The following is a 103,492-nucleotide window of genomic DNA, read 5'->3' as shown; positions in this document are numbered from 1 at the left end:
TGGCCTAAAAATACAATTTCCTGACAATTCAGTTTTGGCCCCATCCACGCCCACTACCCGCTCAGCACACATGCCCCTTGCGCTCCCCCCCACCCTGCCTGGGCCTTGGCACCTCCTCCAGGTACTAGATGTTGGCCAGGCTTGTTCCCTTGTTTCACTCAGGCCTCTGCTCTGGAGATGCCTTCCCTGACCTCTTAGTCTAGCCTAGCCACTCCCCCAGCATGGCACTCTCTAGCCCCTGACCTGCCTTGTTTTTCTCCAGAGCACTCTGACCACCTGGCACAGCACATATGACTTGGTTAACGATTGTCTCCACCACTGGATGTGACATCCCTTGGAGCAGGACTTCACCCTGTTTCCCTAACACCTATAACAATGGACACTATATAGTGGATGCTCAAAACATGAATACATGTAACACATGCCTATAATCCCAGCAACACGAGAGGCCGAGGCAGGAGGTTCACAAGTTCAAGGCCAGCCTCAGCAACTTTGCAAGGCCCTAAGCAACTTAAACCCTGTCTCAGAATTAAAAAAAAGTAAAAAAAGGGCTAGAGCACCCCTCGATTCAATCTCCAGTATAAAAAAAAAAAAAAAAAACCATGAATCTGATGCCAAAACCTGGCTTCTCTTACTTCTAGATTATCCCTAGGATAATCTAGCAAAAGGCTGGTCACTACATTTAACATGTACCTCACCAAAATCTGGGACCCCCTCTGTCACATTGGTGCCACTACTCACCTTGACTTTTCTAATTTCCAAAGGTGATAATTCCTTATCAGAACAGGAGTTTGGGAAAGCCTTGTATTATCCATAACCAGTATAAACAGCATATGGAAATCTTTTGTTTGCCTAGACAAGGAAGATGCATTTCAGAACCAATAGAAGAATTTTATTGTTCCCAAATGCAGAAAAGCAACCACCTTCCAGCCTGCTACTCTGAAAAGGCCTGGGGCTCATTCCTAGGGAACTGAGACCTTGGAGTCAAGCTGAAGTGCCCCTTGGAATTCCTCAGAGAGTGAGCTATGCCACAAAAAAACCCTGGCAGACTAGAATTTGCCAAGTGAGCCAAGAAAACCCGTGTGAACAACAGGCAAACTCAAAGCAGACACTTAGTGATTCACTAACTGTTTTCTATTATCTCAAAGTGTAAAGAGGGCTGTGCTTCACCCCGGCCCACACACAAACACAAAGCCTTCCAGTGCTGTCCCTTATTGACAAGTGCCATGGAGCCAGACCCTTCCCAGCTCTGTTCTCTATTCTCCAGTCCAGGACTCACATGTGCACGGTTCAGGTTGTTCCCTTGATCTGGCACACTCTTCCCTCCTTCCCAAGTAGGTTACTCTTCCTTCTCTGCAAAACTTTCCTCCACCTCTCCAGGCACTGGGCTCCTTCCTCTGACACTGTTCTGAGCCCTAGCAGAACAGCACCCAGCCAACCATCCAACTCATCTACATTCTAGGCTCCAGAAGACAATAGATCATGCCCTCAGGGAACGTGGCAGAGACAGATATAATTACAAACTGGGGAAAGGGGTTTTAGCCATATAGCCAGGTGGAGAAGGGGAGAAAACAGAATAGTTAACTGGGGAGGGGTTCTCTGAGGAGCTGATTTTAAAGTGGTTCCTGACAAATAAGTAGGAGTTAGTCAAGCAGAAGTGTTTCAGGCAGAAGGCACAGTGCAGGTGAAGGTGCTGGCCAGGAACCCAGTGGAAGCCTGTGTAGCCCAACCTTGGAGGCCTGGAACAGTGGTGAGGAGATGGGGAGGCCTTCTCTGAGGTACTAAGGGTCCTGAATCACTGCCTTTGTATTTCTGCTTTTCTCCTCAAAAGGGCTATATATCCTACTCCTCTCCCTATCTCCAGTGAGAACAAATCCCTGGTGCATGATGGGCTTTCAGTAAGTGCCTATGAGCTTTCAACAAGTGCCCAGATGTAGCGAGTGTCCTTTCGCTCTGCCCACTCCCCACCCCAACAGCAAGTCCCAGTTGGCTCACCTAACTGATGCACCCAGAGACCGGTTAACCACAAGACTAGTGATAGAAACCAAGGCTGAACAAGAGCAGCTGCAAGAGCCATGGTTATATGCTTCACAAATGCCACTGACAACCAAGCTGGCAGATGTGACCACCACATGGTCCTTGGAGACCAGGTTCTTAGGGTAAAACTTTATAATTAGATGGCAACTCTAGTCTAAGAGGGCCTGCCAAAACCCAGAGGCCAAGATAATATTATCAGTTTGAAGTTCAAAATAGTTTCCAAGATTTACTAATTCTCATTTTTTTAAAATAATAATAATCTAGAAGATGAGAACAAAATTGAGTGGGCAGGAATTTACTAGTTGCCTGGATGTCCTGTCCTGTATCTCCCCTGATGAATTAGTCCCTGGCCTTACCCTGAGATTCTGACATTTTCAAGAACACATAATTCTTTAAATCACCCTTTGAACTCTTGCTTTCAGGGTAATGGATTCTAAGCTATTTTAAACTAATAATGACTTAGGCTAAGCCAAGCTATGTTGTTGTTGTTACTGGGGATTTAACCCAGGGGTGCTCTACCACTGAGCCACATCCCCAGTCCTTTTTATGTTGTATTTTAAGACAGGGCCTCACTAAGTTGCTAAGGCTGGCCTTGAATTTGTGATCTTCCTGCCTCAGCCTCCCAAGATGCTGGAATTACAGGCGTACACCACTGTGCCTAGCTTAAGCTATAGTTTTTCATTCTTTTTCAACAGAAGTAGGGGGAGGGTAAAGGGACATTACACATGGTTGAAGGACACCTTATGAAGAAACATAAGAATGTTTGTCTAAGGCCATTGCCCTCTTTGTGTTCTTTAAATTTCTTTCTTTCTTTTTTGTGTGTGGTGCTGGGGATTGAACTCAGGGCCTTGTGCATGCTAGGCAAGCACTCTACCAACTGAGCTAACTCCCCAGCCCTTAAATTTCTTATTGGTATTTTTTTTTTTAATCTTATACTATAATTTTTTCTACAGCTGTTCTCTGGGCAGGAATTTCCCACTAGTGAGGGTAAAAAAGGCCCGCAGGGGACTGGAGGTACAGTTTATTGTAGTGTTTGCCTTGTACATAAGAGGTCATGGGTTTGATCCCCAGCATTGTCAAAAAATTAAAACAAAAAGACTCTGAGGACTTTAAAAATGCTGTTCCCCATCTCTTTGCAAATTCCATTCCCTCCTCTCCTCTGAGAGCAACCAGCTAACCCCCCTCCAGTCCTCTAGATCTCACCATAAATACCATTTCTTCAGAAAGTCTTACCTTTATATACCTACCCTCTCTAAATTAGGTCCATATCCACTGCAGTAGCACATGCCTTTAATCCCAGTGGCTTGGGAGGCTGAGGCAGGGAGGATCACAAATTTGAGGCCAGCCTCAAGAACTTTGCAAGGCCCTAAGCAACTTAGTGAGACCCTGTCTCAAAATAAAAAAAAAATAAAAAGAGCTATGGATATAGCTCAGTGGTAAATTACACCTAGGTTAAATCCCCAGTACCCTAAATAAATTAATTAAATAAATTAGGTTCCCACTATTATATCCTATAATATTTTTTTTAAAGTACACAGGTGCACCCTTTTTTTTTAATATTTATTTTTTAGTTCTTGGCAGACACAACATCTTTGTTGGTATGTGCTGCTGAGGATCGAACCTGGGCCGCATGCATGCCAGGCGAGCGCGCTACCGCTTGAGCCACATCCCCAGCCCCCATATATCCTATAATATTACTTCATGAGATTTATTATAATTCATACTTACATGTGTATGTGCATTTAGTCAACATTTACTCCCCATTCTTGCCCCTTACAGTGCAGCTCCGTGCAGGCAGGAATCATATTGCTAATACATCAGTATACCCTGTGCCTAGAACGGCTTGGCACACAGTACATACTCAACATTTGTTAATTGTTTAGCTGCTTTTCTTTAGGGTTTTCTTTTTTTTTTTTTTTTCAAAGAGAGAGTGAGAGAGGAGAGAGAGAGAGAGAGAGAGAGAGAGAGAGAGAGAGAGAGAGAATTTTTTTTTTAAATATTTATTTTTTAGTTCTCGGCGGACACAACATCTTTGTTGGTATGTGGTGCTGAGGATCGAACCCGGGCCGCACGCATGCCAGGCGAGCACGCTACCGCTTGAGCCACATCCCCAGCCCTCTTTAGGGTTTTCTAAAGATGACATTCCCAATACTGACTTCTAATTTCTTGGGATACAAATTCTTCATGGCATCTTCTCAACAAAGGGTCTTATCGCCACACTGACCACCCTATTCAATGCCTGCTCTAGTGCGTACACCATGCTTGTTGCTTTAGATGTACTGTTAATCCTTGAAGTGCCCTTGTAAGGTGGGAATTATCTCCCCACTTGATAGATAAGGTCCCCAGGGTAGAGGGGGTAAATTAAATTCCTTATAGTCATAGAGCTAGCAAGCACTGGCAAGGCCAGCAGTCAAATTCCAGAATTGGTGCTTCTACTCAGTCCAACCTCACTACTCCTGCAGTGCACCCCAGCAGATCAGACCCGAAGAGTATGAGAAACCATAAACCAACATGTGGCCCATTTCTGTTAATTCTTTTTTTTTTTTCCTGATGGAAAACATGAAATAGTTTTGTGTTAAGATAAAAGACATGGAAGGCAGGCATGGTGGTGCATGGTTATAATCCCGGTGACTCCGAAGGCTGAGGCAGGGGGATCACAAGTTTGAGACCAGCCTCTGCAACTTAGCGAGGACCTAAGTAACCCAGTGAGACCCTGTCTCTAAATAAAATACAAAATAGGGCTGGGGATGTGGCTCAGTGGTCAAGTGTCCCTGAGTTCAATCCCCAGTACCAATAAATAAATAAATAAACAAACAAATAAATAAATAATAAATTTAAAGGAATTTAAAAAGCAAAACACAAGGTGAAAACAAATTTCATCCCTGTGGCCCAGACCTGAGGGGGTGGTTTGTTTCTGGGTGCAGAGGAGGAAGCCAGGGCTGCAGGCGTGCTGAGTGAGCACCATTGAGCCATACCCCCAGCCCTGTCCCTCTTCATGTTATGTCCCTTTCATTTTCTGCTACATTTTAAAATGCTAGCATTGCAACTCAGTCTTCATTTTCCACTCCTACCCTCCTTTAACTAGAACAATTAAAACAATTAAAAGAAAATGGCAGTATGTCAACTCAGGAATGTGATTTTCAAAAGCACTAGGTAATTAACGAGGACAACTTTTAGTAGGTACAATAAATCTGATTTTTATTACACATCTTAGTTTAGAATCACTTTTACATTCCTAGACAAAGAGATGATACAAATAAATATCAACTGTAAAACTCAGAGCCCCAAGTATTGGCATATTCTTTGTCTAAAGGTAGCCAAAGAGAAGGTCAAGATCCACAGTAACTCCAAAGAGCCATAAAGCCCACCGCGTGCTGCCTGCCCAGGATCACTGCTTTCATAAATAACCCCTAAAGCATTTCATTCAAGAAACAAGGGCAGGGAGAGAGGTGCCAGATTTCTGAACAACACAGAACAAAGCCTTGCACGACAGACAACAGCCAGGCCCGCCATTCTCTTCAAGTTCCCTCTGAGCATGTTCAGTATGGCTTTTAGAGTTCTTTAATAGCCCCAATATTGTCCGCTGATGATATTCAGATGATCCAAGGTTGTTCACAGTAAGCCTTGACTTCAAGTGGGAAATGTGAGGCAGCACTGATATCTCACGTTAACAGGGAATCAACACTTCTCTGAAACTTGGCAACAAGTCTACATTCAGTGAAGGAGGACTTACAAGAGTCAGACGGAAAAAGCCAAGAGCAGCCCGTGCCTGAGCTGCAGAACACTCTGGCGCCCTTGGTCATGGAGGTGTGGGTGGAGCAGGTCAAGCAGCATGCAGGCCTAGACGGGAACAATTCAACCTTGCATCAGAGTCTTAAGAAAGTGCTTCATGCCTATGATTTGTGGCCTTGGGTTCTGAATCCAGGGGTCTGGGAGACGAGTGACTTTAAAAAATAATGAAGTCAGATACATTCTGCTGATTAGAGCAAAAGGGGGTCTGGTGAGGGTCGCATACACAGTCTCAAACTCCTCCTCCCAGATGGTCTTCCTAGATCCTGTTCAAGAACTGCTTTCAGACTTCACTAGCTGCCGCTGGTACAAAGGCCCTGTGCTGTCCTGGAACATAATAGCATAAGTTCAGACATGAAAACCTGGTCCCTTAGTGGACCTGGTATGTTCTCCACACGTCCGGCTCAATTCACAACCCAAAGCAGCAGCATTCCGGTGGCAGCAAGTCATTTTGCCATCTGCTTTTATTCAAATGTTTATTCTCTTCATTCTGAGAGAAGAAAAGCACCAGAGACTGCTTGGAAAGGGACAGCTTCATCTCTAAGTGAGTGTCCTTTCACTTAGTTTCCACAGACCACCACACGACACAGCTGAGCACAAAGCGAGCTTGTTTTAATAATCACACCTGTCAACTCGGCTTTTTTCTTCTGCCTTCTTGGAAAAGTTCTACGTATCACTTAACCACTCTTGGTCACGACCACTACCTCGAACGTCAGTATTAAGGTACACTGTTATCTGCAGTTACCAATTTCTCAGATTTTTTACATAAATTTTCAGCCTACAGAATTCAGAATAGCTTTTAGGAAATATGAGAGAGACATGCGTCACCAGCAGACAACCATCTTGGGCCACACACCTCATCACCTGGTTCTTATTCAAACCAGGAAAATCTTAGTAAATAAGAAAGAAGCAGGGAAAATGAGGGAAGGACCCATTATGTTCTGGGAACTTCTGAACAGGGCCCTGGGTTCAGAAAGAATGGTTACTAAAAAGGAGAGAGGCTGCAAAAAAAAGACACCTCCATTTTGCAGAATGTGAAGACATTGCACTTGGTACCTCCTAATCCCCATGGGGTCTGATCCAGAAATGTGCCCTGGGAACTGAGCAGCTGAGTTAAAACATAACTCAAGGCCCACCTCGGTTGCCATATTCCTGAGGCACCGTGCCAGCAAGATGCGCCAGGGCGGCAGACCTGGGGACTCATACTGTCCCCTCAGGCTTGGCTCATGGACTCAGACACCCACGTGGGAGTGCTTTCAGCCTGGATTAGTCATTCAATGGGCCTTTAACACAGACAAAAGGCAATAACTGCACATTAGTGTATTTCTAAAACTGGGCAAGTTCTTGGTCTCTGTCTCTCTTCAGACACACACATACACACTCATGGGCACCGCCACGCTCACACACCCACACAAGCTGCTCTTGAGGGGAAATGAGTAACATTCACCTAGTGACCAACATAAAACAAAACTCTGAACTTCAATAATAGGAAGAACTAAAACTTACAAACCAAACCAGTCTATGTAAACGGGAATTCTGAACTCTCTCCTCTGAGCCGTTCAGGCACAAGCCGCTCCTCCGCCAGCATCTTAAGCTCTGCCCAGGAGGAGCCGCAGTGCCAGGATTGGGTGCACTCCCTGCTGAAGGCAGGCAGGACCCTGTGCCTCTCTGTATGTCTTCCCTCGCCACTGTCCGGGTCTTGTGTCTCCATCTCTACATCTGCCTACTCACTCTCCTGCTTTCTTGGCCAATATAGAACAAAATGGGGAATTCACTAAAGTGCCAAAAGTGCCACCTTTCTCCAATGCTAGTCCCATCAGAGAAGACAGAGCCTCTCCCACAAAACAGGCTCACGGCAGAACACGCTCCTGAGGTGGAGGATGGCCCTACAGAAGGACACTAAGAGGATGCATGCACGGGAAAGATGGGGACAAGTGAAGAGTAATGTGACAAGGTGGAAGGACATGGCATCAGCTTACAGATCTAGGTCTTTGACAGGATCGTCATGGTTTTGAGGTTCTAAAGAAGCTGTTTCCCTAAACTCTCCAAGGAGACAAAGAGAATGTTATTTCTATTGCTTCTGACATTGAATCCTTCAGGAGCAGACACTGGAAGAGATGTCCTCATTCAGCAGACCCCAAAGGCAGCTCTACTTCTTACTGAGGCGCATGGAAGCAAGATTACTGAACGCACCTCCTGGGGCTTGGGTACAAATGAGATTTCTTGTTTTTTTTCCCTATAAGAACAGGTTTTAGGACTTTCACTTTTCAACCTTGTGGTTATTTTATCCGGAGGCCCCAAAGACATGGTCCTGCCAAGGGGACTCCAGACTCTGCCCTATTGTTCAAGAAGAAGGGAACCCAATGTGAAGAACAGGCTCAAAAAGGAGAGGGGAGAGGGAGAGAGGGCCGGGAAGAAGGAGGAGGGGTAGAAGTGAAGCAAGGTCATGGTCATTCTCTTGCTGTCCACTTCGACTATCGCACTTTACCTTACCCATGCATTTCTGAGATGCTAATTAAAGAATATTTCCCAGAGAAGCTGAGTGCCAGATTAGGACTAGCACATTCGACCAGATTAAGTTGGTTACTCTGCAAAGAGGCCATCGCTTCTCCTCAGGGGAACAGTTCTGAGTTTGGCTCAAGTCCTCTCTGCAGCTTTGTGCTCGTCTCTTTTCTCAGAAGGCAATGCTGCTGTCATGCCCTGGGAGAGGAGGCACCGGCCTTACTTGGGAACCAGCCCCCGAGACTGTGGATACAGTTGAGATGCAGGGGTTCCTGAGGAGGAGGAGGAGGAGGATCCCGACTTCCTTCCACTCTTGGGCCTGTAAAAGCCAAGCATATGTTTATATCACATGTCTCCAAGTGCCACACACATCTCAAGGTGGCTTCCCCTCAGTGGTCTGAAGTCAGGATACTTTCTATGAAAACCACCCTCTGTGCACAACCAACATGGCCTGCCAACAGAGGTGTGAAACCTGAGGGAAGGGATGCTGATGCTTGGCAAATCTTCTATTAAAATCAAAGGTTGACCATCCTCTCCCAATGGGTAAAAAGGTATTAAGCTGGGCATGGTGGCATGTACCTATAGCCACAGATACTCAGGAGGCTGACAAGAGGATCACTGGAGCCCGGGAGTTTATGACTAGCCTGGGCAACATAGCAAGACCCTGTCTCAAGAAAAATATTAACTTGGCAGGTAGAATTCCTTCCACTTTTGGTTTTCCACCTAATTGTTTTCCTTAAATTTCTAATATGGAATTTATTAAAATAGAATTCTTATTTCACACATAGCCTGCATACAGGGTCAGAGTCTGAGCTGTGAACTAAGGGAGACACAGATTTGAACTCAGGCTCTGCCACTTACTTGCTGGGTTTCCTTGGACCTGGCTACTTTCTCAAAAATTCTAGGTCTCAATTTTCTCAGTAAAATGGGACTAAAGGTCATATATATATACATATATATATATATATATATACACTTTTTTTTTTTTTAAAGGAAATCAAGAGAATCTTTGTAAAGAACTACCTGGCACTTGGTAGAAACTAAAGAACTGACCTCACTTCACCAGAGCATGTGCTCCTTCAAAGGCAGGGACTAGGTGGTTAGGTATTCTGGTATTCAGTTCACCTGGCATAGTGTCTCAAATATTTGTGGAATAAACAAACAGAAGCAATATGGCAATAATTTCTAGTGTGTTCTATAAAGCCCTCCATGATAAACAAGCACACTCATGGCCCTCTACTTGGTTTGTCCTTGATCAAATGTCCTTGTTTCAAACACAGGTCACTAAAAGCCACTCACCTGGCCTTGGATTTCTTATTTGCAGTGCTTTCAAAGGATGATGCATCCACCTGTATCTCATCTTCATCCTGCAAAGCTGCATCCAGTGCAGCCTGGACCTTGGGGGCAATGGCTGGACCCTCATAGTCTCTGGTGGTCCGGCTGGGCATGTCCAGCTCTAAGAGCACAATATTTTCTGCCTGCAGAAGAAGCACAGCCATCACCAGCTAGGTTGGCCTCCAATGAAGAGTCAAGCAACCTATGCCACACCTGTAAACTGCTTGTCATTCAGAGCCTACTAAGAGTCTAGCTAGAATAGTTATATAGTTTTATAACTTTTTCCCTGGTAGGGTTGCAAATGAGGACTAGGTTTGTGGCTCAATGACAGAATGCTTGCCTCGAATATGCAAGGCACTGGGTTCGATCCTTAGCACCACATAAAAATAAACAAACAAAATAAAGATACTGTGCCATGTATAACTAAAAAAATACTTAAAAAGGATTGCAAATGATACCCTAAGGGAAATAATCAGAAAAATCACTAAAACCTATTTATTACATATAATTTGAAAATATAAGGGGAGGGGGGATAGTAGGGGATAGGAAAGGTAGCAGAATACAACAATTACTAATTGGGCATTATGTAAAATTGTGGATGTGTAACCGACGTGATTCTGCAATCTGCATTTGGGGTAAAATTGGGAGTTCATAACCCACTTCAATCTAATGTATGAAATATGATATGTCAAGAGCTTTGTAATGTTGTGAACAACCAATAAAACAAATAAAAAATATAAAATAAATAAATAATTTGAAAATATAAAAAGAAGTAAAGAAGAAAATAGTTGTCATCAAAGAGTCATAATGTGGGTGAGGAGGGTGTTCATGACAGTGTATATACTTGTAACCTCATGTGGTTTTTATTGTGGGGGGCAGGTACTGGGGATTGATCCAGGGGTGTTTTATCACTGAGCTACATCTCCAGGCCTTTTATTATTATGACTTTTTAAATTTTGAGACAGGGTCTTGATAAATTGCTGAGGGTCTCACTAAATTGCCAAGGCTTGTCTGAACTTGCAATCCTCCTGCCTCAGCCTCCCAAGTCACTGGGATTACTGATATGCACTACTGCACCAAGATGCTTGTGACTACATTTAAAAAAAAACTGTTGGGGAGTCAGGTGCATTGGCACATGCCTGTAATCCCAGAGACTCAGGAGGCAGAGGCCAGAGGATCTTAAGTTTGAGGTCAGCCTCAGCAATTTAACAAAATCCTGCCTCATAACTGGCCTTGTAGATTTAACTACTTGATATCTGGTGGCGAGCCTTTCCTACCTCCTGAGATGAATTTATAGAAGGAGAAGCACCCATGATCACACATTCCATCTTTTTCTGATTCCTCCCAGTTGATGGAGTCCATCCCAGGGCTCCAGAGAGGGCAGGAAGGGCCACTGAAGGGAGAAGGTGAGAACAGGGAGTGGCTCCATTCACTGGTTTTAGATATTTAGTAGTGCATAAAATTTCTGTTGATTTTTTATTTTAAAAACGTCTGAGAGTCACTGCTTTAAATTCTACCTTTGGGCCAGGGTGGCCCCCTGGAATCTCATATATTTGATTTGTGGATTCTTTTAGGGGGTATGCCAGGGATTGAACCCAGATGCATTTAACCACTGAGCCATCTCCAGTCCTTTTTATTTTTTTTTATTCTGAGACAGGGTTTTGCTAAGTTGCTAAGGCTGGCTTTGAATGTGAGATCCTCCTGACTCAGCCTCCCGAGCTGCTGGGATTACATTTTGTGCCACTGTGCCCAGCCGATTTGTGGATTTTAATATCATATACTTGGCTTAAAATATGAAAAACCTAGGAAGATATGCATCATCGGAAACTTCTAGAAAATGCTCCTGAGGATTCTGACACTCTATCTTCTACTGTATAAAACTCCACTTAGCCAGGCTCTGTGATGCACTCCTATAATCCCAGTACTCAGAAGGCAGGATGATCACAAGTTCAAGGCCAGCCTTGGCAACTTAGTGAAACCCCTTCTCAAAGTAAAAAAATTTAAAAAGGGCTTAGAGTGTAGCTCAATGGTGGAGCATCCCTGGGTGCAATTTCCAGTATGGGGGGTGGAATGACTAATAAATATTTTTGTTTTTGTGAGTAACTCAGTGCCAAGAAGTATAGCATCACAGGAGTCAACTAAATCCCAATATCTCTGGCAAGAGATATTTGCTCTGGCTCCAAGGGAAATGCAAAAACATTTTTACAATTTTAAATTAAAATCTTTCATTATAAAAAATAATAGAATTTTCCTATTGATAGTTACAAAATACAGATAAACAAAATGAAAATTTAAATTAGGCACACTTCCACTAACTAGAGATAACCAGTTTACTTTTTCATGTATATTATATAAACTTTTGATTCATATATAAACTTTCAGTTTAAATTGTTTCATAACAAAACAATATATTGTGTCTCCCATTCTGTCCATTACCAACTACCTGAAGTTGAGCAACAGATTGTCTGCAAAGAGTGGATGGGAGAACTCATACAGAAGACAGAGATGGCCCAGCAACAGCAAGTATAATAAACACCAGATCTATGTGTATTTTAATTGTAAAATATAAAACAGTCCTCATTTATGTCATTTTAACCAACCTCATGACTGACACATATGATAAAAGAAAGTACTAGAAGTTCTTCAGCACAGACCCATGTCCTGTCAACAAGACATCTGTATTCTTTCCAATGTTCCCACAGACTCATTCTGAAGCTTCCTGCTAATGTTTACTGGCCACTATGGACAGGATGTTTATACACCTTTCCTTACCTACCTACCCTGATTTTCTAAGCCTCACTGTACCTTTCCATTTATTATTCATTAGTTATTATATTCACGTGTTACTTGTTATAATTATTATAAATGTCCTCAATATCTCTGGCAAGTCAAGATACAAACTCTGTGACTTTGCCGAATGGTGCCTGAGGGTTTACTCAAACCTAAATTACTCTAAAACGGAGGAGAAAAACCCAAGAACAATCTTCTTACCCTGTATCGGGCCTCTGGACGAATCATCATGGACATTCTTGCGTGTTGGCTCAATGGTCTCTTGTATCCCACCGCGGAGACTGGCCGCTTCATCATCTGCTGATTCCTGCAAAGGGACTGCAGTGGTTAAGGCCCTGGCTGAAGTGTGACCCAGAGCCCAGGTTTGGTCCTGTGGAACAAGCACTCAGAAGCCTGAACCGGACAGAACCTGAAGTGGTAATTCCCAGGACTGCAGGCTAACTACAGTGGGCAGCAGCTGCTTCTGTTTTCTGCTTGAATTGCTGTGTGCTCCAGATGTGCACATCAGGAATCTTTTAAGCTGGGAGGGATGCTAGTCAGCATCATCCAGTTCTTAAACAGCAGACACAAAGCACAGTCATCAGCACTCCTGACCCCTGCATCCTGGGGGGATCTCTCCCACCTCCCTCACAGAACCAGGCTCAGACTGACACACAAGGTAACATCTCTGTACTGCTGATCATGTGGCCGAGCATACCTCACTTGACAGGGGAAATGGAAATTCAGGAACCTGGGAAAGGTGTTAGTCCTCCAATTCATAATACCATGCTAATATCACCCAACCTTTACCTAATGGTCCAATGGCAGCCTTGAAGTCAGAAGTGTAATTGATTCTGAGTTTAAATAAATCAAACTCTGTTCTCCCTACATCCCTTTGGCCCAGTGCAGTTTATCAACATACTGTTTCCTCCCCACTTGTAGGTCTACTTAACATCAAGAGTTACTTACTCCAGTCTGGTTATAGGGTGTAACTTCCAATGATCTTCCTCTTCATCAAAGAAGGATCTATTCATAATTTTACTTTTTTCCTCCAGAGGGATAAAGTTTTCTATAATAAGATGCCTGTGAGAACACACATAGATAAACACAGATGAAGAACAGAGCAAGTGTGGTGGCACATGTCTGTAGTCCCAGCTACTTGGAAGGATGTGGCAGGAGGATCAGTTGAGCCCAGGATCCCAGCCTGGGCAACATAAAGAGACCCTGCATTCAATCACATATGCAAACATGTGCATGCACACAAACACACATATACACACACTCCGAATACTGGCATCTGGTGCCACTGAATAATTAGATAACCGAGTCAAGTCACTCAACAAACAGTTACTTAGCAGGTACTACGAGACTAACATTGTACATGGAGCTGAGACACAGCCATGAATGACACCTGGTCCTAGCCTTGCACTCAGGTTTGACAGGTGCTAAGAGTGGTCTGTCCCTTCTGCCCGAGGAGGAACAGCATGAGGATGTGAACAGACTGAAGAGGGAGGTGACACCTGGGCTATTCTGGGGTGAATATTTCCTACTGAAAATAATTTTAAGAGGGCCACTAGAGGCGGGGAGTAGTAGTACTTGCCCATAATCCCAACTACTCAGAAGGCAGAGGCAGGACAACTATAAATTTGAGGCCAGCCTGCACAAATTAGCAAAATAAAACGAATAGAGCTGAGGATGTGAGTGAGTGCTAGAATCCTGCCTCGAATCGCAAGACCCTGGGTCCAATCCCCACCACCACATGTGCACACACCAAAAGGGGGCCCCTGAGGCTGCTAAGCAAAGTCATTGCTGAACATAGATTAGAAATTAAATGGCCTTCGTTCAGTCCCACAATTTGTTACCCAAACTAGAAAAGTGCCTATTTTTTCCTCTTTTTTTTTTATTTGTTTTAATTAGTTACACATGACAGTACATGATCTTGACACATCATACATTTGAATCAAATGGGTATAATTTCTCATTTTTCTGAGTGTACAGGTTGCAGAATCACATTGGTCATGCAGTCATGTATATACATACAGCAATACTAGTGTCTATTTCATTCTGCTGCCCTTCCTATCCCCACTTCCCCTCCCCTCCCCTCCCATCACTTCTCTCTACCCAATCTAATGTGACACACTTCTTTTTTTCCCCCCCTCACATCATCATACATGTAATCTGTATAACTATGAGGGTCTCTTTCCATCTTCCGTGCAATTCCCCTTCTCCCTCCCTTTCCCTCCCACCTCTCTTCCTAGAATGGCAGCCATTATGAAGTCAAACAACAAGTGCTGGCAAGGATGCACGGAAAACACTCATACATTGCTGGTGAGACTGCAAATTGGTGCAGCCAATTTGGAAAGCAGTATGGAGATTCCCTGGAAAGCTGGGAATGGAACCACCATTTGACCCAGCTATTCCCCTTCTCGGACTATACCCAAAAGACTTAAAAAGAGCATACTACAGGGATACAGCCACATCAATGTTTTTAGCAGCACGATTCACAATAGCTAGACTGTGGAACCAACCTAGATGCCCTTCAATGGATGAATGGATAAAAAAAAAAAAATGTGGCATTTATACACAATGGAATATTACTCAGCACTAAAAAACAACAAGATCATGGCATTTGCAGGGAAATGGATGGCATTAAAGCAGATTAGGCTAAGTGAAGTTAGCCAATCCCTAAAAAACAAAGGCTGAATGTCTTCTCTGATATAAGGGGGGGTGACTCAAAACAGGATAGGGAGGAAGAGGATGAGAAGAAAAGTGCCTATTTTAAATGACCAGGGAAAAGAGAAGACTGAACAGATTTCAGTCCCTTAAAACAAGAGGAGGAAAATCATTCCTGAGAAGAGTTTCTGACTGACAAATGCTTAGGAAATACATCAAAGAAACAAGTGGGGTGTGGTGGTGCACACCTGTAATTCCAGCAACTTGGGAAGCTGAGGCAGGAGGATCACAAGTTCACGGCCAACCTCAGCAACTTAGTGATACCCTGTCTCAAAAAATAAAAAGGGCTAGGGATGTGGCTTAGTGGTTAAGTGCCCCTCAGTTAAATCTCAAGTACCAAAAATAAATAAATAAAGTAGGACGGAAAAGAACATGGACCCAGAGATGGACAAGGACTCTCTCAGGAATAAGCAGAAGAGAGGAAGGTGGCAGGAGATGAGCTGGTGAGAAGTGGGCAAGGACCTGTCCTCAAAGATGTTTCCTACTTGACAGACAATGCCACTGGCCAGCAAGGGCAGGGTACCATGGAACGTCCTGCACTTACTTGAGCTTCAGCTCCCGGGTGAGCTCATTCTGCGTCTGCTCCAGCTCCTGGCGCTCCTTGATGTGCTCTTCTTGGAGGTCGTGGATCTCGGCCTTCACTGCCTGAAGCTTGGAGAAGAGCTGGAACCAGGGGAAGAGGCAGGTGAGGAGGGCCCAATCAATGAACCAGGTCCCCCTTACCCTAGGTCTCAAGGTGTCTTGATTTGGCCTTGTTCCTTTCCTACCTTTTTGAGTTTTTTGGTCTTGATGTCCACCTCTTGCTGCAGTGAGCTGTACGTCTCTTTAAGTTCCAAGGTCTCCTCATCTCGACTTTCCATCTGTTGCTGGATTTCTCTTTCTCGACGTTTCTGAGCAATATTACAGAATCCATCAGCTTGCCCTAGAGACTATCTGTAGGAGAACATGGGGCTGGCTGCTCCCAATCAGTCTCCAGTTAGCATGAAGCTGACACAACTCATACCAGAGGTATTTTTTCAGTGACACAAATGCACCTTAGCCCACCCTACTCTCCCCAAGAAAGAATGCCAGGTTACCTGCTCTGCAATTTCCTGCCGTTTCTGTTCCAGTATTTTCTGCTGTTCATTTGTATGATCTACTATATTTTTTCCTCCAACAAGTAGTTTACTTTCCATGGCCTGAGTGAGAAACAAAGTAGAATCCATGCTGTGAATGGTCTCCCCAGAGCACAACGCCTCACAGAGAAGTCTGAGAAAGATAAAGAGCTCACGACTGAGCCAAAAGGGGACAAACTCTAGGCAGAAAAAGATTGTGCTCAGTCCCCTTCCTGAGTGGGCTGGGACTTCACCTGGTCACATTGAAGGTGCAGCTTCCCCTACATACAAGAACCTCTGCTTTCTTTAACAATATCCTTTTTTGGCTTGTGGAGACAAAGCATCAACCCCACTGAGAACATGCTAAGTGTGTCCTATGTGCCAGATACTGGGGATGCAAGTGTCAGTGAGAACTACAAGGTTCAGTCACTGAGGGATACAGACAAATAAGCCAGCTTTAACCAGATGGTGGGGGACACTATCACGAGGAACATGCAGAGTAATTCATAAAAGAAAAACAGTGAAGACAGAGAATTCAGACTTTTTTTTTTTTTTTTTTTTGATGCTGAGGATTGAACCCAGGGCCTTTTGCATGCAAGGCAAGCACTCTATCAACTGAGCTACATCCCCAGCCCTGAGAATTCAGACTTTTAAAAAAAATTATTTATTTATTTTGGTACTAGAAATTGAATCCAGGGGTGCTTAACCACTGAGTCACATCCCCAGACCTTTTTCTTTTTTATTTTGAGATAGGGTCTCATTACATTGCTGAGGCTGGCTTTGAACCCAGGATCCTCCAGTCTCAGCCTCCTGAGCCACTGGGATTACAGGTGAGAATTCAGACTTTTGGAAGAAGTTGGGGAAAGCTTCCTGTCTGAAGGAAATCTATACAAAAAGCTGAAGTAAAAACTAGAAGGGAAAAAAAAGTAGAGAGATTGTGATAGGAGAGGGTAGGGCAGGGAGTGGTGATGCTTAGAGTTAGCAAAGCAAGCAGGAGGTCTCCTCAAAGCTCTGTCAAGGAGACTATATTTAATCCTGAGGATTAAATATAGTCAGAGAACCGCTGCTGAGTTCTTTGAGCATGAGGGTGCACAATCAGATTTGTGTTTTAGAAAAATGACTCCCTGCAATAAAAAGGATGAGTGGGAAGGGGCAGGCTGGATGGGGAGAGCAGACGGAAGGCTGCTGCAGGGTGCAGGGTGGGCGGCAGGGATGAGATGCAGGGATGAGATGCAGCGAAGTGGCTGGTCCAAGAGACCCAATGAGGCAGGAGTCACAGGCTGTGGGACCGACAAGGCCATAGAGACAGAAAGAGGGACAGCTGCAAGGAAATTGCCAGGGACCAGCCTCACTGGGGTATGAAGGCAGGAGCTGGCTCTGGGTGGCCAAGGGCAGCTCAGTAGAGATGTCTGGGAGGCAGAAGGCCACCAGGCCTGGACGTTAGGAGACAGTCCTGGACCGCACATCCACCTTGGGAGGTGTCAGTATTTAGAAGGGGGCTGAGGCCGTGAGAGTGACTTGCACCTGTAAAGCATGCATGTCAACACACTGCCACCTGGGTTTCTGTTTGTGTGGCTGTTTTTTTCTGTGTGTGTGGTATGGGGGATTGAACCCAGAGGTGCTCCACACTGAGCTACATCCTCAACCCCTTTTAATTTAATTCTTTTATTTTAAGACAGGGTCTCACTAAGTCGCCCCAGCTGGTCTTGTGATCCACCTGCCTTAGCCTCCCAAGTAGCTGGGACTGTGGGCATGTACCACTACACCAGGCTACAACATGGCCTCTGAGAAATGTTAAGTGTAGCCCTGTCGCCATCTTTCACTATGTCTCTTGAGACCGTTTCCTCTTTTCTCAAAACCAAGAGACTGGACTAGATTATTACCACCCCACCCCCACATGCACACACTTCAGCTCTAAAATTAAATATATAAATATCCATGGTTTTCAGCATCCAGGGACTGAGAAAGAAGTCATATCATTCTTCCATACATAAAATGTCTAAGAAATGCAGTGACCTTGAGGTAATGCTGAATCTAGCCAGACTCGGTCTCTGAGAGCTCCCCTAACACCCAGGTAGTTTAGAGTGCAGCTGTTCCTGGCCTCGAGTAACAGACCCGATGCTGCCTGTTATTCTGAAGAGCAGTGTGCAAATCAATGTGGGCACACCCAGTCACACTCCCAGAGCAAGTGAGGAGGGGAGATGTGACATCTGACATGAAGGAATCCCACAGTAAGCCCCTCCCTGAAACAAATTTACCTCCTAATCGTGTGGTGTACGACTGTTTTCACATGGGGTCTGTAAAATCCTGGAAGGGGCTTTCAGGGTTTTAAGGTCCCTGCCTCTACAGTAAAATAGTGGCCAGCTCTGTGAAAAGGCTCCTCTGAAGCCACAGATAAACAGCATGGCTTTGAAGACCATGGGGAGGAGAGGCAAGAAAGAGAAAACTAATTTGGAAAGCAGTAAGGAGCTTCCTTGGAAAACTGGGAATGGAACCACCATTTGACCCAGCTATTCCTCGTCTTGGACTATACTCACTACAGGGACACAGCCACATCAATGTTTATAGCAGCACAATTCACAATAGCTAGACTGTGGAGCCAACCTAGATGCCCTTCAATGGATGAATGGATTAAAAAATGTGGCATTTATACACAATAGAATATTACTCAGCAATAAAAAATAACAAGATCATGGCATTTGCAGGGAAATGGATGGCACTAGAGCATATTATGCTAAGTGAAGTTAGCCAATCCCAAAAAAACAAATGCCGAATGTCTTCTCTGATATAAGGGGGGTGACTCAAAATGGGGTAGGGAGGAAGAGCATGAGAAGAAAATTACCTTTAGATAGGGAAGAGAGGTGGGAGGGAAAGGGAGGGAGAAGGGGAATTGCATGGAAGAGGGAAGGAGACCCCCTTCGTTATACAGAATACAGGTATGAAGATGTGAGGGAAAAAAAAAAGAAGTGTGTCACAATAGATTGGGTAGAGAGAAGTGATGGGAGGGGAGGGGAGGGGAAGGGGGGAATGGAAGGACAGCAGAATAAAATAGACATTATGATTACTGTGGGTATATACATGACTGCATGACCAATGTGATTCTGCAACCTGTACACTCAGAAAAATGAGAAATTATACCCCATCTGATTCAAATGTATGATATGTCAAGATCATTGTACTGTCATGTGTAACTAATTAAAACAAATTTTTAAAAAAATGGAAAAAAAAATAGGCAAACTGCCTTAGAACCCAAAGCTCTGAGGGCAAAGTTGGGATTCCAGCCAAGCCTGTCTAATGAAAATGTAAGATCTACTTCTACTGCACTACTTCTAGCTGTAGAGAATGTTTCCTATTTAAGAATGCATCTGTAATGGTTGATTATCTTCCTAATAATATATGCTCATGAAGAAAAAAACAAAAGAGAGAGAGAAAACTTACCATTTTTATACTGATAATTTGAACATATTTCCTTCTAGGCAGAAACCAAAGTCTGCATAAATTCAATAAGAAAAAAACCCCACCCTTCAAGGGAATCCCAGCTTGGGGTCAGCCAGTGGCCATCTCGGACCTCTAGGGCTACTTTTGCATTCTCCTTGCCACTATTGCCAAGTGGTGGCCCAGAGGCCAGGCACCTAAGGGAACAGCATCCTCCCTCCAGAAAGAAGACACAGAATGTCAAAAGCCTCCACACTCTAGAATACTGCTCAGCCACCTAGGGAAGTCGAGGTAGACATCAGGAAGTATACTGATGACTGGGTCAGGTTAGAAAAGGGGATGACTGCAAAGGATCAGCAAGAGGAAATCCTAGCGAGGATGGATTGTGTTCTGTGTCTTTAGAACCAGGGTCCTGAAGCCTAAAACATACAGTGAGATACCCCTGTATTCCCACTAGGCACACAAGTGTAAGTCTGATCATCACAAGGGTCGGCAAGGAAGGGGAGCAACTAGAGCTTGCACAGTCACTTTAGAAAACCACTTGTTCTCATCTAGTGAAGTAGGAGCACCATGTACTCTAAGATCTAAAAGTGCCAGACAAGAAACTTGCACATACATGTCCTCCTGGAGCCAAGAATAAATGGTTGGTCATAGCAGAAAATGGAAACAACCCACACTGTTAGGAGAATGGAATGCCACAGAATACTCCAAACAGTAATAATGAATGAATCACAGTTATAGGCATCAATACAGACTCATGTCATGAACAGAACGCTGGGCAAATAAAAGTAAAGTGCAGGCAGCTCACTTATACAAAAGAAATCACATGAAACTGACCTGTATTATATTTAGAGAGAAATACATATACGGAAGCAAAAGAACAATAAGAATCAAATTCAGGATGATGGTTACTCTGGGGTAGGGGGACATTCCTTTCAGAGGAATCTCTAAAGATTCAGCTGCTGTTCCTTTTTTTTTTTTTTTGTACCAGGGATTGATCCCGGGGGTACTTAACCACTGAGCCACATCTTCAGCCCTTATTTGTGTTTTATTTAGAGACAGTTGCTTAGGGCCTTGCTAAGTTGAGGCTGGCTTTGAACTTGTGATGCTCCTCTCTCAGCCTCCCAAACTGCTAGGATTACAGGCCTACACCACCACATTTGGCAGCTGCTGTTCTATATCTTATACTGGGCCTGGGGGATACACGGCTATCAGTTTTATTGCCGTCCTTTATACTGGACATACAGGTGATAATTATTATTATGAATCCAATTTTTAATTTGAAAAGTTTTTCCTGTTCATATTGATTCAACAAAATTTATTGAGCACCAATATCATGGAGCTATTGGAAATGGAAAAACCAAAAAATACGTCATCTTGAGTTTTTTGTTTTTGCGGTATGAGGGATGGAACCCAGGGTGTCATGCATGCTGGGCAAGTGCTCTACTACTGAGCTACTCCCCCAGCCCTTTGTATTTCAACATAGGGTCTTGCTATTTTGTCCAGGATGGCCTCAAACTTGGATCCTCCTGCCTTAGCCTCCCCAGTAGCTAGGATTACAGGCAGGCACCACCATGGTCAGCCCTTGTATCATTTCTGTGATAAAAGAAAAGGCACTGATGGGGGAAAGGGCCGAAAGAAGGGCATGATACCTTAATTTTGGCACCCAGCATCTCAGCAGCATCCTTTTCCCGCCGCAGGTCCTCCATCTTTTTCTCCTTCTCCTTCAGCAGTCTCATCTTCTCCTCTGCAACCAAGCTGTGGTCTTCCACAATGGCCCGCTTCTCAATCTCCAGTCTTTCTTGCTGTTCCCTCCAGTAATCATCCTTATCATCCCCTTCCTCCTCACCCTCTTCTCCCTCCTCCTCCTCCTCTTCCCCACCCCCACCACTGCCACCACCTTCCCTCCGCTTCTCTCGCCGCTTCCTCCTGCCAATGGAGCGCTTTTCCAGCTGGGCCTTGAGCCGAGCAATTTCTTCCTGAAATTCTCGAAGGAGGGCATCCTTTGGGTCCTCATTAACCCTTGGCTTATTCTTAATGTTTTTGGCACGGTTGGCATATCTCAAGGTGGTCAGAGTCTCTTCCACATTGTATGAGGCAGGTCCCACGTTGGCTACCATCACAGTCTTGGCGTTGCCACCCAGGGAATCTTGGAGGAGTCTGGTAAGCTTTGAGTCTCGATAGGGAATGTGAGTGCTTTTCCCGTCCACCAGGGCAGAGATGACGTTACCCAGGGCTGACAGGGAGAGGTTGATCTTCGTTGCCTCCTTCAGTCTCTCCCCTTGTGCCCCGGTCTTGGCTTGCCGTTCACTGCCAGCAAGATCCACCAGGTTCAGCTTCCCCACCCGGATGTGGTTCTCACCATCGAGGCCCACCTCGCTGCACTCAATGGTGATGACAAAGATGGCGTGGGAACGCGAGCTGTGCTCGTTCATGTTGGTGGCCCCAACGGAGCGGTTCTGGTTCCCCACGTTCATCACGTGCTCTATCTCCTTCACACTCTTGGTGACAAAGGAAGACAAGTCCTTCACATACACTCCCGTGTCAGGCCTCTCTTTGAGCTCAAGCCGTTTGGTTTGGTCCTTTGAGAGCAGGTCTCGGATCTCCTCCTGGTAGATCTCTAAGTAGGAAGCCCTGACGAGGTACTGCTGATTCTGCGAGCGAGAGATATGAGTGAAGATGTGATCAAATGAGTTGGGAATGACACCTCGTTTTTCAGGGTCACCTCGGACTCCTTCCATAGTATAGGTTTTCCCAGTCCCAGTTTGTCCATAGGCAAAAATTGTCCCATTGAAACCTTGCAGAACAGAGTCCACAAGAGGTCGGAACGTCTCGTCATAGAGTTCAAACTGCTTGGCGTTCCAGTCATAGACTGCATCAAAGGTGAAAGTCTTGGGCATTTCATGGGTTGTGCCTTTAGGGTTCTTCACAGACACCTGCCCCAGCTTCACATCCACGTCCACCACCTTGTCGTAGGAAGCGGCCTTTTCCTTGCCATTCATGGGCCGACAGCGAACCACCACCCGGACCGACTCTGAGCTTTTTAACTTTGACATGATGAGCTCTGACTGCGTCAATCTTGAGGGCTATAAATCCAAAATGTCTCAGGATGCTAAGGTCCTAGGAAAAAAGCAAAAGTAAGTGAGTACAGTACAGCTGCCATCAGAGGCTGACACATACAGGCCATCTCCACCTTGCCACCTGATGGCTGTGTGCAGTAACTCACCACACGGGCACTTCCTCATGGGATCTTAACCAGCTTCAGAAGTGAAAGACAATCCTGTTAACTAGTGTGCCCTCCCCTGAATCTACACTTAATCTTAACTGCAGGTCAAAGCAGCTGGAAACCTTTTAAAAGCCTGGATGATCTTATACCCTGCCGAACTACTAAACCTCTAAGGAAAGCAATTTAAAACTATCAAAATTTAAAATGCACAAACCTTTGACCTAGCAGTTATATTTCTGAGAACTTATCTTTCAAATGTATGTCTTATACAGAGAACATATACTAGACTATCTGTCATGGCATCTTTTAAAAAAATATTTTAAGTTAATTGTAGATGGACAGAATATCTTTATTTTATTTATTTCTATGTGGTGCTGAGGATCAAACCCAGTGCCTCACACATGCCAGGCAAGCGCTGTACCAGTGAGCCCCAGCCCCAGCCCTGTCATGACATCTTTGTGGTAACAATAGGTAGTGGAAAATTTAAATTCTCATCAAGAGAGGACTGATCAAATTCAATATATATATATAAAATATATATATATGCCTATATATAAACGTACATATATACACATACATACAGTGGAATCCTGTGCAGTTATTAATAAGAATGGGGTAATCTACATACAATCCTGTGTCCAGACATGTTGTTAAAAAGCAGGTGAGGAAGACTGGGTACCATATACATAGTATTCGAAGAGGTTTGCCAAACAAACCCTGTTATAAACGAGGGACTTTGGGTGATAATGACATAGCAACATAGGTTCCTTGGTTCTAACAAACGCACCACTCTGCTGGGAGATGCTAGTAACAAGGGAGGTCATGGGGCATTGGGGTGGGGCGTATGCGCAAATCTCTGTACCTTCTGTTCCCTTGTGCTGGATCCCAAAATTGCTCTAAAAATAAAGTCTACTAAGAAGAACAAACAAGTAAATATATATTAAAAAGGGGCGGGATACATGCATGTTGCATGCTTGATATGCACACAATATCATTAGAAATATATATTTAATGCCAGGCCCAGTGGTGCAAGCCTGTCATCCTAGTGCCTCAGGAGACTGAGGAAGGAGGATCTCAATTGGAGATTAAATAAAGGTATTGTGTCAATCTACAACTAAAAAAGAAAAAAAAAAGAATTTTGCCAGATGGGAAGGAAGAGTCAGATGCCAGAATGGCCAGTTTCTAGTGTCTCCTTTTCATTTCTAGGGGAACAGTCCCCAAGCCCTGGCTGTGTCAATCCCGTGGCCTGGTCTGTCTCTCCTTTCATTTCAACAGATGCCAGCCAAAGCTGGTCTGGGTGCAGAGTGAGAACCCCAGTCCCGCGAGGCCCCCTTGGGGAGGCCTCAGATGTGGTGATGGGAGCCAGACAAGACTCTGGCCTTGGTAGAGTGAGAGAAATTCAATGGCAGGGAGGGATGATTCTTCTCACCACACAGCCCTGAGGGGCAAAGCCACCAACATTTACCCATCAAAGCAATGTGGCCCCAAGCCTGCTTTTCAAAAAAGCCTTCAGCAAGCTAACCTAGAGGCTGGGCTGCTTTGTACAGCTCCATTATTTTTAAGCTCTCCAAAATGATAAAAAACAAAGGAATGATAATGACCTACATTAATCTTCAAAGCCCTTAAAAAGGAAGGAATTCCTAAAGCAAGTCCTCTTAATTAAATCTCCCCAACTCTGAACATAGAATTCATTCTTTTCTGACTCACCCGAAGGAGTCCTGTATTATTGATGTATTATTTCAGGAAGATGGACTAATTTAATTTCCTGCCATCAGGACTTACAGTCTTGTTCTGGGTCCTCCTCAAAGGAGACGGTTTTCTTGGAAGGACGCCCTGATATTCTTTCTTTATTACCTTCTTTATTCTCTTCTAGTGGATCTAATTACAGAGTGATAAATCTTTAAAGGAACTCACAGTGTTGCCAGGAAAGAAGGAACCACAGGTCAGCGCTCATCACCTGCTTCCTGAATACCTTTTCTGCTAGAACCTGTCACTGAATGTTAACACCCACTATCTGAATGGCTATTATCCTTGAAAAGCTGAGCTCTTCCGCAGCCTCATCTCTTTTGTCTGCTGAGATCAGCTCCCCATTCTCATGGCAGCCACCAGCTCTTTCTTGTTTAGATTCAGACAACCTTGCTTTTGCTTGTTTTCATGGAGTCTCACTTCAAAGTCTAGAACTAGGAGTGGATTGGGTTCTCAGTTAACTACTGATTTCCATGGAGAGTCTAGGTCAGAGGTCACAAACTGGTCAAATTCCATCTGAAACTTTTTTTGGATGTGTGGTGCTGGCATGGAATCTAGAGCTTTGCACATACTAGGCAAGTCTCCAGCACCAAGCTAAACCCCAGACCTCCACCTGAAAAATCTCCCATCCCACCCCCAGTACTGGGGATGGAACCCATGGGGCACTCTACCACTGAGCTATATTCCTAGCTCTTTTTATTTTGAGACAGATTCTCACAAAGCTGTGAGGCTAGCCTTGAACTTGCAATCTTCCTGCCTCAGCCTCCTGAACTGCTGGGATTACACATGTGCACCACCTTGCCCTGCCTGCCTGGTGTTTTAAAAAACAATAGAGTTGCAGGGCATGGTGGTGCCTGTCTATAATCCCAGAGATTTGGGAGGCTGAGGCAGGAGCATCCCAAGTTCAAAGCCAGCCTCAGCAACTAAGTGAGACCTTATCTCAAAATAAAAAGGTTTGGGAATGTTGCTCAGTGGTTATGTGTCCTGGGTTCAATCCCTGGTACCAAAAATTAAAAATAAATAAATTAGGTAGGGCACAGTGGTGCATAGCCAAAATCCCAGCAGCTTGGGAGGCTGAGGCAGGAGGATCACGAGTTCAAAGCTAGCCTCAGCAAAAGCAAGGAGCTAAGCAACTCAGTGAGACCCTGTCTCTAAATAAAATAAAATAAATAGGACTGGGGATGTGGCTCAGTGGTAGAGTGCCCCTGAATTCATCCCCTGGTATCCAAATAAATTAAGAAACAAACAAAAAAGAGTTGAGGGTGTGACCAAGTGGGTACAGTACACACTTAAGGTCCTGAATTCAATCAATCCCAGCACCAAAAGCAACAGCAACAGCAGCAGCAGCAGCAGCAAAGGCTCAGCAATTCCAACCCCTCTCTATATGCACATACTGGTGAAAATCTTTGCATATGTGCACACACAGGCAAGAGTGCTTCCTTCAGCACTGTCACAACAGCAAGAAAACTGGACACCTACACATCTACATGGGAGAATAAAAAGTAAAATATGGTACATTCACATGATAGATAAGAGAGTACACTAGTCAGTGGTTAAAAGGAATAAATTAGAGCATGGATCAGCAAACTATAGTCCACAGGCCAATCTGACACACAGTCTATTTTGGCAAATAAAATTCCATCAGAACACAACCTTAAGTTTTGTCTGCATGTCTCTATGGCTGCATTAATGATAAAATGGGAGAACTAGGTGGCACAACAGAGGCAATACGGCCCACAAACCCTAAAATATTTACTATCTGGCCTTTTACAGAAAAAATTTGCCAAGCCTTGAATTACAGTTTATATATATATATATATATATATATATATATATATATATATATATGGATAAATAAACAGGTTACAAGCTGTAGAGTGGTAATTTTTTATTAGAACAAAATAATATGGTGCGCATAGACTTGTTTACGTATGTATAAGTATAGAAAAGTTGGAGATGGGCTGGGGAGATAGCTCAGTTGGTAGAGTGCTTGCCTTGCATGTACAAGGCCCTGGGTTCAATCCCCAGCACCATAAAAAAAAAAAAAAAATTGGAGAGGGGTATGCACCAATTTTATGATGGCAGCTGCCTAAATTGGGCAGTGGGAAGTACTGAAAATGAAACCAGAGGATTAGAAGAATATTTCAATTTTATAATATATAATATTTTATCATTTCCTTTTTTTAAATGGAAACAATACCTTTATTTTATTTATTTTTATGTGGTGCCAGGGATTGAACCCAGTGCTTCACACATGCTAGGCAAGCACTCTACTGCTGAGCCACAATCCCAGACCCATATTTTATTATTTCTTTTAAAAAATAAAAATGGGAAAATGAAACTTTGAAATAAATAAGAGAAAACATTACCATCAATTCTGGCTGTTTCCTATACTATTAGAACAACCAGTTTCACATAAAATATATATAAGTATCTGACATCCCTTGACCAGAGCTCCAAGTGGCAGCCAGGGGAGCTGACCAACAGTGCCCCTCTGGTGGATCTGGGTCCTCCAGTCCTCACCAAACCCCCATTCCCTCCTGCTTCACACCCATCGTGCTTTGCTCATTTATACTTCCTGCCTGGCTCCTGTAGGAGTCATATATACACGACCAAATCATGTATATATGATCTGATTAAGAAGTCCTAGCCAGGCATGGTGGCACAGCCTGTAATCCCAGCGGCTCGGGAGGCTGAGGCAGGAGGATCACGAGTTCAAAGCCAGTCTCAGCAATAGTGAGGTGCTAGGCAACTCAGTGAGACCCTGTCTCTAAATAAAATTCAAAATAGGGCTGAGATGGGGCTCAGTGGTCAAATGCCCCCGAGTTCAATTCCCAGTGCCAAAAAAAAAAAAAAAAAGTCCTGCCATGCTAGCCCATCTTTTAAAATGACATTTAAATGACATGTAAAATGCTCATAAGTGAAAAAGCAGTTTATAAAATCAAATGACTAGGGGCTAGGGTTGTAGCTCAGTGGTAGAGAACTTGCCTCGCATGTGTGAGGCATTGGGTTCGATTCTCAGCACTGCATATAAATAAAGGTTCATTGACAACTAAAAATATTTTTTTAAAAAACTGAATGACGGGGCTGGGGATGTGGCTCAAGCGGTAGCGCACTTGCCTGGCATGCGCGGGTGTGCTGGGTTCGGTCCTCAGCACCACATAAAAATTAAAAAAATAAATAAATAAAGATGTTGTGTCCACCGAAAACTAAACAATAAATATTAAAAATTTTTTAAAAAATTGAATGACTACATGCAATCACAATTATATAAAAAATAAGACGCACATCAAAACTTCAGTAGTGGCCCACTTTAAGTGATGGGAGAACATATGATTTGCCCTTCTCTTTCAACATTTCCATATTTTCCAAATTCTCTTTAATAAGCATGTGGTTATCTTTGAATGGGAAAATGAAGGTCTGGCAATTCCCCAGGAGCAGCCTGTAAGAAGGAGCAATCTGCAGCACACAGAGTGCATACTAACACACTTCTAATAATGCATGCCAATGCAACATCTCTCAGTCAGACCAGGCAACCACCTGCCAACTGCCCGGCCCAGCGTTCAAGAGTATGTGAGATGCAGCTCAAGTCACAGATCACACAAGCCATCAGAAAAGCACAGCAACACTTGAGCAAGAAGATAGAAGTGACTCCCTAATTAACTGGCCTAAGCCAACTCCCTGTGCAGGTGTCTCTGGAGAAGCAACTGTTTTTATTCTGTATCCACCACATTACCCTAACACTGCTCTCTTTCACAATTCTCTCTCGTTGTTATTGAAGCATCAGGACTCCTTGTTTCTTACTTGTAATCTCTGAGCCATACCAAGTCAGCAAGTTCAATTCTGGGTCTCTGGTTTCTCTGATGGCCAGTATCACAAGGGGAGTTATGCACTCTTCAAAACAAGATTTCCACTGGGCGTGGTAGTGCACACCTATAACCCCAGCATCTTGGGAGGCTGAAGCAGGAGGATTAAAAGTTCAAGTCCAGCCTGCACAACTTAAAAAAAATCCTAAGCATCTTAGGGAGACCCTGTCTCAAAATAAAAAATAAAAAGGGATGGAGAGGTGGCTCAGGCTCAGTGGTAAAGCAACCCTGGGTTATAAAAGAACAAAACAAAACACCAAGATTTCCATCTCCAGTTGAAAAATAACACTGCCCTGCAGAACTTTTAAAAGGATACAGTGTTTGTGCTGAGGGAATAATTCTGAATTTGCTTCTGTGAGCATAAAACATATCTTGAGGGTATGTAAGAGCCAGATAACAATAGCTGTCAAATAATAAGACTGGTTTTCACTAAAAGAGATGAGTTTCTGAGGGTCAAGGGTAGGGAAAGACTTTTCGTTGTATATCCTTTTATACCTCTTAAATTTGGAATCGTATGCATATATTCCCTAATCAGAAAAGTTTTGTGAAATTAAGTAAACTAATGTCTAGGCATTACAACTCATTTTTTCATTTTATCTATCCACTTTTACTGACCACTATGAATGTAAGCTAATAAAAAGATTTTAGTTGATAAACAGAGGACCCTAGGAATAAAACTCCTTGTCCCAACTTTATGGAGAAGCATCATACAAGAACTTCCAAGAGGGCTGGGGATATAGCTCAGTTGGCACAGTTGGCAGAGTGCTTGCCTCACATGCACAATGCCCTGGGTTGAATCCCTAGCACCAAAACAAAACAAAAAGAACTTCCATGAGGGCCACAGCAATGGAATTTTTAACTTTTCACCTTAAGAGTCATGTGGCCTCAGCTCTTAAAGGCATTCAGAGCATAGATGTCAGAGTGACAGACAAGTAAAATATATTGCAATTACAGGCACTGGTCAAAACATAAGGCTGTCTTTTTGTAAGCCAAACAGTGTGTGAATAGTCTGAAATTTTGCAAAATATCCCTTACAGGACAATATGGGACCCATGGCATCTTGAATTGACACAATTTATTTGAGGCAATTGTGCTGTCAATACCAAAACTCTAAATGTAAATACCTCTTTGAAGCAGTAATTTCATTTCTTAGATTATTTTAAGGACATAATAACTGAACACAGGTGCAGAGTGGTAGTACATTTTTTCCATTTATATCTAACTGCTAAAATACTCATCAAAAAGGGACTGATTAGGGGCTGGGGATGTGGCTCAAGTGGTAGCGCGCTCGCCTGGCATGCGTGCGGCCCAGGTTCGATCCTCAGCACCACATACAAACAAAGATGTTGTGTCTGCCGAAAACTGAAAAATAAATATTAAAAATAAAAAATAAAAGGGACTGATTAGATTATGTCTATACCACGGGACACTATACAGTTATCAAGAAGGACAATCAATAAACCTCTAGGTATTTACATATATTTAAGACATACTGAGTAAAAAAAGCAGGCTACCAAAAAGAATAACTATGATGCAATATGTATGTATGTGTACGCACACATGCAGAGAGATGGGGGGACAAAGTGTAAAGTTGCAATGAAAAGCATGAGCTCTGCTGGGTGTAATGGCAAAGGAAGCGCACGCCTGTAATCTCAGCAATTTGGAGGCTGAGGCAGGAGGATCACCAAGTTCAAGGCCAGCCTCAGCAACTTAGCAAGACCCCATCTCAAAATAAAAAATAAAAATAAAAAAATAAATAGGGGGCTGGGGATGTAGTTCAGCAATAGAGCACCTCTGAGTTTGGTCCCCCAGTAACTAACACACACACAGCCAGCATGTCCAGTGTTCAACAGGTCCAGGTTTGGATTTCTGCTCTTCTACTTACTAGGTATAAAATCTTGAAAGTGGTATCAAACAGTTTCTTCTTCTGTAAATGGGGTTAAAAACAACACCTAGTGGGGCCTGGGGATATATGGTAGAGTGCTTACCTTGCATGCACAAAGCCCTGGGTTCAATCTCCAGCAACTTAAAAAAAAAAAAAAAACAATACCTATGCTAGGTGCAGTGGTACATGTCTGTAATCCAGTGGCTTGGGAGGCTGAGGCAGGAGGATCACAGATTCAAAGCCAGCCTCAGCAACTTAGCAAGGCCCTAGGCAACTCAGTGAGACCCTGTCTCTAAATAAAATATAAAAAAAGGGCTGGGGGTGTGGCCCAGTGGGTAAGTACCCCTGAGTTCAATCTATCCCTGCCCCTATACCAACAAAATAAAACAGCACCTACCTTAAATAACTGTTCTAGGAACTACATAAACTAATAAATGTTAAACACGGCCTAGTACACCCTGTATAAAAACACCCAGAAAGGGGCTGGGGCTCAGCGGAGCACACTTGCCTGGCATGTGTGAGGCCCTGAGTTTGATCCTCAGCACCACATAAAAATAAATAAATAAATAGAGGTATTGTGTCCAACTACAACTAAAAAATAAATATTAAAATAAAAACACCCAGAAAATGCAAGTAATATTGATCTCTAGGTAGTGAGTTTGAAGTGATTTTTATGCTTTCTTTGAACTTTTTGATGGCGTATTATTTTATTATAGCTCTAAGGCTTGTGTGTGTGTGTGATGCTGAGGATTGAACCCAGGGCCTTGTGCATTCGAGGCAAGCACTCTACCAACTGACCTATAGGCCCAGCCCTTATTTGTTTATTATAATTAAGGTGAGGGAACACACTAAGCATACATGACTGGGTTCAATACGCACACACACACACACAAAAAAAAGATTAAAATAAAATAATTCGGGCTGGGGATGTGGCTCAAGGCATAGCGCGCTCGCCTGGCATGCGTGCGGCCCGGGTTCGATCCTCAGACCATGTACAAACAAAGATGTTGGGTCCGCGGAGAACTAAAAAATAAATATTAAAATTCTCTCTCTCGGGGCTGGGGATGTGGCTCAAGCGGTAACGCGCTCGCCTGGCATGCATGCGGCCCGGGTTCGATCCTCAGCACCACATACCAACAAAGATGTTGTGTTGTGTCCACCGAGAACTAAAAAATAAAATATTAAAAATTCTCTCTCTCTCTCTCTCTCTCTCTCTCTCTCTCTCTCTCTCTCTCCTCTCTCACTCTCTCTTTAAAAAAAAAAAAAAAAAAAAAAAAAAAAAAAAAAAAAAAAATTCTCTCTCTCTCTCTCTTTAAAAAAAAAAAAAGTCACCTAAAAATAAAATAATTCAAGCTGTGCAGAGGAGTATAGAGTGAATAAGTACCTCTTCCCTCCTACCCCTAGGAGAGATATTTTTTTTTAAATTTTTTTAGTTGTAGATGGACACCTTTATTTTATTTGTTTATTTGTTTATTTATTTATAGTGCTGAGGATTGAACCCAGTGCCTCACACGTGCTAGGAAAGCTCTCCACCACTGAGCCACAACCCCAGCCCCAGATAGTTGATGCATATGCAAAGATTAATGTATCAGCATGGCTCCCTTATTTCCTTATGAAGAAAAAAATAACTCAGATAAAGTGCACTATATACCATTCTACGCCTTACTATATATAGATTTCAGAGAAGCCCCTCTCCTTAAAAAAAAAAAAAATGGGTAAATGCCATGGTATGGTTGTCCTCTGTTAAGGGACCTTCAGATTGGTTCTTGTCTTTTGCTGCTGCAGGGACTATCCTGACATACAGCTTTAGGACAAGTGAAGTGTGTTGTCAAGATACATTCCTCAAGGTAAAAATGCTAGGCGTGCGCCTTTTTGACAGAAGGCACCATCTTGCCTCTTCCCCAGACCACCCTACTTGTGGCTCTTCAACAGTGTACCCATTCCCTGCGTGACCTTGACAGACTGACCTTGCTCTGAACACCCACTAAGATATGAGTGGAAGAGCATTCCGGCCAAACATTCTGGTTTTCCATGTTTCTGGGAAAGAAATGAAGTTATTTTTCTGCAAGAAACTTAAATCAGCTAGGTGTGGTGGTTCATGCCTGTGTTACCAGCTGAGGCAGGAGGATCTCAATTTCTTTCTTTCTTTTTTTTGTGATGCTGGGGATTGAACCCAGGGCCTTGTGCGTGTGAGGCAAGCACTCTACAAACTCAGCTATATCCACAGCCCCAGGAAGATCTCAATTTGAAAGCCAGACTTTTTTTGAGGGGTGGGGGGTAACCTGGGATTGAACCTAGAAGCACTTGACCACTGAGCCTCATCCCCAGCCCTATTTGGTATTGAGACAGGGTCTCACTGATTTGCTTAGCACATCACTTTTTTTTTTAAATTTATTTTATTTATTCTTATGAGGTGCCAGGGATTGAACTCAGTGCCTCATGCATGCTCTGGCAAGTGCTCTGCCACTGAACCACAACTCTAGCCTCTAGCACCTCACTTTTGCTAAAACTGGCTTTGAACTTGTGATCCTCCTGCCTCAGCCTCCAGAGCTGCTGGGATTACAGACATGCTCCACCGAGCCCAGCTTTAAAGCCAGACTTAGCAACTTAGTGAGACCTTGTCTCAAAAAATTAAAAAGGGCTGAGAATGTGGCTCAGTGGTAAAGCACCCCTGAGTTTAATCCCTAGTACCAAAAAAAGGGGGCATGTAATTAATGTGATGCATGGCTCTTATTTAGGGCCCCCTTTTAGATTGATCTTGATTCAAATAAATTACAAAAAATATACAATATAATCAAGATTTGAATACTGGGTAGTGAATGATGTTAAGGAATTAATTATTTTTTGAGTTCCTGATTTACTTAGAGCTTTATAGTTATACATAGTAGTTGAGTTCATCTTAATAAACTCATATGCACATGGAATTCTATTTCAGTTCATGAATCATGAAACTCCCTTCCCCGCACCTGACCCTGTGTTCCCTCTTCTAGTCTACTAGACTTCCTTTCGTTCTTCTACTATTTACCTTTAGGGATTAATCGATGTTATTTATTTATTTATTTTGTACTGGAAATTGAACCCAGGGTGCTTTACCACTGAGCTAAATCCCCAGCCCATTTTTCTTTTATTTTTTTGATTGAGCCCAGGGTCTTGTGCATGCGAGGAAAGCACTCTACCAACTGAGCTATATCCCTAGCCCCCAGCCTATTTTTACTGTTTGCTTGTTTGTTAATTTTGAGACAGGTTCTCACTAAATTGTTAAGGACCTTGCTAAGCTGCTGAGGCTAGCTTTGAACTTGCAGTCCTCCTGCCTTAGCCTCCCAAATTGCTGGGATTAAAGGTATTTGCCACAGCACCTTGCCTTATTGTTTTGTTTTAGGTTTCATTTGTTTGTTTTTTGCAGTACTGGGCATTGAACATAAGGCCACATGCATACTGTGCACACATCTATCACTGAGCCATATCCCCAATCTTCATTGTTACTTTTTGAAATGTGAAAATAGTTCATTTATTTAGTTACTGGGGATTGAACCCAGGGGTGCCTAGCCACTGAGCCCCATCCCCAGCCCTTTTTATTTTTTAAGGCAGAGTCTCCCTAAGTTGTTTAGTGTCTCACTAAGTTGCTGAGGTTGGCCTTGAATTTGTCATCCTCCTGCCTCAACCTCTAAAACCACTGGGATTACAGGTGTGTATCACTGCGCAGGCCAAATAGTTTTTTTTTTTTTTAATTCTTATCTTTTTAAAAATTTTTTGTTAGTTGTAGATGAACACAATATCTTTATTTTTATTTATTTATGTATTTTAATGTGGTGAGGTGATTGAACCCAGGGCCTCACACATGCAAGGCAAGGGCTCTACCACTGAGCTACAACCCCAGCCCGAAGGCTCTTATCTTTTAAGAAATAAATAAATAACTTTCAAATAAAGTTATATGCTGTCTACAATTTGTTTCAAAATAATCAGGGGTGGGGTGAAATGGGAGGTTACAGGGGAAAGAGGGCTGTGATGTGCCGAGCAGGGAAACAGGCTCATGGCTCACTATGCTACTCTACTTTTCTGTACGCTGGAGGAATTACCCTCTGACTAATGGCTTTTCATTTAAAATTCTTTTTTAATTATAAAAATTTTTAAAATTTTTAATTTTAAAAATTCCATATAAGCCAAGAATGGTGACATGTGCCTGCAGCCCCTGCACTCAGGAGGCTGAGGAAGGTGGACTGCTTGAGCCCAGAAGCTTGAAGCCAACCTGGCCAACACACCAAGGCCCCATCACACATAAACAAACAAACAAACAACAACAACAAAAAAATATATATATATATAAAAAGATAAACTTAGGTCTGGGGTTGTGGCTCAGCAGTAGAGTGCTTGCCTAGCACATTCGAGGCCCTGGGTTCAATCCTCAGCACCACATAAAAATAAATAAAATAAAGGTATTGTGTCCAACTACAACTTATATATATATAAGTTGTAGACTTATATATATATAAGTTGTAGACTTATATATATATAAGTTGTAAACTTATATATAAAATGTAAACTTAGGGGCTGGGGTTGTGGCTCAGAGATAGAGCTCTTGCCTAGCATGCTTGAAGTGCTGGGTTCGATCCTCAAAAATAAAGATACTGTGTCCACCTATAACTAAAAAATAAACATTAAAAAAAAACGAAGAGGGCTGGGGATGTGGCTCAAGCGGTAGTGCACTCACCTGGCATGCGTGCGGCCCGGGTTCGATCCTCAGCACCACATACCAACAAAGATGTTGTGTCTGCTGAGAACTAAACAATAAAACACTGAAAATTCTCTCTCTCACTCTCTCTTTAAAAAAAAAAAAAAGATGATAAATTTAGGATAGAGATGTAGTAGCTCTGTGGTAGAACAGTTGCCTAACATGTGTAAGGCCCTGGGTTCAATTTCCAGAATCACAATTAATCAGTAAAAGATTTTTTGTTGTTGTTTTGAGATAGGGGTCTCACTATGCTGCCCGGGCTAGTCTTGAACTCCTGAGCTCAAATGATCTCCCCCCATCAGACTCCTGAGTAGCTGAGGCTAAGGGTACATGCCACTGCACCTGGCCTCAGTATGAATATAATAAACAGTATCCAAGTATATACTTAAAAATGAGAAGAGGGTAGCTGGGCAGGTGGGCTCATCCCTAGAACCCCAGCTGCTGGGATGTTGACGTGAGAGAACCATTTGAGCCCAGGAGTTCAAGACTAGTCTGGGTAACATGGTGAAACTCACACAGATATACAGACATACATTCACATTGTTGTATACCAGATCTCTAGAACTTTTCACCTTTAAAATTAAAACTTCATCCTTATGAAACAACCCTCCATTTCCTCTCCCTCCAGCCCCTGGTAACAACACTATTTCCACAATTTTGACTATTACTCTGGATACCTCGTATAAGTGGAATAATACAGTATTTTGTCCTTTTTTTTTTTTCCTTCAGGACAGGGGATTGAACCCGGGGGTGCTATTCCACTGAGCCACATTCCAGTCCTTTTGTTTTTTTAAGATATATTTTTAGTTGTAGTTGGACACAGTACCTTTATTTTATTTTTTTATTTTTATGTGGTGCTGAGAATAGAACCCAGGGCCTCATGCGTGAAAGGCAAGCTTCCACTGAGTACAACCCCAGCCCTCTAGTCCTTTTTATTTCCTATTTTGAGACAGAGTCTCCCAAAGTGCCAACCCAGGCATCCCTCCTGCTTCAGCCTCCCATTTGTCCTTTTGTGACTGGCTTATTTCACTCAGCAAAACATCCTCAAGGTCCCTCTATGTTGTAATATGTGGCTGGGATTTCTTTTTTTTTAAGGTTGGATATTCCATTATGTGTATCACCACATTCTCTTTGTTCCATTCATCTGTCTGAACATCTGGGCTGCCACCGCCTCTTGGCTCTTGTGAATAATGCTGCAGTAACAAGGGTGTGTGCTCTGTGGCTTTTCATTTTAATGAGGCTGCCTCTGGCTGGGGGGAGAGCTAAGGCAAAATCTGTATCTACAATGAGAAGGTGGCCCAAAGAGCAAAAAAGAGATTCAGACACACTGTCATTGAAACCCAGCTCTCCTGTTCCTAACTCCCAGACTCCATGCAAGCTCCACTCCCTTCTAAGCTACTTCCTGGTGTGCAGAATGGGAACAACACTAACAACCTGCACCGGGGAGCTGAGTAAGAAAAGCACCAGGGTCTGACCCACCGGAGGAACTTTCTGCCCTGACCCAAATGGCAGGGAAGAAAACACCTGAGGCTGGGACAGGTAAATCGCCTGGGCCCAAAGTTAATCAGCTACAAAGAAGCCAAAACCAGGGGCCAGCATCCAAAGTCCATGGTCTTTTTTCCACAACAGCATGTCCCTAAGTGTCTGTCATCTAACTGTCCCTTCCAAATTTCTGCCATGTAGTAGTCTTTTTTTTTTTCCTCCCCGGACCCCAAGTTCTAGGGATTGGATCCAGAGTCTAATATATGCTAGACAAGCACTCAATATACCACTGAACTACATCCCCAGCACTTTGGAGGGAGAGGGGATGAGGCAGTACCAGGGTTTGAACCCAGGGGCGCTTAACCACTCACTGAGCCACATCCCCAGCCCTTTTTGCTTTTTATTTTGGGACAGGGTCTCACTAAATTGCTGAGGCTGGCCTTGAACTTGTGATCCTCCTCCCTCAGCCTCCCAAACTGCTGGGATTACAGGCATCGGCCACCACATCTGGCCCCAGCACTTTTATTAATTTTATTTTATAGAGACAGGGACTCACTAAATTGCCCAGGCTGGCCTGGAATTCATGACCTGCCTATCTCAGCCTCCTAAGTAGTTGGGATTACACATGTGAACCATGGTGCCAGACCTGTACTAGTCTTCAGGATTTCTTTTCTTTTTTTTAGTTAAACATGGACACAATATCTTTATTTTGTTTATTTATTTTTATGTGGTGCTGAGAATTGAACGCAGGGTCTCTCACGTGGGAGGCAAGCGCTCTACCACCTTGCTACAACCCTATCCCTTCTTTTCTTAAAGAAATAGTATCATTACCATGAATGAATTAATACCACTTATACATAGAAGCTAACTGTGAAAATAAACTTAAGCACACACATCAGTGTTACTAAAGTCTAGCTAACTACTGTAGCTTCCCTAAGACCTGGGTTAAAAAGGAAGTTTGATGCTGGATGTGGTGGCATACACCTGTAATCCCAGCGGTGCACGAGGCTGAGGCAGGAGGATCAGGAGGCTCTCAAGTTCAAAACCAACCTCAGCAAAAGTGAGGTGCTAAGCAACTCAGTGAGAACTGTCTCTAAATAAAATACAAAATAGGGCTGGGGTGTGGCTCAGTGGCTGAGTTCAATCCCCATACCAAAAATAAATAAATAAAAAGGAAGCTTACTTAGCAAGTGTTAAGAAATAGGCAGGGCTGGGGCTGGGGCTCAGTGGTAGAGCGCTTGCCTAGTATGCATGAGAAACTGGGTTTGATCTCCGGCACCAGTACAAAATAATCAAATAAAATAAAGGTTTAAAAAAAAAGAAATAGGCTGCCAGGGCTGGGGGTGCAGCTCTGTGTGGGTGCAGCTCTGTGTGAGCACTTGCCCAGCATGCAGTGGGCCCTGTATTCCCTCACCAGCACAGCAAAAAACTTTAATGATTAAGGGATCTAATTTAAAGAAATCATCAAAAATAGAGAAAGTTTTACACAAACTTGATGATTACAAAGATAACCATAATTAAAATGTTCCCTGTAGTGTTATTTATAGTATTTAAATATTGAAAATTGTCTAACAACAAAACAGGGGAATAGATAAGAACTGTACACCTATGAGAGAACTATATTTAGAAATATATTTGTATATGTGCAATAAAAAGGTAAGAGTGATTATTGCTGGGTAATAGGACTTCAGGTGAATAATCTTATTTATATTATTTTATTTATTTATTTTTGCAGTACTAGGGATAGAACCTACAGATGCTTTACCACCTATACTACATTGCCAGATCTTTTTATTTTCTATCTTGGGCCAGGGAATCACTAAATCGCCCAGGCTAGCCTTGTATTTGTGATCCTCCTGCCTCAGGCTTCAGTCAGCTGGGATTACAGGCATGTGTCACCATGCCTGGCTGAATCTTATTACTTCGATCTTTTCAGGATTTTCCTCACTTTTCCTCAATGGAATAATAATTACTACTTTATAAAGAAGGAAAAATTCTATTTTAGAAAAGTCAATAATTGAGGAACTAACGAAGGGAAAATAATGGACACAGTTCTTAGGCTAGAATCTAACACCTTATTGCAGATCTTGCAAAACCAGGATCTGCTTCCACCACATACTACCTTTTTGCGGTTATCTTAAGTAACTTCAGCTGACATTTTACCTTGTTGGGTGGAATCTTTTATGATTTACTAGCTAGATTTTTTGCTTAGGTTCTTAAAATGTGTTATAAAAGTAACGATCTCTGCAATTCACAAAGCTGCTGGAGATCATTCTATGAGCTTTTAGTTTCCATTTAATTTATGTCAAACACAAAAGCCCAAGCAAGCCTTTCCCGAAACCACTACTGAAGGTGACACCAAGGACCCAGTGTGGGTAAGAGCAAGTTCACGTCCAATCCCCCAAATCTCAATTCCTAAATTCACTTGGACCCGTTTCCATTCATATGCTATGTTCACCTTGTGAGAAAATGCAAGAGCTGCAAATATCTTGCCAAAATGTTAAAATAAAACCACACCCCTAGGCCATTATCATTGGTTCACTCTTCAATGCAAATGATGCTTTAAATAAATCAGCATACTAAAGATAGATCTGCCTGTGTGTGAAGAGCTCAATGTCCACAATCAGTGTGACAAAGGGAGGAGGCACAATGTATCACCACACTATGAGCCTTAAACAAGAACACTCCAAGCTGCAGTGCAGATGTGTGATGCTGATAAGATGAGCAGAGTGTAACATCCCCTGAAGGCCAAGAAATACCTCAAAGAGCCTCACCCACAGGTCTGGGAAAAAACCCAGCATGAAGTCACCAAGGAACAAGAAAATACCAACTCAAGGCTCAATTTTTTAGGTGGGGCTGGAAGGGCCTTGCAAAGGACTACCCCCATGTCACTATTTTGTATTTATAAACACAGAGATAGAAACAGACAGATATTGAGGTCCAGAGAGGTTGAATTATTTGCTCCAAGGCACACATCAAGTGGCAGAATTGTTACTAGAATCCCACCTCTACCCAGGTCCTATTGCCTTTTTCAAGCCAATGTCTTCTGTGGATGGACAGGCTTTGACCAAGAAATCTTTTGAAGCTCTGGAGAGATAAGAGATGTTGAAAGGAAAACAATGAGCCCTTAGGGTAAAGAGGAAAAACTGAGGCAGTGTGAGATCGAATCTTTTACAATCAGTCAGCAGGTATTCTAGGACTTTGCAGCCCTCTTCTCACCCTTGAGGATGTAATCACCAGAATCAAGAACCCATTTAAGGGCTGGGGATGTGGCTCAAGCTGTAGCCCGCTCGCCTGGCATGCGTGCGGGCCTAGGTTCGATCCTCAGCACCACATACAAACAAAGATGTTGTGTCTGCCGAAAACTAAAAAATAAATATTAAAAAAAAAAAAAGAACCCATTTAAGACTGACTCAGAATAAAAGCTCACTGGTTCCTGCCTGGAGTAAGACCACTATCAAGTGTGAGAAGTGGCCCATCTTACCAAGTTGGCTAACTGTGGTCTCTTATTCAAGTCATTGACACCATCTTTACACTAAAATAGTGCAAGGGTTTTCCCCTTGCTTTCCTCATATGTTCTTTGAAGTCATTTTTGCATCAGCACTTAAAATTAGTCACAACATCAGGATGTGTCACCGCCCACATGAAAAACAGGTGGGGATGGTGGGGTGTAGCTCAGAGGTAGAGTGCAGGCTCAGCACGCACCAGGCCCTGGATTCAATCCCTTGTACCAAAAAAGAAAGAAAAAGAGATGAACAAATAAGTGGTAGAAAGAGAAATGAACTTGGAGTCCGCGGACATGGGGGAGTTATTTGACTTCTCTGTGTCTCTAGTTTCCTCTTCTGGAAAGTGGGATGAATGGTACTTGTGTTACAGGGCTGCTGTGAGGACTGAAGGCACCAACATTTGTGGAACAATGCCGGGTTAAATAAATGTTAGTGACTCACATTACTTTATTGTCATTATCACTGGCAAATCCTAGTTTTCCATCTGACTACCTAGCTAATGTTAACATGCACAGGAAAACATCTGGAGATTCCAGTAAAAACTTTGCCACTCCAATGCCCTCCAAAATTCACCAGACACATCTATTCCGGCAACCTGTTTTTGTTACAACTAGGCCTAGATTGATTGATTTTCTTTTTTTAGTATCAGAGATTGAACCCAGGGGCACTTAACCACCAAGCCACATCCCCAGCCCTTTTTATTTAGAAACAGGGTCTCAATGAGTTGCTTAGGGCCTCCCTAAGTTGTTGAGGCTGGCTTTGAACTCACAATCCTCCTGTCTCACCTTCTGAACTGATGGGATTACAGGCATGTGCCACTGTGCCCAGCTTTAGATTCTGCATTTCCATTAAGGTTCCAGAGACATGGGTACCCCTGTCACACAGAACACACTCTGTGCAACAAGTATCTATCTAACCCAGCACCTACAGGTGCTTAATATTATTGACAAACGAGAATGACTTTTCTGCATTTCGATGTTCTCATCTGTACATGGGACAATACACACTGCACATGATCTCGACTGACTGCAAACAAAGCTATATGAGTGGCAGTGGTCAGACTATGGTTCTCACCATTCACAGTGTTGAGTTTACAACACCAACATGCCAAATTTACAAGTACGATCATTGAAATATATAAAAGTGAGGCTTGAATTCTCTTACTCAGGACAGATACTCCATTCAAGGATCCTCTAGGAATACTGGCAGAACACAACAGTTTTTCAAAGATTTCCAAATCAGAAGCCCTGAAACTTTAGAATCACCATTCCGTGGCCAGCGAAGATGCACTTTGGCAGGGAGGGTATGGCCATTCGAGGCGCTGGGAATGAAACCTGCTAGTGATCCTACTCTGCTTCCCAGAGCTGGCAAGCCTCCTTCTAGCCTCCAGTAGCCAAGAATGGAGTCAGGGCAGCGATGCCAACAGCATGAGACAGATGGGCACCGCCCTGGCAAAGTCCACGCCTGCCACTCCACAAGCTGGTGAAGAGCCAGATTGGGAGAAAAGCAGAGCTGATGGGTGGCCAGGGAGAAGGCTTAGGTCTGATGTGCCTGGCTCTCTTTCCCAGCCGAAGCTGGGATTTCTTGCCCCACAGATTCTAAGGTATGACATTCACAGCTGGTGCCTTTCCTCTGGAGAATTCAGAGGGAACACAGCCAGTCCTTCCTCAGGGCACCTCCCCCAAAAGTTCTATGGTCATTTGTTGTACCTCCAACATCTACCTAATTGCTCAGACCAAAGACCCAGGAGTCATATGAAATTCCTCTCACCTCCTCCCCCATCCTGCTAAAAACATACCCCTCCATCCTCCTTTTCCACCTCCACTGACACCATCATCTTACACCTAGCCTCCCGACTAGTCTCCTGGCTGCCACTCCAATGCCCTCCAAAATTCACCAGACACATAGAGGCCAGGGTTTTTTGTTTGTGGTGCTGAGCATACAAGGCAGGGCACCAGGCATCCCATACACACTCTCTACTGCTCAGTTACACCCTAGCCCTCAGATTTTTTTTTTTTTTTTTTTTTGGTGTATGTGTGTGTGTGTGTGTGTTTGTGGCACTGGAGAGCAAGCCCAGCGGCACTCTACCACTGAGCTACATCCCCAGCCCTTTTTATTTTATTTTGAGATGGTCTTTCTAAATTGTTGAGGCTGGCCTCAAACTTGCAATCCTCCTGTCTCAGCCTCCTAAATCGTCAGGATTACAGATCTGAACCACCATATGCAGCCCACAGGGAATTAAAAAAACAAAAACCAAACAAAAAAACCTAATTATGTTACTCACCGTCCCAAAGGCCATCACTCATCCCCACTGTTTTCAGAAGAAAACCCAACTCCTTACTCCAGCCTACAGACAAGGTCCTATATAACCTGAGACGCCCCACCATCATCCGTCTCTCTTCTCTCGCCTGGACTCACCCACTGCAGCCACTCTGGCCTTCTTGCAGTTCCTAGAACTGACCAAGTCTGTTCTCACCTCCGAGCCTTTTCCCTGGCTGTTCCTTCTGGCACATCTTCAAATGGCTGGCCCCTTCCTGGGAGCAAATCCCAGCAAAAAATGTCACTGCCTTACCCAATTAAAGTAGCAGTGTCCCCAGTCCCCCGGAGAAGGCAATTTCTATGCCATCACCACTCTTGTATTGTTTCAGAGCACTTATTCCTACTCCAATGACCTTGTTCATTGGCTGGTTTATTTCTCCGTTTGCTGCCACTAGAATGTAGGCTGCACAAAAAAAAAGGACCCCTCTGCCTCTCTACCATCATGTCCCCAAGCTCCCACAGGGCTGGCACATGCCAGGTGACAGTGAATGTGGAATGAAGCCGAGGGAGCACCATGGCTAGTGCGCTGAACTTGGAGTCAGAAGACCTGGACTCCACATGAAGGGGCCACTCCCTAGCTGCATGGCTTCTTTGGGTATTTTTAATATGCTTTCAGTTATGGGTGGACACAATACCTTTGTTTTATTTCTGTGTGGTGCTGAGGATCAAACCCAGTGCCTCACACATGCTAGGCAAGGGCTCTGCCCCGGAGCCCCAGCCCCAGCCCCAGCCCCAGCCCCTGCATGGCTTCTCTTACTCGGCTTCCTTGACTGTATCATGGAGATCTTAGTCTGCACCTCATCTTCCTTGAAGTTGGTTTCTTCTTGTGGTACGGGGGATAAAGCCTGGGACCTCGCGCATGCTAGACAAGTGCTCTATCACTGAGCTACATACCCAGCCCTTCTTATTTTTGGGTGTTGCTAAGTTGCCCAAACTGGCCTTGAACTTGCCCTTCTCCTGCCTCAGCCTCCAGAGTGGCTAGGATTATGCATGTGCCACACCAGCATAAAGCGTTACTGATAAAACCAAATAAGCAAAACCACATTTAATTTTTTTAAAATATTTTTTTAGTTGTTGATAGACCTTTATTCTATTATTTATACATGGTACTGAGAATTGACCTAGTGCCTCACACCCGCCAGGCAAGTGTGCTACCACAGAGCCACAGCCTCAGCCCAAGGCACATTTAACTTTTTAAAATCATTAGGCACTGGAGAGAAAGCACTGTATTGTTAAAGATCTAAGAGAAGGCTCTTTTCCAGGGACCAATTAATTAGTGGACGAAAAGGCACAGGGAGGAACTGGAGGCTTCTCCCCCAGCCCCCTAATAGAAGTCTCTGGACACAATAGAAGAGATGTGAATCTCCGACTTCACTCTGTGATTGGAACAAACACAATATAGGAATTCATTTAAAGAAGTCAAATCATGCCAAATGCCAGTAAGCTATAAACTACGCTTTGGGTTCCTTGAAGGATATGGAGATGGAATGTCCTCCATGTCTCTGGCACAGAGGGATTTAATAAACATTTACTGAATTTAGGTGTCAAGCTACCAATCCTGGCATCCTCCCATCAGCCTTCCCCGTTCTCTGCAATCCATTCTGACGCGGAAGGGCCAGTCTTGGGGCAACCCTGTAATAACACCAACATACATAATGCAGTGATGACTACTGTTTCATGTTTGCAATGACCTTGAGAGACTGACAGACCTGGCATTATTATCATCACATACTTTAATCATTCACCTAATATAAATAAAATATAAAGTATAGTACTAGGGACATGTTAAACCCAAATAATGACAGTTAACAATGACCACACATGCAGGCACTTTACATGGATTAGGCTCAAATAAATCTTCTCAATAGTCTTGCATTCTTATCCTCATTTTGCCATTGAGAAAACTATACCACAAACTATGAAGTCAACTGCTCAATGGTACAGGGGAAAACTGTGATATTAACCCAGGCAGCCTGAGGGCAGGTTTTTCTTTTTGTACTGGGGATTGAACTCAGGGATGCTTAACAACTGAGCCACATTCCTAACCCCTTTTTGAATATTTTATTTAGAGACGAGGTCTTGCAGAGTTGCTTAGGGACTTACTAAGTTGCTGAGACTGGCTTTGAACTCGTGATCCTCCTGCCTCAGCCTCCTGTGCTCCTGGGATTACAGGTGTGCACCAACGTTAAAAGGCAGAAGTCTGGGCTAGGGAATATAGCTCAGCTGGTAGAGTGCTTGCCTGACATGCACAAGGCCCCGGGTTCGATCCCCACAAGGAAAAAATAAATTAATTAATTAAAAGCCAGGCCTGAAGGCAGCTTTTAACCACAACTAAACAGCAGCCCTCTAAGGGCCTTTAGAATCATCTAGCTGACTGCTACCATTTTAAAGAGGAGGAGACTAAGGAGCATAGTTTAACCTTCCAGCTCTTTTTTGGATGATATCTACTTAAATAAAGCTTTATTTACAATCTTATTTTTTGGGCTGGGGATGTGATTCAAGCGGTAGTGTGCTTGCCTGGCATACGTGTGGCCTGGGTTCGATCCTCAGCACCACATACAATAAAGATGTTGTGTCCACCGAAAACTAAAAATAAATAAATATTAAAATTCTCTCTCTCTCTCTTAAAAAAAAATCTTATTTTCATGCCATTGGAAGAAAAGCCTGTAGCGAAAGCAATTAGAAGTGACAAAAGAATATACCCTTGTGGCCTTGTAACAGCTACAGTTAAGTTCTTTTTTTTTAGTTGTTGATGGACCTTTATTTCATTTATTTATTTATTTGTGGTGCTAAAAATGGAACCCAGTACCTCACGTGCTAGGCAAGCGCTCTGCCACTGAGTCACAAGCCCAGCCCATACAGTTAAGTTATTAACAATTAAGAAAGCAGAGGATTTAGCCAGGTACAGTAGTGCCCAACTATAATCCCAGTTAGTTGTAAGGCTGGAAAATCTCAAATTCGAGATCTGCCTCAGCAATTTAGCAACACCCTGTTCTCAACATAAAATAATAAAAAGGCTGGGGATGTGGCTTAGTACTTAACTGCCCCTGGGTTCAATCCCCAATGTCATAAATAAATAAATTATTTTAATTAAATAAAAAGGGCCAGGGATGTAGCTCAGAGATAAGAGTGCATGCCTACCATATATGAGGTCCTGAGATCACTCCCCAGTAAAAACACACACAAACACACACACACACAAGGATTTACCTGGAAACATGTAGGGCTCCCTCACATAATAGGCATAAGATTCTTAGACATGTTATTTGAATTTCTTTTTCTTTCTTTCTTTCTTTTTTTGGTACTGGGGCTGGACTCAGGGCTGCTTTTCCACAGAGATACATGCCTAGAACTTGTTTATTTTGAGACAGGGTCTCACTAAATTGCTTGGGCCTTGCTAATTTGCAGAGGCTGGCCTCAAACTTGTAATCCTCCTGCCTCAGGCTCCTGACTTGCTAGAATTCCATGCATGTGCTACTGCAGCCAACTCTCATTTGATTTTCTCAACCACGTTTCTAACCTGCAAAATGAGGATGATATCACCAAATACTTGACAGTCTATATAAAGATTAAGTGAGATAATATATCTGAAATGCTCTTTTTAATTATATACTTACAGATAATTATTACTGTTTTATTTCCCCAAAGATATAAAAAAAAAAAACATTTTCTTCTAAAATGACCAAAAAGGCACAAGTAGAAAATAAGACCATAACACAAACCATCTATAAGAACTTCATGTCACTACTTGCAGAAGTCAACTACCTTCTGTGCTCTAAGCAGAACGGAGAAGTAAAACTGGGGCTGGGAGGATGTCAACAGTGGTAGGAATACCTAACTATATGAGCTGGCACAGGGCAGGCCTAAATCCTACCTGTCGCAAAGTGCACTTCCCATGTGCACGCTGGCTGACATACCTGTCTCACTGGATTCCCACAGCAGTCCAACATCCCATTTTGGAGATAAGGAAAAGAAGGCTCACGGAGGTTACCTTGCCCAAGGCCACGGTTACTAAGTGGAGATGTAGTCTCAAATTCAAGACACTCAGACTTCAAGACACAGGACTCTTGGCCCCACACTAGGGCGCCCTAAGAATTCTCGCTCTTCCCACTTAGGGCACTTTCACGTACGCATCTCATCTTAGTTAACTGAGCACGGTGTTAGGAACCCATTAGACAAACAAGTCAACGGAGGCCAGAGCAGGGAAAGGACTTGCCCAAGGTCACACAGCGAGCCAGGGATAGCGCCCAGGTGGTCCCCCAGGCTCTTGCTCCCTAGTCATCCTTCCGAGACGGGCCCCTGACCACTGGCCCAGGCCCTCCTGCGGGACTGTGACCCTGGGCGGCCAAGTCTGGGGGGTCGGGCTGCGACCCCGCCTAGGGGAGGAGCGAGGACGCCAGGACCGCCGGAGGATGCCCGGAGGCAGGGCAGAGGATGCTCAGGCTCGCGGGGCAGCACAGCCGGGCGCGGGCGCCGTGTCCGCCACCAGGCGGCCGCAGGGATCGGCCCGGCGGACACCGGGCCCCTCCGGACTCACCTGCGGCCCGAGCCGACAGCGGGCGGCGGCGGCGGCGGCGGCGGCGGCGGCGGCGGCAGCGGCAAATCCCGGGCTCAGCCATTCCCCACTGCCCCGGATGGGGAGAGACCGCGGCCGCTCACTTCCTTAGCAACCCGGCTCGGCGACCCACTTCCTTAGCAACCGGTGTCAATTTCAATAACTTTATTGGGACACGCGCAAGCCAGGGAAAGCCTGCCGGCCGGGCGGGGCGAAGCGGGGCGGGGCGGGACGGGACGGGGCGGGCGGGGGGTCTGGGCGGTGCCTCGCGGCTCTCGGGTTTCCCCAGCCCCGGGAGCCGGAGCGGCTCGGCGCCGGGTGGTCGGTCAGCCCGCTGGCGTCCTACACTCGGCCTGGGGTCTGGAAGACATAATGCACTGCACTGCCTGGGTCTCGCCATGCCGTTCCTGCCGCCTCTGCACCCTTCCTGGAGCGCTGGGACCTGAATGATCCGACTTGTGTCTCAGATTGCCCCTGAGCAGCTTCCTCGACCCTTCACTCCTCACATCCAGCATTCCCATGTCCCTTGTCTGCCTCTCGATATATCTTCTGTTTCTCCATCTTCAGTGGCGCCGCTCCAAGCAAGGCCAGGCATTGTCATCTGTAGCCTACCTGCTTCTATTCCTCCTGCCCCGCCAAACCATTTTCCACGCTATGCTAGAATAATGCTGCTAAAAGCTAAACCGATCATAGCAACTCCCGGATTAACATCCTTTAGTGGAGTCTCACCACTAATTTTTTTTTTGTGGGGGGGGACTGAACAGGGGGAGCTTTACCACGGAGCTACAGAACTACATCCTTAGTCCTTTTTTTTTTTTTACTTTTTTAAAATTTGAGTCAGGGCAGCCAATTTGGAAAGCAGTATGGAGATTTCTTGGAAAGCTGGGAATGGAACCACCATTTGACCCAGCTATTCCCCTTCTCGTTCTATTCCCTAAAGACCTAATAAGAGTATGCTACAGGGACACTGCTACATCGATGTTCATAGCAGCACAATTCACGATAGCAAGATGGTGGAATCAGCCTAGATGCCCTTCAATAGATGAATGGATAAAAAAAAAATGTGGCATTTATACACAATGGAGTATTACTCTGCATTAAAAAATGACAAAATCATAGAATTTGGAGGAAAATGGATGGCATTAGAGCAGATTATGCTAAGTGAAGCTAGTCAATCTTTAAAAAACAAATACCAAATGACCCCTTTGATATAAGGGGAGTAAACAAGGACAGGGTAGGGACGAAGAGCTTGAGAAGAAGATTTACATTAAACAGGGATGAGAGGTGGGAGGGAAAGGGAGTGAGAAGGGAAATCACATGGAAATGGAAGGCGATCCTCAGGGTTATACAAAATGATATATAAGAGGAAAGGAGGGGTAAGACAAGATAATACAAATGGAAGAAATGATTTACAGTAGAAGGGGTAGAGAGAGAAAAGGGGAGGGGAGGGGAGGAGAGGGGGGATAGTAGAGAATAGGACTGACAGCAGAATACATCAGACACTAGAAAGGCAATATGTCAATCAATGGAAGGGTAACTGATGTGATGCAGCAATCTGTATACGGGGTAAAGTTGGGAGTTCATAACCCGCTTGAATCAAACTGTGAAATATGATGTATTAAGAACTATGTAATGTTTTGAACGACCAACAATAAAAAAAAAGAAGAAAAAAAAAAGATGTGTCCACCGGAAAAAAAAAAGAAATAAATAAATAAAAAGGCTAGGAGGAAAAAAAAATTTGAGTCAGGGTCTCACTAAGTTGGTGAGGCTGGCCTCGAACTTGCAATCCTCCAGTCCTGATCAGCCTCCTGAGTTGCTGGAATTTCAGTCACGTGCCAACTGTGCCTGGCACCTGTTTTTTATAGTACCAGTATATTAGTATATAGTACCAGTGGAGATGTAGTCTCAAACTCCAGACACTCAGACTTGTGAGTTTCCATTCCTGTGATACGTACGGTTATCTATCGGTGAGGAGTTCTGCTTCTTCACATGTTGAAGTTTGAAGGAGCAGAGGCAAGCACATAAAGCAGGGGTTATTTAAAAAGGGGTACCATAGACTTCTCCAGGGAGGGAGAAGGGGGCCACAGCTGGTATCCTGGTATCCAAAGAAGCGAGGTGAGGTCTTCTGCTCTTTTTGTAAATCCTAGGCTTCCTTTATTCTAAGGACACCTTAACAACCTTATAGCTTCCTGTAGGGAGATTACCTTGGCAACAGGTTGGTGCTGGGGCAGGTTCTTGATAAGGGTGGAAGAAGGGCTCTGAAGGAATTAACGTTTCAATTCTTCCGGGGACAGTCTCCAACTTCCCAGATTCACTCAAAATTGGCCTCCTGGATCTGCCCTGACTCGATTTACCTATCTATGCTGACTGCCTGTCTAATTCTGGCTTCACCTGGAATTTCCTTTTCACACCTTGCCTGCTTTTCCATTCAACCTGGATGGTGGGGCATTTATTACTCAGAGAAGAGTTGCTCCAGCAAAAAAAAAAAAAAAAAAAAATAGAGAAAGGACTTTCTAGATTCCTAAGTCTGACTGGGGATGAAGAAGTCTTGAAAAGTGAGAGCAGGGCTTCCAAACCTACCAGTTCTGAAGATTCGCTCCATTTGTTAAAGAGAAGAAATGGTGAGAGTTTAATAGTGGGAAAGACACTAGTGAGAAGTGGACAAGGGGACCCAATCTGGAAAGATCAGTTGGACCAGAGTGGAACACCTTCCCTCTGCTTCCCCTAGAGAAACTCCACCCTATAAACAAGGTCTAATTCCAGTGAGCATTTCATGTCATTTCACCAGAAACTATAGAAACCAACCCAGACTAATGGTAGTAGAAAAAGAATTTGTTAGCGGGGCAATGGGAAGTCCACAAAACTACCAGGAAGTTCCTGATGCACTCCCTATAGGATTGACAAATGGCAGATGTTTTGGTTCCTGTGCCAGGGAAAAATCACCAAGTTTTTTTTCTTCTCTGACATTCTAGAGCAGTGCTGACCTGTCCTGGTTTCTAGAAGTGGCCATGAAGGACAGAGTTCAGGTCATGTGGGACCACATGGTACTGGGCCGATCCCTTGGGTTCACCAGATGCCCCAGCTTTCACCAGGTTCAGGTCATCTGACCATGGACAGTGTCTCAGCACCGCCCCGCAACATGCACACAACTTCCCCACATTCAAAAATGGGTGAGCCCGTCCACATGCCCATCTGCTTGCAGTAGAAGCTGTAAAGGCAAATATCTGACCCTTTGAGCTTCTAGCTAGGAGGGAAATTCTGCCTTCCGGGCATAAACAAGGATTCCTCAAACACAGGAAGGAGGTTTTGCTGCTGGGCAGGAAAAAGCCATCCCGTTTTAACCAGTTTTCTATCCCCTTTGCCAAGGAGCTCGGTCAGTCCTGCACCTCATAGTTACTCAGGGAGGACCCTCTCTTCCAAAAAGCAAGCATGTCACCAGTGACCTAGCAGGACAGCCCAAATCCCCTGTGATAAAGGAGGACCACTGGATACCTAGGGATTGGAAGGTAGGGGGGGGGAATGGGAAGGAACCTGTTGGCACTGATTGAAGCCTAAACCAGGAGAAACGAATAACGCAGACCAGAAACCCCTGACGGGCTTTACTACGATCTTGCTTACAGAAAGGAACTCCTGATGGACTCCCTATAAAGCTGACCAATGACATGGATTGGCTTCCCAGGCAAGGGTAAAATCACTAGACTTCCTCCTTCTCTGACATTCTAGAAGTGCTGCCACTCAACAAATCTTTCTACCACGATGGTGTCTGCCACACACCAGTCACATGTGGCTATGAGCATTTGAAATGAGACTACTGCTACTGAGGAACTGAATTCTATTTACTTAATTTAATTAATTCATGTTTAAATCATCACCTGTGGCTAGTGACAACCATATTGGACACCACAGCCCTGGGCTATGAAAAATGACAAAGAGGAACTGTCAGGTCCAAAGAGACTTGGGTTTGAATCCCAGTTCCATGCCTCACCAGCTAGCCGAGTTACTCACTGCAAGTTACTGACCTCGTTAGACTCAGTTTTCTCATCTACAAAATGGAGCTATAAATGCTACTATTCAGGTTTATCATGAGGATTAAATAAGATACAGCCTGGGACAATGCCTGCCACCTAATATGTGTCCCACAAATGGGAGATTTCTTTCCTTCCTTTATTGGGCAGGGCCGTGGTGTCCTCCAGGGAAATAATAATTGCGAATGTGAGGAGTCCTTCTGGTGAGAGCGTTCAGGCTTCTTGGAAATTTAATAGTATTGGGGGAAGAGAACTGAAAGGGGCTGGGTAAAAAAGACTGCAAAAGGAATTATTTATTAGAATACAAGGAGGTATCCCAGAGCCCCTTTCAGGAAGAAACAAGATGCTGTATTTGGATGGAGGCCAAGCACCTGAGACACACTTGATGGTCTTGCTTGGCTGCATGCCCAGGTTCCGTATGGATGAGACTCAGGGACCTGAGGGAGGCTCCCGGCTGGGAATTGAGCTAATGGTTTCTAAATTCACATCTTTGATGTTGCTGAAGAAAGCCAGACAAGAGTTGGCTACTAATTGCTTCCTTCCCAAGCACTTAAGGGCTATGTGACCTTGGGCAAGTTAGTTCACCTCTCAGACCTCATTTCCCTATTTGCCCCTTTGCAGAGTTGCTGTGAGGATTTGTCCAAGGAATGAGTGTGAAAAACTGTCCCAGATGTAGAGAGTGTTAATGGTGAGGGATGAGAGAGCAGTGACATTAAAATCTTAGAGCCAGAAGGAGGCCGTAGAAGAACTGGGACTTGTACCTGAGCCTCTGGACTGGGTTTCATGTTAACTTGTTTGGATCCTCTGTGACTGGCCCACAGCAGCACACAACACACTTATTATAAAACATACATTATCATCATTCACGTCTCAAATTCACAGATTTTTTCCAAAGCATAAATCAATGTTGGCAAGGATAGACAGAAGAGTGTTTTTATCCCACTGATGATGGAGTGAGAAACTGCACAAATTGTAAGGAAAATTATCATGATGATTAATAAGCATTTGAGTCAGCCCATTCCACATCTAGGAACAGATTTTGAGGAAACAAGGAAATATGCTCCCGAAGATGTAGGCGCATGCATATTCATCCCGGTTTTGTTTACAACAGGGAAATATTATGTCCAACGTTAGGGAATGGATAGTTGAGTTGAAATGTTGGTGAGGGGAAATACCATATCGTCATGGAAAATGCTGTTTTTTGCCAGGTATGGTGGCACATGCCTATAATCTCAGCAGCTCTGGAGACAGACAGGAAGATTCCAAGTTCACAGCCAGCCTTAGCCACTGAGGTCCTAAGAAATCTCGGGAGACCCTGTCACACACACAAAGAGTGTGGAGGGGGAGCTGTGGATGCAGATGTAGCCCACTGGTAAAGCACCTCTGGGTTCAAACCCCAGTATGTAGGGGAAGGGGAAGGGGAAAAAAAGAAAGAAAACGCTTTTGAAGAGCATTCAATAATATGGGTAAGTATTCCTGAAAAGCCCCATTTTACAGAAGAGAATTGAGCCTCCCATTATCCAGTGAAAAGGTCTCAGAGCCAAATTCAAACCTGTTCTAACTCAACTTCAGAGCCTGTAACTTTGGCCTTTTGGGAATTCACAAACTGATTGTGAGCAGCATCTACCCACAGTTGCGTTTTGTTTGCCCTTCCCAGTGTTACAAAATTGAGACTGAATAAAAACCAGGAGATGTCCCATAAAAATTGGGATTTTCAGCTTCTCTTGAAAAGCCCAGATCTAAAGACCTGGCTATATTCTACCAACGTCCCCACTTGACAATAATTGGATGGAGGGTAACAATAGCACCCCTTACACTTTACAGAGTAAAGAATTGCACATTCGCTCACCCCACCCCATCACCAACCCCCGCCAAACCTGCCTCATTCCCTCTCCTTGCCTGTCTGGCCCTTGGATACATTTGAGTTTGTACATTCCAATGGCCAGACATGCCTTACTGAACAAACAGGCTGGCAGAGTTGTTGGAGAGGGATTCAAAAGCCAGTTGGGGAAGTGGATCACATAGCATATGTAATTCCTTCCATTCCTACAAAGGCCAATACTTATTGAAGATTTTGCAGCCTATATTTTTAATAACTAACTTCCCCCTCTGGTCTCATCTTACTATTTCAACTTTTCCTTTCCCAACACCTTGGTTTCTTGATGTATTTATAGATTTTAAATCATATTATTATACTGTGTGAATTCTTGCAGACTTCCTCAAGTTCTTTTTGGAGTTAGGCCTGGGAAACAAGTAAATCTATATGTTAATATTTGCTTTAAGGGCTTGGTTTTTAGGTACTGAAAAGAAACAACAAAAAATAATAGCCAGGGGCAGTGGCACACTCTTGTAATTTCAGCAACTCTGGAGGCTGAGGCAGGAGGATTACAAGTTCAAAGCCAACCTCAGCAATTTAGCAAGGTCCTAAGCAACTTAGCAAGACCCTGTCTCAAGGTATAAAATAAAAAGGAAGGGCTGGACATCATGGATTATAGCATTATAATTCACAGTAGCTAAACTGTCAAATCAACCTAGATGCCCTCCAATAGATGAGTGGATAAAGAAACTGTGGTATATTACACAATGGAATATTACTCAGCAATAAAATGGATGGAGTTAAGAGAATATCATGCTAAGCAAAGTAAGCCAATCCCCCAAAATGAAAGGCTGAATGTTTTCTCTGATAAGTGGATGCTGATCCATAATGGAGGGCGGGAAATGGGATGAGTGGAGGAATTTTGGTTTGGCCAAAGGGGACAGAGGGATGGAGAGGGGACATGGGGATAGGAAAGAGTAGAATGAGACATTAGTACCCTAAGTACATGTATGATTGCATGAATGGTGTGACCCTACTTTGTGTACAACCAGAGAAGTGAAAATTCGTGCTCCATTTGTGTACAATGAATTGAAGAGCATTCTGCTGTCCTGTGCAATTGATTAGAACAAATAAATAAATAATGAAACATTTTTTTTTTTAAAAAAAGGAAGGGTTGGGGATGTAGCTCAGTGATAGAGTGTCCCTGGGTTCAATGCCAAGTATTTTTTAAAAAATTGTAAATTGCAACTGACAAGTTGTCTCAATTTCCCTACAATGCTCAGGCTCAAGGAGAAAAGGACAGAGGAGTAAGAGTGTGGATGCAGCACTATGAGTGGGTTTCCAGCTGCTCCCCATCCTCCATCTTAGGAAAAGCAGCCTCCAAATATCATCTCCAACTCTTAAAATAGATTTTTAGATTCTATAACTAATGGAGGCAGGTTTTTTTTTTGTACTGGGGATTGAACTCAGGGGTATTTGACCACTAAGCCACATCTCCAGTCCTACTTTTTTTTTTCAGAATGGAAAGTAGAAGTTTATTAAAGGACAACAGAAAAGACTTCTCCCAGTGGAAGAAGGGGACCCAAGAGGTAGAATACCCTACTTTTTTTAATATTTATTTTTTAGTTGTAGTTGGACATAATACCTTTATTTTATTTATTTTTATGTGGTGCTGAGGATCAAACCCAGGGCCTTGCACTTGCTAGGCGAGCGTTCTACTGCTGAGCCACAACTCCAACCCAACCCCTATTTTTGTATTTTATTAGAGATAGGGTCTCACTGAGTTGCCTATAGCCTCACTCAGTTGCTGAGGCTGACTTTGAACTTGAGATCCTCCTGCCTCAGCCACTGGGATTGCAGGCCTGCCTGGGTAACTGAGGCAGTTTAAAAATAAAAATACCTACAGATTGCTTGACATCCCTTGGAGGGAGAATGTCTTTTTTTTTCTTGAATCTTTCCTTTCTTTCTTTCTTTCTTTCTTTCTTTTCTTTTCTTTCTTTCTTAGTTGTAGTCAGACACAATACCTTTTATTTATTTATTTATTTTTCTATTATAGTGAGGATTGCACCCAGTGCCTCAGGCACTAAGCAACTGAGACCCTGTCTCTGAATAAAATACAAAATAAGGCTGAGGATGTAGCTCAGTGGTCAAGTGCCCTGAATTTAATCCTTGGTACCCCCCAAAAAAATAAAAAATAAAAAGGGCTGGAGATGTAGATCAGTGGTAGAGTGCCCCAGGTTCAGTCCCTAGTACTAGGCAAGGAGGTCAGGGACATGGGGAGGAGACACACAGCACTGTCTGGTTTTTCTGGAATATTCTCTCTCCAGATGACTTCTCCTGGAATACTTCCTGTTGGAGCTTAGCAACCATCCTGTGAGGGAACCCAAGCTACACTGAGGCCATTTGTAGTGTTCTAGTCAAAGGCCCTCGCTAAGCCCCATATTTTAGTCATGCTGGGTCCTGTACAATTTTCTGACCCACCAAATCTATGAGCAGAATATAAGCCTTGTTTCTGCCAATAAGTTTGGGGTGGTTTGTTATCTAGCAATAAAATGTCAAAATAGCAACCCAAGAACACAATGTTATTGCAAATGATTTAAACCATAAGGAAAAACAGTATAAAAATGGTAGGTTCCCTTTCAAAAATATGCCTACTGGACTAGGGCTATGGCTCAGTTGGTAGAGTGCTTGCCTCACATGCACAAGGCCCTGGGTTTAATCCCCAGCACCATTAAAAAAAAAAAAAAAAAAAAAAGAATGAAGTAAATATACCTGCCATTCCATCTCCCTCTCCAGGAGATAATATAACAGTGTCCTTCCAGATCATTTTCTTTTTTTTTTAGTAATTGTTTTTTACAGGGCTGAGGACCGAACCCAGGGCCTTACGCATGCTAGGCAAGCGCTCTGCCACTGGGCTAAATCCCCAACCCCATCTTTTTTTTTTTTTTCTTAACAGCTGAATGTCACTCAGCTTAAGAACTTCTAGCATAGTCATTTTTTTTTAAAAGAGAGAGAGAGAGAGAGAGAGAGAATTTTTAATATTTATTTTTTAGTTTTCAGCGGATACAACATCTTTGTTGGTATGTGGTGCTGAGGATCGAACCCGGGCCACACGCATGCCAGGCGAGTGCGCTACCGCTTGAGCCACATCCCCAGCCCCCAGATCATTTTCTATATTTTTACATATGTATGTATAATAGAAAAATGTAGGTTTTGTGTTTCTTTTTTATTTAAATGAGAATGTCTCAGTGATTTCTTTAAATTTACAGAAGAACTTGAATTTGATAATACATTAACATGGGCAATAGCCAGCTCTAAGTTGGCCCTCAGTGACCTCCCTCTTGTATTCAAATCCTTGTATGGTCCCTTGTCACACTAAACCAGCATTGGCCTACATGATCACATGTAGAAACAATGCATGGCAGAAATAATGCTATATGCCACTCCTGAGACTAGATTATAGAAGACATCCCAGCTCCCATCTTGGTCTCTTGCTCTCTATTATATCCCTTGTTGTAGGAGAAATCAGTGCCATACTGAGAGAAGTGCCATGGACAGGCCCATATTGAGGATAACAGAGGTCTCTGGCTAATCAGGTAGTTTGGAACCAAGACCTCGAGCCAACAGCCACTCCAGTGTGTCATCTTAGAAGTAGATCCTCCTGCCTCAGTGAAGCCTTTAGATGACCCCTGTCCTGGATGACATTTTTACTATAAGCTCATGAAAGACTTGAGACAGAGATGCCCAGAAAAGCTGATTCCAGATTCCTCACCCTCAAAAAACTGTATAATAAATATTTGGTGTCTTTGATGCTGAGTTTGGGGTTTATTTATTGGCAACAATAGATAAAAATAATACACATAATTTAAAAAGAGATATAGCCAGTTGGGCATGATGGTTCACACCTATAATCCCAGTGACTTGGAAGGCTGAGGCAGGAGGAATGCAAGTTCAAGGCCAGCCTTGGCAATGTAGCAAGACCATCAACAACTTCACAAGACCCTATCTCAAAACAAAAAATTAAAAGGGCTGGGGATATGGCTGAGTGGTTAAGTGCCCCTGGGTTCAATCCCTGGTAACAAAAAAGAAAAAAGAAAAAAAGGATATCTAAAGCTCTCTGTCACTCCTACATCTAAACACCTGGTCCCCTATACCCTCCCAGGTCTTCCACCTCATTGTCAGTAAGCTCTGGGGAAATGTGATTATCCTGGGTATAGAAGCTGACACCCATCCCAAGCCCTTCCCACAGCTCCATGAGAAGCTGTAGCAGTGTGCCACTCCCTTCAGCAAGCTGTCACATCAGGCCCTGATTCCTCATAGATGCCACCCACCTTTCCCTGCCAGGGCCTTAGACACCCACATGAATCCTTACATCCTGTCTCACATCTGCGGGTGGGGCTTCCCCTCCTCACTCACTGGTGGAAAACATGATGTGACTTTTTTCTTCAACTCATAGAAATCAGAGATCAACACTCACCTCCCAGCATCTAGTCCCAGTCACCAATCTCACTGGCTTGTCTCTTGTGGGCACTTGACCTTCATCATGACTACTTGAGCCCAGTACCCTTTGCTGGACTTCCCCAAGGGTGAGTCAGATTTTCATCATCATAACAAAGATCTGAGATAAATCAGCTGATAAATAAAACAGGTTTATTTGAGCTCACAGTTTTTGAGTTCCAGCCCATAACTGGCTGAATCCATTGCTTTGGGGCCTGTGGCAAGGCACTACATGACAGCAGGAGCATGAAGCAGAGCAAAATGTTCATCTCTTGGCCAGGAAATGAAAAAACAGAAAATGGTCTAATGTTCCACCATTCTCTTCAAGAGCACCCCCCCCCAATAACTTGAAGACTTCCCATTAGTCTCTATCTCCTAAAGTTGTGTCCCCCCAAAATTCATATGTGAAGTCCGAACTCCCAGGTTGACAGTGTTGGAGTAGGCAGTGAGGCTTTGGGGAGATGATCAGATCACAAGGACAGATCTTGCATGAATTGGATTAGTGCTCTTATAAAATAAGATTCCAGAGAGGTACCTCATTCCTTCTACCAGTGTGGACATAATGAGAAGGTGCCATCTATGAATCTGAGAATAAGCCTTCACCAGACACTCAGTCGGTTGATACTTACATCTTGGATGTCCCAGCCTCTAGAATTATAATAAATACATTTCTGTCATTTATAAACCAATCAGTCTACAGCACTTTGTTACAGCATCCTGAATAGACTAAGACCCACACTCTTCATAATTCCCCCAAACCAGTAGATCTATACAGTGGAACATAGTTTAGAACGAAAAGGAATGAGCCAGGAGCGGTGGCACACACCTATAGTCCAAGCAGCTCTGGAGGCTGAGACAGGAGGATCACAAGTTCAAAGCCAGCGTCAGCAATTGCCAGGTGCTAAGCAACTCAGTGAGACCCTGTCTCCAAATAAAATACAAAACAGGGTTGGTGATGTGGCTCAGTGGTCGAGTGCCCTGAGTTCAATTCATGGTACCGCCCCCCCCAAAAAAAAAAACAGGAAAAAGAAAAGGAATGAATTATTAATTCCTGCAGTAACTTAAATGAATCTCAAAGGATTATTGTAAGTGAAAAAGTCAGTTTCAAAAGGTTACATACTGCTGAGTGTGATGGCACACACCTGTAATTTCAGCGACTTGGGATGAGGCAGGAGGATCACAAGTTCAAGGCCAGCCTCAGAAATTTAGCAAGGCCCTAATCAATTTAGTGAGACTGTCTCAAAAAAAGAAAGCTGGGGAGACACCTGGATTCAATCCCTAGTACCAAAAAACACTAAACGATTTCATTTGGGTGACATTCTCTAAAAGTCAAAACTAGAGAAGGATCTGTGGTTGCTCCAGGTTGAGGTGGGAGGAATGTGTCACTATAAAGGGAAATGCAAGGGCTTTCTGAGGGCTGATGGACGGTTCTGTGTCCTGTTTGTGGTGGTGGTTATAGAGATGTACGTGTGAGAATTCATAGAACTATACACATGAAAAACGTAACAAAGGAAAAAAGTTGTACCAAGTGCTATTTAAACAAACAGAAACCTGGTGGTAGCCAGCTTCAAGGAGGGTCCACAATTCTCCTGGCCTTCTGCTAATAGTTTTGTCCTGTGTCCCTTCTCACTTTCAATAGGGCTAGCCTGAGTGACCTGTAAAAATGAAGGAAGTGATAGTTCATGACCTCCAAAGCTGGGTCAAAGACATTGCAGCTTCTTGTACTGGCCACTTGAACCACTCATTCTGGGGAAGCCAGCCATGGTGTGGCAAGGACCCTTGAGCAACCCCAAGGAGGGGAGCTGAGGATATCCCACAGTGGCCAGTCCCAACTTGCTAGCCATAGGGGTGACCTACCTTGGAATTGGGGCCTCCAGCCCCAGCCAGGCCTTCAGCTGGCTGTAGACTTGGCCAAGGACTGATCACAACCTCCGAGAGACCCCTCCGCACGCCCCCCAACCTCGGAGCCAGAACTGCCCAACCAAGTTCCACCCAGGAGCTTCCCACAGAAACTGTGATATTGATTATTGTTGTTTTAAGACACCACATGGAGGGGTTATTACTTATGCAGAAATAGACAGCTGACAGAAAAATTAAGCAAGGCATGGTGGCGCACACCTGTAATCCCAGCTATCTGGGAGGCTGAGGCAGGAGGATCACAAGTTAGGGGACAGCTTCAGCAATGTAGCAAGACCCTCAACAACTTAGTACCTCCCCCCCCCAAAAAAAAAGCCAAGATAGATATACCATTCCTCTTCCAATGGCCTTAAGGACACTCACATGAAACCAAAGGTGAGGTCTACCACAATCCAGCCTGTTTTTCCCAGGCCTCACCTCCAGTTCCTCCCTGTTCTGCAGATGGCCCCAGGGCTCGCTCGCTCACCTTCAAGCCTCTGCCTAAATGTGACCTGGACACAGAGGCATTCCCTGACGCCCCAGTCACTCTCTTTCACCCGACTTCACTCTCCTTACTCTTCATGACCACCTAACACATTAGTTTGTTTTTTTTTAATCTCTCTTTTTTTTTTTTTAGTACCAGGGATTGAACTCAGGGACACTCGACCCCTGGGCCACATCCCCAGCCCTATTTTGCATTTTATTTAGAGACAGGGTCTCACTGAGTTGCTTAGCGCCTCACTGTTGCTGAGGCTGGATTTGAACTCCTGATCCTTCTGCCTCAGCCTCCATAGCCACTGAGATTACTGACGTGCGCCACTGCACCTGGCTCTTGTCTCTTTCCTCCTCACCAGAAAGCAAGCCATTAATTCATAATGGCTCCGTAATTCAATTTGTATTCTCATTTTATAGATGAGAACACCAAGTTCCACCAGTTACACACTGGATTAATGGTTAATGTAGGCCTTACACACAAGTCTTTGGACACCAAGCCTAGTCCCTTTTCAAAGGGTCACCCAGTCCAAAGCCCTCATGTTACAGATGAAGAGACAAGAGTTCAGAGTGGACCAGAATCTGCCACAAATAGGCAGTTCTCTGACTCTCAGAGTCCTCTCCCCTCTGCATTACTGGCGTGAGTTCTTGGCTCCCTCTAAATCCTTCTCCTAAGAAGTCTAATCCTTTGGAGACTGGAGGCGGGGTCCATTTACCCAGCAGGCTAAGTGTTCAGGGTTCCTGTTTGCTCACTGGCAACAGCTGGGAGAAGATGGCCTCACTTTGAGCAAACACAACAATGAAAAGCCAGGGGGAGGTACAAAGCAAGCTTAGAGCAAGCAGCGCCTTGCAGGGCCGCCAGAGCTCTAATAAAGCTTAATCCCCCTCCCTCAGGCCCTCCTTGGGTTTACAGAGCATTTTCATGCACTTTGCAAGCCCTGGCAGCCCTGTGCCAACCCACGTTCACACTGAAGAAACTGAGGCTCAGAAGGCTTTGCAAGTTCACATAGTTACTATGTATCAGAAGCCATGAGGATATCAGTGCCACAAATGCTCACAACAACCCTCAAAGAATACAGTCACATCATATGCAGGTTTAACAAATTGGGGCAGATGTTAATAAATACAAAATTTTATGCTTTAATGTGCCAGTTAAAAATAAATAAAATTTCAAGTGGGGTGAGGTAGCACAGCCTGCAGTCCCAGCAAGTCAGGCAGCTGAAGCAGGAGGATCTCAAGTTCAAGGCCAGCCTTGATAACTTAGCGAGGCTCTAAGCAATTTAGAGAGACCCTGTCTCAAACTAAAAAATATAAGGGCTGAGGATGTTGCTTAGTGGTTAAGCACCCCCTGGGTTTATTCCTTAGCACCCAAAAGAAAAAAAAAATGAAAACAAACTGAGCAGAAAGAAAATACTTCAATACTTTATGACTTAGCTTTAAGACATTATCTACATCTTACAGACACAAAATGCAGAGGTTCAGACATGCTAATGACTTGAGTCACACATCAGCTAGTGGCTGAACTGGGATTTGATCCTCCAAGCCTCCCAGGATATGGATGGTCAGCACATAGTAGCCCCAGGACAGAAGTCAGGTCAAGACCAGCACCTCCATTTTAAACCACCTGAAAAGCCAGTGAAGCCAGATGGCACAGGTAATGGGCACTATGCTGGGAAGGACGGAGTGCACAACCTCTCTGGGGAGCAATATGGTCAAGTCTGTCAAATTATAAACTTACACACCATTATGACTTACCACTTCCAGAAACATATCCTTTGTTTATGGTGTCTAAAAACAGCAAACTTTAAGGCCTCATGGTAAATTAAAGGCATTATAGTCCAATCATGTTGTGGAATATTATGTGGCAGATAAAAAGGGAATGGAAAACAATTATGTGTGTGTATATATGTACATGTGTATATATGCACACATACACAGATATGTTTTTATACACACACGTATGCCTATGTATGGCAAGAGAAATTTCTGGAAGGCATTCAGAAAATTGCTAGTACTATGTTTGCCTCCAGGGAGAAGGAATCAAGACATTTTTCAATCTACAGACATAGTATGTTAAACTAATTTATAAAACCAGGGCCCTGCCTTTTGGCACTGCCCTTGAGGGGTGCTTACAGGGACCTTTTCACTTATCCCTGGCTCAGGTGACCCCTTAGTGAGCCCTGAAAATCCCCTGCTCCCATCTTCACCCCTCTTTGCCCCAGCCCAGAGACAATCTCTGTCTGGCTCCCATTGGGGAGGGTCAGACTTTAGTTTGATGTTCTAGCCCTTTATGAGCTGCTCAGATCTCCTTGTGTCCCCTCCTCTTGGGGCTCCATCTCCCCAAGTCCATGCTCGGGGCCTCCATACCTCAGCTCTTTGCACATTGGTTCTGAGATCCCGCGTCTCTAATGCCTTTTCTCCTCCCCGAGGTGCAGCTGTTAAAATATGCCTATCATTCCATTCAACTCTACCTTCGCCAAGATGCCAGAAGTCAGATCACCTGCTCAGGTCACTTTCTGCATATTCATTCAACACGTAAGTGCAGGACACTTATAAGCCAAGCAGTGGTGAAGAGCTGATACAGAGAGACACGTCAGGCACCGTCCTGTTCTTGGGGAGAACCTCCGGTCAGCTGGGAAAACAAGCCTAGTCTTCTGATAAGTGATGTAAGAAGCATCACAGTACAGAGGCTAAGGGCACTGACTATATGTCATGCTTGCAGGTTTTGAGTCCTGGGTCTATTACTCAAGCTGAGTGATTGTAGGCTAGTTGCTTTACCTCTCTGTGCCTCCATACCCTTATCTGTAAAATGGAGATAATAAGAAAAGCAACATCTTAGGGTTGTTCTGTGAATCAGATGAGTTAGTTTATGCGGAGGGCTTAGGACACAGTTTGGAGCATAATTAATGATAATAATTATGTCAGCTATTATTACAATTTAAAGGTGCTGTGGAACTCCGAGAGGAAAACTTCATAGGATTACATTTTTCCTTTTGTCCCTCGGATGGAACCCAGGGGTGTTCTACCATTGAGTTACAAAACCAACTTCACTATTTTGAGACAGGGCCTCAGTAAGTTGCCTAGGCTGGCCTTATGGGATCTCCTGCCTCAGACTCCCAAGTCACTGGGACTACAGGCACATGCCACTGCACCCGACTTGACATTAGGAAATGTTAGAGGGGATGGTCTAGGCAATGGCAGGCAGTGTGCAGCCAGTGGCGTTTGAATGGACGGCTGTCTCCTCCTCACTTCAATGTGCCTCTCCCATCTCTTACTGGTCTTTAGGGCACAAGATGAGTTGCTGGTAGCGCTCAATGGTACAGCGCTTGTCTAGTTTGTGCAAGGCTCTGGGTTTTATCCCCAACACTATAAAATAAAATACAATAAAATGTGGCTGAAAGAGCTTCTCCCAATCTTACCTTCTTCATTCATTCCATATCTTTTTTTTTGGGTGAAGACTGAACCCAGGGCCTCGTGCGTGCTAAGTGGCCCACTGTCACCGAGCTACTTGCCCAAACCTCATAACCATGGTTTATGTAATATTTTTCTCAGAGCCCGTTCTACTTTTTAAACTGAAATACATTTCTTAAAAGCCAACTTTGAACCACATCTGTAAGTGAAAAAAAAAAAAAACAGAAAAATCCCAAGTAGCAAAAATTAAATATAACAAAGACAATGTTAGTGACTTGTAGCTGGCTAAGGCCATCTGAGTCCGAGCTCTGCTCTCTCCATGGAACAAGTACTAGCGAGCACAGACAGGAGCTAATGACACTGGCGCTGAACTGGGACTTTCTCTCTGGGAACGTTGGCAGGATGGGAAAACACTGGAAAGCTAGTTCTCTCCTTCTTAGAGTACCCAGTACCTCCGGAACCATCTTGGATGCCACCTGACTTGAAAACGCTCCCACACTCCAAGAGAATCAATGTCAATGGCTTGATGTGGTGCCGGTTTTATTTAGAGGCAGACTTTCCGAGGCTGATGTCCACCCCAGGCTGCCACCCCAGGTGGGTATTGTTCCTCCACTCTGCTGAGTCATGCCCCTGGGAGGAAGGTTTCTGGGAAATGCCTTTTGTCGTCTTCCCCTCACTGTTTACTTGGCATCCTGGGCTGGTGATCAATAAAGGATTAGACGTAAAAACAAAGCAAACCTGCTTGCCAGTTAAATAGTGTCATTTCCAGGGAAAGGTCCCAACCCTGGAATAAACCAGGTTTCAAGTAAGAATCTGAATTAATTCTGACAACATAATCCAGCGCAGGATTTGCCTTCAGGCGAGGAGTTTTTTCTGTCAACTCCACTAAGGACAGAAAGAGCTGGGGAGAGGAAGGAGCTTTATTTTCAAGCCAGTGAAACCTTATTATTATTACTGTTACTATTATTATGCACTAAGCTGCTTTTTTTTTGGTGTTGGGACTTGAACCCAGTCCTTTTTTATATTTTCAAACAGGGTCTCGCTAAGCACTTAGGGACTCACTGAGTTGCTGAGACTGGCCGAGGCTTGCCATGCTCCGGCCTCCAGAGCCACTGGAGTTGCGGTGTGCGCCCACCAGGCTGCACCAAGCTTCTTTGAGGTGAACAGAAGATGGAAATGAGAGCTCCATTCTTCCTTCCTTCCTCCCTCTGCCCTTTCTCTCCTCTCCTACCCCCTAGAGCAGCTGTGATGCTTCAGGACATTGTTTCCCAGCCTTCTCCATTTCTGCCTTATCATAACCCATCTCTACTGGTACTTATTTATAAAAATTTTAATTGCCTTTGTTTGCTTCTATAAAGGTTTGGTCTAGTTCATATTTCCACCCTCATGTATATGGAGAGACATTAGTGGATTCAGTTCCGGCAACTCCTTAAGTCACCTCCTTAAGGTGCACTTCGTGGGACCTGGGGGCGTGCTAGGGTTCTTCTGTACTGTCGGGTGGCTAAGGAGCCGAGATCCTCTACCCACCAATGTTGCTTCTGACCTGCCTCCTTGGAGACTGCTTTAGCAGATCTGGGATTCCATATGTCTTATTTTTCTTTCTTTTTATGGTTCTGGGATTCAAATTCAAAGCTTCATGAACACTGGGCAGAAGCTCTGTCACTGGGCTAACCTATAGCCCCACGGGATTCAGCATGTCTAACAAGTTCCCCCAAGTGAGGCCACCTGCAGGTCCTATGACCACAATTTAAGAGGCCCTGAGCCATTGGCATTAAACCCACCTGTAGGAGCTTGCCCCCCCAAAAAATGCAGATTCCTGGACACTACCCACCAATCACTTGGATTCTTCAGGCAAGGGTGGCTCTTGGAATTTGCCTTATCCAGCAGCACTCCAAGGAAGCTCTGGACACTGCAGTAGCACCTGTAATGTGGAAGTGAGGTATGGGGGTAAGAAAATCTGCCTTGAGGTCACTCTGCAGTCTGGAAGCTCCCTGTGGTTTGGGCCCTAAACTCTCCAGCAGTCAGGGATCCTCTATCTCTGCATCTGCCCTCAGTGTGAGCAAATCCTGCTGGCCTGCCCCTCAAAACACACAGGTAACTTTTAAAAGACTCCAGAAAACAAGCAGATTTGGGAATGGGAGAGTAATGGAACCAGACTGATAAAATATTGATAATTATTAAAAATGTGAGTTCAGTTTATAACTCACAATGTTTGTGTGTATGTGAATTTTCCCACAATAAATATTTTTATTTATCTTTGTGTGTGGTACTGGGGATCAACCCCATGGGTACCATACTACTAAGCTACACCTCCATTGATTTTTTAATTTCGAGACAGGGTCTTAGTTGCCCAAACTGGCAACTTGAGATCTTCCTGCGTCAGCCTCCCAAGTCACAAGATTTTAGGTGTATGCCACTATGCCCTGCACCTTAACACATATTTCAAATAAAGAAAAATCTTTACAAATAAAAATATTTTTCAAATTCCAATAGTGAGAAATTGGGAACATATTGAGGTCTCATAATAGGAAAATGGTGAACTTGGGCTGGGATTGTGGTTCAGCAGTAGAGTGCTCACTTAGCACGTGTGAAGCCCTGAGTTCGATCCTCAGGACCACATAAAAATAAACAAACAAAATAAAGATATTGTGTCCAACTACAACTAAAAAATAAATTAAAAAAAAAGGAAATGGTGAACTATGGAGAACCTCTCAATGGAAGTTGATATAATTAATTTATTCAGGCTATGAACAGGGAAAATATGATATACTAGAGTAAAAAAAGGACATTAAATTGTATATATTGCATGATTAAAACTATGCAGATTCATATCTTCAAAAACTGAATTATTAAAAATATTTTTATACATTCAGAATCTGACCATTTCCTACCTCCTTCAATGCCTTTGCCTCCTGGGAGAAGAGGGGGCTGGGGTTCCAGTTCAGGGAGAAGAGCCCCTCGCCCCTCCCCTGCACTCGGGACCCAGCCCCACACCAGTCTGCTTTCACCCTTCCCCTCCCCATGCCAGTTCCAAGGGTCCTTCAAGAGTGTAGATCAGATTGTATCCTCTTCTGTCTCCAAGTCTGCAGAGGCTCTTATCTCTCCAACTAAAGCCAAGTCCAGGCCAAGGTGCAGACCTCTGGCTATGGGAGTGGCACTGGATTGCTGCAGCCACTCAGCTATACCTACTGACCTCCTCCTTGTGGCTCTTCAGGAGCCTGTGTCCCCATAGGGCCTTGATACATGCCATTTCCTCTGCTGGGAATATGCTGCCTCCAGGTATCTGGACACCTGTGTGCCTCCCCTCCTTTGTCAGCTATTTTCTTATCTAAAACATCTTTCCCACTGCACCCCTAAATCCTTCATTTTTCTTCATAGCACTTACCAATATCTCCCAATATGCTCACTATGTCTTCTACTTTCTTGAATGCAAATTCTTTGAGAAAAAAAGACTATGTTGGTTTCTCGCTGCACCATTGTTCCTAGCACAGGGCTTGGAACATAGTGGGTGCTCAGAAAACATATGATGAATGAGAATGTCAAACTAAATAACTACCAGAGGAACCTGTCGACTTCACATGGACTTTGTTTCTTGGGTGACCTGGCAAACCCACAGCAGTGCCCACTGGAAATCAAAGTGGCTGATCTTTTCCAGCAGAGGTCCCCACGGCACACACAGGGTAAAGTGCATTTGTGAACCGACGGCAGTGGAACATGGTGGTGGCTAACAGAACTGGCTCTAGGGGTCAAATTTTGGCTTAATGCCACCAGCTGTGCAGCATTGGAGAAATTATGAGAATTCTCTGAGCATTCATTTTTTTCCCCTTATCCAGAAAGACAGGGTTAGTACTAGTTCTTACTTCCCAGGGCTGGGAACTAAACAGGAGAATGCCCATAAAGCACCTGGCAAGCATGCTGCCTGGCATTGAGGAGGTGTGCTCAAGAAGCAGCCCAGTTAATCCAAAGTTACATGTGCCCCTGCATCTCTCAAGTTCAGTGTCTCTCATGCATATATGCTTTAACTGATCTGAGCCTCTCAACAACCCGTTGATTTTACCATTTTTTCACAGGGTAGGAACCTGGGTCAAAGAATAAAGCAAGTGTCCAAAGGCCAGAGCTGAGACCGCCAAGGGCTCCAGCACCTTTGCCTCCAGAGCACCAGATTACTGCCAACTCCCATCTGCAGATCCGGATGGCCCACTCTAGTTGACTCTAGAGCTGTGCCTGGTGTGAGGCTGTGAACAGCAGATGAGAATGAACAGCAGAGTCAGAAACGGAACTGGCCAGCAAGCCATGGCATCTCAACAACTTGCTGGAGGCCAAGCGTGCACAGGCTCCCTTGTCTGCACCCTTTCCTCTGGGTAAGGCTTGAGAGCAAGTCTGGAAAGATAAGCCATTTACCAGGGTTTAAAACACTTGACTATTTTTCCAGGAGAGAAAACTACAAAAGCCTTCTGTAAAGTCGGGCAGCAATTCTACACAGCAAATGCTGACTTGGGTGTTAGAGATCCTCCTGTAATCTCTGACCCCTGTCCCAGTGTGCCCAGGACAGCAAAGCATTTCCTCCTAAAGGCAATCAGGGGAAAAACCCCTGCATGGAGCTCTGGGCCACCTATCCAGGATCAGAGGCCACAGGTCTTGCTGTGGCATTTTAGAACTACGAGGTCAAAAAAATCACAGGCTCTCAGGAGTCATGTACTGTGGAAATCGCAGTCTCTAGAGACAAAGAACCTCATGAAAATAACCCCTTGCATCTCATGGCTTGAGCAGAGATTACAGTCAATGGGAAGGGGCAAAGGTTGCTTCTAAACTGGGAATTCCAATGGTTTCTGGATCCTGGGCACCTTCTATGTGCCAGATGTTCCTTTGTGAAGGCTTTGTGTGAGAGCTCCCAAGCCACAGGGCGGGGGTCAGGGGAAGAACAAGCTTTGGACATCAACCCAAATTCTACCCATAGGCCCTTTGAGAGGGCAGCCTTCAGAGGATCCTGTTAGGCCCACGAGCCCTGACCCCAGTGAAGCACTGAGGTCCCCATAGTGCCAGGTTTGCAGCAGCCACCAACCATCAATTATGAGAGAAATACCATGATCATCAGGCTTGCTGGTGTGCTCTGAGCCGGGAACGTGCTGGGTGAGAGGCAGCAGCCCCCATTTGCAGTGTTTCTGATAGAGGAGCATACACACACCCCAATCCTGGACATGGCCTAGGAGGTGGGGATGACGCTGGCTCTGGTTGGGCAGTGGGGATGGGTCTGAGGGCCACTTTTGGGGATACTTGGAAAAGTGGCCAAAAGACCCACCCCAGCCCTGGATCCATCCACTTGCTGTCAAGGTCACTTTAGGTATCTATGCTAATGGATTTCACTGACTTTTAAAAATAAAGGAGAGTCCTAGGGTGGCCATGACCTTGTATCAAAACTATAAAAATCCCCTTCTATAAAAAAATCTCTCAGCTTCCCAGGCTGCTCATCCCAGGGAGAACAAAGGAGAGAGGTTTGACTGCTCTACCTTTGTGAGAAATTCCCAGGAGAATGGGGAAGCAGAGGCGGGAGATGCCTCCCTGATACTGTTCTCCAGCTCTGGCAGGCAAGAAGAGGAGCTTGCAGTCCTGAGAGCACCTCTGGCTGCCAGGCCTGGCTGAAAGGATCAGCTGTGACTGGTGATGTTCTCCAGCCAGGATCAGAATTCATCCCGCAGCTGAGGGGGCCTGTCCATGCCGAAGAAGGACGACTGCTTTCCCTGGAGGTCTCGCTCCCGCTTCACAAAGGCGGTGAAGGAGGAGACACAGTTGCCAATAAAGTGGTCAGCTCTGCCGAGGATGTACAGGTCGATCTGGGCCACCTCAGGCTGCAGGCTCACCACCTTCACCTGCAGAAGGAAGGCAGAGTGCATCAACCTGGTGGCTGCCGGCCACAGGCTCGACCTCCTTCCCTAGGGCTGAGGTTGCGGACAAAAGGAGGAATGGAGAGGATGAAGACTGGGGTCGATGTGAGAGGAGTGCAGCCCAGCTGCCTCCTAGGTGCCTGTGTCCTCCTCCAGGCCCTCCAGCCTCGGCTCGGAATGCCCCACTCTGGGTGCCTCTGCCCGGAACGCCCTTTTCCTCACCAGGGCTGGGAGCTCTGTGGAGTGTGTGCTTAGCATGCCCGAGGCCCAGGCTTCCACCTCCAGCATCAAAAGAGGGAAAAGAAAACCCTGAGCAAACTCTCAAGGCTCAGCTCATATTCTGCCTTCCTCATGAAGTCCTGGCCTGATGGGCTTCCCTCACCAAATCCTGGCTCTAAGAAGACAGTGCCCACCCATTCAGCTCTGCTATGTGGATGCTTCTCTCCACATACTCACTCCAAGCCCCAAGTCCTTTTCAATCTATGCCCAAGATTCTCCCCAAAGATGGATCCTTCCTTGAGGAGCTGCCCCACGCTCAGCCCAGCCATGACCATCCGCTGCTTGATCCACTTACAACAGCCTCCTCACTGCCTCTCCTGACCTGCTCATCACAGAACACTGGAGGAAATTTTTAAGATGCCCCTGCCCCTGCCCTTCCCCACATAATAGGTGCCCTATTGCCTTTCACAAAGGTGCCCCACATCACTGTACTCAGATCACCTTTCAGACTGTCCTTGACATCCCTTGAAATCTAGCAGCCAGTAGCCGGCCAGGCTCCCTCCCTCCCCTTCTAAGGACCTTTCTCTGTCTGGGGTATACCCTCTTTTTTTCTCTTCTAGTTCTAGGAACTGAACTCAGGGATGCTTACCATTGAGTTACATCCCTTGTCCTTTTTTTTTTGTGGTGCTGGGGATTGAACCCAGGGCCTTGTGCATGTGAGGTAAGCACTCTGCCAATGGAGTTATATCCCCAGCGTCCCCAGTCCTTTTTGAGTCAGGGTCTTGCCAAGTTGCCCAGGCTGGTCTTAATATTTTGATCCTCCTGTCTGAGACACAGCCTCCTGAGAGGCGGGGTTATAGGCCACTGTGCAAGGCCAGGGTATTAGCTTCTACTTACCTTTACTTCTCAGTTCCAGTGGCAGCTCCCTGGGGGAAGCTCTCCCCATGGGCCAGGGCCATTTACTCTGGGTTCTTACAGAACCCCTTGGCTCTGCTTTGGAGCACATATCTCAGTTTGTGACTTTCATTCCTTAGTGATTCTCTGATTGATATTGTGTCCTGCACCTGACTAGGGCCGGAGCTGTGTCAGCTGGCTTTCCACTGCTGGCCAGGCCCAGCCACAGCCTACCTCAGTAAACATCTGTTGAATGGACAAAAGATAGAAGGAAATGCCCACCCACCAACACCCCCCACCCCACATACAGTTCTCTACCTGGGTCTAAATTGTGAGCCCTGGAGGGAAGGATCACATCTTAACATCAGTATCCCTGTCTGAGCACTGGCCCAGCTTAATGGAGGGCAAAGGTTAAGTCAGAAGCAAGACAGGGATCTGAGCCCATGGAGAAGCGGGCTGAGGAGTGGGGAAGAAATGAGAAGACTGGCACAGGAACCAGAAATAGAAAATAGCAAAAGGCTCAAGGCGCAACAAACGCATCAACTCTAAAGCTCACAAAAAACTCCCTGGGACTCTCCAAATGCTTCAACTTAGTACAGAGGCGAGGGGGTGTGGGCTGAGATGGGCTGAAAGTGCTTTGCTGTTCCACTGAGATTTCTGATGTAACAAAAGCCATCATCTCACTATGTGGATTGTAGCAAAGAAATAATACCAGTTTAATCATGGCCAAAATCCCCCAAACAATTCCACCTACACCTGAAACTTACCCATTCTGTGTCATGGCTGCTATAATTAGCTCTGGGACCTCTTGGGTAAATTCTGTCCCTTCTAGGGACTTGGGTTTCCTCAGCCACAAAATGGAGGGGCAGGGTAAGAGGACGCCTAATGTCTCCCAGCTCTGATCTTCTGTTAAAAGGGGGCTAGGAGAACAAAATGTACTGACCCAGCACTTCCTCCACGGCTGGAACTTCCTGTCTGTGTCATGGTAAAAAAAAGGAGCCTGCCGAAAGAAAGCCCATGGCTCTCAACATCTGCCTCTTAGGGTCAACCCAGCATTTACTGTTTTCGTTCATTTAACGTCTTATTTTTTTTTATTTTAAAAATACTTTTAATTGTAGATGGACACAATACCTTTATTTTGTTTATTAATTTTTTTTATGTAGCTCTGGGGATCAAACCCAGTACTTCACGTGTGCTAGGCAAGCACTCTACCACTGAGCCACAACCCCAGCCCCCCAGTTAACGTCTTATTGAATGTTTACTATAATTCAGCTATTTTAGCGATCCATAGTTTCTCATGACCAGACTCTTCACTGCTACAGCAGGCATTTACCAGACACATGTGCTTCTTATGCACATATTTCCTTAAATATACACAGCTTCCTTCAACATTCACTAAGCACAAAAGAGCTTTCCTTTATTTATCAACCAACTATTTCTATTATTAATGAGAGCTAACTTTATTATTATTATCATCACTTTTTGGTGGTATTGGAGGTTGAACCCAGGGCTTCATGCAAGTTAGGCAAGTGCTTTACCACTGAGCCACATCCTCAGCCCCTTTTTATTTTTGTTTTATTTTGTAACAGAGTCTCTCTAGGTTGCTCAGGCTGGCTTCACACTTGGACTCCTGAGTAGTGGGGATTCTGATGGTGTGCCACTGCATCTGGCAATAGCCAACTATATTAAGTGCTTATTTTGTAGTGGGAAACTTTTTCCTTCTACCTGATCTTTACATTTGTCCTATGAGACAGGTGCTATCAGTCCTATTTTATAGATTCGGAAACAGAAACCCAGAGAGATCAAATAATGCTTGTGAGGCTGCTCAGTGAGTTAAATCCAATTCTTTGGCTCCAGAGTCTATGCCTTTAACCTCTCTGCTGTCCTGGATCTCTTCCCAGGACCCACATTATGTTCTAGATACTGGTGGCAATAAGGCAGGGTCTCAGCCTCCAGAGATCAAAGCACTTGGCTAGACATTGGGGAATACAAGAGTAGGGTTCAGCTCAGCCCTCAAGAAACCCACAATTCCTAGAAAGAAATACAACACATTTCCACACTAGTCTCAGACAGTCTAGAAAGTGCCATGAATACTCCTAGCAAGAACCCATAAGCTACAGGAAGAGGGAAAGAATCTGCAGAGGAGATGTTCAAGCTGGGGTTTGAGGGAAGGGTAGGAATGGAGAGGAATGAGTGTTTAGGCAAGAGGCTGGTAGGGGGAGAACATGAAGCACAACATGGCAGCAGGGGGACCGGCTGGCACTTTCCCCTATTCCCTCTTGCCACACTCCCTTGGGGCCCTTGCATACCTTCTCTTTGAAAAGCTGCTGGATCTCAGGCACATAACTCTCAGAGTCAGTGGCAATGTAGACTGACCGGGCGTTCAGCGCGCTCACCCAGAGCTTCACAGCCCGCCTGATTTCCTTCAGGTCCGGCAGGCACATGGTCATGGTCAGGGGGGCCGCTGTACTGCGGCTGTAGCCCACACACTGTGGAGAGGCCATGAAGTGCGAGCCTGCAGTACCGTCCTTCAGCATGGCGCATGCGTTCTTCTGCAGGAGGGGTGGAGGCAGAGTTAGACAGCAACTGTCCCCAGCAGCAAGAATTGGTAAGTAAAAAAGGACAAGCAGGAGGAGCCCAGCTGCACATTTTTTGGTATGTGGGCTGGGAATGGACTCAGGGCCTTGTGCATGCTGAGCACATGCTGGACCACTATGCTACACCCCCAGCCCCCCAACTGTTTTTTAAAAGTATGAAGGGAAGAGGGAAATGAATCATGGGAATAAAAGTGATTATTTCTGAATGGTGGGATCTTGGTGTTGTAAAAACTTTTTTTCTTAGTCTTACGGGACATGGGGTAGAATAGTGAAGAGTGGTGTTGATAAGGGATAGGTTTATCTGATTCCTTACTTCAGTGGAAACACTTCTGATAGCTGTCAGGAGGTAACAATGTTTGCTGTGGATTCCAGAGAGATAGCCTTTATCAAGTTAAGGTGGGTCCGTCCATTCTATTCTTGGCTGGTTATGAGTTTTTGTTTTTAATCATGAATGGGTGTTGACTTTCTTTTATCAAATGCTTTATTATCCTCCACTGAGATCATCATGATTTTTCTTCTTTGGGTGTTAAAACCAGCATTTTACAGCTTTTGGTGAGGCTGGCTTTGAATTCACAATCCTACTGTCCTCAGCAATTTCATTGCATTCCTGGGATAAATTTTATTTGAATGTTACTTGGCTTTACCTGCTGATATTTTACTTAGAATATGTGCACTTATGTTGATTAGTGAGAATGCCTATAATTTTCCAAGTTGACCTTATCTGAATTTGGTATTAGTGTTATGCTAGTTTAAAAAAAAAAAAAGCATCTTTTATCTTTTTTATCATTTTACATTCTAGGAAAGCACAGACAGGAGCTGTTCCTTGAATGTTTGGCTGAAACCACTCATAAAATATTCTGGCCCCGGGGCTAGGACTGTGGCTCAGTGGCAGAGCGCTTGCCTAGCATGGGTGAGGCACTGGGTTCTATCCTTAGCACCACATACAAAAATAAGCAACGAAAATAAAGGCATGCTGTCCATCTACAACTACAAAAAAAAAAAAAAAAAAAAATTCTGGCCTGGCTCCTTTTCCTTGTGGAAGCAGGTCAGGGAGAGAGACTAGGGGAAGTGGGATTACCTCATCAACTGACAAAGAATGAGTTTTAATATAATTCCTACATGTTTTGGTATTTTTCAATTTTCAACAATAAGCACTTCTAACATATCTATATATTGTATCTCCTTATGTAAATTTAAGCAGACTGTCAATATTGTTTCTGTGATTTTAACATGGAGGGTAATTTGATGAGTTTCCATACATTTAAGCAGCCTCCAAATTCTGGGAGGATGACATCTTCATTTCCTGGGAGCCCCCTCCCCCCCTCCCGCACCAAGTCCATAGCTGTTTTTCAACAAGGAGTTCACTAGCTAACCACCCTGTGGGGACAGAGGACCCCTAGGTGAGGGCCTCTCAACCTGCTCCTGACCTGGACTCTGGCTTGATACTTCAGTTTATCCATCAATAAAACAAGGATACAAACGGCAGCTGTTAAAATGAGAACTGGCTCTAGACTGCTCCAGAGTCACACTTCTGATGGGTGCTATGGCGGGATCATGGGACACAATTCCATAGACTTGGTCAAGTGAGCTCTCTCTGCCCTGGCTTGGACTTGGGGTCAATTCCTATAGATATGGCTGCTCAGCTCAGGCACATGTCAAGTGAGCCAAGGAAGGGAAGGGGAAGTTACCCAGTCAGAGCCAATGCGCAGATGAATGCCCACATAGGGACGGATGAGGTGGGCACGGATCTGGGCCTCTCCCATCTTCACCATCTCGTCTGACCATACCACGTACTTCTGGAGTGACCTGTGTTCCTCCAGGACAGGGAACTGGGCCGGGGCCCCTGGCAAGGCGAGCACAGGATGTTCTTTTGCTGAAAATCTAGATGGGATGAGGAAAAGTCAGACAGAAAGTGCACAGAGAGCCTGCCTATCACCCCCACGGAGAGAAAGATGGTATTGCACCATGCCCCAGAGACCCTGCAGAGGCCCCTGTAACATGCAAGAAGCACAAGAGGTTGTGAAATCCCAACGGGCTGATAAGAAACTTCAGTGGTGGCAACAGGCACAATATGCAATACTGTCCCGCCGCACGGAATTTACAACCCTCTTTGCTTGTTTAACAATTAAAAATTTACAGTAGAGCATTCCAGCCTTTTATATGTCAAGTTGGCTTCCAATCTGTGGTGCAGTAATTCACTCCAGGGTGGGGTGTCTGGACCAAGCCTTTGCCCTTTTACCCACACGGCGGGACCGAGACGTGCAGCTGCTTACAGAGGCAACGGCTGGGTCTCACTCACAGGGACTGTGTACACTGGATTAGATCATTCATTCAACACTTTTCAAATACTTATTGATTGCTTACTATGTGTTGGGATCCAGAAAGAGAGGCATGGTCCCTGCCCTCATGGGATGTACAAAAGGTCCCAGATGTCCCCATCACAAACTCCCAGGCTCTCTTTCCCCATTTAGACCATATGTGTTTTGCAATTTTTCACATCTGTCTTTTCTGTTGGACCCAGGCCTGTGGAGACAGTGCCTCTGATGCGCTTTGCAGAGCACCTGGCAAAGATAAGAGCTTAGTAAGCACGTGCTGACTGACTGAATGAGGAGCAACCTATGTTCCCTCCTCAGCTAAACCCAGACTCCATCCCAGCCACATGAGACAGCTTGCTGTTCTATGAGCTGACAGCACACTTTCAAACTCCAAATCTTTATATACTGCTTCATCTTCCTGGACTACCTGCCTCTGCCAGCAAAACCCTTTTCTTAACATTAGGAAATAGGCACAGCCACTCTGGAAAATAGTTTGGCAGTTAGTTTCGTATAAAACTAGACATGCAATTACCACAGGACCCAGCAATGGCACTCTTTGGCATTTATGCCAAGGAAATAAAAGCTTATTTTCATACACGAACCTCTACACTAATGTCACAGCAGCTTTATTTATAACAGTCCCAAACTGGAAACCACCCAGATGTCGATCAACAAGTAAATGGTTCAACAAACTGGCACATTTGTACCACGGAATACTACTGCAATAAAAAGGAGTCAACTATCAACACAGGCGACAACTTGGATGGCTCTCCAAGGGAATTATCCCAAGTGAAAAGAGCCAATCCCAAAGGTAACACACTATATGATTTCATTGATATAATAATGAAATGACAAAACAGAGTAGAGAACCAAAACAGAAGAGATTAGTGGTTGTCAGGGGTTAGTGATGGTGTGCGTTTGGGGAGTTAGGCGGGGTTATAAGTTGACAAAACAAGGATCCTTGCGGTGATGGAACCAGTCAGTATCTTAACTGTGGTGGTGGATAATATGAACCCACACACGGGATAAAATTGCACAGACCACACACACACAGAGGTGAGTACAAGTAAAATAGGAAATCTAAGTAAGAGAGGTGGATTGTTATCAATGTCAGTATCTTGCACTCCAGTTTTTTTTTGTTTTTTTTTTTTGGTATCAGGGACTGAAGTCAGGGGCACTCAACCACTGCACCATTTTGAATTTATTTAGAGACAGGGTCTCACCGAGTTGCTTAATGCCTCGCTTTTGCTGAGGCTGGCTTTGAACTCACAATCTTCCTGTCTCAGCCTCCCAAGCCGTTGGGATTACAGGCGTGCACCACCGTACCTGGCTTGTACCATAATTTTATAAGATGTTATCACTGAGGAAAAGAGGAAAGGGTACATGAGACCTCTATATTATTTCATACAACTGCATGTGAATCTACAATTACCTCAACAATATCTTCAAATAAAATTTTGAAATATTTCAAACCTTAAAGCAAATACAGAAAATAGCAATCCACATACCTATGACCTATATCAACAGAAACTAAAACTTTGCTTTGCTTCAGATTAAAAAAAATACCCACCTAAACAAAAGCCCTATCCTAACATATTTCCCTTTCTCTCCCCTTCCCAGAAGATAATGTGTTATTATACCTGATTATACTTATCTATCTACCTACCCATGACTTAGTTTCCTTATCTGTAATAGAGCTGATAACAGTTCCTACTTCATAAGGCTGTCTTTTGTGTGTGTGTGTGTGGTACTGAGGACTGAACCAAGGGGTTCACTGAGCTACATCACCAGCCTACTCCCCCACCCCCTTTATTTTGCAGTCCTGAGATGGAACCCAGGGCTTTGCACATGCTAGGCAAGTGCTCTACCACTGAGCTACATGCCCAACTCCCAGACCTTTTTAGGGCCTTACTGTGTCTTATTAAGTAACAGGCCATGTTCTAATTGCTCATGAAATTTCCATAACAGCCCTGTGAGGTAAGTTTTACTATTTTTTCTTTGGCAGATGAGGAAACTGAGGCACAAAGAGGTTATATAATGTGCAAAAGTCAAACAGCTAAGAATTGGTGGAGCTGGGATTTGAGTCTAAACAACCTCCTTCAAAACCTATGTTCTTAACTCCTAAGACTTCACTCCCTTCTCCCCACCCAGTCCAATGAGCATCTCAACATTTGAGTTTATGACTTATTCTTCTGATTCTCAGGCCCTAGCACAGGCCTCAACACACAGTAGGTGCCATAAATACTTTCTGAATGAATGAATGAATGAGAGAGTCAGTGATCTTATTAGAAAGACCAAGTCAGGCTGTCAGGAGTTGGAGGAGGAATATATTAATATTAATATACTAGCTAAAGTCCTGGCCCATACTAGGTCCTCAGATTAATACCTGAGGGTCAGGTTTTTAGCTAAACTCCTTTCAGATGTCACCATAAAGAATTTTTTTAAATATATATATTTTTAGTTGTAGTTGGACACAATATCTTTATTTTATTTATTTATTTTTATATGGTGCTGAGGATCGAACCCAGGGCCTCACACATGTTAGGTGAGCGCTCTATCACTGAGCCACAACCCCAGCCCCCACCTCAAAGAACTTTGAAAGGAAAGCAAGCATTTTCTAATCTTCCAAGGGACTAGATCATTAGGATAAAATCAGAATTTGAGCTGTCCCTATCTCTTGGGAAAATCCTGCAACTAACCCTTGAATTTCTGACCCCTCTACCTGGACCAGCACAGAGTTGCCCAAGTGGGATAATATCAGCTCTGACCCAACATGCAGCAAGAAGCTACGATTGATTTGATTATTTGCTCTGAGGTCAGAGGATGTTGTCAGGAAAGCAAGCAGGAAGTAGGGTCTTGACTAGAAAGAAAATTTGACCGTTCCACATGCCATGCCCCCTGATATTGGCCCTAGGTCAGCCCTTAGCCTGGTCACTATCCAGCAGAAGGCAGCTGGTTCTAGGGCTCACTTCACTACTTCACCCATGTTGCTAAGATTCTCCAACAGGTCGGGGTTCCTCTCTGCACAGCATCCATTCAGCATACCTTTGTGGCTGGACATCATGATGAGTGCAGAGGACACAGGGACATTAGAATGTCAGGGCCAAGGGCTGGGGATGTGGCTCAAGCGGTGGCACGCTCGCCTGGCATGCGTGCAGCCCGGGTTCGATCCTCAGCACCACATACAGAAAAGGATGTTGTGTCTGCCAAAAATTTAAAAAAAAAAAAAAAAAAAAAATATATATATATATATATATATATATATATATATATATATATATATATATATATATATATATATATATATATTGGGGTTCTCTTTCTCTCTCTCTTAAAAAAAAAAAAAAAAAAAAAAGAATGTCAGGGCCTTGCTTTTGATGTCCCTGCCAGAAAGGACTACCTTCTTTCCAGCTCTTTGCAAAGCTGGCTCCCTCTCATCCTTCAGGTCTCAGTCTGATTTCTCCTGTTTATGTCCTCTTGGGGAGGGTGCAGGCTGGGAGAATGACATATTATGTATCTTTATAAGAATGGTTCAACAAGGTGGCCCATAGCCTCCCAACAGGAAATGTACCATAAATACCTGCTGAATTAAAGCTCTGCTATGGTATTCATAGACTCAGAACCAGCAGAGCTGAAAAGAACCTCAGAAATCTCTTGGTGGGAGAGAATTATCTGTCTTCTTTTCCAATAATCCAACTTTCAGCTAGATACTTGGAAGCTCAAAATAAAGACATTTCTCCAAATTTCTTGCAACGAGGCATGGCTTATGGGTCTTTGCACTAGTCAGTGAGATGTAAACAAAAGAGTTACAATGAATTTTTAGGAAGGCTCCTTAAAAAGGCGAGGCTATCTGGATGCAATGGTGCAGGCATGTAGTCCCAGCTACTCAACAGGTTGAGGTAAGAGGATTGCTTGATCTTAAGAGTTCAAAGATAGCACAGGTAACACAGTATGCCCTCTTTAGTAGGGTCGGGAGAAGGGCAGGGCTTTGCCTTTCTTCTGCCCCTTTTGACCTCCAAGTTGCCTGGAATATGATGTGTGATGGCCAGAGCTTCATCTCTCATCTTGGCCCAGGAGGTCATACTGCGGATAAAAGCTAGTAGGACAGGGCTGGGATTTGGCTCAAACGGCAGCGTGCTAGCTTGGCATGCCCAGGGCGCTGGGTTCAATCCTCAGCACCACATAAAAAATAAAATAAAGATGCGTGTCCACCGAAAACTGAAAAATAAATATTAAAAAAAAAAAAAAGCTAGTAGGACAAACGAGTAGAAAGACAGGAGCCTTATTCCTGATGCCACTATGGAAGTGCCACCCTGCCCTGGACTGCACATTCCAATACTTCATTTACTTAAGAACAGTAAACTCTGTTAGTCTGCAGTTATTTTTGGGTTTTCGGTTACATGTACCCTAATTTAAGTTCAATATGCCTTAAATCTGTGGCCCACAAAGTACTTTTACTTTATTTGGAGGCCTGATATACAAGAGAGTTAAGTACTGGTTGAAGGTAGTGAATAGGAGGAACTGAGCCCTTCCAACTTGGTCTCTGGGGGACCCTTCTGATCCCCACAACGGCTCTGCAGGCAGTTCTCAGGAACCCTGAGGATTGTTTGGAAACCACTGATCTACTCGGTGGGGACTGATCTTGCTCACCCCTTCCTTTTATAGATGGAGCACTGAGGCCAGAAAAGGGCAACAGCTGCCCAGTCATACAATGAGTCCAGGTATAGCTGCACCCTTGGGTTCTACTCTACACTCTACCTTCCATCCCCAAGGACAATTTTTTTAAAGCAAGCGTCTGCTTACAAAATAGTTAAAATAAAATACTCTCTCACACTTGTAAAACTGATCATCCACAGGCTCCTAACAGTTTGCCTCACAAAGGCCTATAAAGTACTGTACAGTCTGGCCCCTGCTTTCTTATGTGGCAGTTCATCCATCTATCTGTCTATTTCTTTATCAATTATACAGGGGATTGATCCCAGGAGTACCTTACCACTGAGCTACATCCCCAGACCATTTTTTTTTTTTTTTTGAGACAGGATCTCACTAAGTTGCTGAGGGTTTTACTAAAATGCTTCAGCTGGCCTTGAATTTGAGATCCGCCTGTCTCAGTCTCCTGAGTTGCTGGGATTACAAGCATGTACCACCATGCCTGTGTGGCAAATAAAGATAGCCATCAAAACTAGGCATGGTGGTGTGCAGCTATAGTCCCAGGTACTCAGGAGGCTGAAGTGGGAGGACCACTTGAGCCCAAGAGTCCAAAACCAGCCTGGACAATATAGTGAGACACAAGACACTAAGACACCAAATAAAACAAATGAGCAAAATAACATTCAAGAAAAAAATGGCCATCAAAACTTTGAATCTCCTCCCATAGGTGAGTTCTATGTTCCTCACAATTTGACAGCAGTGACACCGTGCAGGTTGCCAGGCCAGGCATTAGGGAGCCAGCAGTTTCTACTTTCTGTCTCTTGGGACACTGCCTGAATGCTCCCTCTCAGAAACTAGTTCTCATGCTGTAAAACCTCAGGCCACAGGAGAGATCATGTATACACAGGCTGTGGATGGTCCCAGCTGATCTCCCTGGTGATACCCAGCATCATCATCAGTCACGAGTGAGATGTGGCCACGTAACTGAATCAAGCCTTCAGATGACTTGAGTCATGGCAGCTGACTGCAGCCATAAGAGAACCACATGCAAACACCACCCAGCGAACACAAGAGTCCATCAAGAGATGAATGGAGCCAGGCACCGTGGTGCACGCCTGTAATCCCAGAGGCTCAGGAGGCTGAGGCAGGAGGATTGCAAGTTCAAAGGAAGCCTCAGTTGTGGCTCAGCAGTAGAGCACACGCCTAGCATGTGCGGGGTGCTGTGTTCGATCCTCAGCACTCATTAAAATAAAATTAAGGTACTGGGTCCAACTAAAACAAAATATTAAAGAAAAAAAATAGTAGGTCTCAGTAACTTAGCAAGGTACGAGGTAACTTACTGAGACCCTATCTCAAAGTAAAAAAAAGACACGAAGATGTGGCCTAGTGAAGCACCACTGAGTTCGATCCCTGGTTAAAAAAAAAAAAGAGAGAGAGAGAGAGATGAATGGACATGCAAAATATGTTATATACATACAAGCAATACTACTCAGTCTTAAAAAGACTGAGGTTCTGACATGTACCACAATACTGATGAACCTTGGAGACGTTTTTCTACATGAAATAAACCAGACACAAAAAGACAAATACTGAATGATTCCACCTATAACAGGTTCACAGAATAGGTGAATTATTTATTAGTTTGGTTGGTACCAGGGATTGAACCTAAGGGTACTCACTCACTGAGCTACATCCCCAGCCCAATTTTGTATTTTATTTAAAGACAAAGTCTCACTGAGTTGCTTAGTGCCTCACTGTTGCTGAGGCTGGCTTTGAATTTGCAATCTCCTGTCAGCCTCCTGAACTGCTGGGATTACAGGCATGCACCCCACACCTGGTAAATAGGTGAATCTGTAAAGACAGAAAGCAAGTTACCAGGGAGTCTGCTACTTCAACCTTTGTGACCTCAGGCAAGTAACTTCACTCCTCTCTGCTTCCATTTCTTTATGTGTTAAGCACAGATGACAATATATCCTGTAAACTCATGAAAAGATTAAACCCAAGTCAATACATTTGAAGACTTAAGAACAGTACCTGGCACATTTTAAGCATGAAATAAATATCAGCTCTTATTATTTCTTTAAGACTTATATACACAGCCAGGCTCAGTGACACATGCCTATAATCCCAGAAACTCAAGAGGCTAAGCCAGGAGGATCATCCCAAATTCAAGACCAGCCTAGGCAATTTAGCAAGACTCTGCTTCAACCTGGGTGTGGTGGCATTTGCCTGTAATCCCAGCAACTCAGGAGGCTGAGGCAAGAGGATTGCAAGTTCAAGGTCAGCCTCAGCAATGTAGAAAGGATCTAAGCAAATTTGTGAGACCTCTTCTCAAAATAAAAAAGTAATGTTGCTCAGTGGTTAAATACTCCTGGATTCAATCTCAAGCAGCACTCTCAAATTCCTCAAAATAAAAAGGGCTGGGGATGTAGTTCAATGGCAGAGTTCCCCAAGATCAATCCCCACAATGGGGGAAAATTTTTACATACAGATCCTAGAAGCCTACACAACAGGTCTATGACCTTGAGCACATTATTTAACTTCATCAAGCCAGTTCACACCTGTAAAATGGAAATTGAGGGCTGGGGATCTGTAGCTCAGTGGCAGTATGTTTGCCTAGCATACGTGAGGTCCTGTGTTCAATCCCTAACACTAAAAATTTTAAAAAGTGGGGGGACTGATAATAGCCATTTTATAAAATCTCATATTAAAAAGGCACGTGAGAGCTAACTTTGGCTGGCCACTTATTATATGCTATGCATTTTTGCTACTACTCTTTCCACTAACCCAAGGAAGAAATTGGAGCCAGAGAGCTGGAGTGGCTTTTCCAGAGATTCCTGAGAAGGAGGCTGAGCTGTGTCAGAGCTTTGGATTGTCTTACTCCTGACCCTGTGCTTGTTTTCTAAAACTGTCTACCTCTGGCCTACTGAATGCCAAGTGCTATGACTATGCCTGAATTCATATGTTCCTCTTGTCTCCTAACTAGCCTGACTGCTAAGACCAGGCTCTTTCCTGCCATGCCACAGTCCATACCCTATGTGAGTTATCATCACCAGGACTAGATTACAGCTCCCCAGGGTGGGGGTAGAGGGAAGAGGGTTGGGAGTGCTGGATGCCCATGAGCCTCATGTCCCTCCCTGACCCCACCACTTCTGCCCCTTCATTTTTACACATTACCTGTGGCTTCTAAGTACTGACTCACACATGACAAACGCTCTATAAATATTTCACAGCCTCTGCCTGTGCCCTGCTAACCTATTTTTTCTTAATAGGGCCTACTGGCATACAATTAATAAAGCATATCCAGTAATTATCAGGATGACATCACTTCTCAGTCTGCAACTGAAGCTGTTCTCTAAGAGCTGTTTCCAATTTTCACCTTGTGAAGAAGAAGGCACAGGGGAGTGATTCTCACGCCCGGAGGAGGAAATCGAGATGCATGTGACTGCACAATGTTCTTTTTATGACATCCCTTATCAGCCAATAAACTCTTGCTCAACTTGTGGCAGGTCAATGTCCCACCGTGTCAGGCTTTGAGATGGGAACAGATCACACAGAATCACAAGTTCAACAGACAGAGTGACTACACCTTTCATCTCACACATCAGGGTGGAGTAGAGGGGAGAGGGTTAGGAGTGCTGGATGCCCATGAGCCCCATGTCCCTCCCTGACCCCACCACTGCTGTCCCCTCAAAGTACCTCTGAATCCATTGTTCTTTGTAGGAAGCGCTGAAGGAAATGCCTGTAAAAAGTTCCGACTTATTGAAACTCACATGAAACTGATCCCAAAATGGGCCAAAGGGGTTTCCTTCCTGTAAGAAAAGAGTGATGGAAGACTCACTTGGGAGACGAAGGAAAGACTATCCAGGGTTGGGGCTAAGGAACTGTAAGGGAACCCTGGGTGCTCTGACTCAGGATGAAATACCCTCTTAGGATGGCTCCCTGGGCTAAGGGCTGAAAAGAGTTGCTTGGTTTCCATTCCAGTTTCCAGTAGGAAATATTCTCTAGTGTTTGATAGTCTTTCCCATTCACAAGTCAAGTTCCACCACCCCTGAAGAACTGGTGGGCCCAAGGAGGAACAGACCTTGGGATTGGATCCATGGACTAGAGCTTCAGTAGACTTTCAAGACTGGCTAATAGACCACCCTTGTTTTCCAACATGGAATCCAAGGCTCAGAGAAAGTAAGACACATGCCCAATATCACACAGTATGTGAGGGCATTGCTGAAGCTGTAAGCTAGATCTCCTTTCTCAAATTTCATGGGGCTGAAGTCAAATTATCTGGGGCTGAATCCCAGCTCTACCACATCTGCTGTATGACTTTGAGCAAATTTTGAACCTCTTTGCCTTATTCAACATCCTGTCTATGTAATGGGTATATCATTAGTACTTTCTTCATGGAGCAGTTTGAGATTAAATGAATTAATACGCACAGAACTCTTAATATGGCATCTGACATAATGAGGATTAGTTATTATTATTGATATGGCACCTTACACTTCACAAGCATTCTTATACCTGGCCATCTTGACATTTTCTGAGAAAGAAGGAACAGAGACTAGCATTTCCATTTTTTTTTTTTTTTTAAGTTTCCTCATTTGGCTTTTTTTGTTGTTGTTGTTTTCAACGGACCTTTATTTTATTTATTTATATGTAGTGCTGAGAATTGAACCCAGTGCGTCATATGTGCTAGGCAAATGTTCTACCTACCAGTGAGCTACAACTCCAGACCTAGCATCTCTATTTTGTAGGTAGAAATTAAGGCTCAAAGAAGCAAATTCTGGACAAGGTGACACTGCTGATAAATGCCAAAAATAAACCTAAATCTCCATCTTCTATTCTAAGCCCTTCTGGGACCCTCCCCTACATAACGTGCTACTACACAATCTCAGGAGTCCAGTGGACATAGAACAGGCAGAAAGGGGCCCCAAGGGGCTGGGGCTCGGGCTCAGTGGTGGAGCACTTGCCTAGCATGTGTGAGGCACTGGGTTCAATTCTCAGCACCACATAAAATAAATAAACAAATAAATAAATAAAGATATTATGTCCATCTATAACTTGAAAAAAAAGATAAAAAAAAGAAAGGGCCCCCAGGCTCACAGGACCCACCTTCATGGGGCACGTCTTCTTATCAGGGCTTCGCTGTGCTGCCACCTCAAAGCAGTATGCCACCCGCTTCTCGGGGGGCCAGTGGGTGGGAGCCAGCTTCTCCATGAAGTCCTCCAGGCTGATGACCCGATGGTAAGCCTGGAGGGGCTCCAGCTTGAAGTACTTCTGGTAGGACACATGGAGCTACAGGAAAAGGAGGGGCAAAGGTCCTACCTCAGTGTTCCAGTTTAGAGACATTAACTAAAACCATACACTCCTAATTCCAGACACTGCAGATTACATGACAATGAAAAACTTTTGTTAAAAGACACCAAAATAGGCTCAAGACATAGCTCAATAGTAGAGTACTCGCTGAGCATGTGTGAGGCCGGGGGTTTGATCCTTAGCACTGAGAAAAAGAACACTAAAGTCAGGACAGAGACTAAATGGGGGATGAAATCTGCAAATTCAAAAGTGAATAGTAGTATCCCTCGTGCTAAAAAATGACAGCTGATCTACATGACAAATAATGGGCAAAGGATAGAGGTGAATAACTCACAGCAAAGGAAACCCAAATAGCCAATACTCTCAACTGATGTGCAACCTCACCAATAATTAGGAAAATGTAAATTACAGTTATGAAGTGACATCACTTCTCGCCCAGGAGGCCAGCAAAACATTTAAATGCTAACACTAATTGTAATAAAGGATGTGGGAGTTAGGCACTCTCACACATGGCTGGCAGCTGATCTGTATATTTTGGACAAACCACTTTAGGGATGCAAGCTGTCAGCATTTTAATTCAATACAATTAAAATGTTCCTTCTACTGTTAGGTATTTGCCCTGGAGAAGTTCTTGCACTTTTCACTGGAGTTGAGTACAAGGATGCTCAATGATAGAGTGGAAGAATAGGGAAGAGCACAGAAATTACACCCAATACACTGAATCTATGGAGTGGCTGCCTCTGGGGGTGGGGAGAGGGACTGGGATTCCCACAGAGGCCAAGAGAAGTTGTCCTACACCAACTTTATCTGCAGTGCTTCATTTCTTTTATTAACAAAAAGAAAAAGTGAAGCAAAAAGGAGACAGTATTAATGATCACTTTTAGCAGTGATATATGAGTGATGGTTGTATTCATCTTTGTATTCTTTTTAGATTAAAAAAAATTAAACATCGGGGCTGGCGATGTGGCTCAAGCGGTAGCGCGCTCGCCTGGTATGCGTGCGGCCCGGGTTCGATCCTCAGCACCACATACCAACAAAGATGTTGTGTCCGCCGAGAACTAAAAAATAAATATTAAAAATTCTCTCTCTCCCCTCTCTCACTCTCTCTTTAAAAAAAAAAAAAAAAAATTAAACATCATGGAATAAAACTTGAACTTCATCCTATTGGTCAGGGTTTCCTAAACATGTTGCACTAGTTCAGATGGATAAAAGGTTCTGCATAAAGGAGCTCCAGAGCTAACGAAGCCAAGGAAATGCTATTTTAAGTTGCTCCTTTATTGCAGCAGGTCTTTTTAGGGCCTTAAAAACGCTAATGTGCATTGTGAATCTGAAAATTTTGGGGGATAAGGAATTAAGAACATTTCCCAAACTGATTCAACTATGGCACCCTTCTAAGACTGGAAATTGGAGTTCCAATGAATAGATTTTAGACACCTTAGCTATTAGCAATGATAGTATAGCTGAAGGATTTTTTTAATATTCATTTTTTAGTTATAGGCAGACACAATACCTTTATTTTATTTTTATGCGGTGCTGAGGATCGAACTCAGTGCCTCATGCATGCTAGGTGAGAGCTCTACCTCTGAGCCACAACCCCAGACCCAAGCTGAAGGATTTTTTTAGCACAAAAAAATATTGAAAGATCATTCTGGTGGCAGAGGAGAGAGGAATTAGGAGGTTACAGCAATGGTCTTTTTCTTTGTTCAAGTATCATTCAGCATGCACTCACTGGGCAGCTTCCACACATTTAAGTGAGAGATGGAGCAGCTCAGATAGATCAAGATGCAAAGGAAGGTGAAACAGGGATTGTATGTATGTACATAAGGAGAGGCACAAAGGGAACCTTTAGGTTCCTGGCTTGGCATCCAGGTGAATGGCGTGGCATAAAATAAGGCTGGGATTACAGACAGTGACAGGTTTGTGGGGAAAGATGCCAAGTTCAGTTCGGGCTATGATCTTAGATATCTTAAGGACATCCAAGTAGACTCAAGGGTCTAGGAGTCAGAAATTCAGGCTTGTGATCAAAGAGTGTTAGCCATACATAAATTGGATAGGTACATGGAAAACAGTGAAAGCCATAAGAGTCAACAGAAATTTATAGCAAAGCAAATAATGATAATAATAGCAACTACTACTTATTGAGTGTTGATTTAGTGCCAGGTATTAATTATACTCATCACTCTACAAGGATTTATTCATCAATTCTACCACTCCAGTATACTTATAAAGAAACCTGGGCATACAGAACCTAGGTGACTCATCTGAGCCCACAGAGCTCGAAAATAGAAAGAGGACACACACCAACAACTAAACAGTGGATGGAGAGAGGTGCTCCCAGCACAACACAAGGAAAATGCTGACAGGTCAGGGCTGTGGCAGGAATCAGTGGTGTCCTGGAAGCCAGGGGAATAAGAAATTTCAGGAAGGAGAGAGACTCACAGGAAGTCAGGTGAGAAGAAGACTGAGAAATAAACCCTGGATTTGGCAATTCTGAGGTCCCTGGTGACCTCAGTGAGAACAGTCACAGCAGAGAAGGAAAGCCCAATTGGGGCAGGTTGAGTAACCCACAGAAATAAAGGAAGTGGAGACTCACAACTGGCCAAGACCATAAGGAGAGAGCAAGCAAGTTAGAGGGAAGTGGATGGGCAACATCTAAAGGTAAGAGTGAGGAAAAAAAAAAAAAAAAAACAAACCCAAAAACTGAGAACGCTGACAGGTCCCAGAACTGAGAACTTCTTGTGTCCTAGGTTCTTCAAATTGAGGAACTCAGGTGACTCTAAGAAGGAGGCAGATGACAACATCCCAGGCATGGTACCATCATTAACCCATTCAGTTCTTACACGGGATATAGGGACAGTTATTACCAATCTATTTTAAAGAAGAGGAAACTGGTTGGGCTGTGATACATGCCTGTAATCCCAGCAACTCGGAAGGCTGAGGAAGGAGGATTGTAAGTTCAAAAACAACCTCAGCAACTTAGTGAGGCCCTAAGCATCTTAGTGAGACCCTGTCTCAAAATTAAAAAATAATAATAATAATAATAAAAAGGGCTGGGGATGTGGCTCAGTGGTTAAGCACCCTGAGTTGAATCCCTGGTACTTAAAAAAAAAAATGAGGAAACTGAAATTCAAAAAGGTACCTTGCCCAGGTCACACAATTAGTTAAGTGGATAAGCTAAGCTTTGGTCTCAGATACTTCAGCTTTTAATTTCAATCCCTCCAGGGCTTGGCTATAGCACCATGGTAGGATGCTTGCCTAACATTCACAAAGCCCTGGGTGTGATTCCCCATCACTTGTAAGAGGGGTGGAAAAGGACTGGAAATGGAAACTCAAATTCCTGTATAAAAAATGGAAAATAAAACCTGTGGGACTCAGGAGGCTGAAGCAAGAGGATCACAAGTTCAAAGCCAGCCTCAGCAACTTAGCAAGACCCTAAGTAACTTAGTGAGATCTTGTCTCAAAATAAAAAATAAAATACAAAGGGCTGGCTCAGTGGTTTAGTGCTCCTGGTTTCAATTCCTGGTATAAAAAAACAAAAGACCAATCTATGCACAGAAAAGGCTTTATAAATAAAATGTAGTGTTTTGTATATACTTAGTGTTATTTCTATTAAAGTTTTTTGTCAATTCATTAAATACTAATTAAGTTCCTACTGTCAGGCCCATGGGATATGGTGTGAACAAAGGCAGACATGGGGTCATTAAGACACAAAGATAGGGGCTGGGGATGTGGCTCAAGCGGTGGCGCACTCGCCTGGCATGCGTGTGGCCCGGGTTCGATCCTCAGCACCACATACCAACAAAGATGTTGTGTCCGTCGATAACTAAAAAATAAATATTAAAAATTCTCTCTCTCTCTCTCTCCTCTCTCACTCTCTTAAAAAAAAAAAAAAAAAAAAAAGACACAAAGATAAGCCAGGAATCAGAGGATGCTAAGCAGACCATGCTGAGGGAGTCCCCTGATGGGATAAGAGGCAGTACTGCAACCAGAATACTTGGGGTTGTGGTCTTGGCCTCAGTTTCTTTCTTTCTTCTTCTTCTTCTTCTTCTTCTTTTTTTTTTTTTTGTACTAGGGATTTAACCCAGGGATATTTAACCACTAAGCCATATCCCCAGCCCTTTTTTATTGAGACAGGGTCTTGTTAAGTTGCTGACACTGGCTTTGAATTTGCAATCCTCCTGCCTCAGCTCAAGAAGCTGCTGGGATTACAGGCATGCACAACTGAACTCAGCAACCTCAGTTTCTTCTTCAAAACTGATAATTATATCCATCTTTTTTTTTCCATTATTAGGGATTGAAACTAGGGGTACTCAACCATTGAGTCACATCTCCAGCCTCTTTCATTTTTTTATTTTGAGACAGGGTCTGGCTAAATTGCTGAGGTTGGCCTTGAACTTACCATTCTCCTATCTCAGACTGGGATTATAGGCATACACTATTGTGCCCTGCACCCATTACCTACTAATGGAAATGCACAGATGGTGCAATCAATCAGGACTAGAAATGGAAACTTTAGGTCTCAAACTCTGAAGTCAGACAGACATGGGTTTAAATTCTAGGTCTACTACTCCTATAAGCTGTGTGACTTTGGGCAAGTTACCTAACCTCTCTAAACCCCAGTTTCCTCATGAGGATGAGAGGTGGGAGAAATAAGCTAATCCTCATGCAGTGCTCAGAATAGAGTCAGCACACAGCAGGTACTGGAAAAATGTTAGCCATTGTTATTCCAGGGAAAAAGAGTTCTGAGTAGAGAGTAAGACAAACTCAGAGGAGTAGGAGGTAAAGCCCAGAGGACTTGGAGGTCAAGCAGAAGTCAGCAAGACTGAGGAAGCATGAACAAGGGCCAAGGTCAGTGGGAAGTACTCACATTGGTGAAGGGAGGTTTGTGATGCTGGTACTCAATCCACGGAGGTACAGCCAAGGTGCGGTTCAACAACTTTGCAAATGCCAGGGAGCCCAAGAAGTGATCAGCCTGGTTCCCAAAGCGCCCTGGAAATGGTATGTTGTGGCTAAGGTGAGGCCTCGGGCATCAAGGACATTGGGCACCCAGGGATAGGGAGAGCCAGGATACCAAGGAGAGCTAGGAGAGCAAGTCGGACTCCTGAGTCTGGCATTCAAGGCCCTATAGGTTCTGCTCCTTAAGCCTCAGCAACTCCAGATTCCCTGCTATTTCCCCCAATATAACTCTACAATTCTCACACTACCCCTATCCCTACGATCCATTCACAAACCCCCATCCAGTTGCATTCTCCCAACTTGGATGTTTCTTTTTTTCTTTTTTTAATATTTATTTTTTAGTTGTAGATGGACACAATATCTTAATGTATTTTTTTTTTTATGTGGTGCTGAGGATCGAACTCAGGGCCTCGCACATGCTAGGCGAGCTCTCTACCGCCGAGTCACAATCCCAACCCTTGGATTTGAGTTTCTTCAATTCTTTTCCTCAAATGTCTTTTCTCATTTCCTGGCTTTTTATACTGGCTGTTTTCTCAGCCTGTGAATCCTCAGGTGGAAGGATTGTATCTGATTCCTTTTGCTATCCCCAGCATGATCTCCATGCTAGGATACAGGAGCAAGCATGGATAAGATCTCTCCCCTCAAGGCACTCAGTGCCGATGGGGAGATACTACACATGAAAACAAATACATAATGATGACTTTTTTAAAATTTCAAGAAAGAAAGGATGATGATGGAAACTAGTAAGGAGATTACTTGGGTAGAAATTAGTCAAGTCCTCTCTGGTGACATTTATGCTGAGACCTGGGGGATAGGAAGGAGCTGGTAGGGCAAAAGTGAACCGGAGGGCATTCCTCACACACCTGGGTGTGAGGAAAAGAAAGGCTGCAGCTGGAGGGTTAGGAGAGAAGGGAGTTGTGGAGGTGAACAGCAGTCGACCAATTAATGCAGCTGCCCAAGGGCCATGGTCAGGAGCCTGGAGGCCATTGGAGGATTCTAAGAAGGAATTACTTTTACAATGATACTTCATTCCACTGAAACTGCACTCTTCGCTGGCCCTTAGATTTTTCCTTACACTGATCTCTTTTATTTTACTGTAGTTTTCATTATCTTTGAAAAAATCATGTACTTACTTATTTTTCACGTTTATCTTCTACTGTCTATTTTCCCCATTTAAAACACAGCTCTAAAAGGGGCTAGGGTTTATTTGTCTCATCACCTCCGTACTCTCAGAACAGAGAACACAGCCTGGCACAGAAAAGGTATCCCATAAATATTTGTTGAACGAATGAAAAAAATCGCTTGGAGCTAGCATGGATCAGTGACATCAGATCCTGCCCCACTAACTCCATATACTGAACTCCAGGCTGGCTTAGACCTCGAGTAAATCACATAACCTCTCCCAGCCTGTTTTCTCATCCATCAACTGGAAAGGTGGACACCGCGGCCCTCTGTGCCCTCGCAAATAGGACAGAGGGGAGAAGCGCAGACCCTGCAACGCTCTGGGGATTTCTCCTGGACCTGTCAAGGAATCTGAGCGCCTCAGAGGAGTGGCTGCTCTCCCGGTCTCAGTTTCTCCATTTGAGCAGAGAGCTCGGGAGGCCTTACCCATGCAGGGGCAGTAGAGCAGGTAACCGGCCGGGTCCCAGGAGCCCGTGGGCAGCCCAGGGAGAGGCAGAAGCAGTAACAGCAGAGACGCACGCAGTGCCAGAGGCCGCAGCGCCCGCGCGGCGGCGCCCATGTCGGCTCCAGAGCCGGAGCGCGCCAGGGAGAAGAGGAGGGGAGGAAAGGAGGGGCGCGAGCGTCCGCCCCGCTCCCGGCGGTCCCCGCGCGCCGCCCGCGCGCCGCCCCGGCCGCTCTAGCCCGCCGGCGGGCGGGACCATAGAGAGCCCGCGGCACCGCCCCTCCACGGCCCGAGCGCCCGCTCGCGCGGCTCCCACAATGCACCGCACAATGGCCGGACCGCCGCCACTACCGGGGCCTGAGCGGGCCTGGCGGAGCCCGAGCGCGGCCCGGCCCGCAGCGCGGGGCTCCGAGCGCGGTGAGTGCGGCGAGGGCTCCAGGGGACAGCGGGGAGCGGGGTGGGAGGTCGTCTCGCTGCGCCCGCACGCCGGCACCCGGGGCGGCGGCGCCCCTCATTTTGGGCCCCTTAGCGCGGTCGTCCACACCCCCGACTGGGGGCCCCTTCTGCGCCAGCCCGGCCCGAGATAGGCCCCAGGATGCCGAAAACTTTCCCCGGACCTCATGCCTATGCCTGGGGGACCCGAAGAAGCCCCGCCGGCCCCCTTCCTTCTTAGAGCTAGAGGCTCAGCCCTGAGGGTCCTCCTGTCCCGACCCCCAGGCTCCCTGGAGACCCAGATAACGCGCTGCCGACCTTACCAAGGACCCCGGTCTGGGGGACGCAGATAAGCTGCACCTGCTCCCTCCCTCAGACACGCCTACCCCGACCCACATAACCCCCTCTTTCCTGCTCCAAACAGTCCGCTTTTTATCCTCTGTTTCATTTGCGAGGTTTACATAACCCCCTTTGAGGCTTCCATCAAATACCTGGGTCTGGAGAACCCAAATAAGCTCTACCTGTAGTAACCTTCCTAGTGACCGTTCTCACGAACTTTAGACATTTTCCATCGGGGGTACCCATTTTGAGATTCTCTTGAAATTCAGAGAATTTAGAACATCTTCAACTCCCAGAGCCCTCCTCCAACCCTTAGAATCCCCATCTCTCTCTGTTTTGGGGGGTCCCTTGGAAACGCACATAACTCGCTCTCATGATTCTTTCCCATGTTTGACCTTCCTTCCCATCCCTGAGATCCTGAATTTCTGTTTCCTCCCCATGTGTCCACTCCCATCTCCCAGTCTTGGGGAATTTAACATTTCCCACCTTACATGGGGTGGTCTAGAAACTAGTCTGGGTGGGCAGGCTTTTTCCTGCAAAACCAGCCCCATGCTGTGGCCCAGTTTGGTGGCCTCCTGTAAGGTGGAAGATAAGGGCCAACAGTGTGGGGGAGTTGGTGCTTTTCACTTGTAAGTGTAGCCTGTCTCCTGCCTTGTGTGTTTTTCCACCTGTGAGCTTGGGACTGTGATAGTTTGGCCTTGGGTTTCTAATCCTCCCCTAGTGCTCAAGGTGAGGCCACAAGATTGGGGGGGTGGGGTGTCTCATGGAGTTTCCTCACGGTAAAAACGAGGCTTTAGTGAGTTGCAGCCATTTGCTCAAGGCCTCCCCAGGAGTGGGAGGCTGCAGGAATCTGAGGAAGTAGGGAATCAAAGGAACTCCAAAGAGGGCCCATCTACACTGACAGAAGAACTAGCAGCACAAGAGTAAATCCAACCTCCTGTTAATCCTGTTTGATGTTTCTTGGAATGATGCAAGTCACTGAGACTCTCCAGCCTCCCTGTAATTTAATTCTCCCACCACTCTGAAGTGTTGTATGTGTGAGTTGGAGTGAGCACGACAGCTATTCCCATTTCCCTTTGCTTCTCACTGTTTTCCAGCCAACCAGTATGCTTTTTGGGTATCCCAAGTCAGGACCTATTCTATATATAATTTCCTAGTTGCTATTTTGACTTTTGCTTTAAGGAAAGATTCAGTCCACCCCAAGGAACGTTCCTGGGTGTGTTCCTCCTCGGCAGGTGTTGAATTGAGTTCTTCAGATCCCCAAGTAGCTCTTGGGCAGGAGGGATAAAAGCTATTTTAGGGTAGTCACTGAAGTGGAGCTGTTAATCCTCTGTGGGTCTCTTTAGTTAAGAACTCTCAGAGATTAACCCTTTCCTTGCAGGGACAGGGAACTAGCTCAACAGGATTTTGGGGGGCAGTTGGGAGAATTGGAGTGTGGTAATAGAAAGTGGGAACATGTAATTTAATACAAAGACAGAGGTAATAGCTCTCTTTCATTGGGTACTTATAGCAGACCAAACTAATGCTGAGCTCTTTGCATACCTGCCTAAAATAATCCTTACAACAAGCCTGTGAAGTAAGTATTTTTAGCTTACAGATGAGGAAACTGGCTAATAATGGAGAAAGAATGCAGTTTCTATAGAGGTGATGTAACACCATAAAAACTATAGTTTCATCATAGGGCAGCAGGCATCATGGCATATAGCAGAGGACAGACAGGAGCAGTATGTCTCCGATTCAGCTTTCAGAGGCCAATCACAGTTTTGAGCAAACATTCCTATTTGGGGTATGGAGACTTAATAATAGAAGAGGGTACAATAAAAGCATAAAAAAGTGGCTATCCAGGCAAGAGAAAAGTCTGGCCCAGGAGATGTGCTAGAGGAAGGTGAAGGAACTGGTTAGAATGGATGTGCTGAGGGTTAGTTGTGAGGGAAAAGCGGAAGGTTAGTTGTCAGGAAGGGAAGGAAACTCACTCTTAGGCTTGAGAAAATACTAAAGGGAAAAAAAGAAATACTAGTCAGGTGCGGTGCAGAAAAGAGGCAGATGCAACTTGGACCTCAGAGAGGACATTGCATGTATTCAGCATGTTTCATGTCACTTCTAAGAGAATTATTTCACTTAATCCTCTAGGAGAATTTTATAAGTAAGGAGAATAATCTCTATTTTAGAAATTAAGGAAAGTGTTTCAGAGAAATAAAGTAATTTGCCTATGACTTCACAACCAGTTAAGTGGCAGCTCTTCTGATAGCAAGTCCAAGGTTCTTTCCATACTACCTCCCCCTTCAGATCAGATGCCAGAAAGGATCCTAGGCTGAAAATATACTGAGTTATACCAGTCTGGGAGGGATTGTGTTTGTTTTATGGGAACAGGTTCTGTCAGCTTTCTGTAGTTGTTACAGTTAGAGCGTGAGACCAGAAGAGCAGCTTTGAAAGAGAAGCAGAATTCTTTTACAGTTTCGTGGAGGAAGGAGAAGTCTGAAGGAACAGGCCTGATTATGTGAAACAAATCCAGGAATCTTCTGGATCACAGGAGTTTTCAAACAAAGGACAGAGAACTAGATTCTCAAAGGGTTCCTAGGTAATACTAGCAATTTTGATTATCCAACAGCTTGTTGGTGACATAGGTAAGGTCTTTACTGTGCCATTTTGCGTGCGTGTGCACATTGGGAATTAAACCCAGGGGTACTTAACCACTGAGCTACATTCCCAGCCCTTTTTTTATTTTTCATTTTGAGACAAGGTCTCACAAAGTTGCCTAGGTTCTCAGTTGCCGAGAATGACCTCAAACTTGGGGTCCTCTTCCTGCCTCAAGCCTCCTGGGTCACCGGGATTACAGGGCTGCACCACCATTCCCAGTTCACTGTGCCTTTAAAAAGGCCTATAGGGGACTAGGATCTGGGTGGTGACTCTTTTCTTTTAACCTCATTAAGTGCAGATCAAGGCAAGCACATGGTTCCCGCCTTCTTCCTTGGTTCTATCAGTACAACCTCATGAGCTCTTCTGAGCCATTACCAGCCTCTTTCCTAGAAGCCCATTACTCACTCTTTCAGTAGCTGCATGCTAAACTGCTATGTCTTGTTTGTGCATGTTTTAGAGAATAGATGAGGTGGACGTGTGGGAGGTGGGGCTGTACCGTTCTCTTTCTGAGTTCGTACGGAATTTCCAGGGTTTGGCTCCCCTCTCATATCAGCCATTGTAGTGTGCTTGCTTTCCTCTGGCTGCCATTCCCAACTTTTCAGAGGCTGAAGTGCATGATTTCAGATATGAAGGGAGAACAGAATTTGACTTTGAAGGTAGGGGAAATTCCCTCCAAACAAGACACGCACACTCAAGCTCACCGTCTTCCCAGTTCCAAGGTGCATAGTAAGCACTGGTATTATAAACAGGTAATTCCACCCTTGCGAAGGAGGAGGGGACTTAGACAATGAAAGGCAGAGAACAGAGGCCTTTGAGGTTTTTAGTGAAGCAGGCAAGTATGCCATAATGACTTGAAGGCTCAAGTGGGTCTAGTTTTTAATGCTGCCTACCCCCTCCCAGCACATGATTCACATAAAACATGGCCACCTGTGTGCAGATCTGTCTAGGCACATCTCCACTCTTGATGGGGAAATGTTTATCGCATTACATTGCAACGTTTTTTCAACAAGAGGGAATGGTTCCTGAACAGGATGTAGCTCATGTTAATGATGAGCAAAGCTCTCTGGGGCATGAACCCGCTGATACTATCATCTCGTTCATGGCCAGTCTGTTGGATGAATGGTCACTGTAAGCAGCAGGTGCTAATGAGCTGAGCAAGCATTCTGTAGCCCACAGCTAGTTTGTACAGTTGGAGCCCTCCCCAGATTCTTGTGGACAGTCCCCAGATACCCCCTTTGCTCTCTTCACATGGAAAAGCCTTATGACCACATTTGACATGATCTCTTCAAAGGGAATCTCCCTGTTGTAACAGGGTGCGTTGCAGTTGGTAATATGTGGTGTGCTAATGAGTGTGAATGTAGGTCTGTTGTCCGCCTTTTGAGTGTCAGTATGGAAACTCCCATCCCTTTCTTCTGAGGTGGTGTCAGGAAAGGAGATGTTTCACCACTGTTCCTGCCCTCCTCCCTTCCTGGTACCACTTCTGCCAACAATAGAATGGGTCAGATTTCAAGTTGACATTCCTTTTCCAGATATTAGGTGTATGGCGATACCTAGACCCATCAAGAGAGATGATAGGAGCCCTCAGAATCAGAGTTGGGTGGAGAAATCTAAATTCTAATGCAAGTGTGTTACTTGCTGCTAATGGAGAAGTGCATGTATGCCCTGAGAGTCTGTAATAGGGGCTACCCAGCACCTTGGGATGTTGGACAGGCTTTGCCACAGAGGTATGAACTGAACCTGGAGGCCAAAAGAACCAGAGAGGTGGTAGAGGTCAGGATGGGACTGGTATTGGTTCTGCTATTGCCTCCTCAAACAGAACTTCCTGGTGTCAGTGTGCCACTAAGAAGCACATCTGGCACAGGGCTGGCTCTTGGGGTGTAAATTTCCTAAGTAAAAGCTTCTTCCTTCTCTGTTGCCTTTTGGACACTTTATTGCTCCCTAGCACCTCTGTGAAGGGAATTGCAGAAAGTAGTGGATAAGGGGGGAGGGTAAACAGGAGGAGGAGGAAGAATTGCTGTCTCTGGGTTCAGTAGAAAGGATGTAAAAGTGAAGTCAAAGAGAAAGTTTAGAGTTTTAGAGCTTTTAGTTACTTCTGTCTTCCTGTTTCTTATTAGCTTAGATAGGACCAGTTATAATATTTACCACTAAGCACTTACAGTGCCTCACCTTCTGCTGAGTGTTTTATATTTATGATCTCATTATTCCTCAAAACACTGAAAATTTTGGTGATGGTTATGCCCATTTTATAATTGAGGAAACAGCCCAGGAAGGTAAGTAATTGAAAATCACACGGCTTCTAAGTGGAAGGGCTGGGATTAGAATGGGATCTGTCTTCCTCCAGAGCCCATATTCTCATGGTATTGGGCTTCCTAACACCAGGTGTTCTTATATTTCAGGTGAAGAGATTGTTTTCTGAAGGCTGCGGTGTTGAAGGCTGTGACAAAGCGGAGAGCCTGTGTGGAGCTGATGGGGAGGCTTTCTGAATAACATGGCCCTATGCCATTAGCCTTGCCATGACCACATTTTTCACCAGCGTCCCTCCCTGGATTCAAGATGCAAAGCAGGAGGAGGAAGTGGGCTGGAAACTAGTTCCCAGGCCTCGGGGCCGGGAGGCAGAGAATCAAGTGAAGTGCCAATGTGAAATCTCGGGGACACCCTTCTCAAATGGGGAGAAGCTGAGGCCTCACAGCCTCCCCCATCCAGAGCAGAGACCATATAGCTGTCCACAGCTGCACTGTGGCAAGGCTTTTGCTTCCAAATACAAGCTGTATAGGTAAGTCACATTCCCATACCTCTTCCTGCCAGAGGTTCCCAGAAGTCAGAGCTAGAGAGATGCCACCAAGCGTGGGGCTTTATCTGCGATAGAAGAGTGGAAATTAATTTGTCCAAAGTATACTCTGAACTCTTAACAGTTTGAAGTCACTCATTAAAAAGTAATGGTCTTTTTGAATAAGTAACTAGATTCTGGTATGTACAGTATCAGTGGGGAACAAACTAGACTGAATATTGTTTTTAATACTACTTTCTCCACTCCTGTTAGGTTAATTATCAGAATCTTAGCCAGAAATTAGAAATCAGTCTTAATACTTTAGAAGAAAAGATTTTCTGGTTCACTCTATACATTTTTTTAAAAAAATATTTTTTTAGTTATAGGTGGACACAGTACCTTTATTTTATTTGTTTATTTTTATGTGGTGCCAGGGATGGAACCCAATGCCTCTCACATGCTAGGAAAGCGCTCTACTACTAAGCCAATTTTAAAGTGGAGGTTCAGAACAAGGATGTAACTTATCCAAGATCATATAGCTTCTTAGTGCTGCTTTTACTGAATCAGCTTGACTCAGATGACTACTTCTCTGTTTCTGTAGAGTCCCTGGTGCCCTCTGGGTCAGCTGCTTTTCCTGAAACTTATAAGCCCAAGAAACCCTACTTAAAGTGAAATGGAATGTGAAAGCCTTTGTTAGGGCCTATATGGCAGAGCAGCCGTGATGGGGAGGGGCCTGGTGAAAAACGATTTTCACTTTACCCCTGCCTTTCTATCAGAGGAACCATGAATTTGCACATCAGATGAGATGGCTCAGCCTGATGCACAGTGGTCTAACCATTCATTCACTATTATTTTGATCCCCTGCTATATATAGTATTCATTGCTTAGGGACAGAATAGTGAATAAGATAGATGGGGATACAGGCCCTTCTTGATTTTACTTTCTTTAAATTGGAGGTAGATGGTAAACAAGTGAATATATCAACAAAGGACCATAAAAAGCCTCAGTTCCTCATCTGGAAAACAGTTGATAGGAAGGAACTAAAATAGGCAACAGGGTAGTGTGGAAGCCAGAATTGTCCTCAGGGCATTCTTTGGTTCTCAGGCATGTTTTGATTCTCTGTGTATTTCTGTATCTTAGGGGGATTCCAGTTAGGGCCATCCTCTTAGTCTTTCTTAGAGGTGGTCTGGGTGCCTGGGAGGCTGCAGAAGTCCTGGTCCAGGAGGCAGGATCCCTGACATAATTCTCTTGTGATTTTATGTGAGTTACTAAATATCTTTGGGGCTTAGTTTCCCCATCTGCAAAATGAAGAAAATAGATTGGATCACTCAGCACCTCCCTGTCTTGCTCAGTTGATTCTGAACGTACATGGAGCTGTGGATTACAATTCCTGTATTTTGAGCTGCTTTCTAACCAGATGGGAGCAGGTAAACTAAGGGCACACTGAGGTGCCTTACCACTAAAATATTTCTTCTGCATTACTGATTTACTGGTAAGCAGTTCAAATGCTATAAATGGGTATGCAATGAAAGATGAGTTGTATACACACTTGAAGCCAGTGTTCCTCTCCCAAAGGCAGCCAGTGGGATTTGTTTCTTGTGTGTGTGTTTCCTGAAACAGTCAAATATGTATTCCTTCCTTTTTTATTTTCAAAAAGAATCATATTACATGTTCTGAATTGAACTTCCTTTTTTAAATTAGCTCCATATATCTTGGGAACTTGTTCCAGATCAGGAAGTTTAGGTATTTTTCATTTTCCCTTTATTGTGTCCTTTTAAAAAAAAATTTTTTAAGTACTTTTTTTTTTTTTTTTGCACTGCTAGGGATTGCATGCTCTACCACTGAGCTACATCCCCGGTGCACAATTTTTTTGAAGTGAGAATGAGAATACAAATTCTCCGTCTACCCATCTCTGAGTTGTCCAATTCTTTGCCCACAGTCTACCAATGATGTCAAGTTTTTTTTTTTCTTTCTTTTTTTAAAATTTTTTATGTTTTTTATGTGTGAGTATGTGTATGTTGCTGGAGATTGAAACCAGAGCCTTGTGCATGTGAGGCAAGCACTCTGCCGAGTGAGCTATATCCTCAGCCCCCTCAAGTTTCTTATATATCCTTTCAGAAATATTTTCAGCAATGGAAGTAAATGTACATATATTTTCACCTTTTTTCAAACACAGAATACCATTCTCTGCACTTTTGTACTTCTTTTTTTCATTTTATAGATTTAGCATATTTTATGTAACCTGTTCCCTGTTGATAGATTGGATGTTCAGATTCTTTCTGGTTTTGTTTGCTACTACAATCAATGCTGTGAAGAATAACAGTAATTTTGCAGGGACATGTATAGATTATAGTTGGTATGGTATTCCATTGCATGGCTTTACCATAGTTTTTATATGTAGTTTCCTGTTAGTAGACACATTGGTTGTCCAGTCAGCCCTTGTGATCCCCCTCTTTCTGCTTTCTCTCCTGTCCTTCATCCTTACCCCCAGGCACATGGCCACCCACTCAGCCCAGAAACCCCATCAGTGCATGTACTGTGATAAGATGTTTCATCGTAAGGACCATCTGCGGAACCACTTGCAGACCCACGACCCCAATAAAGAGGCCCTTCACTGTTCTGAGTGTGGTAAGAATTATAATACAAAGCTGGGCTACCGTCGCCACCTGGCCATGCATGCTGCCAGCAGTGGTGACCTCAGCTGCAAGGTGTGCCTGCAGACCTTTGAGAGTACTCAGGCACTGCTAGAGCACCTGAAGGCACACTCACGTCGGGTAGCAGGTGGTGCCAAGGAGAAGAAGCACCCCTGTGACCACTGTGACCGGCGGTTTTATACTCGTAAGGATGTTCGGCGGCACCTAGTGGTGCACACAGGCCGAAAGGACTTCCTGTGCCAGTACTGTGCCCAGAGGTTTGGCCGTAAGGACCACCTGACCCGTCATGTTAAGAAGAGCCACTCACAGGAGCTGCTCAAGATCAAGACAGAGCCCGTGGACATGTTAGGCCTACTCAGCTGCAGCTCCACAGTCAGTGTGAAGGAAGAACTGAGCCCTGTGCTGTGCATGGCCTCTCGGGACGTGATGGGGGCCAAGGCCTTCCCTGGCATGTTGCCCATGGGCATGTATGGTGCCCACATCCCTACCATGCCCAGCGCGGGCGTACCACACTCCCTGGTGCACAACACGCTGCCCATGGGTATGAGCTACCCTCTGGAATCCTCACCTATCTCTTCCCCTGCTCAGCTCCCTCCAAAATACCAGCTTGGATCTACCTCATACTTGCCCGACAAATTGCCCAAAGTGGAGGTGGATAGTTTTCTGGCGGAGCTTCCTGGAAGCCTCTCTCTCTCATCCGCCGAACCCCAGCCCGCCTCACCTCAGCCGGCGGCAGCTGCGGCCCTCCTAGATGAAGCACTGCTCACCAAGAGCCCCGCCAACCTCTCTGAGGCCCTCTGCGCTGCTAATGTGGACTTCTCTCACCTACTGGGCTTTCTTCCACTCAACCTGCCCCCATGTAACCCGCCTGGGACCACAGGAGGCCTAGTCATGGGCTACTCCCAGGCTGAGGCACAGCCCCTGCTCACCACTTTGCAAGCTCAACCTCAAGATTCTCCAGGAACTGGGGGACCACTGAACTTTGGGCCTCTGCACTCCTTGCCTCCTGTCTTCACCTCTGGCCTGAGTACCACCACCCTGCCTCGATTCCACCAAGCATTCCAATAGCCCCCAAGGAGGCCCTTGGCTCAGTCTCTGGCTCTGTCAGGGAGCCTCAGTACCCACCTTGTCTGCAAAGGCAGCTGAGCTTTCAGAGCTGGGTTCAAAAAAGCAAAAATTCCAGTGTCTGTATGGAGCACTTGGTTTGGGGGTTCAGGTTCCAGGATCATTTCCAGAAGGAGCTTTGAGCCCCAGCACCGTGAAAAGATCTCCTACCATAGGACTTTCAGGTATTTTTACTTTTATTTTTATTTTTTTAATCTGAATTGGGAGCCACACTTAGCCCTCTCCCTCTCCAAAGCATCAGAACCACCTCCTCTTTGAAGAGGAAGGCTTCTTGGAGACACAGAGGGCTTTACCTTGGATGACCTCAAGAGAAATAGCTCAAGAGGCCTGCTTCTGGTCCCAGCCTACAGACCCCACAGCAGTTAGTTGGTCAGGCCCTGCTGTGGAAGGTCACTTGGCTCCATCACCTGCTTCCAGCCAGCGGGCAGAAGGCCTCTGTTTTTCCCATCACCCCATCCCCACTGTACCACCAGCTCTGTTTTTAGTCAGTGTTGTCCAGCAACGGTACCGTTTACACACTTGCCTCAGACACACCATTTCACCTCCCTTACCACGCTGTTAGCCTTAGAATGATTGCAGTGAACACTGTTTACACACCATAAATCCATTCCCACCAGTCCATTTCAGTTGGCACCAGCCTGAACCACTTGGTACCTGGTGTTAACTGGAGCCCTGTTTACAAGGCGGAGTCGGGTCTTGCTGACTTCTCTTCACTTGAGGTCACATTTTTCCCCCGTGGGGAAATAAACTGACTTTGGACTGCTTCAGTCTCTGCCATCTTCCATGACTGCGTCTGTTCCTGCCTTCCTCGGCAGTGTCCACAGGAGACAGGCAAGAAGATTGGAGCAGCTTTCTCACAGGTCTACAATTCTGTTTTTCTCCAAATACATCATGACCCCCTCATCCTCCTTTTGAACTGGAGAGGGGAAGAAATGAAAGGCATGCCCACATCCATCACCTCCCCATCCCCTAACCACCACCTGCAACATCATGAGCTGTTGTTTTGTTTTTTGATTTTTTTTTTTTTTTTTTTTTTTGTCTTGGAAGGAGGGACTCTGGGTTCCAGGTTGGTGTGAATTGCAAAGGAGAAGGAATGAGCCCTTTATTTGTTTCCCTCCTGCCTGTCCCTTTTCCAGGAAGTTGTGGAATTGTTGGAAGAAGAGTTTTCAGAATGTTAGGACTGGGCACATAGTTGAGTCCTATCTAATCATTGTTGCCTCTCATACCAAAATTTTTCTTATCCACAGTGTCCCTTCTGTCTCTTCCATTTCGCAGTCCCCATGGACTCATGGCCACTGTGCATAGGCTTCTCTGCTCTCCATCGAGAACTTCCCATGGTTCAGTACCCCTCAGTTTTGCCCGTAGTATCCAACAAGGCTTCTTGAGAGAAGTGATTTAGTTCTTCTGATTTGTGGGGCTCCCTGCAACAGACAGCACAACCCGTTCCCAGAACCCCACCAGACCCCAAACCCTGCTTCATCTCAGTTCTGCATGGGCTCTCCCCATGCGTGGAAGGGAGGCAGCTCAGGGGCCACCATTGTGGGGTCCTCCTTAGACCCTCCTTTCTGACTCAGAAACACACTTCTACCTCTCTACTGTTAACTCCTACAGATGCAGCCAGCCGTTTCTGGGCACTTCTGTCAATGGGTGCCTCATGCTGGCTTCTCCACTAGGGTTTCAGGACAAACTACCTAGGAACTGCCTCACCCTCCTACTCAGCCTCCTGTCCCCCTTCTGTCTAGATTTACTTCAGGAATTGAGTCATCAGGAACTGCCCAGGTCCAGTACCCAGGCTTCTGCTTCAGCCCAGGCCAGTACTCCTTGTTTTAGGTGAAAGCCTTAAAATTTTAGCTCCCTGACCCTTGACTGGAAGCAATGTGGAGTGAATAATAAGCGTGTTTTGATTTAGGCAGGGAAGCTTGGGATACCTTTTAAAAAACAAA

General features: G+C 44.6%; 3 protein-coding genes across 5 annotated transcripts; 1 reads left to right on the top strand and 2 right to left on the bottom strand.

Moving 5' to 3' along the window:
- Positions 1-5,208: 5,208 nt before the first annotated feature.
- Kif3b (kinesin family member 3B) lies at positions 5,209-47,140 on the bottom strand. The gene is made up of 9 exons (XM_078051591.1): positions 46,991-47,140; positions 21,347-22,814; positions 16,242-16,343; positions 15,933-16,055; positions 15,710-15,828; positions 13,402-13,515; positions 12,655-12,760; positions 9,628-9,806; positions 5,209-8,647 (listed from the first exon to the last, which is right to left on the bottom strand). The coding sequence occupies exons 2-9, from the start codon at positions 22,748-22,750 to the stop codon at positions 8,548-8,550; spliced, it is 2,247 nt and encodes a 748-aa protein (XP_077907717.1). The 5' UTR covers positions 22,751-22,814; positions 46,991-47,140; the 3' UTR covers positions 5,209-8,547.
- Positions 47,141-65,860: 18,720 nt separating this feature from the next.
- Pofut1 (protein O-fucosyltransferase 1) lies at positions 65,861-91,807 on the bottom strand. Of its 3 annotated transcripts, none has more exons than XM_005320594.5 (7): positions 91,580-91,803; positions 89,883-90,004; positions 84,812-84,994; positions 83,402-83,514; positions 74,426-74,618; positions 72,450-72,692; positions 65,861-69,012 (listed from the first exon to the last, which is right to left on the bottom strand). In XM_005320594.5, the coding sequence occupies exons 1-7, from the start codon at positions 91,710-91,712 to the stop codon at positions 68,824-68,826; spliced, it is 1,176 nt and encodes a 391-aa protein (XP_005320651.1). In that variant the 5' UTR covers positions 91,713-91,803; the 3' UTR covers positions 65,861-68,823. The 3 variants fall into 3 exon arrangements, 1 of the variants encoding a protein (XP_005320651.1); XR_013439637.1 differs by lacking the exons at positions 65,861-69,012; positions 72,450-72,692; positions 74,426-74,618 and adding exons at positions 75,219-75,298; positions 76,276-76,412; positions 78,098-78,255 and having other exon boundaries at positions 91,580-91,807; XR_013439636.1 differs by lacking the exons at positions 65,861-69,012; positions 72,450-72,692; positions 74,426-74,618 and adding exons at positions 75,219-75,298; positions 76,276-78,255 and having other exon boundaries at positions 91,580-91,807.
- Positions 91,808-91,853: 46 nt separating this feature from the next.
- Positions 91,854-102,316, top strand: Plagl2 (PLAG1 like zinc finger 2). Its single transcript, XM_078051590.1, has 3 exons — positions 91,854-92,012; positions 97,400-97,776; positions 100,262-102,316. Exons 2-3 carry the CDS (start codon positions 97,517-97,519, stop codon positions 101,490-101,492), a joined length of 1,491 nt encoding a protein of 496 aa, XP_077907716.1. The 5' UTR covers positions 91,854-92,012; positions 97,400-97,516; the 3' UTR covers positions 101,493-102,316.
- The last annotated feature ends 1,176 nt before the right edge of the window (positions 102,317-103,492 follow it).

The sequence above is a fragment of the Ictidomys tridecemlineatus genome, chromosome 5 (assembly GCF_052094955.1).
Source record: "Ictidomys tridecemlineatus isolate mIctTri1 chromosome 5, mIctTri1.hap1, whole genome shotgun sequence".
In the NCBI taxonomy this organism is placed as follows: Eukaryota; Metazoa; Chordata; class Mammalia; order Rodentia; family Sciuridae; genus Ictidomys; species Ictidomys tridecemlineatus.
The sequence above is the reverse complement of the archived record's forward strand: the minus strand, read 5'-3'. Positions and strand labels throughout refer to the sequence as shown.

Bases quoted from the DNA above. Each gene is read 5' to 3' on its own strand.
- Kif3b (XM_078051591.1), bottom strand. From the start codon at position 22,750: ATGTCAAAGTTAAAAAGCTCAGAGTCGGTCCGGGTGGTGGTTCGCTGT. The intron at 16,344-21,346 runs GTATCATGCCCT...TTTCTCACTCAG, and splicing joins TGCTGGGTGCCAAAATTAAG to GCCATGGAAAGTAAACTACT. The intron at 16,056-16,241 runs GTAACCTGGCAT...AATATTGCTCAG, and splicing joins GGCAGGAAATTGCAGAGCAG to AAACGTCGAGAAAGAGAAAT.
- Pofut1 (XM_005320594.5), bottom strand. From the start codon at position 91,712: ATGGGCGCCGCCGCGCGGGCGCTGCGGCCTCTGGCACTGCGTGCGTCT. The intron at 90,005-91,579 runs GTAAGGCCTCCC...TACCATTTCCAG, and splicing joins GCTCTACTGCCCCTGCATGG to GGCGCTTTGGGAACCAGGCT. The intron at 74,619-83,401 runs GTACTTTGAGGG...CATCCCATCTAG, and splicing joins AAAGAACAATGGATTCAGAG to ATTTTCAGCAAAAGAACATC.
- Plagl2 (XM_078051590.1), top strand. From the start codon at position 97,517: ATGACCACATTTTTCACCAGCGTCCCTCCCTGGATTCAAGATGCAAAG. The intron at 97,777-100,261 runs GTAAGTCACATT...CCTTACCCCCAG, and splicing joins TCCAAATACAAGCTGTATAG to GCACATGGCCACCCACTCAG.